This window comes from Panthera leo, chromosome C2, assembly GCF_018350215.1.
Source record: "Panthera leo isolate Ple1 chromosome C2, P.leo_Ple1_pat1.1, whole genome shotgun sequence".
In the NCBI taxonomy this organism is placed as follows: domain Eukaryota; kingdom Metazoa; phylum Chordata; class Mammalia; order Carnivora; family Felidae; genus Panthera; species Panthera leo.
The window spans coordinates 1,434,094-1,577,315 of NC_056687.1; the positions used below are offsets into that span (position 1 = coordinate 1,434,094).

Below are 143,222 nucleotides of genomic sequence, written 5' to 3' on the forward strand. Positions count from 1 at the left end.
GAAATTACTGTGCTTCTACACAGACACGCAAGGCTGACAAACACGGCCGAATTAATTACAAGGCACTTGGGCAGCGTTTGATCTGAGGCAGACGGAGGCGGCCATCGGAGCAGCCGGCGGCGTCCGCGTGGGTCAGAGCGAAGCGAGGCGCGTGCAAAAGCTCAAGTAACGCGTTGGCCTGGGTGGGTTCTGGTGACGAGCTAACCTGGAAGCCTGCCTGTGGCGCTTCTGGTGACCTTGCCGTCGCCGTGCGCGGCCACCGGGTCGGCGGCACGGGGTTCCGGCCTCGGCTCTGAGCGGCCCGGTCGGATTCCGTCCCGCATCACCGAAAAGCCGCCTGCAGCCGGGAGGACACGGACTCCCCGTGGCCACGACCACGACCCCCCGGGCCCCACGGGGCTCCTGCACCGAGGGCCTGCAGGCGCGGGGGTCTCCGGCGGCCGTGGCGGCCGTGGCGGCCCCGCTCCCTGCGAGGCGGGAAAGGACTCAGGACAGCAAACCACGACCTCGGCCCTAAAAGCAGAAGGCAGAAACACTGCCACGCGCCGCGCCACACGGCTGACCACGGCGCCAGGGGAAAATAAGCCGTCCTGTCCGTCCCACCGTCCCCATTAGGACACGGCTGCCCATCCAGTCCCTTAAATAACAAGGTCCCGTTGGAAGAAGATTCCCCGCCAGTAACTCGCCGAGACTCAAGCTCGGAGCAACCATGAGTGCCCACACTACTCTGCTGGCGGACGTCCCCGGAGCCTCTGTTGTCGGCCAGGCGGGACACCGGGACCCCCGCCCCCACAACATGCTGCCCTCTAAGTGCCCCTGCCTGGGGGTCAGCAGTGGACCGGGGTGAGGACTTGTTCGCCCCAGTTTCTGTACCTCCATTTGTCCCTCACGCCCCCCTTGTCCCACACCTGGAGGTCCTGCAGGACAGGAACCTCCTGGGGCCAGGCAGGGGCACAGTGTGGCCGTGCTGCCCAAGCTCGCATCCAGGGGAGGCTGGTTCCACGGTCAAGTATGAGTCAGAGCCACCGCCAGCGGGCATAGTGTATGGGCGCCCATGGCTATTCGGCCACAGGATCCTTCCCTCCCACTGAACGCGGACGGACTCTTCCAGCGTTAGTGACCACATCACGAGCAGGAGGTTGTCTGCAGGACTCCAGAGGGCTCGTGTGACTTCCCCACGGGCAGGGAAGGAGGTGGGGGAGGGTGTCTGGAGGACGTGCTCCGTGCGGGCTCGGGGTTCTGCCCTGGAAGGACCGGGGTGTCAGGGTCTGAAAAGCAGGGGAGCGCCGATAACACTCCATAATACGGCCTGGGGACCACTGCCGACCTGCCACCAGCTTCCCACGGTCTCCCCTGCACTAACCCACCAGATCGCGGGCTGGAGGCTGGAGGCCCACAAGCCCACACCCACAGGGTCAGAGCCATCACCCCTCGTCCCCCACGACCTGCACCCAGAGCATCGAGGGACGTTAGCAGGGCCAGGCCTGGGGTGATGGGCTGAAGATTCCAGAGCTCTGGGGACAAGGGGCTGGAAACACGATCCGTTCACCCTGCCCCTGAAAACATGAGATTTTATGGGGTGCCTGGGTGGCTCAGTCGGTTGAGCGTCCGACTTCAGCTCAGGTCACGATCTCACGGTCCGTGAGTTCGAGCCTCACATCGGGCTCTGGGCTGATGGCTCAGAGCCTGGAGCCTGCTTCCGATTCTGTGTCTCCGTCTCTCTCTGCCCTGCCCCCGTTCATGCTCTGTCTCTCTGTGTCTCAAAAATAAATAAACGTTAAAAAAAATTTTTTTTTTTAAAAACAAGAAACATGAGATTTTACTGTTGCCTAGAAATCTATGACCTGTAGCAGCACCGACCCCTCGGCCCAGCAGGTGTGGTCCGGAAGGCCCGTGTCGGCACACATCTCCAGCCATGTGGCTCGACCAGACACCGGCCTGGGGAGTCCAGCTCCGCTCCCGCCTCGCCTCAGCCGCCTGGAAGTGTCCAGACGGACCAGCCCCTGCCCCCACCCCCCACCCCTGCCACGGCAGGGCCCGAGCGTGACACCGCCCTGCAGCACGGAGGACGTGGTGGCCAAAGCGGCTGCCGAGAGGCTGGGGTGCAGTGCGAGGCGGCTGACCTCCACGGGCAACCCTGGCCGCCAGAAACGGGGCACGGGAGGGGCCGTGCAGACGCATAAGCCCCCCCCCGTGGGCCCCCCCGGGGCCACCATCTCCAGGAAGCCTGTCCTGGGAAGTCCTACGTGCTGAGGGAATGAGCTGGGTCACTGCCGGCTGGGCAAGGCTCCCTGTGTGTGGAGCACATCCCTCCATCCCCACGTCCCCGTCCCTCACTCTCACTCTCACTGCCCTGAATTCGCACTTCCCAGTTAGCGCATCCTGGCTTCAGCCCATTTTTCAGGAAACACTGGCCAAGACAGATCCATAGCAAAGGGCCACAGGAGCCAAGAGCAGCCGTGGGGACTTCTGTTTCTCACGTGTGGCAGATCTGATGCTCTTAAGAACCCTTCTGGAGAAGATAATTAGGTGGACAAATTAAAGGAAAACTTACACATCACACATCTTTCAAGAAAACAAAGAAATTGCAAGACACCGAATGGGGGGAAATCAGGAACCCCAGCAGGCAAGCTGGGTCAAGACCAGCCTCTCCCCTGGGGGTTCTGCAGTGACCCACAGGTCTGCAGCACCTCAGAGCACCAGGCAGGCGGGGGCGAGGGCCGAAGGCTCAGGGTCTTCCCAGGGCGGGATATGCGGATGAGAACCCTCTGTGAAGCCAGGACTTCACAGGGTGAATAAAAACCCGCATGCGGAAGGAAACACACCAGAAATGCTCCCACCTCAGCCCTGACACTGAGGAGGGAGAAGTACTTCCCTGAGAAATCGTAATCGAGTCAGACCTGTGTGACGTTGATGCTCTAACCTCATGCTGACTCTGCTCCAAATTCCAAGCTGATTGTTCACAAAAATGGTCCCATGTTGGTGGCATTTCCCAGGTGACAGAAGCATAAATCTTTTTTGGGGAAAATTAAGTCATGCACTCAAAGGATTTCAACCAAATACACTTCCAAATCAGACAAGAAGTTGATGATCAAAAAGCCTAAGAACGAAGGAAACAAATCACCATAAAATTCAATGTCTAAACGTCAGATTAGATGCAGCTGAAGAGAGAAACGGTGAACTGGAAAACAGACCCAACGAAGTTATACCAGACGTCAATCCAGAGAAACAGACACAGAAAACTGTGGAGGATGGAAACAGAGGGTCAGCCCTACATCCAATAGGGTTTTCTGAAGAAATTGATGGAAAAAAGGAGACACGATTTCAAGAGGTAATGGCTGAGAATGTTTCAGATACATTAAAGATACCTGAAAGACCCGGTGAGCCCAATAAATCCAAAGGAGGATAAGTTAAAACAAATGTGTATCTAAATATGTAATAATAAAGCCTCAGAAACCAGGGGAAAAAGAGAAGATATTTTAAAGTAGCCAAACACATAGATTATCTACAAAGGGAGGACAGGTGGATCGCTGACTTCTCGTCAGTGTGAATGGAAGCCAGAAGATGCCACGATAATGTTTTCGGTGAACCTAGAGGAAATAACAACCCAGGATTCTAGAAACTACCTTGCAAAAATGAGGGGAAATTGTTTTCAGACCAAAAAGAAATGCGATTAAAAGTGAAAGTTCACGTTCCGCATTGTGCAATATTGTAGCATGAGCTGCACGTGGCTCTTTACATTTGAATTAAATAAAAGTTTAGAAGTTTAGTCCCGCCCCGAGGTGTGTGGTTTCAGCAGAGCTCCGGGGGCTTTGCCACAGATGAACCGTGTGTCCGCACGTGTGTCCCACCGGGGGCTGCTGTCCTGTCCCCAACTGGGAGCCCTGGGCCGGCCATGGCTCTGCGCCCCCATGCTCACAGTCTCTCCATCCGAGCTCCCCCCGTGGTGTGGGCCGTGCCTGGTGCCCCGTCCCCCAGGGACACCTGTCTCTTCTAGATCCCAGGCTGCTGGTTACCCCATGACCACTGCCTTCTGGGGGCCCAGGAAGACTCGGAAGTTTGGGCCATTATTTCAGGGGTGCAGTGACATTCTTTCCAGCTGTCTCTGTCCCAGGGCGCGAGTTGTCACCTCGCTGCGTTTCCCCAGCATCTGGGGGTTCAGGGCAGGGTGGTCCCGAGCTTGTCCTTGTCCACTGTCACTGGAAGTGAAACAGTAGAGTTTTGTATTCATGTGACTTGGGTTTGGACGTCACCGGCCCTGCCTCTGCGGCACCATGATCACCCGGCATTGCTGAGACGCATACTGAGTGAGCCTCCATCCTCTCCCGGCGTCGGGAGGGGTCCGGGCCACAGGGCAGCCCAACGCCCCTGCGCCCCACCAGCCACGCCTGGATCTGTGACTCTGGACAGCCGAGCACGTCTGTCTCGGCAGTGGTCTGGGGGTCACTGTAGCTCTTTCTGGCTTCTTTGCCCACCACTGTCCCCTGACCCCACGTTCCCCACTTCCTGGGCTCATTCATCTTGCTCCGACACTCTTGGAAACTCCAGAGATCTATGCGGCTAAGTTTCCAAGTCCTTACGTTCCTGAAAATGGGTTTAGGTATTTGTCCACTTTTTCCGTATTCTGTCCCATCATTAAAAACAAAACCCAAAAAACTCTGTCTCCTCCACGTGCTGCTTTATTTTTGGCAGAATCTGTGAAAGGATCTCCTGCAAGGTGCTCCTTTTTGAGTGGGGTCACTCCTGTTTGAGTGGGCTCAGTTCCCCTTCCGGTGTCCCCGAGAACAGTGCGAGCTGCAGGGGCCCCTGTGTGCTGGCACTGGGCTGCTGGCTGGCCTCCTCTGCCTGGGCCTCCCCACCAGCTGGCCCTTCCCCATCTCAGCACTCCCATCCAGGGTGGGGACCCTAAGCCAAGCGAGTGCCCGCAGGGCCCTGTGCTCCCATCTGCTGTGCTCCACAGCCCCACCTGGACGTCTGCATCCCTGTTCCTTCCCTCCCGGCCGGCGGTCCCCTCCCCTGTTTGCCGAAGAGCAGACCTAGGGGCTCCTGGGACCAGAGGTTTGAGCCTGAGTCCTCTGATCTCCACACTAGGTCCCTCCAGGTCACCTGTTTCCCCTGGAGAAATAGAGCTTGTACCGGGTCCCTTCCCACCCCATCGTCCCGTCGCTAGGGCTGAGTCACTTCTCCAGAGGCCTGAGTCCTGGTGATGTCTCCCCCCCACCCACCCCCACCCCAGCTTGTCTGGGCAGAGGCTTGCCCTACAGGATGCAGGGGGTCACCTGGACCTCCAAGGGGTGGGGTGGGGGATGGTGATGAGGCAGGGAGAACGGGGCGGCCCCTGCTGGCTACAGACACGTCACCCATCTCCAGACATGTGACTGCTCTGTGACCAAATCACCCTGAGTATTTTGATCTTCTGGATACAAAGAATCCCTCTGTTTTCTGAACCAAGAGAGGCCTGGCCCGGCCGGCAGCGTCTTCAGGAGGCCCCCACCTACGTTTCCTAGTTTTATTGTGGGGAGGGGTGTGCAGGCAGGGACGGCACATGGGTGACAGTAATGGATTTGGAAAGGCAGCCTCGTTCTTTTGTTGTTGGGAGCTGGGTCACCTCTCTGTCCCCAGGAGTCAGCTTTGCCTGCGTGATGTCTCCGGTTTAAGCAGACAGGTAATCCCATGGAGTGACCGTCCCCTGACGCCCCCCGCCCAGGTGCCGGCCACCGAGAGGAGGCCCCCAGATGGCTCCCTGACCCCAGACGGCCAACGGGGGAGGGATGGGCGGGCGGCTCTTCGCCTGGCAGGCGACAACATTCAGCCCGCAGTCAGTGTTTCCGTCTGATGATCGTTACGAATAAAGCCATTTGACAAACTCCAGGAAAGAGACCGTGTCGGCTTTGCCCCTTTAATGACCAAGCACGAGCGGTCCACGAGAGAAGCCCCATAAACTTTAGGCTCTGGTGAGAAATGGTGTTTTTCTTTCATAAAGAGTAAACCCTGAAAGCAGCGGGCCCCTGTGTCACCAGGCACTCAGGCATCCGAGCTAAGCCGATTAGTTCTGGGCAAAAGGAGAAAGTCAAACACCACTTGGAAGGTCAGCCTCCTGTGACTTTGCTTCAAAACATTTCAGCTCCAGATAAGCTCTTCTCCTTCCTGCTCTGTTCGTACGCCGTTTGCTTGCTGAGAAGAAACAGGTTCTCTCTCCCCAAAATGAGGCTCGGGACACACAGCAGGACACCCTGCTGACCCCAACCCCAGACCCAGCCCCCACCCCTGCCCCAGGGCAGCCCAGGGAGGGACCTGTGCCGAAAACACCCGGGGCCTGCACCTGGCTGGGGACAGAGGCCCAGGGAGTGTCAGGTGTCCTGGAATCGACCCTCGACCAACCTCCCCGCACACACAGCCTGGGCAAAGGGCGCCCGGACCAGAAGCTGGACTGGGGAGGGGCGGGCAGAGAATCCCCAAAGCTTTGGATTGGCTCCCAATCTCTGGAAACCTGTACCGCATCAAATACTTTCAGATTACAGCTAAATCTTTTCAGGTTTTTGCAAAAATGTGGCTTCTGGACAATTGTAAGTATTAAAGTTTGAAAGTAAACCCTTCAATTCCTCCTTTACACGTAGGCACTTACGACCCAGCGACCTTGGCTCTAGAGGCAGGGACCCGGGTCACCCACCCCCTGCGCTCACCTACCTACATCCGTGCGTCCTTGCTGCGCCCGAACTGCAGAGTCTCAAGAATCCTGCTTCGGCATGTGGTTGTATCAGGCCATCGGCCACCTGGGTCCTCTGCTCACCTGTGGCCTCTACTGTCTGAAAACCCCAGAAAAAAACAAGACCCCCAAAGGTGAAGGCCCCGCCCCAGGACCCACCTTTAATATCATCCACCTACCACACCCACCTTCTTTCGTCCACCTTCTACTTTTCACATAAACCTCCATCATCTACACCCACCGTCAACCTTGCACCTTCCACCTTCCACTCTTACATAATATTTCCCAACTCAGAAGATTGGGAAAAAGAAAACATTGTTTAATCTTGTAATGCTTTATCAACTGTTCTCTCAGGCTTTTGTTGAACTGTTTTGAAACCACCTGGGCTGTGACTGTATTTGTTATCTTGTCATTGCGAAGTTTGGGACATTTACTGAGGAGGCTTTTCATACACGTATCAAGAAACTATCATTTATCCATGATTCTCTGTCGCCCAAGTGGTATCTTTTTTCATCTGATATATTCTGAGGGGGCGGGGGTGGGGACGTTGAAGTGTTAATTTCATTGCTTTTCTCCGACGGAACATTTAAAAATAAAAGTCTCTTATCATACCATTATCTGAAATGTATTTTCAGCACCACTTGGAGCTACAGATTTAGTTCATCCTATTTATGGCCAACGTCCTCCATGCAATCTCACATTCTTGTCAAACTGTTGAACCAAATTAGACTTATTTTCTGTCAAGAAAGGTTTGACCCACTTTTGCAACTGAAATAAAAGTATTAACATACTTTTCCAGGGATATTCCAAAAGAAAAACACTGGGAAATAAAATTGCAGCACACACCCGATGAGATAAACTGCTGAAGTCAGCCAACATTTAAAACATGTACATTTAATATGGTTGACCCACTTACTAATGTGCCGTGAAAGGAAAATGAGTTCCATATGCTGTTTTTCTTATTTGCAAAAAACTTACAAACTTAATGAAATACGTAGGTAAATGTTCAGGTTATTTCCTAAGTGAGGGGAATGATAAAATCTTTGTGTACACGTGTAGATTGAATATTACCCCCAGGAGCTAAAGATTAAATAAGAATTAAGTATGAAAATCATTTTAAAAATTCCTCCATTTTATTAAGTATCACGATCTAACTTTATGTTTAATGGAAAAAAAAGGCATATATCGATAAAAATTAATTAGTGGTAGCTGGCACATTGCAGTGTGTGTTTGCAGTGAAACCCGGGGGGATTTCTTTCTAGTCCTTTCCCAGAGGAGCTCCTTGCGGGCTGCGGTCTCTGCTGTGCCCAGGGATCTGTCCCCAACACTCGGGACGCCCCGTGATGTCTCTGCCTCATCACCAGCCTCCAGCGAGGGCCTTGAGGCTCCCTCAACATGGCATCCTCGGGGAAATGCTCTTCCGGGGATGAACCTGTGAAGGGCGTGCTGCCCCCGTCTTTTCGTGTTACGTATCTCCATCTTAACATTGCTTTTATTGTGGGAAAAGAACAGACTCAAAATTGATACAAAAGAGAGCAAGTTTTTCATAACAGTGCTTTTTATTTGTATGGGGATTTTGACTTTTAAAAACATTTTCCTCTTTACTTTTCATGTAATTGTAGAAACATCAGACAAATGGGTAAGCTTAAAAAGGCAGAATTAAATTAAAATCACCCCAAATCCCCACTCACAAAGACCAGACTCAGCCCCTTCCAGGCTGTTCCACATGTGCTGTACATAATGCACCCGTATTTCTTCGCAACCGTGAAATGCACGAATACCGCTCTCTGCAGCCAGCTTTCCACTTGGTCTATTATGAGCGTCTTTCAGAAATGTCAGCCCTGAATAACAAAGTCCCGCCTTCTTAGTTGTGCTGCTTTCCTGCACCTGAGACCCCAGTCCACCTGGCCCGTGGCCTGTTGGCCAGCCCAGGTTCTTCCCATGTGTTTTCCTGTCCGTGTCGCCCTCACACAGCCCGACAGGTCACAGGGGCCACGTTGTCGTCCCTTCTCACAGGCGGGGACACGAGCAGGGGCAGCTGCCTCACTGTCCTCTACACACCTTGCATGTGGGGGTGGGCGACGCATGCTCAGGAGGGCCGTGAGGGACCCGCGGGTCCAAGGGCTCGGAGGAACTGTCCCGAGCTGGGTATGAATGCGCCGAGCGCTGGGTCAGCGCACGGCTACAAGACCAGTCAGCGGGCAGCCCTCAGCAGGTGCTTATGCACCCCTGCAAATTATGCTCTTTAGGGCTGCCCTCAGGCCTGCCAGCGGACCACGGGGACAACGAGAGAGAAAACCCAGCCACACTGCAGTGGTATAACACTGTCTTTTATTGAGAACATGTCAAATCCTTTGTGTGTAGGACCGCGTCTCATGCTTGGTTCCGGCTGGTCTCGCTGCGAGAAGGAAGCTCATGCAGGTTGTAACGTGTGGTATATACATCAATATACATACAGAGAACACTGGGGACTGGATCTTAGCGACAGGGTTCTTGGCTGAACTACATTCATATAAAGTGTCCAAATTCTAAAATAAAATAAAGTAAAACAAAAGCATATGACCCAATATCTGGAGAAGCAAACTGCTTCCGGGCTCACTCCACAAACGTTCCGCAGACTGACTTTAACCATTCGTGGTCGTGTCCAGAAGGACAGGCGTCGGCTCCCGATGTACCATCAGCCCACGGCGTGGCCAAGCTAAGTGTCCTTGGGGCTGGGGGCTCGTCGCTGCAAACAGTGAACAGGTGCACACAGCAGTGCCAGAGGTCAGCTAAATGCCGGGACCGAGTCAGACCCTCCCCTCCCAGCCCCGAGGCACGTGACTGGCCAGGAGGATGGAGAGGGTCACAGGACACTCCAGGGGACAAGGACACACAACACTGGACACACAAGGTCGCAAATACTCTGCCCTTTCCACTTAGGTAGTTTGGGGTTGACAAAAAGGAACCTTCTGAGAGATTCTCTGACTTCACACAGATGGGAAAGCCAGCTGCTTTTATTCCTCTTGCTAGATCAAACTTATGGTCGGGGCAGACCGTATTTTTTTGGTGTGAAATATTTTAGAAGTGAAGAGCCATCCGATTTCTGTTTTTTGATAAAAGGGGACGCGGCGTGTGGCCCCGCCCCCAGCATCACTAATCCCCCTCAGCTCTGCCTGCCTTGAGGAGCCAGAGAGCCGCCCCCTCCTCGGCGTCCCTATTTGGGATGACAAGGAACGCTGTCTTTACGAAGAAAGCAGCGAGTCTAGAGTGTGGGTACCAAGGAAATCATCTGAACGAAAATACATTCCAGAGAAATCAATGCCTTGTGAGATGTCAGTCTGCACGTTTTCAGATACAGTAACTGTTTTTGATTAAATAAGTCAATAAAACTCTCCAAAACAGAAAAACATGATGAAAAGTGCAATTAAGATTCAGGATCAGAACGGGGCTCTGTGGCGCGCCTGGCCCCCCACCCCCACCCCAGGCGCGAAGGGCCTTCCGCTAGTGGGACAGCTGTCCCGAGCCTGGGGACCACATGAGGGTCCCTGTCTTCCTGGAGTTAATACTTCAGGTTTAGCAAACAAAACAGAACAGAACCCTCCCAACCCCCACTGGGCAAACCGTCTTCACAACTGATTTTTCTCAATCAGGTTCTTGGTGCTGTCAGATTTCCCAAGTCTCTGAAATCCAGGGTTAGGGCACAGTGTGCAAAATAATACCTCGGAAAACAGTCACGGGGCAGAATGCACGCTGAGCCTCAAATAGGGCAGTTTGTTTAAAGTGCAGTTTCCTGACTCGCCTCCCGCCTCCCTGAGGAGTTAACGTTTCCTTCCTCTGGTTCCCGCTCACGGGGGAGCTAATCCGGCTGCTGTCCCGTCCCGTCCTGGGCACGGCTCCCTCCCTCCCGACCCCGAGCGCTGTCCTCCACAGCCCACGAGGCCCGGGGGAGAGTCCCGGTGGCCGCGGAGCTGGGGTCCTTGGGACCAGCACACAGCAGGGCCGTCCTTCTTCACTTGGGGCGGGGAGAGGACCACACTCCCCTCAGCCTTTACCTGACGGGAGGGAAGAAGCCAGACATACTGGGCAGCGTTTGTATGTACATGCAATATATTTCCCCTGGGCTTTTAGTCAAAATCCAGGTATTCTGTAAAAACTAAGTCCGTCTCCCGATCCCCGTTAGAAAAAATACCATTTGTAGAGAGAATAAAAACACAGGGGCTACAGATGTCGTCTGAGTTGGGAGCGCCTGCTCGGGGAGGGGAGCGACACCGGCCGGCAGCTTTCCTGCTGCGGGTGGAAGGCGCAGCCCGGGCCGTGCCCCCCCCCGCCCCGCACCCCTGCACCCCGGCTGCAGGAGAGCGGGCTGGTGTGGGCGGGGCTCGCTCCTCTGCCCCTGGTCAGTCCCTGGTCCGGACCCACGGCTGCGACCGGCCACCCGGGGAGCCACAGAGGCGCCGGGAGGCTCTGCACTTCTGGTCCGAATCTCCTGCTCTGAGCACGTGGGGTCGGGACCGAGGGGACAGTAGCTGCTCTGCTCCTGTCCTAGGCCTTCTGAGTCCAGAAAGGCAGGGCGGGGCCTCCCGTCTCTGCTTGCTGCGCCCACAAGGCCCCCCCCCCACCTTCTGACCCAGCACCTCCTCGGGCTCCTGTCTGATCCTGAGTGGAAGAAACAAGGCAATTGGTGCAAATCTCTGAGCTCAGGTCGAGGCGCCACCCAGGACCCCAGCCCGCGCTCCTGACCATCTGCCGACTCGGCCCGGGGCCACCCCGGGTGCTGCGGGGTGTGGAGCAGCGTCCCCGGGTCACCCCGACGCCAGCAGCACCCCTTCCCTGCCGTGACAATCAATGTGCAGACCCTGGTGGGGACGGCGTCTGTGGCCTCACCAGCTTCTGGCCTGAATACTGACTTCAAACACGCCTTTGATAAAGCTTAATTTAAAAATATGCCTTAAGTGGCATTTTCTAAGAATGAGTATCTCTACTTAATTAATTCTATTTCCATTCTGTGAAGATGTCTGGAGAGTCATCCACACTCATTAGATTCAGAGGAAGGAAGAAAATTGTGCAGTAGCCTCTGTGGATTCCTCCTAGTCCCTAAAAGTTAAATACTGCTGAAAAATCTCCGATGAATGGCCATGATTACCACCCACGTTGTACCTTTGATCACTTAGAAGTGAACCAACACGTTTTCCACGATGCAACCCTAGGAGGGGCACAGAAGCTTCCAGGGGGGCTAAAGGGTAGAGGGATCCAGGCTGCACCCTCACGGACGCACGCCGACCCCACGCCAGGGGCCACGTGTGTGCGCTGGGCTGGGCCTGTCGTGCAGGGTCCTCTCCCGGGCAGGCTGGGACAGTCACTGAGGGCAGCCGGGCCACGGCGGGCGGGCAGGAGACCCACCAGTAACACAGCCCTGACGCTCTCTTCAGGCTACCGCCTCCAACCTCTCTCTACGCTCTCCCCTTCTCCACACATAAAGTAATGTGGCGTAAGAGTGACCTGATATAATTACTTATTTTATAAACCACGTTCCTAACTCTGAATAAATTATTTATTCAAAAATTTCACACAAAGTAGTTTCTATTTTCCTAAACTTAAGGAAGCCCTACTCAGTAGAACTCAATTTCTAAACGTAAACGGAGATTGAAAGCAGTCACTGGATAATTCAAAGGGGTAATGCCGCTGCACAGGGGTGCCAGGTGGGGACACTGAACCCCAACACCCTCCCCACCCTCCCCGAAGTGCGCGCCCGCCCCCAGTCCAGACACGTGTTCCGGAGACGGTGCTGGATGCCCAGCACCCCGCGTCCCCACACCTGCCCCCAATCCAGACGGGACGTTCCGGAGAAAGCGCTGGACGCCCAGCACCCCGCGTCCCCACGCTGGACGCCCAGCACCCTGCGTCCCCACACCTGCCCCCAATCCAGACGGGACGTTCCGGAGAAAGTGCTGGATGCCCAGCACCCCGCGTCCCCACACCTGCCCCCAGTCCAGACGGGACATTCTGGAGACAGCGCTGGACGCAGCAGCCCCGGCCCCAGGCCCCAGGTCAGGGTGTGAGAGAGAACTGGTCCTGTTCTGTGGGCTTCTCCACCCAGGCGCCCAGCCCCGCCTTGATGAACGCTTTGAACAGACACGCCTTGGCGGCCTGGTACTCCTTCGCTACCAGTTTGGATTCATGGTACATGTTGGGCTTAGTAATCTTGGACCGTAACAAGTTGGAGGGAACCTGTATGAAGTTAAAAAAAAAAAAGCACGACTATTTAAGCAGAAACAGTAGAAAACAAAACTCAGTAAGACATTCAAAATCTGGTATTTCGTCCTACGCTGGCTCGTGGGGGACAGCCCCGAGGCAGCAGTGCCTTCCTCCAAGGGGCCGTGTCACACAGGGCGCAAGGGCCCACGACCGTCGTGCCCCCCGCCCCCCGCGGAGCCGGCGCCCCGTCAGACAGGCAGTTTCAGACCCCGGGTTCTAAAGAGGGGCTTCTGAGCCCACAGGCACCTGATTCCAATTTCAATTTTAATCTTTTCAGCTACTGAAACACACAGCCCGTCTGATGTTATGTGTGTTTCATTCACACCGAAGGACTGGGAGGCGCTGCCCCCCCGTGGCTGGCTGACCCATGCTGCTGCAGGTCTCAGGGATAAACAGGGTGCGGACCTCCAGCACAGGTGGCCCTGCTGCGGGAACAGGGACGGGAGCGCGAGCCGGCTTCGGTCCAAACCGCCACGCCAAGTTCGGCGCCAGCCTTCTAACAAACACCCGCCACGCACCCGACCGATAAAGGAAAACCAGCAAGACGCGCACGGACCGGAGAAGGTCTCATCTGGGGAAAGGGACCCTGCTGCTACTGCAGGAACAGGCCTAAGGCCTCCTGAGGGCCGCGAGGGGGCCTTCCCTCCTCTGGTGGAATCACCTGGCAGCACGTGCAGGTGAGAGGGTCCCCCCAGGAAGCCAGCGGGAAGGGAAGAGCTGCCTGAGGCTGCTTTAGATGAGAGGAGCCGGGGCCACACTTCGAGGTGAGGGGTCCCAAGGAACAAAGAGGTCTGGGAAAGGCCGTGGGGATGGTGGCGCGGGGCTTTGTGGAACAAGCTGCGGGGAGGCGGGGCCGGTACCTTGCCGTGCACACGCATCCAGCGACAGTACAAGGCGTGCTTACACAGGCGGGATGCACGGCCCAGCTCGTCCTTCCCCGTCGTGGCGTTGATGACCTCGATGGCCGAGTCACCCACCGTCCAGTTGACGCTGAAGTTGGGTGCCTTCCCTGGCTGCCGCGCTTCTGCGTTGCTGATGCCTGGAACGGAGAGACGCGGGCGAGGTGACGCGGGGCTGGAGGACGCGGCCCACGGGTGCACGGGCCCGGGTGTGCTCACGCCGTCCAGGGCCACCTTGAGCTGCCCAGAACCGCGCTCGGCTGTGCCCGGGGGGTGGGCATCAGTTCCACAGAAGCCCAAAACCGTGAGGCCTCACTCGGGGTCCAGAGCTAGATGTCCGAGTGTGAGAACCACTGCTGGGGCTAATTCAGGTGAGGTTGTGCCCTGAGGGCGGACCCTTGCACACCACACCCGGGTCTGGCGCTCGCACCCTGCACACCAGGGGCCGGGCCCGGCCAGGCTCCCCCGCCCTGCACGCACTACACCCCAGAGACAAGGAACCCGACTGGATGAGTGCAGGTACGTTTTCTTTCCATGCTGAAATGATCCTAATGAACCGAGTCTCACTTGCTGGGCCCGAGAGACTCTCACAGGACACTCGGAAGGCTGGAGCTGGGTGCGCACCTCCCCCATCAGTGCCCTGAGCTCCAGCCTCCATTCCTCGGGGGGACACGGGCCACCCTGACTCGGGGTGTGTCTTCAGAACACGCCCACAACGGGAGCCCCCCGCCAGGTGCGCCGACCCGGCTCCGTGGGGCTCCCCCCCTCGGGCCACGCTCCGCTTCTGCTCCGGGGCCCATGGCCGCCCTTGAACAGAATGCTGCAGCCGAGGCCACAGGCTGGCCCCCAGGCTGGCTCAGAGTGTGGAAGATGCGACTTGAAGCCACATGATGGAAGAGACCCCAGTCCATGGGGCAAAGCGGCCACCGGTCTCGACGCGGGGTGAAAACCCACACACACGTGTCACCCAGGTCTGGGATATTCACTGAAAGGGACTGGAAGGTGTCTCCTGGGAAGTCCATGCCCTTGTGAGCAGGGCAGAGGCCACCCGGGGCCAGAGGCTGGGCACCTGCTGTGCCCACACTCAGGATGGGGGAGCCCCAGCCCTGTCCGCGAAGCTCCTCACCAGCAGGGCCGGCCGCGGGTGCCAGCTCCTGCTCTCCGTGCTCCCCGAGAGCTCCTCCTGCACGCAGTACCTGCCGACCCCCCCGGTGCACGGGGCAGGCGACCTGCCCCTACCCTGCTGGTCCCTGAGAGCCCCAGCAAGGGACCTCACTGTGAGGAAGAATTCAGGATTCGCCTTCTCTGTTAACCTGCTGATCACTCTTTGATTCCAAGACGTGCGCGGTGAATCCTGCTTCAGGCAAACGTTTTCACTGAGGCGTGAAAAATCACAAGGATGCAGCCTCGTGAGTTTTCACAAAGCGAGCACACCCACAGCTGGCGTCCTGGCACCGGAGCCCTCCCGCCTCCACAGCCGCCCCCTCCCCCGAGCGGGCAGCCACCGCACCGACCCCAGCACGCTGACTGGCGTTGCCCGCTGCGAGCTTTACACTCGTGGGGCCACTTACACAAACAGATTCCCCTGTGCCTGGTGCCTTACACCCGAGGTCACACCCCTTCCACGTGGCCGTGGCCCGCCCAACCTCACTGCCGCACAGGACCCTGCTGGCAACACATCACCGTGGACTCTCACTTCGTTGTTTTTCCTAGTTCTTGGCTATTCTGAAGAGTGTGTGCGTGAACATTTCTGACCACACGCTTTGGTGAAACATGCACATATTTCTGACAGGTGGCCACTAGGCGCGTGATGGCTGGGCACCGCATGAGGTACTGCACGAGAACACTGGAAACATCAGACAAACCAGATCGAGTTGCCTACAACACTTTTCTACATTAATCAACCACATGTAAATGTTACAATGAACCACAAAACAGACACAACAGTACACATCTGCTAACAAGCAGGGAGTAATTAACCAATTAGCAAATTCACCACATAGTTCAAGAAACCACCTGAAACACAGGAAAACCAAACTAAAGTTCTAAATCAATTCAACAAAACCGCCTTCCTAAAAAGAAGTCCCACTGGCCGGGACTGGCGCAGGAGTCTAGCACCTCGATAAACTCACAGCGGGGAATGTGCTCATGAACCAAGCGGCCCCGCGGGGAACTGGACCATCACACAGCCCCTGATACGTATGGCCCGTGTTTCTTCTCCCGCTTGTCACGAGAAGTTTTTAAAAATGTTTTATTTTCTTGAGAGAGAGAGAGAGAGAGAGAAAGAGAGAGACAGAGTGGGAGCAGGGGAGGGGCAGAGAGAGAGGGAGACCCAGGATCCCAAGCAGGCTCCAGGCTTCAGCTGTCAGCACAGAGCCCGACACGGGGCTTGAACCCACAGACCGCGAGATCACGCCCTGAGCCGAAGTCGGCCGCTCAACCGTCGGAGCCCCCAGGTGCCCGAGATTAAACACAATTTTAAAGCATCTGGGTGAGATATCACTTAGTTTTGGTTAAACTGTGATAAAACTGTGTGCTGTCAGTAAGCAAACAGCAACAAGGAAGATCCAGTTAAGCCCATCAGAGACGCCACAGAGACGCCACGGCTGACCAGGTTAAGGGGACCCGCAGCTTGTGGGCCACTAGGAGTGACCACCTGTCCATAGCTCCATTTTCCAAAACAAAAAGGACAGGAAGAGAGGGCCATCATATTTTTTTTAAAGGCTTTAAATCTTCATTAATTGCTGACCTTGCTGAGACAATGACGTGTGTGTGAAGGGCTGTCTGGAGGGGGGCTGACGAGCGAGCCTGAGTGGATGTGGTGCACGAGTCCGCAGGCCGATCCTCCCGGGACCAGAAGCTCAGGCCACACTCCCTCCGTCACATGGCTGTGAGTCCGCACACACAAGCCCTCCGCCGGCCATCCTGGAGACACCACAGTTATGGTGTGTCACATGCCCCACAGGTGCCACGGCCAGGCCACCCACACACAGCTAAGCACAGCGACCTCCACAGCATAGGCGGGGAACCTAGAGGCTCTCGGGGACGGAGCAGCCCCCTGGGACAGTTTCTCCTGCTGCTAAAGCCACCTTTCCTCTCTTCACCCCCCCCCCCCCCCCCCCACCCAATCTACCCTGCTACTCTGAGTTCACACTTGCCAAGTACGCACCTTAAATTCTCCCCTTGGTCTCTGCTGTCCAGGGAACCCAGACCAAAACATGAACAAGGCAGTCGAGCTTCCAACTCAAGCCAAACACCCAGCTGGCCTGGCTGAGCAGGTGCACCATCAGGTCTAGATTGCAAAAGCATCTCTCTCTGAGGGTGACACAGAGAAGGGACCAGTGTTCAAGAGTGGGCTTTCTGTTTTACTGTGATTTAAAAATAAATTTAGGCTTTCGCTTCTGTGTGGGCTGGAGTACCAGCTGCTGGACTTACCCCCACTCCTAAAATCATAAACCAGACAAAATACATCAAACACCAGCCTCCAAGAGCCCGGACATCAAACAAGGAAGGACAGTGGTTTCTGAGAGGCGGGAGACACATGAGGTGAGCCCATCTGTGCCCCCGGGGTCCGCCCAGGCATCCAGGCCACGGTGAGGGAAGAAGGAACCCAGGCGGAGCCTGCAGACTCCCTGAACTGAGAGCACAGGAAACAAGGCAGCCAGGGTCCGTGCGATGGCACGCAGAGGGTCCCCTGAACATCAGTGGCACACACACTGCTCAAGACTGGGTGAGAACTGCCTGGAAGGGTCAGGGAACATGCCTAACGCTCACACAAAGGCATGAAGTGTTTAGGTATACCCTTCTAGAGTCTAAGGGTGCATCTGGTAGATGAACTACACTGGATGGTACCAACCTCAGAATAGAAAGATCTAGAATAGAAGAAAGACCAGTGAACTTAAAAACACAATAACAGGAACTATGCAAAATGAAACACACAGAATGGGGTGCCTAGGTGGCTCAGTCAGTTGATTGTCTAACTCTTGATTTTAGCTCAGGTCATGAGCTCATGGTTGTGAGTTAGAGCCCTGTGTCAGGCTCCACACTCAGCGTGGAGCCTGCTTAGGATTCTTTCTCTCCTTTTCTGCCCCTCACCCCCCACCCCACCCCCCCAAAAAAGACAAAATGAAACACACACAGAGATTGGAAAAAAAGAAAACCCAGCAAATCATTGAGCTGTCAGACAAATCTATCAGTCCAACACACATATAACTGGTTCATGAAGGATAAGAGAGAAGGTGGTACAGAAAACAGATAAAAATGTGACAAATTTTATAAAATCTATAAACACACAGATCTAAGAATCCTGATGAAGGCCAAGCACAAGAAATGTGCGGAAAACCACACCAAAGCATGGCAGTATGAAGAGAAAATGTACACCACGGCCAGTGGAAAAGGCCTCACACATGGAGGGACAAAGATGAGACAGCAGATTACTTTTTTTTTAAGTTTATTTGTTCATTTTGAGACAGAGAGAGAGCAGGCACGAGCAGGGAAGGGGCAGACGGGGGCAGGGAGAGCGAGAATCCCAAGCAGTCTCTATGCTGCCAGCATGCAGCCTGATGCGGGGCTCAATCTCCTGAATTGTGAGATAATCACCTGAGCTGGAACCAAGAGTCAGATACTTAACCGACTGTGCCTCCCAGGCACCCCAAGACAGCAGATTTCTTACTGGAAATAATGCAAACAGCACGACAGGGGAGCAACTCTTCAAGGTGCTCCAAAGAAAAGAAAAGAAAAGAAAAGAAAAGAAAAGAAAAGAAAAGAAAAGAAAAGAAAAGAAAAGAAAAGAAAAGAAAAGTCCTGCCATTCCAGCAAAAATATACTTTCCCAGAAATATATATTTTAAAAAGGAATGCAAAATAAAGACTCTTCCAGACATACCAAAGCTGAAAGAATTCATCGTCACACTTGCACCCCAAAGAATGTGAAAGGAAGCCCTCCAGGCAGAAGGAAATGACACCAGATGTAAAGGGGGATCTACTTCAAGGGATAAAGAACACTGGAAGTACCAACTCTCATCTCTTTAAAAGTTAATTGGCTGTTAATATAACAGTGTCTGTTAATGATACTGGAATTAAAATACTTAATTAAAAAAAAGCCAATTGACTGTTGAAACAAAACTAAGAGTATAGTATGGGATTTTTAACATATGCAGATGTTAAATGTACGACAACAATATCACAAAGGCCTGGAGAGGAGAAATGGAAGATTCTTATACTGTGCATGAGTGGTATAACATCATGTGAGGGCAGATTATAATAATTTAAGCATGTATGCTATAAAACCCTAGAACAGTCACTAAATTAACAAAACAAAAAGTTATAGCTAAAAAGTCAAGAAGGAGTTAAAATGAAATCATAAGTAATGTAAAAAAAAGCAAAAGAGAAAAGGGGGAACAGAGATAATATAGAACAAATAAAAAATATGTACCAAGACAATAGATTTAAACCCCACCATATCAATATCACAATAAACGTAAATGTCCTGAGCACCCTAATGAAAAGGCAGAGATTATCAGTTGGGGTAGGGAAAAAAGTAGATCCAAACATGCTGATGACAAGAAACATACTTTCAATGTAAAATAATATAAAATAGCTTAAAATTAAAGCATGGGAAAAGAGACACTATGCTAGCACGAATTGAAAGAAAGCAGTGGGGAGGGGTCAGAATCTATTAATGCCAGACAAAACAGATTTCAGAATGAAGAATAGTAAACAGGGATAAAGAAGGTCATTTTATAATGATAAAGGAGGCCAATTTACTAAGAGGAACCCACACTCCTAATTAGAGAACTACAAAATACATGAAGTAAAAACTGAAAAAAATTGGAAGGAAAGATAGATAAGAGCACAGTGATAGTCAAGAGGTTTTTAATACCCTCCTCTCAACAACTGATAGACCAAGTAGATAAGTAAAGACACAGAAGACATGCACTAGACAACCAACCAACTCATAGGCCACTCTACCCAACAAGTAGCAGATGTACATGTTGTCCAAGTTGTCATGGAATATTCACAAAGATCACATTCTGGCCTGTAACACAAACATAAATTTAAAGGATTCAAGTCAGAAAATGAAATCAAATTAAAAACCAACAGAAAAATCTATGAAACCCCTTAATATTTTGAAGCTAAATAGCAGGCTTCTAAATAGCCCAAGAGACAAAGTATTTTGAAATTGGTGAAAGTGATAACACAACATATCGAAATTTATGAAATGCTGAGAAAGCAATAAAAGGTCTCAAAACAACGACCTCAGTTAGCACCCTAAAAACTGAAAAAAGAAAAGCAACTTAAGTAAGCAGACAAAAATAAATAAATAAATAAATAAATAAATAAAGACCAGAGCAGAAATTGTTGAAATAAAACAGAAAACAGAAAAATAAAATCCACGAAATCAAAAGTTGGTTCTTTAGAGAAAAATCCATAAACTTGACAGACCTCTAGGCAGACTGATGCAGAGAGAGAAGACACAGATGAGCAGTTTTAGGAATGAGAGGCATCACCAGAGACCCGCAGGTGCTACGAGGATAATGCAGGAATGTCGTGAACACTTTCAGGCCAATAAATTCCACACCTTAAATGAAATAGACAAATGTCCCCGAGAGACATAAATTACCAAAGTTCACTCAAGGAAAAAAAAATAGATAACATGAATATGCCTGCATCTATTCTGTTACAGACAATGCATTTGAAGATACTTTCTCACAGAGAAAACCTGAGGCCCAGATGGCTTCACTGGTGAATTCTACCAGTGTTTAAGAAAAAACTGGTAGCAAGTCTAAACCAATTCTTCCAGAAAACTGAAGAGGAAGAAACGGTTGTCAATTCACTTCATGAGGCAAGTATCACCCTGATGTCGAAACCTGACAAAGACATTCAAACACAACAGTAGACCAATATCACTGCAGGCCAGTATGCCACGGATGCAGAAATAGGAAATAAAATTTTAGCACATCAAATTCAACGATATTTAAAAGGAATAACACATAATGCCTATACAACGTTTATCCCAGGAATGCAAGGTTGGTTTCATATTTAAAGGACTCAATCAATGTCACCATATTCCATATTAAACGAACAGAAACAAACAACAAATGAGCAGCTCTATTGAGAGTAGAAACAAAGAGCTTGACAAAATCCAAATCCAACATTCACTCCTGATTAAAAGCCCCTTAGTAAACTCGGAGCAGAGCTTACAAAGGCGTCCGTGAGACCCCACGGCTAACACCACACCTGGTGGTGAACGACTGGGTGCTCTCCCCTGAGACTGCACACAAGGTGAGGGTGTCTGTGCTCACCCCTTGTACCCCACATCATACCAGAGCCCATCGGGGTGCAATCGGGAAGGAAGAAATCCAAGGTTTCTGGACTACCAGCAACAAATAGAGCATGAACAACATGATCATCTATAAAGAAAATTCAATGAAATTTCCAAAACAGCTACCAGAACTAATACCTCTCTGTATTCGCAACAAACACCTAGAAACGGAGACAGAAATATAACGTTTAAAGCAGCATCAAAAATACAAAACAGGGGCGCCTGGGTGGCACAGTCGGTCAAGCGTCCGACTTCAGCCAGGTCACGATCTCGCAGTCCGTGAGTTCGAGCCCGGCGTCAGGCTCTGGGCTGATGGCTCGGAGCCTGGAGCCTGTTTCCGATTCTGTGTCTCCCTCTCTCTCTGCCCCTCCCCTGTTCATGCTCTGTCTCTCTCTGTCCCAAAAATAAATAAAAGACGTTGGAAAAAAAAAAAATTTTAAATACAAAACAAAGATAAACCCGACAAAAGACGTGAAAGATACGTATGCTGTGCGGTGCCAAGTGCTGCTGAGAGAACGAGGGCCTGCAGGAGTGGGGAGGCATCGGCACTCGTCAACCAGAAGACCCAAAACTGTTCAGATGTCAGTTCTCCCCAAACCGGCCCACGTATTCAATGCGGCCTCCGTCAAAATCCAAACGGGGTCTACAGAGAAGCTGAGAAGCTGATTATAAAACTGCTATGAAACGCAAAAAGGACCAAGTAGCCAAAACAACTTTGAGAAACAAGTACAAAGTTGGAGAACTCGTTCTCCGCGATCTCAAACTCACAATACAACTAGTAATCCTAACAGTGTGATACCGGCATCGTGGCAAAGGGATCAACGCAAGACACTAGTGCCCCCCAACAGCCCTCCGTGTGTACGCGGGCTGATGTGTAACAAAGCTGCAAAGGCAATTCAGTGGAGAAAGGACGAACTTTTCAACGGAGGGTGCTGGGTCAGCTAGACACGTTCTACGTGAGAAAAAACGGACTTCAATCCACACCTCACGTCCTATACAAACATGAACTCAAAATGGAATACAGTCCTAAATGTAAACACTGAAAGTGTCAATTTTCTAAGAATACGACATCGGGGAAAATCTTTATGGCACTGACTTAGGCAAACATCTCTTATACAGGACATCAAAGACGTGACTCAACAAAGAAAATCGAAAAATACGACTTCATCAAAATAAATATTATTTGGTCTCTGAAAGACACTGTTAAGAGACGGGAGAGAAAAAAATTTTCAAATCACATATCTGATAAAGGACTTAGAATATATAAGTAACTCTCAAACTCGGTCGTAAGAAATTAAACAGCTCAGTAAGAGATGAGAAGAGGTTTGAACGGTTTATTGAAGAAGACGTACAGACAGCAAAACAGCACATGAAAAGACTGGGGAAACGCAAGTTAAGACCACAGCGAGACACCCTTCACAGCTGCCAGAAAGGCGGACCGGCTCCCCCCTCAGGGTTGGCAAGGGTGTGGAGGCATTGGGGCTCCTTCACAGTGGTGGGCACAACCACTTTGGGAAAGTAGGACAGTGTTCTGCCTCGTGACCCGGCCTTTCAACTCCAGGAGGAATGGCAGGGAATGTCCACGCAAAGGGCTGTACATGAACGTTCTTAGCAGCTTTCTCTGTAGCACAGAAAGACTGGAAACAACCCAAATGCCGTCAATGGCTGGACGGACACAAGGTTGTGGTTTATCCACACAACCCGATGCTACGTAGTGATGAAAAGGAGTGAGCTACTGATAAACTCAACAAACATGGATGAATCTCAAAATATTTATGCTGAGTAAAATAAGCTAGACAAAAAAGTATGTACCTTATGATTTTTTTAATCCTAGAAAATGCAAACCAATCTATATTGGCAGAAAGCACATCAAGGTTGCCTGGGGGTGGGACGGGGGGGGAAAGGCAGGGATTAGCGAGGGCACCAGGAAGCTTGGAGGGTGACGGGTGGGTCACCCGTGGGGAGGGCTGCGCACACGCAAACATAGTTTAAAACTTTTCAAATTGTATCTTTTAAAATATTGTTCTCGGGGCGCCTGGGTGGCTCAGTCGGTTGAACGTCCGACTTCGGCTCAGGTCACGATCTCGCGGTCCGTGAGTTCGAGCCCCGTGTCGGGCTCTGGGCTGATGGCTCAGAGCCTGGAGCCTGCTTCTGATTCTGTGTCTCCCTCTCTCTCTGCCCCTCCCCCGTTCATGCTCTGTCTCTCTCTGTCTCAAAAATAAATAAAACGTTAAAATATTGTTCTCATTAAACAGTGACACCAGGGGCACCTGTGTGGCTCAGTCGATTAAGCGTCTGACTCTTGATTTGGGCTCAGGTCATGACCGCATGGTTCTCATGGCAGTGCAGAGCCTGCTTGGGATTCTCTGTCTCTCTGTCTCTGTCTCTGTCTCTCTCTGTCTCTCCCCCCGCCCCTCTCCCACTTGTGCTGTCTCTCAAAATAAACAAATACGAAAAAAAAAATTAAAAAAAATTGTAACACTTGCTCATTGTGGACACTACTGACACACACCTCAGAGAAATGAAAAGCTACAAGGCCAGAGGCAGCCACTGTAATAATTTTAGTGGTTCTTAAGCAGATAGAAGTAGAGGTGAAGCTTTAAACAAGAAGCACACTGTGTGCTGTCTCTGAGATCCTGACGGGGCGGGTTCTGTGGGTGGCCCGGCTGGCGTCTCTAACAGTGAGAACAAAGCCCTCCACAAGTAATGTTTGAAGACTGTAGACATTCTTAAATCTCCCCAAAGAATTCATCCTTCCCAGATGAGAATCGCCATTTTCATCCGGATCCTTCTAGCAGATGCACGCGTACGCCCGAGAGCACACACGCACACACGCTCTGCACACTGACTCCTGTGAGGTTCTGGGGCTTACAGATCCTCTCTCGGAATCTAGTCACGGATGGGCTCCATCGACAGCTGTAGAACTAAACTCTTCTTAGATTTCTGGCTACAGCGCTAAATTTAATTTTCTAGTATTTCGTTTAGAAGTTTTGCATCTCTAGTCATAGGTGATGCTGTCTGTGGTTTTCTTTTTACTTGTGCCTCTTTGTCCAGTTTTGGAATTAGGATTAGGTCAGCTGCTCTTTTCTATGACCCGGAAGGTTTACATAGAAGTGGGATGGTATGTTATTTGACAGACTGATTAAACTCTGCGATCTTGCTGGAAGGTAATTTGTTGATGATATTTTCAGTGTCTTTACTGGAGATTTCCTTTGCCAGATTTTTCTATTTCTTTGGGGGTTAATTTTGGCAATTTACATCTTGCTTGTCCTATGTTGTTATGATTGTTGTTGGTTCAAATTTTGACGTCCGCCTCCGTATCTGCAGATACACCCCAATTCCTACTGTTAATTTTGTCTTATCTGCCATTACATTGTTAAGTAAAATACTACTCACGGCATAGGGATCTTTCGTTCTTTCAAATCAACACCTTTTAGTTTTTTAAATTTTTTTAAATGTTTTTTTATTTTCAAGAGAGACAGAGACAGAGCACGACCAGGGGAGGGCGGAGAGAGAGGAAGACACAGAAACGGAAGCAGGCTCCAGACATCGAGCGTGTCTGCACAGAGCCCGACGTGGGGCTTGAACCCACAAACCATGGGATCATGACCTGAGCCGAAGTTGGACGCTCAGCCGACTGGGCCCCCCAGGCTCCCCTCAACACCTTTTAGTTTCACTGATGGATCATAATCTTGTTCCTTGCTCCCTCCTTCCCTCTCACTTTCTCTCTCTGACTTTCTTCCCTCCCCCTGTACTTAGCTTCTTATTTAGCTCGGCTGTGGCTTTCCCTCTCAATTCTGGACCAAATGCTGAGGACGCTGGTTTCCATTCACACACTCGAGGCCAAATGTGATTCTGTCAAGTGAAACTGTGGCCCCGTTTCATCATGTTTGACATGTGAATTCTGAGAATCCAATTCAAGGTCTGGTTTCTTCGCCGATCTAAGATTCACTGTAGAGTCTAACCTTCAAGAGGCCAAGGCTTTTGGGTTTTAACTCTTTCTAGCTAACTTTAAGGTTTGGGGCCCATGGTGAGAGGAAGTCGCCTGTACAGTCAAGGAGTCTGGATTTAATCACCCACGACAGCGATCCTGTGATACACTGCGGGGCTGAGTACTGTGACAGACCTGAGGGGACTGTCCTTAAGTCCGAACTACATAAGGGAGACGATTTCGAGCATCGACTTCAAGTGGATTCTCTGTCTCAAACTGATTCCTCAAAATCATACCAGTATTAGGCCAAAAGCCAGCAGTGCTGTTCAGTCTGAGTCCAGAGGCCTGAGAATGAGAGGTTGTAACTCTGAGTCCAATAGTAGGAGAAGGTGGAGATAGGAGGTCCCGGCTCAGGCAGTGAGGCAGGAAAAGGGGGCAAATTCCTTGTTTGTCCACTCTTTGTTCTAAATAGACCCTCAGTAGGTTAAAAGATGCCCATCCACACGGGGAGGGCAGTTTGCTTTCCTGAGTCTCTGCTGATTCAAACGCTAATCTCATTCTGCAAAGAGCCTCACAGACAGAAAGGTCTAATCTCATGCCTATAGCCACTCAAATTGACATAAAAGCAGCCATCATAGTACCTCAGTTTACCAATCCTTTCCTAAATGACTTCTGGGGTTTCCTGGACTTTCCTTTTTCTCTTTTCTTTTCTTTGTTATTGCTCCCAAAGAAACATTTACTTTCACATTATCATAAAGACCATTCAGTTTCTCACGTAATTTGTTAAAATACATTCACTTTCTTCTGAAAAACTTTCTTTTTAGAGCTCTCTAATAGGATTCTCTGTTCTAACTTGCAATGGTTACTTTTTAGGCTCGTTGATAAGTTATCTTTTTCATTGTCTTCTTGGATTTACAAAGTATTATTTCTTGGATCCCATATTTTCCTCTTTCCTAGATATCTTTTTCATTTCACTAAAATAGTCTCACTTTTTTTTCCCTCAAAAAATATACATTAGAAAGAAATCCTCTGAATCCTGGAATATCTGCAAATTATCATTTTGTCCTAATGCTTAACATTTGGTTAAATAAGAAATCCTACAAAAAATATTTTCCCAGGGCACCCGGGGTAGCTCAGTCGGTTAAGTATCTGACTTCGGCTCAGGTCATGATCTCATGGTTCATGAATTCAAGCCCCGTGTCGGGCTCTGTGCTGACAGCTCGGAGCCTGGAGCCTGCTTCCGATTCTGTGTCTCCCTCTCTCTGCTGCTCCCCCACTTGCACTCTGTCTCTCTCTCTCTCAAAATTAAACAGACATTAAAATTTTTTTTTCTCCTCAGCACTGGCTTCCAGTGTTCCTGATAAGTGTTACATAAGTCTGATACTTATTGTAGTTAATTTAGAAGATTTTAGCATCTTGTCTTTACTGCTGGTGTTCTAAAATTCATAAGGATGTGCTAGGGATGGGTTTTTAAAAATTAATTCTGCTCGGTACTCAGTGCGTTCCTTCCATTGCAATACTCACGGCTTTCTTCAGTGCCCCAAATTTTCCTCTCTCTCCCTCTCTGTTTTCTATTTCTGAAATGGTGCCAGATAGACATTGGATTAACTTTCTACATCCCCAGGTCTTCCCATTTTAGACTTTTCTGCTCTGAGTTATCAGACATGTCTTTGACACACCTGCCCCCCTTCCCAAGGATCACGCTCTACGGGGAGACGTTTCTTGTGCCCCACCACGCATCCCAACGTCCAGAACAGCCTACCATATCACAGCTGAGTGGTGCTTGTTGAATGTTTTCTAGACATTCAAACTGACGTTTGCTTTCCACACTCACAAAATACATATATTAATAAGGCCTGTTATTTATATTCTTTTCTGTTTCCTGAATTATGTTTACTTCCCCTTAGTTGTTCTGTTTTTTCACATAGATCATTCTCTATTGATCTGTTTATTTTCTTCGAATGATAATGGTTGTTCACTCACACTTGTGAATAAAAACCTTGGTTGATTAATTCGGGTAGCTGGTTTCTTCTGTTTCCTGGCTGTGTATTCCAGGGAGGGCCTCGAGGGAAAGCCACATCCAGCCAGGACCCACATTCCCTTCTAGACCAAGAGGCCAGAGGTCCAGCCCCATCCTTGCTGGGCTGTTGGGATGGTCGGAGGACCCTAACCACTTATAGAGTAGCCGCACGGGGGAGACTCCCACAGAGGAAACAGCTGGCCTCTCCCTAGATGTTGAAGGCCATGGGACACCGAGGTACCATCAGGAGTTACAGAGTCCTGATGTCACAATTTTCTCATCTTGCTGATTCTCCGCTGCCCGGACTTTTATCAGGGTCTTTGGGTCTCTGGTGGTGTTACCAGCACATCTGTTCTGTCTCTGCCACCTGTCTGGCATGCAGGTTCCTTCAGTCATGGACCTGTCGCCAAGCTCATTCAAGGCCATGGCGTTCCAAGTAGACAGGTGAGGGAGGGTTTTGTGGAGGTTGGGTTGGGGGGGAGGTGGTGGAGGTGGGGACCTGTTTAGGATCAATTGGTGGGGAAATCTCTGACCATAAAGGAATTGAATTTTTCGTGAACAAATGGCTAATGCTTCTGTTATTTTCCTTTGTAATTCCATCACTTTCCTACAATAGTCAAAATAAAGGATTACTTTTGAATGATACTTAAACCTTACAATTACAACATTTTGCATTAAAACTAGAAATGGTTGGTTAACTGAGAAAATGAGACCCTAAAGTACAAAGAGTTTTTGTATTTTAAGCCAAATAAGTGCCATCTTTAGCAAGAATGGAGGAAATTAGGGAAAAAAGAAATAGCCTAAAGTTTCGGTGCTAGCCGCATGCTTCTTTGGGGGCAGAAAGCCCCCAAATGGTCACAGAAGCAGTAAGTCTAGGAGTCCCTGGGACCAACCCTACCCTGGGGATGGACGCCAATGGGGAGCTTATCTTTCTGGGGCTACAAAGTGAGAACTAGGGTAATGAGTCAGTCATAGGCCGCGGCGCAGAAACCGGTAAAAGCAGGCACAGTTGGCTGGTAATGAGAGTCCCTCAGCTGCCGTAAACTAAGTGTGCTGAATCAGAACTTTTAGAGCAAAAACGCAAAGAAACTCGGTTGGCCCAGTAACTGATACAAGCAAAAAACTTATGACACTTGGCTGGTGCTGGTGGTTTTTCTTCCTTCCTTCTTAAAAGTATTTTCTGTGGTTTCTCACATATTAATGGGTAATCAAAAATTAACTATAAATGTTTATCTATTTTTAATTTGAGGGGGACAGAGAGAGGGAGAGAGGGAGGGGAGGGGGAGGGGGAAGGAGGGGGATGGAGATGGAGGGAGAGGGAGGGAGGGAGCGGGGGAGAGGGAGAAGGAAAGGGAGGGGGAGGGGAGGGAGGGGGAGGAGGGAGGAGGAGGGGGGAGGGGGAAAGGGAGGGAGAGGGAGGGAGAGGGAGGGAGAGAGAAGGAGAGAGATATTAAGCAGGGGAGGGGCAGAGGGAGAGAGAGACAAAATCCCAAGCAGGCTCCAGGCTTATCGTGGAGCCTGACGCGGGGCTCGATCCCATGACCGTGAGACCGTGATCCGAGCGAAATCAAGAGTCGGACGCTCAACCCACTGAGCCAACCATGGACCCCAAAACGAATTATGTACATAATGATTAATAACAGGTATCCAGGGTCGCCACGGGCTCCCATGACGGAAACTGTTAGCCATTCGATACCTGCCCAGGAAAACGTGTGCAGTTTACAACCTTGACGCAAGCGGCCTCTGTTCTGCAAACAGCCCGGGACCTGGGTAGGAGTAGGCGCCTGCAGTGAGGACGCCCAGGCCTCAGCCTCTCTGTCCGCAGACCCCTGGGGTCGAGAGAGCTGCGCGAAACAACTTGCGAAACAACAACGAGAGAGCCAGGAGCAGAGAGAGCGCCCTTGAGACTTTGGTCCTGGTCTTCAGTGAAGACGCCTCCTGAGCTAAAAGGGAAGTGAATGAAGCCATCAGGGTGGCTCGGGCTCCTCCCGGCCTGGTCACTAATCCCTGATGGGCCGCCTCACACCAGGGCCTCTGACCAAACAAGACTTCCTTCTTGGAACCCGACCTTGGGGTTTCGTGACACCGACTCTGGGGAAGGGCCTGAGTGCTCCGGTCCGGACAGGGACGTGCGTGCTGGCGGTGGCCTGGCCCCGAGGCGCGCCCGTCACCCGGGCGCAGGGCTACAGGCGGGATCCTCGCCCAGACTCCGCGTTCCTGAGGCAGCACGGGCCGAGCGCACGGAGTCCTAACGTTCCCACCCCGCCAACGGGCCAAGGGCGACAGGAGAAGGGCCCCTGAGTTGGATGGAGGAGGGAAGAGGCCGGGTGGGGTGGGGACCAAGCCCAGGCCAGCAGTCCCAGGAGGGTGCGCAGCCCTGTGTCTCTGTTCTGCGTGGGCTGGGAGCAGGGCGGTGATCTTCTGGAGCCCTGCAGGGACCGCAGCCTGTTCCACCCGTGAGGGGTGACGGGAAGTACAGACACATGCAGGACAGGGTTCGAAAACACCACCAGATCAAGTATAACAACTGTTACTTTTGAAAAATCTTCCAATATGTCAATTAAATAAGTAACTGCTTTACCGTTAAAGACACCCACAGAGAGAATTTTTAAAAAACAAGCAAACCACATCCATGGCAACTTATGAGTTTAGAGGACGCTTTTGGGTCGCCTGGGTGGCCTCCCAGCAGAACCTGCCATCACCGTCACTGTGTCCACAGCCGGCACTGGCCGGCACTCCCACGCGAGCGCTTCCTGACATCAGGGGCACGGAGCTCCCACCAGGAAACTCTTTTCTAGGCCTTTCCAGCCCCTGATGCCGGCTCTTGCCTGGAAAACACAGCCTCCCCCGCCGTCCCTCACACCTGCTCTCTCTCCTGCGCTTAGGGCGAGACGCGGACGTGAGCCCCTCTGCCCACGGTGAGCGTGTATGTGGCTTTCCGCCGGGCTCGCCAACGGCACCCCTGCTTTCTCTCTGCCATGTGCTCAGCCCCTGCCTTCCTCCTGCTTTTCCAGAGGTCCCCACGCAGGCTGGACCCACAAGAATGCACTCGTTCTCTCAGCACCACCCTGGCCCTGGCTGTCGTCATGTTCTGTGTCAACGCTAGTGACACGGCCGGCCATCAGTGACCCCAGGGCCTTGGGGCCGTCCAGACCGCTGGCCTTTCTTCCCCAGTTCTCCAGGCACCTGGACAGCAGCCCCGGACGGGCCGGGCGGCTCCCTCAGGGGCCGACAGATGCGAATCAGAAGCTTGCAGGTGCCGGATGTGCAACTGATCTGGAAAGAAGATACGAGAGTTCAAGAGGCTCCCGCGTCCAAAACGCCAGGGAAGGGAATCACGTGAGTGCTCGCGGCCCCGCGGTCACAGCTCGCCACCGAGAAGTTCTACGCTGACGAAGAAATGACATTCTTCCCGTCTGTCCTTGGTGGCATTAAGGAAATCGGCCCACCACCACATCAGTGGAAGAGCCCCTGGATCCGCTGTGGTTGCCGGCAACAGTCTCGTTTAATGGGCCACTCCCCGCGCCGCGCTGATGGCCGTCCTTGTTCCTCTCCGAGGACACCGCGGCCTAGGTCCTGCTACACCGTCATTCTCCTTCAACACGGGACGACGTGTGATACAACGTGAGGTGAAAAGGGCAGGACAGACGTCCGTGAACTGTAATAAATACACGCACACGCGCACACGCACACACGTACGCACAGGGCCGGAAGGAAGCCCACAGTGTCCTGGCTGTTCCACTGTCCAGGCCACTCGTTAAATGTAGGACTTTCCTAGAAGGGCTTTGCTGTGGGGCCCATTTTAAAGGAGTGCGGCCCTACCCCACTTCAGACCTCAGTGCTCACTGCCCGAGACCCCCCTGCCTGAGTCCTTGCGTCGTGACAATATCGTCTGCTCAGATTTCCACCCAGGAGGCCGATGTGCGCTGGTCCGCTGACGGGAGTGGCGTCTGCACCTCCTCCCTGCTCGCCCCTCTGGCTTCCCCCCTGCAGAGCTCACGGGAGTGCCACAGACTGAAAGCATCTTCCCCAAAGCTACTCACTGCACAGACTTCAACTCTATTCAAGGAAAACTAACCAAACATCACTGTTTCTAAAATAAAGCATTTATCCAAAGTAAAATATCTCAAATAGTTTGCATTTTTTAAAAAATATAATTTATTGTCAAGTTAGTTAAATACGGCGCATACAGGGTGCTCTTGGTTTTGGGGGTGGATTCCCATGATTCATCGCTTATATACGACACCCAGTGCTCATCCCAACAAGTGGCCTCCTCGGTGCCCGTCACCCGTTCCCCTCCCCCGGCCCCCCTATCAACGTTCAGCTTGTTCTCTGTATTTAAGAGTCTCTTATGGTTTGCCTCCCTCTCTGTTTGAAACTATCAAATAGTTTGCATTTTGAAGCAGACTTCGATGCCAAAGTGATGCTGTCCAGTGGCCCAACATTTGAGAAATATTCTGCTTCCTGAGACCTCAGCGCTGCCCCTGGATTTCACAGAACTCCCACATGCTTGTCCAGAAGGATCACGCAGGGCCCCAGCCCATCCCCGTCCTGGGGAGGGAAGACCAGGAAACCGGGCCGTGCAAGCTGCCAGTGTGACAGAGCGACAGCAAGGTGGCCCGGCTCCGCGGGAGGCTCTCTGTGCCCGCAGGCGCTCTGCCACAACCTTGCGGCTGTGTGCTTTAGGGTCTGGGAGTGGAGGGGATGCGGGGGAGGGGAGAAAGGAGAGCAGGTCCGTCTTCGTCGCAAATACACACAGGACGACCTCAGGGTCTCTATCTTGCAAACACAATTTTCATATCTTATCACAGGTACGCACACACTTCATACACACGTGACTCAGTTTCAGTCAACAGGGCGCAGGTTCCCAACTACTGCTGAGCGACAACTCTGTGCCACGCGTCTCCCAGCGTGGTCAGTGTCCGTGAATCCAGAGGTCAGGTGACCGCTGAACTTACAGACCACGGAGGCTACACGGGGAGAGCAGTCTCCCGAGTCCGGGAACCCGTGTGCTGACCCACAAGGAAATACTCACGCTCACCTCCTGTGTCCCAGCAGACGCTCTGTGCACGTGGACGCCACGGCTGCAATTTCCCACCAAGCGTTAGCAGAGTCAGTATTTTGTCTTTAAAGGTCGTGCTTAAAGTCAGGGGGGCTGCAGAATTTGATCAGACACAACCACCGGTTTCCTCCATTGTGCATAATTCACACGCTCTAAGAGACGTGCCTTCAAACAAAATGCCACATCGCTTTTCCCCAGGGAAAGGTGAGCTAGCGGCCAGCACCACAAACAAGGCAGCACACGCGCACACACCGGGAGAAACACGTTTTAGTTTGGGGTTATGGTTTTAGTTCAGGGCTTTAAAAAAGTAAGCAAAACGATATTTTCAAAAGGAAAAAAATACCTTAACTGCATCCTTTAAACGGGCTGAACTGAGAGATTAGGACCCTTGCATTCAAGAGCTGCTGTTCCCTCACCGGTCACCACTGAGATGCTACAGGGGACACAGCAGACAAACCGGTGACAAAGGGCACTCGGGCATGTCATCACTGACACATCCCGGACCCGTCCCGGGTACGCCCAGCTCCGTCGCCAGCCTCCCGAGCGCGAGCCGGGCTCGTCACGGAGACGACCGATCCCGGGAGGCCCAGCCCAGCTTCGTCTCGGACGCTGACGCCTGCGTCATTTCCGTGGCATCTGCGAGCCTCTCCCGCGACACAGAAAAACACGCAGGCGCCACGTGTGGGCTCTGCAAAACGTCAAGGCTTCCAATCGACGAGAAGATGAAGCGTACGAGGCCCCGCTTACGATGGCCCAGAGGCCCCGACACACCGCCTTCCACCCTCACAGAGCGGCCCGGCCTTTCTGACGGCCGGAGCAGCGTCCCCACGGCATCCGCACTGGCGAGACGCGGTTATCTGAACAAGGAAACGACCCCGCTGGAGAGGTACTTGCCGCTGAGCAGAGGCTTGTTGAGGGCGTACAGCGGGGGCAGGTCTTCTATGTTTGCGATCCGCTGGTACATGGCCCTGGAGAGGTGGTCCCCGTGGTAGAGGCTGCCCAGGATGATGCTCGAGAAGTAAATCGGCTCCACGAAGATGCTGAGCAGTGAGCCCTGGACGCCCACCACGTTCCACCTGGGGGCAGAGGGAACACACGCTTGAGTGCAAGAGGGGGGGTCCGTGTCGCACGCGCAGCGAGCCAGCGCCACGCACGGCTGCCTGGTCGCACTCACGTGCCTCGATGTGTACAAACAGGAGAAGACAGCACTTAAAAATTTTAACTGACGTAGAGAAAATCCTACTTAACAATTATTCGGAGCTGTGGAAACATCCCTTGCCTTTGTGCCTCCCGTGACACACCCTCTGAGGCTCAGTTCTAAAAGAAGGTTCAGTGAGCCACGTTTCTTGGGAGAAAAGTCAAAAGAGAAAGTAAATCTTTACGTTATTACTTCCAATAAAAGTAACTGCAAAGGAGACGTTGAAAACATCAAACCGGTTGCCTGTTCCTCGGTGACAACCCCGGGCGGAGCCTGGTCTGACACACGCAGGGAGGCTCGGCCGGGGGTGGGGGGTGAGGTCCCTGCGGCGGCCGGCCCTCCCCTGCCCGCAGCGGGGACTGACCCGAGCAGGACGGCGCAGGATGGGCGACCGTGTGCTCGGCTGACGCTGGTCAAGATGCGTTCCCGTCACTGACAACCTAGGCTCCTGCTTGAGCCTCTGCCCTCGCACCGGCACGGCCCTGCCCCCTTCCCACGTCCTACAGACAGCAGCAGGTGCTGGGCACCAAGTCCGTGGGGCCGGGAAGGCGCGGTCCACGTGTTCTGGGGCCAGGGGGCCGTCTGGACTGGGAGCGAGTGGAGTCAAGGCAAACACACGATCAAGGACATAAGTGGAGGGAAATCAATCCAAGGGAAGGCAAGGTCCCCAGAAAAGGAAAGCTTCGGGGAAGGTCCTGAGGGCAACCTTGGGTTGCAACCTGGGTCCTGGGGGCCCAGCCAGACCTGGGAGGGGGTGCAGTGGCTGCCCCGAGAGGGAGGAGAGGAAGGTCGGGGGAAGGCAGGGCCAGAAGCTACCCGGGCAGCCTGAGGCCGGTGGGGAGCCACTGAAGGACGGCACAAGGCAGCCACTCCATCTAACTTAGTGGAAGTGTTTTTAGGAGACGACTCACCTCCACGTTCCTCTGTGTGTCAGGAAGGAGCCCCAGGCAGAGGCCGTGGGAAGGCCGTCTGCAGGTCACAAGGGGGTGGGGACAGGGAAGTGAGGCCCGTCTTAGAAACATCCTGGGCTTGGGTCTGGGGGGCTGCAGGGTCTGGACAGGACGTGGGGGTGGGGCTGGGGTGTCGTGCAGTGAGGCCCAGGCCACTCCGTCTAGAGCCCTCCCTCCCCTGCTCACACTGCTCTCACCTCACGGCCACTGGACTTCAGGCCGAAGTCCAGTGGCCCCCCCCGCCCTCATGGAAGGGGACAGAGGGCAGTGCCCAGTGGGTCAATGCTGGCAACCAGTGGTGGCACAGGGTTCTCTGCCCGAACTCCTGACCCACCCAGCTCCACACTCTGTTTTCGGGCTCTCCTGCTGGCTCCTGTCACCTGCTGGCAGCCAGCAGTGCTGGGGACCTCCTTTCAGAACAGACCCCGGAGCCGACTCGTTGCGTTGCTCCTGCAGGTCAAGTCACAGGTCCCCACCTGCTGCATCACTGTCGCCTACCCGCCCCCCCCCCCGCGTGGCCCATCCCTGGAGAGCGGCCATGTGACCCTGTGACAACAGGCCAGGCCTGGTCACTCCCGTGCACAAAACCCTCCAAGGCCCCTATCTTCTCCCTAGAAAACACCATCGTTCCAAAGGTCTGTGCAACCAGTTGTTGCCCCCCCACCCCCCTCCCATGCTCGGGCCACCAGGGGCGAGGGGGCTCCCGGCCACTCCTCCCAGGTCCTCCAGCCTCCTGGGTACGGGGCCCCCGCCTGTTAGTCTCTGCAGCAAGTTCCTCTCAGGGGGCCCTCCCGTGTGCCCTCCTGGGCTACCTACATAATCCACGGTCTACCGGTCATAGCTGTCCCCTCCCCCCACCCCCCAACCAGCGTGCAAGCTCCACGGAGGAGAGGCTTCGGCTGTATTCGCTGAGCTCTCCCGGCGCTCAAACTACACACCTGCCACGTACAGATCAATAATGCACACTGAAGGGGGAGCCCCCAGCCCTGCGTGTGCCTCCCACACCCTAAAAAGGAAGGTCAAACGCAGGTCTTCCTATCCTGCAAGAAAAAGCATGAAGTGCTTACAAAAATCTCAGGGCAGCCCTCCTTATGTACATTCAAGCCTGCGTAGGGGTTTAGACCATTTTAGGGGGAACTCGGCCTCCCAGGACAACCTTTAAAACAGTGATTTTGCAGAACCCTGTACTTGGCAACGAGTCATTAATTCTGAGCACGTGCTTCGCAGCAGGACTCTAGGAGCCGTGACGGCCCCGTGGAGGCCCTGGCGGGAACGCGGGGCGTGCCCCCCGCTTTGGCAGATGGGCTCCTGCCGATGCACCTTACAGAGCCCTGGGAGGGCGAGGAGAGCAGACGCCGCGGGGCTCCAGGCAAACAACGCCCCCCAGCCGCCCTCTGCAAAGACTGCAAACTGGCTCAGCCCCGCGTGAGGGTGCAGGGGTCCACGGGTCCACGGCGTTGTGCCGGGCGATGCTAGAAAGAACCAGGCAGGTGCCCACACGCTCCGCCCTCTCTTGCTCTCCTCCCCCCGTGATTTCTTGGAGGCCAGGGCTCAGAGCACTGTCGCCCGGCCAGGTCCCTGATGAAGCTTCTCCACGGCCTCCACGGGAGCGCGGGGGCCCTTCTCCCCACCGCACGGTCTCCCCACTGGGCTGTCTCGGAGTGTGCCCACACAGGAAGCCCCGGCTTCCTCCCTCAGCTCCACGCAGCCGGGCGCACAGAGGCTGTGGTCATCAGAACCAAGGTCACCCCACCTGCTTCTCCACGGGACTCGCCGCGAGACTGCCCCCACGCAGCCTTCTCGGCCAAACCGCCCACCAGACAGACGCATGGTACCTGGTGACCCTTGGCGTCAGTGCCGTGCCTCCCTCCCCGCCCCCAGCCCACGGTGGCCTCGCCCCTAAGCCTGCCCCCTGCCCCTGTCCCGCGCTCTTCCGACGGAGTGACCCTGCCTCTCTGGGAGGGACACAGGTCAGCCCTGCCTTCCAGAAGGGACTCCCGAGATGCTCTCGTTCCCTTGGGACGGAGACTGCAGCCAGCTGGTAGCCTGCAGGCCACCAGAGCATTTCCGAGGACTTTTCTAACCCTCCAGCCCCCTGGCCAGGTGTTCGAGTGACGCGGAATAGTGATCCCCTTTCAAGCCCCTTTCAAGCACTCTGGAGCTTATGCTAATGAGGTGACCCGGGAGGGTGGGGGCGGGTCCATAGGGACATAGGGACAAGTGGGCTGGAACCGCTCCACCCTGAGGGTGCAGGGAGCTATGGCAGTGGGGGGCGGGGAGACGAACAAGCAAGGAGCTGGAAGGGAGGTGCCATATGCCCGGAGACGCGGATGCTCCATGCACCCCCGAACCTTCTCCTCTTCCACCTGGCTGTTCCCGAGTTGTATTCTTCGTAACCAACCGGTAGGTGTTAAGTAAACTGTTTTCTCTGACTTCTGTGAGCTATATTAGCAAATTGTTCAACCCGAAGACTGAGTCCAATAGCCGAGTGAGACAGGGTGCGGGGGCCCCAGTGCCCTGTTCTAGCAGACGCGACTGTCATCTGCAGGGGGGGCAGTCCCGTGAGGCCCAGCCCTTAATCTGCGGGGTCTGCATGAGCTCCAGGAGGCATCCCAGGGAGCCGGAGAACCGTGCGTGTGGGCGCCCACACACCACACCCGTGGGGGGCGAGAGAGGCAGCAGGGGTGGTAGCTGTCTCCATGTTGTCCCTTCTAGAAGCATCCTGCCCCCTTTCCTCCAGGCCTGTGTGTCTGCCTTGTCTGCTGTTTGCACGGATGACGCGTAACCAGTTTACAGGCACAGGTCGTGAGGGTTCCCGTCCGTGAGTTTTGACTTTTATACGAGTGTCACCCCATCTCAACAAGACCTGGAACATGTTTCCTTCTCGCCTGCAGGGACCCTTCTTCAGGCAGCGCCTCTGAATTACCGAGCTGCAGGAATTGGCTTTATGGGCTGGGTTCTCACCTCTTGCTGGTTATTGAAGTCAGAGTCTCTTTCCCCAGTGTGTGGCTTTTCTCTTCACTGTATCTAAAGGGGTTTTGGTAAATAAGTTTTAAATTTCCAAGTTAGTCAAATTTATTCATGTTTTTCTTTCTAATTTGGGCTTTCTGCGCCTTGATTGAGAAATCTGCTTAAGTGGAAGCCACAAGGACTGCCAGGACCCACTCTTCGCGTTCAGCTCCGTAATTTGCCTGGAACGTGCTTCTGTGTGCCGTGTGAAGGGGCCTGCTTTTCTCGGAGCATAAACACGCTCCGGGACTGTTTGCCGACCGCGGATCCCACACGCAGCAGCGCCTGCACCTGCGGTCCCGTTCCCTCCCCCTCTAAGCAGCGCAGCCGCCATCCATCCCGGCTCGGGGGGCGACGTGAGAGCCCGCTGTCCCCGGCTGCCTGCACGCGTCTGGGCCGGGTTCCAGGTGATGGGACACAGCTGCCACGTGACTGTGCCTGTGGCGGCCGGGCCGCCCTGGGCCGCCCCTCCTCCCTGCCGTCGGACCAGGCGCCCGGAGGATTCGGGAGGGGAGGGGGAGGGGGCGCTGTGGCGCCCCGAGGACAGAAGAGGTGTCCTGGATGCAGCAGGAAGACGGAACCCGGACGACCCACCTACTTCTGGACCTGACTTTCTGTGAGACAGAAATAAACTTCCATCTGGTTTACGTGTCCCCTCAAATGCGGGCAAAGCTGCCACCAGTCGTTACCAGTCTCACACTGCTGCGTTTCCATTTGAGTGCTGGGATCAGATTCCCGAGGGCTGTGAAAAAATTAGGGCATTTGATTAAAATTGCATTGAAGTTGTAGAAACTTCACTAGTTGATCCAACTATTGACGAACTGTTGGCCCCGGTGTGGGTGGGCAGGTTTGTATGACTGAGGATGGCTTGCCACTTTTTCCTTCACTGTCTTTACTGCCGTGGTAACACAGGTGATAATAATCCCAAAAAGTGAGCTGGGGATCCTTCCCTTGTCTTCTAATCTCTAGAAAAGACTACCTCAAATAGGGATCCTCAGCTCTGCAGGAACTTAGGGAGTTCACGCCAAAGCCGTCCAGGCGAGCGGGTCTGCCTTCTCTACAGCCCTCTCCTCTCTTTGGTTTTCTTCAGTGGGTTTCCTTCCTGGGATGGGGTGTGACGTGTGTATTTTGAATGGTTACATATTCCCCTCTCCACCTATGCCTGAGTCAGTTTCAGGAATGCACATTTTTCTGGAAGGCTGCTTTCATTTCCTTTCACTGTCAACACCCATTGCTGTTGAAGTCGCCTACAACCCTGCACGTAACCACCTACGGCTTGTTCTTTGTGACTGATTAGCTGTGCGACTCTGTGACTTCCGATCATTTTCTAATCTCCACTGTGATTCCCTCTTCTGGGTATTACTGAGGTACAGCTGACACTCACTACAGGGCACATATTGAGGCCCACGCGGTAGTGAGAGGCGACTTCTGCCTGTGCCCTCGAGACCCATCATCCCCGGAGTCCTCCTTGTCCTATGTGCCCCCTGCTGCCCCTCCCTGGGCGGCCACTGACCTGCTTTCTGCCACTGGAGGTTAGTCTGCATTCTCTAGGATTTAAATCCATGGAACCACCCGCCAAGCACTCCTGTTTGTCCGGTTTCTCTTCCTCTGCACGGTTATTTTGAGGTTTACCCGCAGTGCACCGGGTGGCATTGTTCATCCCCCCCCCCCAAGTACCCGCCGCATGGACACCCACCGTGTGTCTATCCACTTACGTACAGGTGGCGGCTGGCCTGCCTCTGCTTGCCGACTACCACAAAGGGGCTCTGAGCACTCACGTGTGACTCTGCGGGCGTGCACTTCCACTCCCACCTCGCACCCAGGAGCACGATGGCTGGGGCGTGCGACGGGCACATCCTTAGTCTTTTAAGAAGTCGCCAACCCGTCTTCAAAAGAACATGCCGCCCACAGAAGACAAGGGCACCAGCCTCCCTGTATCCCTGTCAACCCTTTACGTGGCCGGTTGTTTTAATCTCAGCTCACAGTGTGACTTTCACCTCGCTTGCATTTTCTAGTGATGGTGAACGGTGCCGAGCATTCTATCGTGTGCGGATCTGACATCTTTTTTGGTAAAGTGTCCATTCAGATTATTTTGCCCCTTTTAAAAACTGCTTTTCCCCCGGTTGAGTTTTGAGGGTCTAAATTTATATATTGTATACAGGCCCTTTATCAGATACGTGATTTGCGAATATTTCCTCCCAGTCGGTGATTTTACTTCTCATTCTCTAATGGTGTCTTTAAAGAGAAGCAATTTTAATTTGATGAAGTCCAATTTATCAGTTTTTCCTTTTATGGAGAGTGCTTTTAGTGTTATATCTAAGAAAACATCTACCACAACTGCCAAGATTTTCCCGTTTTCTTCTACAACTTTTACACATTACTATCTATGATCCTTTTTAAAAAAATTTTATCTTAATTTAGAGAGAGCACACGAGCAGGGCAGAGGGACAGAGGGAGAGTGACTCTTAAGCAGGCTCCACACTTATCATGGAGCCCGATGCAGGGCTCGATCCCATGACCCTGGGATCATGCCCTAAGCCGAAATCAAGAGTCACTCACTCAACCAACTAAGCTACCCAGGCGCCCCCATCTGTGGCCCATTTTAATCTCTGTATGTGGTGAAAATATGAAGTTCCCTTGTCTGTTTTCACATAGAGAGGCCCACTTGTCCAGTCATCATTTGTTAAAAAGACTTTTCCTCCATGAATCACCACTGCACCTTGGTCAAAGGTCAGTGTGACCAACAAGGAACAAGTGGAATTTGAAACTAAAAAAATAATACCATTTACATTATTAATACCTTCAAAAATTAAATATTTGGTATAAATCTAACAGGATATGTATGAGATCTCTATGAGGAAAACTACCAAACTCCGAGAAAAGAATCAAAGAAGAACTACATAAATGCAGAGATATTCCATGCTCATGGACAGGAACACTGGGTATTATTAAGATGTCGGCTCTTCTCGGCTTGGTCAGTCCCAGTCATGATCTCAGCAAGGTGTGTTGCAGGTGTTGACAAAATGATTCTCAAGTTCACCAGAGGCTAAAGACCCAGCACCACCAACGCAGCACAGGAGGAGAACACAGTCGGAGGACTGGCACTGGGGGGCTTTTAGACTTACGACAAAACTGCAGTAACTGTGATACTGTGATTGGTAAGAAATGTATCTTGGTCTTATACATATTTGGTCTTTGTTCATGTTCATGGTTCCTGGCTCAGGCTCCTATAAAACCTTAGGAATTTCCTAGTTGAGAAGAGCCTTACAGATGTCTTTTGCTATGTAAATGAGGTGGCTTTTAGAAAGCACCTAAGGAGGAGGGCTGGTTTGGAGGGTTGGGAATTTCAGTCCCATCCCCCTGACCCCCAGGGAGGGGAGAGGGGCTAGAGGTTGAGTTAATCACCAATAGCCAATGATTTGGAGCACCTGGCTGGCTCAGTTGGTAGAGCATGCGACTCTTGATCTTTGGGTCATGAGTTTGAACTCCATGTTGGATATAGAGATTACTTAAAAAAAAAAAAAAAAAAAAATCAATGGCCAATGATTTAATCAAATGTGCCTATGTAATGAAGCATCCATAAAAACTGCAAAGGACAGGATTTGAAGCTTCCGGGTTGGTGGGTGTGTGGACGTGAGGAGAGCAGCACGGCTGGAGACGGCGTGGGTGCTCCCTGACCCTCCTCTCCCCATGCCTCGCCCTCTGCATCTCTTCATCTGGCTGTTCCTGAGTTATATCCTTTTATAATAAGCTAGTGATCTAGCGGGGGAGATGTTTCTCTGAGATCCGTGAGTCACCCTAGCAAGTTAACCGAATCCAAGGAGGAGGTCCTTGAGACCTCCAATTTACAGCTGGTTGGTTAGAAGCACAGGCCAACTGGAGGCCGCCCGGCTCATGTCCTCGTTAGAATGTGAGGAACCAATCCCTCCCCGACACGTATGACAGAACTGGATTCAAAATCTAAACGGCAATCAAGACACTGTAGTACTGGCAAAACAAGACACGAATAGATCAAGGGGACAGAAGAGAAAGCCCAGAAACAGACTCACATAGACACAGTTAACCGATCCTAGACAAAAAACAAAGGCAACACAGGGAGCAAAGAGAGTCTCTTCAACAAGTGGTGCTCAAACAACCGAGGACCCATGTGCAAAAAAATGAATCTGGACACAGACCCTACACCCTTCACGATAATTAACTCACAAGGATCACAGACCTAAATGCAGAATGCAAAACCATAACCCCCTAGAAACAACACAGGAGAAAACCTAGGTGACCTCGATATGGTGATGAGTGTACATACAGCACCGAGGGTGCAATCCACGAGAGACAACATTGATGAGTTGGACTGCATTAAAATTTAGAACTTCGGCTTGGGTAAGACCAACGTCCACAGGATGAACAGACAAGTCACAGGCTGGGAGAAAAATCTGATAAGTGACTGTTATCTAAAACATGTGAAGAACTCTTAAAACTCAACAAGAAAACAAACTACCACGTTTTTAAAAATGGGCCAAAGATCTTAACAGACAGACAGGTCATCACGTTTGGGCTCCTGTGAAGAACGCTGCAGTGAACGCGGGTGAGCGAGAATCTGTTGGAGACCCCGCTTTCAGTTGTTGGGCGAATGCCCAGAAGTGGGATGGCTGGGTCACATGGCAGTTCTAGCTAGCGCTCTGACGAGCCGCCACACTGTTCCCGTAGCGGCTGCCCCATCTACATTCCTACCAGCCGCGCTCAGGGTTCCAAGCTCTCCACGTCCTCGCCAACACTTGTCATCTTCTGTCTTGTCCTGTTTTGTCGGCGGGGACATCCCCATGGGTGTGAGGGGGTGTCTCGCTGTGGTTTTCGTCCATGTGTCCCGGCCGATCGGGGACATCTTCCTGCACTTGTTGGCCGTCGGTGCATCTTCCCGGAGATGTGGCTTTTCAAGTCCTTTGTCCGTTTTTGAATCAGGTTTTCTGTTGTCGATTTTTAGTAGTTCTCTACATGTTTTCAGAGTTTCTTACAAAACTGAACATATTCTTACCACGTGACCCAGCGATCACACTCGTTGGTATTTACTCAAAGGAGCTCAAAACGTAGGTCCGCACCAAACCTGCACACAGATGGTTTACAGAACTGCCAGCGCTGGGAACCAGTAAGGTGTCCTTTGGGAGGTGATGGGCAAACACACGGGTGCGTCCAGGCAACGGATGGTATTCGGCGCTAAGAAGGAGCAGGCCGTCACGCCATGAAGACAGCACGAAGACGCCATGAAGACGGAGGGTCCGCAAGTGCATTTCACTAAGTGACAGCAGCCAACCTGAAAAGGCTACATCCTGTATGATTCTATCTGTGTGACGTTCTGAAAAAGGCGGGACCACGGAGACAACAGAAAGCTCAGGGGTTGTCAGGGGCTGGGGAGAGGAAGGGGTGACAGGGTGGAACACAGAGGATTTTCAAGGCAGTGCAAATACTCTTTATGACACCCTAATGACAAATACACGTGATTAAGTAACTGCCCAAACCCAGAGAACGTGCCACACGCAGAGTAAAGCCTCATGTAAACTACGGACTCTGGGTGACTATGATGTATCCGGGCAGGTTCATCATTGGAACAGATGCACATTCTGGGGGGTGTGCGTGTGCGGGGACACAGAGTATATGGGAAATCTCTGTACACTCCTCTTAATTTTGTTGTGAACCCAAAACTGCTTTTTAAAGATATAAACTCTTGGGGCGCCTGGATGGCTCAGTCGGTTAAGTGTCTGACTTCAGCTCAGGTCATGATCTCACAGTCTGTGAGTTCGGGCCCCGCACTGAACTTTGCGCTGACAGTGCAGAGCCTGCTTCAGATTCTGTCTCCCTTTCTGCCCCTCCCCTGCTCATGCTCTGTCTCTCTCAAAAATAAATAAACATTTTAAAAAATTTAAAAAAATTAAATTAAAAAGTATATATATAAACTCTTAAAAAATGGTTAATGTGATAGATTTTACATCACATGTTTTTGCCACAATAAAAATAAATCGTGTTTGTCTACATCAGCAACAATTATCCAGAATACACAATAGATAATAAGATAATTCTCACATGAATATAGGAAGTATGAAGTTCTAGGAATTAATCCATCAAAACTGCCTGGCATATAACTGACCCAGATGACAGTTCATGTATGGAAAAATATACAATACTCATGGAGGGACTGATTTAACTTTATGTTCATTCTTTCCCTTTCAATCCATAATTCCACAATTCCATATAAAATCTAAGCAAGACACGTGGTGCACCTGAGAAGCCGATTCTATAATATGTACAGAAGAACAGAGGCTCGTAAAAAGCTACAAGTGTGATGAGAGAAGGATGAAGAACAGTCTTATCCAACCAGACCTTTAAACACACTAAAATGTCAGAAGTGTAAAAACTGTGGAACCTGTACTAGTACACTGGACTATAGAGACTCGAGAGGCCAGGAGCCTAGGAGCAGCCCCATCTTTGTAAGGGTGTTCAGTATATTACAGGGACGCCTTCACAGATCAAAGAAGAGGGTCTCGATTATTTAGTAGACGTTCCCAGGAAAACTGACTCGCCATACTAAAGTAGTAAAGCCACATTATTATTTACAACACAAATGTATTAAAAGGCCTCAATTTGCTAGTAAAATGATAAAAATTTTGGAAAAAAGTACGGGAGAATATTTTCATGCCCTTAATTTGAGGAGGAATTTCTTAAATAAGATTCTAAAAGTACAAATCACAGGGTGAAAGATTAACGGGTAAGGTTCTAACAAAACGAAGCGTTTCTCCTCAGAGCGTGGCACGGACCAAGTGAAGACGGGGGTCTGGACTGGAGAAGACACGGAACCTTCTCCGACCATCAAAGACTGCAATAGCAACTACAACAAGAACGTCTGCCGGTCAAGATGACAAAAAGCATGAGATGCAGAAGACGAGTGGGTAGGACGGTGTGAACAGGTCACTCCAATGAGAAAGATGAACGACTGCACAGCTGCTCCACACCCCACAGAGCATTTTGAAATGAGGCAGAAACCAGCCTCACGCACCAGCGGTGGAAGCGTACACAGGCGTGACCCTTCTGGGCGCGGCAGAGACTGTGAAGTCCTACACGTGTGCAGCAGAGACCCTGGACGGCAAAGGTCTATGACGAGCCACGCTCACGAAAACTCCAGGCTGTGCTGTGGTGGAGAGCAGACCCAAGTCTCTATGGCGAGGGCACGGACGCAGCACGGCCATGACTATGGCAGGGTCTCTGCAGAAACCAGCCGTTTGTCACCGCATCGGGGACAGTGTCCAAACACTGGGTTGAATGAAACTACGAGACACAGAATAGCACCTAAAGCACAATTCCGTTTCTATGAATTAACAACATACACATAAATACCCTAAAATGACACCACCATGTATTTTTCCAAGGCCACACACACACACACACAAGTGAATGGATGGTGGACAGGAAGGACACATAAAAAGCAAATTCATCAAGGTGGGCACAGTGTGCACCTGTACCTAAGGGCAATGGACCACAGCATATGCTGATTCAAGTTCTGTGCACCTGAGGCTCTCTGACAAGGTCCTTGCAAGAAAATCAATACAAAGACCTTACAGACAACCGAACAGGTACATGCGTGCACATACATGCACGTCAACCGTGACGGTTTTGGAAGAGCAGTCAAGAACCCGATCACGACGAGCCGCACAGCAGAGCTCTGAAAAAGGAGGCGATCTTTGTCTTAATATGCTTTTGTGCCATCCAACTTCTCGCACCTACCTACGTTACTTGCCTTTTTTTTTTTTCAAGCGAACGTTTGTTAAAAAATAAACAAAAAGCTACTGGAACTAACACCAGCGTCTGTTGAAATGAGGCCTTCTAAAATCTGGCCTGGACACACTTTGTCTGAAAGAGCCTTTGTCAAGCAAACGCAAAGTGTCAAGCAAACACTGCGTCTCAGCCGCCCCCGCCTCACTGGAAGCCACCACCCCCAACACGGGATGCTAGGGACACTCTGCACTCACAGAAACCCCAAATGGTAACTGTGGGGAACAGGACCACTAAGCTGGCATCTAGCAAGAATGAGAACACCCTTAGTTTTAGTTTTCTCTGGGAGCAAACTGTTTTACAACTTTTTTTTCAGAGAGAGAGAGAGAGAAAGGGAGAGAGAGAGAGAAGGAGGGAGAGGGAGGGAGGGAGGGACAGGGAGCATGAACAGGGGAGAGAGGGTAGAGGGAGAGAGAAAGAGAATCCCAAGCAGGTGCAATGCTCAGTGCAGAGCCCGGTGCGGGGCTCGATCCCATGACCCTGGGATCGTGACCTGAGCCAAAATCAAGAGTCACGCTGAACTGACTGAGCCCCCCAGGCGCCCCTGGGAGCAAACTATCTGCAGCACACAGATGCCCCAATGCCCCGGAAGTGCACGCGCAAACGCAAGGGCGAGGCAGAGACGCAGCCCGAAGGACGGCAGCCCGAGGCCCAGCTCGATCCCCTCGAGGCGGCCCCCGACACACTGGGTGGGGCCCCGGTCCCACAGAGGGCGCAGGAGCACGGGGCAGGACACGCAGACGACACCAGGCCCAGAGCGGTGGACGGCGCCTGCGGGAGCCCGCGGGCGGGAAGCCTTACCGGGCCATCTTGTCGCTGCAGGACATGGTGAGCAGCCTCTCGCCCTGCAGCACCCCATCCCACGTCTGCAGGCTGGCGTTGGACCGCACCGGAATCGTGCCTTCGCCAGACTCTATTTTCGTCCGCAGCTGTCCTCTGGCTTTGCGGTTTGGATGCCTGTCCGCTGGTTCTAGGAGAGGAAGGCCAGGTGAAAGTCCTCTCCTCTCCTCACGGGAAACAAGTGCAGCAGCCCCTACACATTTAAAGTCGAGTTTATGCCCGGGTGCACGTGCTCACTACACAGTAAGTGACAACCACACGGGGCCCTGGGCAGGAAAGGCACAATGCAAACCAAAGTCATGGAAGTAGGTCCTGAAGAGCGCTTCCATTTTAACCAAAATGTTTACTTTCTATCATTAAAAATGAGCTGAAGCAAACAGGACAAAATGCTGACGTTCGCTAATTCTAGCGGATGGATATTTGAGTGTTTGTTACATTTTTTCCCTGCATTTTTAAATTTTCAAAAATATATTATGGGGATGCATAAATAATGCAGAGGGAAGCACATGCACAAACATCTAAAGTGATTGTCTCTGGGTGACAGGAGTACGGGGGATTGGCAATTTTTCTTAATATTTTAAAAATACGTAGCCACCATCCAGAGTGAGAATGTGTTACTTTTATAACCAGAGAAAATCATGCACTCAAATGTTGTCTTTGCAATAAATAACGCTTAAGCTGGGGAAAAGACATGAGGACACAAGTTACTATCAAATACAAGCACCAACCTCATATGCAAACACGGGTGGAGGCAAATGTGATGCGACAGGGCCCCCTTTGCACTGGTCTGTGCTGCTTCTGAAATTTCAGCCAAATACCCCAGGTACACACGCATCGAGTCACAGTTCCTCACAAACACAGGTGATGCGCACCTCTGATGTACAGACACAGACTGTCCAAATTTAAATACTACAAGCAATGTTGGTTTGATAGCCTCACTCTATTCTAATTCCTCAGTATATCAGAATCAACGTATTTCATTAAGATTTTCTAATCAAATTACCAGTGGAAAAGAAAAATCTCCTGCTCTTATATATTCCTATCAGATCACTTTCAAGGTGACACTCTTCAAAAAAAGGGAGAAAAGGACGTTCACGCAAGTTTCCTCTTCCACCTGTTACTACGTAATCACCAATCTCCTCGAGACGTTGCTACTTGCTGAGCACTGGGTCTCGTACCTTCCAGAATCGGCTCGTGCGGCGAGAAAATTCTGGCGTCCCCACAGGGAGACGTGCTGATATACAGATGGAACTGAACGCTCTCCTTCAGCCTGAAGCCGCCGCGCTCTGACTTCTGAAAGACGGACCTTTTTTGATCGTCTTTGCTACTGGAAGGAAAAAAGTTGCGAAAAGGAACTTTAAAGCTGTAGACAAAGTCTAGTCTACCACGGTTGACGATGACTTTCAGAGGCCAGTGTTTTCACCAGGGTACAGATAAGCTGCAACGATAATATCTGCGTGTGATGACAATGAACGCAGTTCCTGTCCCCCCAATAATGAAGTTATCGGAATGCGGGTGACCTCCCCTCCTCCGCGTTTAGGACTTCAACACAGACGACACACAGAGACGGGCGCATAAAGGAAAGTAGCTTGGACAGTTGGCCTGCTGTCTTTGCGTACGGGGACCACGATGGGTGGCCACGGTCCCAGGTGGCTTAGTTCTGCTCACACGCATGCTGCGCAAGACACAAGCACACGGTCTCGAACAGACTTCAGATCTACGACTGCGCCAGCGGTCAGCGCACGTGCGTGTGTGTGGCACCTGGCCAGCTCTCGTCTGTACCTTGAGCGTCATGGGAAAATGGGACCCAACCGCACTGCTGCCAATAAAGTTACTGTTTTAATTAAAGAGTTTTTCAGAGATTATAGAAACAACGAAAGGTTTTGCAGTACATTCTGATGGGAGGGGAATATTTTTTGAAAACTGCTCCCTTTAGTTATTTACTTAGTGCACTTACTTTAAGTAAAGCTCAAGCTGTGTATAAAGAAATCTGAGCAGGGACCTCCGAGCTACTATCTCCGCGTGGCAGTCATTTAACGCAAGGCCACGATCACTCATGTACTCGCCATTAATGCACTTTGTTCCCGTAGAGACACTTATCACCTTGGCATCTTTCACATCTGTGCCTGAAAAACAAACGAGACGTTATTCCTCTGAAGGCACAGGCACGCGTGCCTACCTGTGCTCCCGGGGTCTGCGTGCCTTCTCAGTGACTTCCCTTCCGGGCTGTGAGCCGACCACTCAGCCCGTCTTCACGCGCACGCCCGCCCCTACTTCTTACCAGGGCAGACCCGGGCTCCGCAAAGCACTTCCCGCTGAGGACTCGCTGTGCAACGTTTCAGGGAAGCCAACCTCCCTGCCTCTCTAGTGCACAGACTCTGAACCTAAGGGACTCATTTCCTCTGGATGCAGCCCCGCTGGGTACAGGTAGGGAGCACGGGAGAAGGGTCGACTAACCAGTCTGGCAGTTAGTTTTGAAATTAATAGCAAAGCACTAAGGAGGCTACGAGGAATGGCTCACAGAGGGATGAGGAGGAAAAGAGAAGCAACTCACAGTGTCCTGCCTAGGAATGCCTGTCACCGTCTAACTGTACTGGGAGTGAAGCCTGCTGGGGACTTCGGGCACGGGAAACGCGTCCACCCTGACAGGCGCGGGGCAAGGCCTGGAAAGCCTGACGGTAAACCGCACTTGCTATCAGCGTGTGCCCCAAGCGGTAGTTAGGTGAGGGTTTCACTTCAGTCCTGTGGGGTCCTCTGAGGGGCACGTGACCACTGTCTCCGTCTCAAAGATGAGGGCCCTGAGGCCCAGAGGGGTCAGAGCCTGCCCAGGGTCATTCAACCACGGGGAGCCCGAGCTGAAGCAGGCCAGGTGACGTCAGGGCCACGGGCCAAGGGCTGTGTGGTGCTGCCTGCAGGCGTAACCTGTGGTGCTGAGCAAAGGCCCCGAGTGAGATGCACACACCACGATGCAAAACGCCCCTGGGAGCCGGTCCGCGCCCCCTGAGCCCAGGAGGAGAGCCGCACGGAAGGGCCGCCCGCTGCTCACGCCAGCCGCTGGCGGAGGCCCAGAGCCTCGCCCCGGGAACGCTGCATGTCAGTAGCTGAAGCATTCACCCCTCGGTCATGTCGAGAGCAGCAGCAGAGAGAGAGGGAGAACCGGAGACAACACAGGCTTCAAACCCCAAATTAAACTGAGACCCCAGGTCACGTCCAGAGCCCTTCATGCTACCGCAGACACACTTTCAGCTGTGCCACGGTATACACATTGTGCACGAAAAAGCCATCATCATTAAAGCAGCAGTCACGTGTCCTAGGGCATTGAGGGCTGGATCAATGCCGAGGGTCATGGAATCACATCCTGTCCACAATCAGATAGAGGAGAGCGACCTCGGGAGAAAAGGACAGAGCAGGGACCCCACAGAGGACTGAGGTGTTCTCCCTGGCCGGCAGGTGTAGACAGATAAACCACTGGCTTGCTCTCTGGCCCGAGGGCCGGATGTCTGCACACGGCCAGCGGGGCTGAATGGACGACCCAGTGTAGAGGGCCCCACAAGGAGCCTCAGACTCAGCCCCAGCCTGGCCAGCTGCAGGGACCCAGCAGGGGGCACGGCTGTGGCCTCCTGCTCTTGGGGTGGTCCAGGAGCAGGAGCTGCTGAGCGTTCTCACCTCCGGGTGAGGGAAAGAACTCAGAGAGGGCGCCTTATCCTGCTGGGACTTCCGGATTCATTTAATAGGGTTTCATGTGTCATCCCAAAGCGTGCTTTTTACCCAAGCAATTTCTGCTCTTGCTAGAGCTGCTCATCTATCTGCCCAATAAAAGTCACACACAAACTATCTGGAAGCATCACCATTAGTCGGGAAGTCAGATACGTCCCACTTTCAAATGACAGAAGTGCATTTTGCTGCCCTTTTCCAGAGTAGATCAAAACCACTCATTTATGGTTACAGGAACCAGACATTAATGCAGTGTGCCGTCTCCAAATAAAAAACTGAGGTTAAGAAACTGAACATTTGTAGGTGCAATTCCTACGTTTGCATATGACAGGGACTCTGAAGAATTAGGAAGATAGTTCCCGTTAGGGTCCCAGAGATGGTCACAGTCTGACCATCTTCCCCTCTCTTTTAGGCGTGAAGAAAGGCACCCCAATGTTTTACCTGTTGTCATGACGATGCCGGCAAGAACTTTCCTACGTGCGTGAGGAGAGGAGAAGTTGTCCGTCAGGTCACCGAACTTATCCAGCACCAGGCGAGCCACGGCATCTGCTAACACCTGAGGACCACAGCAGGGAGTCAGGGGCGCGGCCCGCACCTGCCCTGTGCACACCAACACGGCGGTCCCTTCAGAGTGGCCTCATAGACGGCTTCTCTTTTGGAAAACCACACAGGGAAATCTGGCAAACAAGCGCGTGTGAGTGTGTGTGTGTGTGTCTGTGTGCTTTCCCTTCAGAACGCTCCCCGGAAACAGAGGTCCAAGGAATTCGAGGCTCTGGATGGACTCCTTCAACAGAGTCTCACAGACAAGGACGGTCCAGAACCGGTGCCACCCGTCTGGTCCACCGGGATCCCCTCGGACGAGGGAAGCGGGGCCACCCCGGGCCACCTGCCCCGCACGCCCTCTGCTCTGCACCAGGCTCTCCCAGCCTCCGGGGCCACACTCCCGGGAGCATCAGGGCTTGTGAAGGAAACGAAAGTGCTTCTTTCCCTCAACACGGAAGGGCTGCCATCGGCTGGAGGGCCGGCGGGGCCAGGGAACATCAGGGCAAGGACAGGGGCGGTGTGTGGAACCCCGAGCCCCACGGCAGTTCCCGCAAGGCGCCTGGGGCCAGGCCGGGGAGCAGGGTGCGAGTGCCCACAGGGACCCCTGTCTTCCTCCCTGCCGTGGGGCAGCCAGCCAGCCTCTCGTGCCTCGGTTTCTCCAACGTGCAAACCAGCCGCCCTGCCCTGCCCAGAAACCAGCACTCACGAGCGTCCAGCAGGGTGTTTCTCACTCGGCCCAACCGGCCGCGGGCAGCACCAGCGGCTGCGCTCTCCGAGGGAAGGGGTGAAGGGCTCCTGACACGTTTCCATGCCCACAGCCTGTACCGGAGGACGCTGCTCAGGAGCAGACACACCTGGCAGAGCGTGGCCGCAGTCCCACTTTCACGGCTCACAACTCATCTCTGGCATCAGGGTTTGGGGAAATGCCGCCTGACGGGGGCGTATGTGAAGAGCCATGTCCCCACCGAACCCACACCTGTCTCGGCAACCAAACGGCCAGATCCAGTGTCCCAGCTTGGCCCCTAGGAAAACACTCCCCAGATGAACAGACACGTCCCGCATCCCGAATGACGACTTATTCTGAAGAACAAAAGTTGCCATGAAAGCTCTCCTGCTGCTGCACCGGAAAATACCAGGGAGCCCAGGAAGACTGCGCTGGAGCCAGAGGCGTGGGCGTGGACACAAGACACAGGGCGGGGCAGCAGGCCTCCCCCCCCCCCCCCCAGCCTCCTGTCCCACGAGGAGGGTCCACGCCACACACGTGGCTGCAGGCCACACGGTGGTGAGGCTATCAGAGTAAGGATCACGTGTTCCAACTTATATAAAAGAACAAATCCTAAGAGAGGCTAAGGATAAGCCAGAGAAAAGAAAAGCGTCTGATGGAAGGTTTGGCAAAGTTCTAAACCACGGAGCTCAGAGATGTGCAGATCGGGCCCTTACGGTGACACGGACTCGTGAGAGGCAGGCACTTGGGGCACCCGGACAGTTTTTCTTCCCCTTAAAGAGACTGTGATCTCATTCCTACAAGTAAGGAAGAGACTCTCCCTCTGCACGTCGGGTGCCACACGAATCACACCCGTGTCCCCACGGCCCCAGGCGGCGCCCAGGAGCTGCGAGGCCCCGGTCCAAGGCTGGCTGTGGCGCTGGCCGCTTGGTTGTGCCGCGTTAACAAAATCCACTACCGGCAGGGGATGCGGCCGCATCTCTGGGTTTAAACCCTGGGCCACCACCAGGAACACGATGAAGGTGAAAAGTCCTACGAGCAGGGAGGGCCGGCCCAACGCCCTCAAGGGTTACTCCAGGAAAGCAGTGAGGATGCTCACCATTCCAGGATGTACGTCTGGAAACCTCCAGGCCAAAGGCAACACAGTCCAGAAATAAAGCTGTAAGGGCTGATTCTGCGAAGGCCACCCCAGGCCCTCCCAGGAAAGCATGAGCATGTCCTGGGCTCCCGAGGGGGCTCCAGAGACACCACAGTGGGGGCGCTGTGAGCAGAGACAGGACACCTAGCTCCACGCCTGCAGGCCCCCTGGGCCCTGACCAGAGGTTCACAGACGACCACTGGGCGCCTGCAAGAACTCGAGGCAAGTGGCATCAGGCAGGGCTGAGAGCACCCCACCCTGTCCCTCACATGGGATTCCCATAGACGCCCCTCCCCAGTGAGGCCCCCCGGGGCCCCCGGTGGAGCAGAAGCATGGGGCCAGGCTGGGGAGCAGGGTGCGAGTGCCCACAGGGACCCCTGTCTTCCTCCCTGCCGTGGGGCAGCCAGCCAGCCTGCAGCCAACCCAGGCATCTGGGGCTCACGGGGTTCGCCTCAAACACGACAGCAGGCGCCACAGGAGTCAGGTGGCCTCAGACGCTAATCTGCACCCAAGCTGGAGCGCGCTGAGCCACGGAAGCCCAAAATACATCCTCTCTAGGGGGCCGGCTTGTGGAATCTTCTGAAAAATGTCAGCAAGGGGTCAAGAGGGGAAGTGATTCTTTGGTTCATAAAAGACCGGTAGAATATTCTGAATGGGTTACTTTATACTGATGTCGCATTTGGTTGCTTTAGGCAAAATAAAGTTTCTTTTTCCAAAACCTTGCACTACTGGCCATTTTGGGAGGTTACCCTGACTGTGTCCAAAGACAACTGGGAAGCTGTTGCATCCTGGATTCTTCTGAGACAGATGCAAGTTGTCCCATGTGGCAATTGGAGCCCTTCATTTTTTTTCCCATCAAACCAGTTCAGATTTTATCTTCAGCAGTAATACTTTGACAAAAAGGAATAGAGAAAGTCATCAGGTTTTCTCTCTAAAAGAGTAATTTTTACACTAGGCCAGAAAAAAAAACCCGGGTTTCCAAGAAGAGAAGCAAGACGTAATCAGAGTCGTAGGATTTAGAGATGCCAGCTACAGCTGTTTCCCCCTCCTCTCTTCCCTTTTCGAGTCAGCCAGGAGCCCGCCCTGAAATCCTGTCTCCACCCTGGTCTTACTCGGGAGGGCTGTCCTAGGCCAAGCAAGTGTGGCCACCTACCTCCAGCCCAGCAGGAGGGAAGCCCGCACGGATCCCAGGTACAGACTCCCGGGCCCCTGGAGTGCCACCAACGGGTCCCCTTCCTTCTCCCACCTCTGAGAGGCTCACAGACCTGCTACGGTGCGCCCTCTGCCTGGCTGGCCCTTGGCCTTGGGGACCGTCAGAGCTGCGGGACACCCGCCCTGACCCAGACGCGGGCAGCCTCACTTCTGTGCTCGGGACTCTCTGGTGAGACTTTGCAGGGAGCACCGCTGAGCTGGGATGTGGTCCCCGTGCTCCGGTCACAGGCTGCTGTGGGACACGGGTCCCCACAGAGGCGGACGGTGTGGGAAGGGAGCCACGGGCTGCCATGCGGAGTGGGGCAGGGCTCAGCCTGGAGAGCGCGAACGGCACTGCTCTGGGGGACAGGGTTTTGTGGGTCCCGCCCGCGTGCGATGGCCCTGGACGGGCTGCCCGGCACAACCGGTGTGGGCAGGGCAGGGCAGGGACACCTGGAGCCAGACTTACCGGTGACGCGCAGACGGGGCGCCAACAGTGACAAGGAGGAGCGAAGCCCTGTCTGAAAGCACTGCCAAGACACGGCCACCGTTTCTGGCAGCACCACAGTTCCTCACCTGCGGTAAATGCAACTGAAGGCCCTCGCTGGGGATGGGCTGGCGAGACGGTGTTTGATCCAAGTGCAAATTAAAAATGGTCGCCAGGGCAGACTGCGCAGCCCGGGCCTTGGCGAGCTTTTTGTTCCGGCCCGAGCCCTCGAAGAACTGGCCGTCCACCACCACAGACATGACAAAGCTCTTGGCGTGGCTCTCCCCGCTCTCCGACAGGAAGTCGTACTTGAGCCCCGGCCGCAGCTCGTTCAGGATCATCACGGGGTTCTTCCCGCTCGGCGGCGGGAACGGCGGAGGGCCGGGTAGGGGAGGCTGCGCGAGGCCGGCGGGTGCCGGGGACGCGGCCAAGCTGAGGTCCCCGCTGGAACTAAAGGAGTCGTCCCCGTTGGAGCCCAGGTAGAAGGGCGCATCCGACCTGTCCGGGGTCTCGAAGCCGTTGAAGAGCGTGTCGGGGAAGTCAGCCTGGTCGGACGTGAAGTCCGTGTTGGCGGACAGGGTCCTCCCCATGGCCAGGTGGGCCTCAGAGGCGTTGGGGAACTGAACGAAAGAGCGCAGGGCCTTCTCCGCGGCGTGCAGCTTGGCCTTCTTCTTGGTGGGGCCGGAGCCCTCGAACACCTGCCCGTTCACTTCGACGGACATGACGAACAGAGGCGCGTGCACCGGCCCCGTCTGCGACAGCAGCGCGTACTGCAGGCCGGGCTTGATCTCGTTCAGCTGCATCAGGGCGTTCTTGGGCAGCGCGGGCCCCGGCGGCCGCCTCCTCTTCTTCAGGCGGAACTTGGCGTGGCCATTGCTGCCCTCCTCCAGGGGCCGCTTCCGGCCGGTGCCGCCACCGCCCCCGTTGGAGAGCGGGGCGCCCTCGCCAGGCCCGGGGGCGCTGCCGTCCGTGGGGAGCGCGCTGTCCAGACCGCAGCTTTCCTTAACATCTGTGCTGCTCGAACCTGCGGTGCCCAGAAAGAGTAACTTACAACGCCTTCGTTGCAGGATCTTGTAAATGCAAAATTTATAGATTCCTTTATCTCTCTTTGTAACTGGTTAAGTGATGTGTGCTTATTCACTCTGCCTCTGGCCGTACGTGCAAGAGCTGCACCTTCAACCCAAGAACTGCCACCTGCACCACGATGGGCAACTGTACGTTTCGCTAACTCATGGCCAACGCCATTTGCGACTACTGCCCCCAACTGCTTTTGCGTTCAAGGGTGGGTTTTTAAAACAGTTGGTTTCTACAAGAATATTCTGAAGCACCTAGAGATGCTTTACTCAAGCTTATCGGGATGTGGGGTGATAAATTAATCCTGAAAAAGCTTCCCTCAGTAAGTCCAATGTCAGTATTGACACACATTCTCCTCCTTTTCAATGTCACTTGCTCTGACTGTGCCCACACCGGGCTCTGGACCGCAGCACCTCCCGGAGCAGGGCCAGGATTTACAAGATGCACTCACAAGGAATTAGTGTTTCAGGGTTAGAATATTCGATCACTATGTGAGGTCGTTGGATTTAGTCCGTGAATCAATCTTGGGAAAACTCCTCATGTCATCACTGAGGGATGCAGCCTCACTTCTAGTGTGAGCTTACATTTTTTCATGACATACAGGGATCGATTTATCTCTGAATCCTTAATATATTCCACGATAGGAAAAAGTACATAACGAGACATAAAACTGAAGCTGCAAACAGGCTACCACTTCCTAACTTTCCAAGTAAAGGCAGCGATTTTGTCTTTTTTTAAGAAACAAATATTTGACGGATTGACAGGATAAGCTGCCTATCCCACCTTTTAAAGGTAGTTTCTATTTGCAGTTAATGAAGATAATTTTAAAACTCTCTAAGTTTGGCGAAACAAATATGATTTTAATTTCAAAACGGGGAATTAAAAGGCATTTACTCTTCTCTGTAAGTTTATTAAGCTTTTTTAAAAAAGAGAGAAAGAAACAATTCCCTGTTTTCCCGGCTCATCTTCATAGGCCGTCTGCCGCGTGAAGCGTAGGAGTAACGACCAGGGCCCTGTCAGTGGGACTGCATTGGAAGACCTTTCATTAGCGCTCAAAGATGTAGTTAGTAACCGAAATAATTTTTACACGTGTAAGCAACTTACAAGCGCCCTGACAAGGCGGCCCTCGCGTCACGGTACATAATCTAGAAGTAGATGCTCGTGACGCTGAGCAAACAGCACTGTGGACACGGGAGGATAAATGGGACAGAAAGTCCGACTGACGGCCACCAATCCCCAAAGTGAAAGTTCTCAAACTTCCGGGGCAGCCGGCCCTCAGCTGGGATGTAGAGAATAACCCTGGCTTAAACCCACACCCTGGGAAACGGACTCTGCACGGAGGCGGAGGTTGGGAGGCTGCTGACCTCTCTCTGCAGACGTCAAATACTCCCCAGTACTCCCGACACACACACCACTTCTCCCAGTTGACAAAGCTGACGGAATGGACACTAAATTTTCATTTATAACATCCTCCAGCAAAAGCTCGATAGGTTACTCCTTTCGGTGCTCGAAGGAAACAAAGGTTAAAAAGGGCAGAGCAAGACAGAATTTAGGTGAACGAATAGGCAAGAACGTCACACATCAGGCGACTGCATACATCCTGAAGCTGTTGCCAAACAGGATTGTCGACATGGAAAATCAGGCCGTGTAGACACACGCGCAAGTGTGTTCCATCACAGACTCACTGTCTCTGAAACAAAGGCTGTCCTTTAGGAGATAAAAATGATCAGTATTGGACTGACAAACAATCTTGAGATGTAAAAGAAAAAAAATACGCTTCCTATAATAGAGTTCACGTAAATTCCAAGTTGTCACTTGCTTCAGAAGCACTCAGACACTGCTCGTATCCCGTCTTATCAGAGGTGCTGCTGTGTAAAGGGAACACACACTGAATTAGACAGACAGACCCTGCTATCACAGCTCTTCCTAAGCAGACGTGGGCGCGACGTTAATTCACGGATGTGAACGCCACCCAATAAAATCTTTGCTGCTTTTCAAACGGTAGGAAATGTGGGACCTCACCACAGACCTCCAGACCGGAACCCGCATTCACCCTTCAGGAAAATCACCCAGAAGAATCCTTCATCTTGGTGAGTTACCACAGGATCTGCATGCCCTGAAGTCTCCACCCACGCCAGGCGGACAACAGCCCGCGGCCCCGAGAAAAGGAGGCTTGGGGGACACGTGCTCACACAGTCCTCACGGGGGGCTTAGTGCCCGGGCAACAGTGGCCGTGGTGAGTGAAGCTGACGAGCAAAGACAGGCTGCGCCCCAAACAGGCCTTAAGAGTAGGCTCTGATGGGGACACCAGCCGGAAGACAGCACCCTGCAGGCAGCGGGGGAGGGCAGCGCCACGGTCACGCTTTCCCACACTCGCAACCGCCAAAGAGCACGTTCTCCGTGTGGTTCGTGCAACCAAGGCCCAGAGCACTGCAGAGCTCGGCGGCCCAGGAGGCGGGAGCGCCCTGCCCGCTGAGCTTCCGGGTCCTAAGTGGCCGCGAGCCCAAGCCCAAGGCCTCAGCTGGTCGGCCCTGAGAGAAGTCACAGGGAGACGTGCTGAGCAGTGTTCTAGTCACGGTGACCAGTCTCGGTACGAAGTCACCCGGCGTGCATGCCCGCCTGCTCCTCCCTGGGCACGACCAGACGCTGCAAGTACGGATGCAGATCAGAAAATGGTGTCTTCGCTGTCATTGCCCCAACTTCTGTGGGAGCCTTTAAACCTCATCCAAATGCACTGCTCTCAGGGATTAAAGATAAAACAGAAGAGACAAGTGCATCCCGCAAACTTCTTTTGGTAGAGAGCACCACTGTGGGGGGCCAGGGGTGGGGGGAGCTGTGTGCCCCTGAGGCTCGCCGCCCTGCTCCACAGACGGGACAGTGTGGCAGACAGAGCAGGCCCCACGGTGAGCTCCGGTCCCCAGCAGCCCAAAGGCTCGCCAAAGTCTTGGAAACTTAAAATCAGCAGGCTTGCGGGAGCCCCCTTCCCTCAAAGCACAGGGAGAATTCGCTGTCTTTGCAGGGGAAAATTTAGCTACTATCCTCCCAAATGACCAAGTATTTCAATCAATCCCAAAGGGTATCTTAGATTTGCACACATGAAAATCCAGCCACTGGTAGGAGACCCACGCCGCGACATGGCACGAACCCGTGCAGCTGTGAGGCACGTGCATCTAGAGACACGTGTTCTCCCTCCTAGTACACACGTGTCGGTCCCAGAACGATGGCAGTGGAAGGTCCAGACAGACGGCTGTGAGGAAAATGCCCACACAAGTACCAACACCTACTGCAGGGAACACATCAGAAAGTTAAAACATGCCACCGTTAGCAGCCCATTTCGCAGGAAAGGAAATCACTTTTCCCAAATTCGTCTCATTACAACTATTTACAAGAACACTACGATGGTAACGGAGAATTAGCTACTTGACGCTACATGATGGGCCCAGGTCTTACTCATGTTTTCTTCTTCTTCTACATCCATGGCAAAGTGCTTGTGAGGGTCTCTTGACTGGCGGAGACGGTTTCTGTCTGAAAGACAGCAAGAAAATGACTTTGAGCGTGTCCGTCGCATGAGTACAGGGGGTAAGTCCGCTGTGCGGGAACCACTGTGACAGAAGTACAAGTGAGAGGAGAAGCCTTCACACGAGGAGGGCTACTCTGTCATCCAGCACCAAACGCGGGGATGCGCCCACTGCTCTGGCACGGTCCAGGACACCGAAGGACCGCCAGCCGGGGCCGCGCTGCCAGGAGGGACGGCGGAGGTGGAAGGAGACACGGCAAGGGAGGCGCCCTCTGAGCGGGGCGGACCGTGCCGGGGACGGGGCCCTGGAGGGCAGGGAGGACGAGGACGGCTCGGAGACAGCCTTCCCATGGGACGCAGTGAAGACACTTCATGTCACAACGGAAGACAACAGAGCCACACACACGCCAGCCCATGCCATTGGCCATTGGCCATGCCAATGGTCACCACCGCCCAGAGCACTCTGGTCTGGCCGGAGCAAGGCCACTGCAGGATTTCCCCCCACTTCTTTTCTTCGTCCTGAACAGCACCTCGTGTGGGTGCCACTAAAGGGCACACACAGCTGTTCAAGTCGGACCTAGCCCCTTAGCCACCTGTGACTTCCTTTGTTGGCAGGAGAAACCACAGGCACCCTCAAGGAACAATTACTCCGATTCTCCGACTACGAGCAAGTTCAAAGCCCCGTCTTCCTGAATACTGTGGCTGTGCTCTGCAAGGCTGTATGAATGCATTATCCATAATAAAGGACCCCATCAGACGGCGAGCGAGGAAAAGACTGTAAATGTTCTGGCCACAATCTCTTTGTATAGAATAAAACCGAAATGAAACTTACACTGTAAGCCACTAAAAGGCAAATCCAGTGCTTTCAGGATAATGGTAACGAAAACGTGCTGAAATAGGCACATGTGTCGTAAATATCCCTCAGGTATCTAAAATGTGTGTTTTCATGACAATCGCTTGTTAATAATGGCGAATCCCAACATATAACTGGCAAATTTGTTGCTAAAAGTTACATGGGTTCCTATTTAGAACCCTTTATCTATTTAAGTAATCTCTGCCCCCACGTGGGACTCAAACCTGCGACCCCGAAGTGAAGACCTGCTCGTCCCCCTGACTGAGCTGCCGGGAGCCCTCTATTTAGAGTCCTTTATTCAAGAAAGTGTTCCACGTGGTTTCAAAAGCATTGCTATTTTGTATTGATTCATTACTTCATGATGTATTTGCTGAAGATGTATTTGGTGCAAAGCACAGGGTAGATACTATAAAACCTAAACGGATCAAGTAGATTCTGCAATTGAGAAATTTAAATATAAATATCACCTGAGTAGCTGGTCATATTAAGGATTATTAATTGTTTCAGGGGTGGAAATGGTGCTTAAATTTTAGTGATATATTCTGAAGTACTTACACACAAAATGGTAACATCTGGGGTTTATTACTATAAACTAGCACACAGTGCGAGTGCAGGGAACAGCAGACGGTGTCCGGGTGGCACAGAGGGGTCGTGCTGGTGTGCTGATGCCCGCTGAAGGGCACGAAGGCTTCCGTTTGCAATTCTGAATTTGCACGTGCTTTAACATTCCCTTAATAGTGTTTTAATAGAGAGGAACTTCCTCGAGGTCCAAAGTGGGAGGGAAGAGGTCGTCACGGGGTAAACCACAATTCGCCCTCGGTGGAACACAGGTGCTCTGAGGGGTCACTCGCTGGGAAGATGGGTATGTGACGGCTAGCCCGAGCGAGAGGGCAGGCCGGGGGCACACCCTGAAGACGGCCGGCAGGTGGCCTGCAGGAAAGCACACAGTCACAGGGCACGTCAGAGGAACCCCAACTATTGACTCTGGACACACACTCACACCCCGCAGGGCACTCTGTTCTTACTGGCTGAACACCGGTTTCAAAACAGCAGAAGGGATGTACACAGTGGCCAGTGGAGCAGGGGTCATCTTTCCTTTCCTCTAGCTCAGTACAAGCAACTCTCCTGGACATGACGTCTAAAGCGAACATCGGAAAGGCTCTGGGGGGAGGGAAGAAGGCAGGCCAGGTCACAGACCAGGTCGCAGACGAGCTGGGACCAAGGAACTGTGCAGCAGGGAGCCCCCGGGCCTGCTTTTTGCATCGTTATCCCAGACCGGGAGCCGAAGACCTGGTAACCTGGAAACACCGAGAGACAGACAGAGACAACACACACGAACCAAACAAGAACTGACTGTGGCCAAAGGTCCAAGACAGGCACCCGCCAGCTCGACAGGCAACTGACGGAGCAAACGCCCCCCCCGGCCGGACCCCACCCTCCCAGCTGCACCGCACAGTCAGGGCTGACACTCGGGGAGCCTGCCAAGGTGCCCATCTCATCCCCACTGGGGGTGTCAGGGGAGGCCCAGCTGGGAGTCAAGACTCGCCTCCACCTGGCAACGTCAGTGGAGGCCACGGAAGAGCGGCAACCTGGGAACTGTCGGCGGTGGCCTGCGGGGAACCTGGACCCGCACGGCAGTGATGGGGGGGGCCCTCCCCTGACAGAGAGAGCGGCGTGAGAGAAAGTCAGCGGAAACAGGAAGCTCCAGTAAGACTCTTGGAACATAATCCGTCCAGGTTTCAAAGCAAAAATCATTCATCCTACGGAGAGCCACAAAGATCTCTAACTGAATGAAAAAACACGATCAACAGAATGCCAACCCAGAGATGTTCCAATTACTGGAAAAAGATTTTAAAGCGGCCGTCACCAAAAAGAAGGAAGCGAGGAGTAAGTCTAACTGATTTTAGCGGCTGGTTGAGCAGCACCGGTCAGCAGGCCGGCGTGGAGTCGGTGAGGGACAGACGCGCAGAACAAGGGACCTAGCGAGAGGCCTGACCAACAGGTCACGCTGTGGACGACGGTGCCAGCGAGCGGCCGTGGAGGAGGAACGGTGCTGTCCACAGACGGTGCCTGAGCCCCGGGGCACCCAAGTCTGCACCCTGCATGGGACCCACTCAAAATGGACCAGGGGCTTCAATGAGAAACAACGAATTCACAGGAGAAAACCCTCAGGGTCTCGGATGAGGAAAAGAGCCTGCAGACTGGCACCCAATACACGACCCGTGACAGGAAACGCTGACAAACTGGGCTCCTCCAAAGGAAACACTCCTGCTTGAGACCCTATCGAGGAGACACAAAGACAGGCCACAGATGGGGAGAAAAGGGTTGACAGCCACGTATCCAAATAGAACACACATGAGATTCTCAAAACTAAACGATAAAACAAGCCCGTCAGAAAATGGACAGGAGACATGAACAGCCAGTATCATCATAGAGGATATACGTGGAGAGAGAGATGGCAAGTAAGCACCCGACACGGGTCTGCGACCGTCAGCCCCGGGGAAATGCAGCTTCAACCATGTGAGGCACCACCGCACACCCGTGAGAGCGGCTCGCATACAAAACGGTGACCACCGCACACGCGGGCACGGACGCAGACAAACCGGATCCCTCGCACGTGGCCGGTGGGACCGGAACACGGGGCGGCCGCTCTGGAGAGCAGTTGGTTGGGCAGCTTCTTAAAAACTGAACATGGGCATTTTATCCCAGAGAGATGAAGACACGGTTCACGTACACACTGTGTCCGGGGGTACCTGGCTGGCTTGGTTGTGAAAGCGTGCAACTTTTGAACTCACGAGTTCAAGCCCCACGTCAGGTGAAGAGATTACTAAAAAAAAAATTTTGTAATAAACATGAGTGTTTATAGCAACTTGATTCCTAATAGTCCCAAACTGGGGAAAACCCAGACGCCCTTCAACAGGTGAATGATTAAATAAAATGTGGCCCATCCATACCATGGAACACTATGTGGCAATGAAAAGGAGCAGACTATTGATATACACAACAGTCCGGAGGGATCGCCGGAGAATAGGGCTTCCTGGAAAAAACCAATCTCGTGGCCACTGCATGGACCCATGTATATTCCATTGATACGTAACATTCTTGAAATGAGAAAACTGTACAAATGGGGAACAGGTTAGCGGTCATCAGGGTTTGGGGAGGCTGTGGGTGTGGCTATAAAAGGGCAACAGGAGGGATCCGTGTGGTAAAAGGACGTCCTGGATCTTGACTGTATGGAGGTCAACATCCTCATCGCAGGGTGCACCGTGTAAAGCAAATATGGGCTCTCTCTCGTGTCATTTCCTTATGGCTATGTGTGGATCTACGTGATCTCAAGATAAGAAGATAAATTAAGAGTAAGCAGAAGGCACACTACACAATTAAGCAACCCCCGGTCCGTGGAGGGCTCCCCTGGAGGTCTGGGACGATGAGGGTCCCCCTTGCAACAGTAATGACGGTGAGTCCGAGCGCAATGGTGCCGGGCTCTAACGGGGCTCACCTGACCTGTAGAGCTCACCTTGTTCACCTGCCCTTACATATTAAAACCCTAAAAAAAGGACACGGGAAATGTCTCACAGTAGAAAATGATCAGGCTGTGCCCGGGGGCGTGTGGTACATGCACATTAAGAATGGCAGCCAAAAATCTCCTGCAGAGCAGAAGTCAACATTTTTGGCTTCTACAAATGCCAACTCTTATACCAAAGGTTATAAAACAAAGCAAAATAATAAATGCAAGCACTTTAGGGCATTTCACGTAACCGTTTTTCTTTCATTCTGCAAAGCACTTCTTCTGGCCTGGACTACAAACACATTAAGAATTAAAGCTCCACAAAAATCCCATACGGAACACAATTCCAGGAACAGCCAATTAGAGAAAAGCTTTATTTGACAGCAGTGTTTAAATAATTTCCTCCTTTTTCGGAATGCCCCTGCAGCAGTAGGAACTAAGCTAGGCTTGGGGGGCACCAAGGTGTGAAAAGACCACTCAAGTTGCCATCAAAGGACCTGGATTTAAGTGTAACCGCATTCCAGTTAGAATCGCGACAGAACTAGGCCAGCTGGTTCTAAAGCTTATGTGGAGAAATGAACAAGTCCGAACAGCCACAAACACTAACTAGGGAAGCGATGAGGCAGGGCCGGACCTCCCAGACCGGACACAGTGCGGTGTCAACGCCCAAAACAGCATGCGTGGTTCGCAGACGACCCATCGGTGTGATGGCGGCCAAGTCCAGGGTCACAACAAGCACACCCCAGAACTCACTGCGCAGACAACGTGGTGCCCCGAGTCAGTAACGAGTACTTCCTAACAAACGGGACTGGACGTGGGGTGACCGCATGCAAGAACTGACTTCAAATGGCACGATTCAACCCGCTATGTTTTATTTCTCAGGTGGCGGGTGGCAGACAGTTATCTGCTGTATTATTGTACCTTTGTAGATGCACATGTTGTAACACGAAGTACACAACATGTGTGTAAAAAGAACGTTCCTCTTGTCTTCTGACAGTACCCTTATCTCTCCACCAGGGAGAGGGAAGCTGGGCATGTTCCTACCTCTTCATGCCCTCCCCTCCCTTTGGGAAAAACGATATTCTGGAATAAATATAAAGAACATGACTTACTTGTACTAAAGATGTGCCGGAACAGGAATATTCTCTATTGTACTGCTATACTATCTTTAGGAATTCACTAAAAATGTATAGATTTAAAAAAAATGTTTAAGACAAGCAGTAAACTTGGTTAAAATTACTAGCAATTATTGCTGGATTTTATCCATTTTTATTCTCAAAACAAAATGGTTTTAAGAAAATTTGTACATATTACTTGTGGTTGTTACGGGTTTTATTTTTAACAGCCATACACTGCAAGTTTTTAAAAAGAGGAGTGTTAAAATGGAGGTTATTGGTGTTGATTCTTTACTATAAATCAAGCAACGTGCTAAAGTCTAGATTAATTTTATAACTGTAGCAAAAATATTAAATGATGATTTAATTATGTACCAAAGGTAACCGAAATATAAAATTCTTAAATCATTTCAAGGAAAATAACCTGAAATTCAACACCTTAATCATGTATGTTTAGAGAATAAATTTCATGATTTGTATTTTGCTTTCACTATTATACAAACAAAATACTATCACTGAAGTATCTGAAACATTCAATTTATAACATTTACAATAAAATATTTTTTTTCTAGGCAACCATCCAAGTAATGGATGTTCAATTACCCTTCAGAGATTCTGCATGCTTTGAACAAGATATGGCAGGCTGTGCATAGGAAATGAAGTTCATGCATTACTGCTACAAACGTTTTTTCTAATGAAATGCAACTTGGAATACTTAAAATAAGCACAGCAACCAACAACAACAACAAAAACCCTCCTCGAACTAATAAGTAATTATAGCTAGGTTGCAGTATAAAAGGTTAACATACCAAAGTCAATTGCTTTCCCAGATACCAGCAATAAATATATGGAATTTGAAATAAAAAATAAAATACTGTTTACATTAGCGCCCCCCAAAAATAAAACATTTAGGTATAAACCTAACAATATGTACAAGACCTATATGAGGAAAACTATAAAACTCTAACAAAATCAAAGACCTAAATTAACGCAGAGATATTCCATGTTCATGGATAGGAAGACTCAATACTGTGAAGATGTCAGTTCTTCCCAACTTGGTCTGTCTGTAGATTGAATGTGATCCCCATCAAAAGCCCAGCAAGTCATTTTGTGGCTATTGACAAACCGATTCTAAAGTTTATAGACAGACAAAACACCCAGAATAGCCAACACAATGTTGAAAAAGAACAAAGTTGGAGGACCGACACTACTGACTTCAGGACTCACTGTAAAGCTACAGTGATCAAGACATTGTGGTGGTAGAGAAAGGACACGCAGATCGGTCCATGGGACAGAACGGAGAACCCAGAAGGAGAGCCACACAGAGACAGCCGACGGATCCCTGACAAAGGAGCAAAGGCAATCAAGGGGGCAAAGAGTCTCTTCCACAAGGGGCGCTCGAAGGGGAATCTGGACGCAGACCTTCCACTGTTCACAACAGTTCACTCACAAAGGATCTCAGACCCAAATGTAGAACGTAGGATCGTAGACCCAAAACTATCAAACGCCTGGAAGATGATACAGGAGAAATCCTCGGGGACCTTGGACAGGGGGACGACTTTTTAGATACAACACCAAAGGTACAACCTAATTGATAAGCTGGACTGAGTCAAAATGTAAAATCTCTGTTCTGCGAAAGACACTGGTAAGAGATGAGCAGACAAGCCAGAGGCTGGGAGAAATATTTGCCACACGTATATCTGATAAAAGAAGATATATCCAAAATACACAAACACTTAAAACTCAGCAATAAGAAAACGGACAACCCGATTAAAAAGTAGGCCAAAGACCCGAAGAGACACCTCACCAGAGAAGACATACAGATGTCACACGTCATCAGGGAAATGAAAATGAGGAGGGCACCTGTTGGGATGAGCATTGGGTGTTGTATGGATACCAATTTGACAATAAATTTCATATTAAAAAAAAAAGAAAGAAAATGAAAACGACAACGACGTCACCGTGCACCCGTGAGAACGGCCACAACCCGGAACCCCGACAACACGGATCGCTGGCGGGGACGCGGAGCAGAAGGAACGCTCCCTCACTGCTGGTGGGAAAGCAGAGAGGGGCAGCCGCCGCGGAGGAAGGTTTGCCGGTTTCTTACAAAACCGAACACGCTCTGACCATACGACCCAGCGGTCGTGCTCCTTGAGGTCTACCCAGAGGAGGTGAACGTTCACGTCCACACGACAACCCGCAGGCGGATGTTTACGGCAGCTTTATTCATAACTGCCAGACCTTGGAAGCAACCAAGGTGCCCTTCGGGAGGTGATGGGCAAACACACGGGTGCGTCCAGACGACGGGATGGTATTCGGTGCTAAGAAGGAGTGGGTCGTCACGCCACGAAGACATGGAGGGTGCGCAGGTGCATCTCACTAAGAGAAAGCAGCCAATCTGAAAAGGCTGCATCCTGTACGATTCTATCTGTGCGACGCCCTGGAAAAGGCGGGACCATGGAGGCAACAGCAAGGTCAGGGGTTGCCAGGGGTGGTGGGGGTGGTGTGGATAAATGGGTAGAATGCGGAGATTTTTAGGGCAGTGAAAACAAGCTCTGTGATACTATGATGGTGGACACGTGTTATCACACATTCGTGCAAACCCACAGATAGTAGCCAACATCATAAGATGCCAGTGCCAGTGCACTGGCCAGTGCCAGTAAGGTGCCAGTGCAGGCTGTCCACTGTAAGAGGCACACCGTTGAGGTGGTGGGTGTTGGTAATGCAGGAGGTGGCGTTTGGCAGGGTCGGGGGGGGGGCAGTAAATCTTCACTTCTCCTCAATTCTGCTGTGAATCAAAATCTGCTCTAAAAACGCGAAGTCTTAGTTTTTTTAAAAAAAGGCACAGCGATGCATAACAGCACTCATCATGTCAGCAGGGGAACACTGAAGAGAAGGGGAATCTACCGAATCAGAAGAGCACAGGCAGACGCATCAGGAGGACAAACACTACAGTGACCCCCTTTGCCATCGGACAAATGAAAGGAGCTGCAGCCCTGTCACTGCGGGCAAAGTCCCCCGTCCCGTTAATGCTGAGGGCACGGGTGGCACCTCGGGGTAGAGGGTGCAGGGGCGTTGCTGCGGGGGAGGCGGGAGGGCCCCGCGAGGCCTGGCGCACAGGAGACCCTGGCGTCTTCTGGATCGGCTGCAGGCTTGGTAGTGATTGCACCAACGCAAATGTGGGTAAATGTGTCCCCTCTGCAGTCTTACCTGCCCTGCGCACATGCAGCCGGTGTTCAAGCCTGGCACCTCCAGCCACCCGGGTTCTCTCTCCTCCCCCCCACCCCCCGCCAGCTCTTCTCCCAAAGTAAGCACCACACTTCCCAGCCTCCCCACCTCTGCCCCGTCCCGTGCACCGGGCATCTCGAGCTGGGGCCCCGCGCATCCTCCCTGTGGCGCGGCCGCTGTCTGCCGCTGGGGCCCTGGAATCGGACATCGCCCCCACACCGCGGCAGGGTGTCTCATAAAGGTCACCAGGAAGTCCTGCAGCACTCGGACCCACACCCACAGGCTCCCCCACCACCTGCTGGAGCCGGGGGGCCACCTCTCCCCGTACAGGGGGACGCCCTGGTCCCTCCTCACCACGCCCATCCCAGGGGCATCCTCAGCACCCTGCCAGCTGCTTTTCCACACGGAATCGCATGATCTCAGGTCACCAGACCTGCCCTGCTTTTCCCCCAGATCATTGCAGGCTGCACCTCCTCAAGTCCTCCACCCGGGAGAGGGTCTGCCACTGTCCTAAGCCAGAGCGTCACTCTTCACCTCCCTCCACTCACCGAGGCCTGTGATGTGCAGCCTGCCTCCCCACTTGCCGCCGGCCTCCCCCACTAGGCTGTGAGGCCAGGCACCTCGGCCTCCTGGCCTCTACATGCCCAGCACCCGCCTGTGAGGATGGGCCCGACGAGCGACCCCGAGCTCTCCCACGTCCAGCTCCTTCTCCAGAGCCCTGCCTTTGTGTCAGATACACGGGGCTCACCGCAGCTCAGACAACCTAGCCGAGCCCCGCAGCTGGTCAGGAGTCCCCACCTCCAGCGCCTGCCCCGTCCCAGGGGCTTAACCTGCTGCTACAGCTGTTTCCCCTAAATAGGCCGCACTTTGCTCTGAGACCACAAACACCCCAGATGGCCAGCAGCCTACTGGACGGGAGCACGATGTGCTGGCTCCTCTCGGGTTCCATCCGCTCCGTGTCTGCTGCTCTAATGAGGGCCATGTGTTGGTCTTTGCCAGAAGGAAAGACACAGGATTTTATCAATTTTTCCTAATTTATAACTTTTACTAAAATGTGCCAACTAGATGTCAACTTGTCCAAAAACAGATGAGCTACTGTTAACAACCAGGACCTTATTAGAGAACACAAAGCCCCCAGCCGCTGAGCCGGGCCGCATTCAGCACGGCGGCATGGGGAGACAGCGACCAGAGAAGTTCCCACACTGGGCACCCCGCCGAGGAGCCGGCCAGCAGCAAGCACACGGGCCCAAAGCAGAGGGCGAGGACGGAGACAGCCTTGGCAAAGACGAGAGCCCCAGATTTCCAACATGCTTCTAGTCACTTGCTTCCACCCAAGGATGCAAACCTGCTGTCTAGGGTTTTCCTGACATGGCCAACAGAGCACCCCAAACACGTGTGACTTCTCCCCCAGCACAGCCTTGCACGTGAGCCCCACCACGGCAGGCTCCCAGGCTTGTGACCACTGGAGCCATAGATGCTACGTGCCCAGAAGGCCCTGGGCCACCGCTGAGGCCACCACACTGCTCCCAGAAGGCCCCAGGCCATTGCTGCAGCCTCCCCACTGCTCCCAGAAGGCCCCAGGACCACCGCTGCGGCCGCCCCACTGCTCCCAGAAGGCCCTGGGCCAAGGCTGCGGCTGCCCCACTGCTCCAGAAGGCCCACTGCTCCCCCAGAACCAGTCCCAGTGCCCATCCCCCTGAGCGTTCCTCTCTGGCCGGACCCCCCTGCCCTTCCCAGCAGGCCTCAGAGCTGATCCTCTGTGCCTCCTGGTGTGCAAGATGGGGGCGTCCTGTCTGCGGTGACCCCAACTAATCACATCTTGACTCCTGCTTGTATCTCTATTAGCAGCTTTCTCGAAAACGTGTCTAAAGTTAAGTACTAACTTTCCTCTTGAGTCCTTAAATCAGAAATAGTTGTAAACAAAGCAGCTGTGATCTGGTTCCCACCAATGTGAAAGGTTATCTTCTGAGTACAACTCATGATTAAGAAATGTTTTCCCAGTATCTATGATTATTACTCTCCTCTTACATGGGTCATAAGGGCCTTGTTCAAGGTCACACTCCACCGGAAGCCTGACGCACTTATGTGTGGCCTGCAGGACGGCTATTAGCAGGTGGAGGGGGGTGCTGGTGTGATGGTCCCAGCGAGCCCGGTTCAATTTCTAGCCAGGAGGCCTCCTGCAAGGCTCTCGGGGCTCCGGGTCTCTCTGGTCAGTAACGCTCACAGCATGTGGCCCGGTCCCTGCACGCGGAGAGCACCGCGGGTGTCGGCCATTCGCCACCACTGCGCGGAGCAGGCCAGCACAGACGCTTCGCCAGGTCCCATCGCCTGAGGCTGTTTTTGGTAAATCAGATCTCCAGGCTCACTTGACACAACAAGAGACAGACAGTAATTGAAGCAGAGATACTGAGACAACAGCAGACAAGTGCAGGGGATTGATTGTGTCCACACTATAAATTCCACAGCACACAGTAGAAAGGCTGCTTATTCATACTTTCCAGGGACTTAGAGTCATTCTTTTTTTTAAATTTCCAAAAAAAATATTTTTTTTGGTTTATATATTTATTTTGAGAGAGAGGGGAGAGTATGAGCAGAGGAGAGGCAGAGAGAGAGAGAGGGAGAGAGAAAATCCCAAGCAGGCTCTGCACTGCCAGTGCAGAGCCCGACGTGGGGCTTGAACTCACAAACTGTGAGATCAGGACCTGAGCTGAAATCAAGAGTCAAATGCTTAACCGACTGAGCCACCCAGGAGCCCCAGCATTAAAGTAATTCTTAAAGAAATATATTTTCAAAGTCAAGTCTCAAGTTCGCCTCTAAGCAGTACCCTTGCATGTGCGGTCCGTGAACTCTGCACTCGACAGCACAATGACTACGTTAGAGGATGAGAAACCAGAGTCGGGTGGGGCATCGCATGCAAACAATCAGCCAACAAAAGTGCATCTTACTTATGTAAAAGCCAGTTATATTACGAGTTAAAATCCTATCCGGGAAGATTTTCAGTAAACCAGTGTTCTAGACACGTGAGCCCGGGAACCGCCCCCTTACACGTAACCAGCTCACCCAGCTGAGCACTGGGCTGGCTGCACAGAACAGAGCAGCCAGGACCGAGTCACTCGCAGTCAGCACCTCGCACAGCCGGGCATGGTCATGGTCACGAAGCAATGAAGCCCAGAACCGCACGGGGCCACACACAGCACCAAGTCGGAGCAGGAGAATGGGCCGACTGGTGTGCCCACAAACACAAAACACAAAGACAACTTGCTTTGGGGCTCACACAGCCTGAGGCCCAGTCCTCACCCAGCCCCTGATCCACACCCGGGGGGCCACGGGTGTGATGGCAGGTGCCAGAGGGAGAGCACCTCCAGGAAAGGCTGACTTCTTCCATCAGCTCTGCCGAGTCCCCTGGATAAATGGCCGTGCATCTCCCTGCACATCCAGGGGCCCTGGAGCGCCCCTGTCAGAAGGCAGCACCTTCTAGATGACCCTGAGGGAGGGAGGGGTGGGAGTAGGGGGTGGGACGGACTCAGTGACCTCCCTGTGCCAGCCCACCTGGAAATAAGAGCCACGTCTCCTCAGGCGATCTTTCAATAGCCTTTATAGTCAATAATACAAACACAAACACCCGATTTAAAAAATGGTACACAAACAGGAACAAAACTTATAGAAGAATAAATGTAAATGGGCTTTGATAAGCTTCTTAGTTGTACCTCTTTGTAAGTAAGCAAAGAAAGATGTCAGTTGTCAAGCTGTCAGAGAGCATTAAAGTCACAGGTTGGCTGAGTACAGGGAAGGGTCCCTGTACGGTGAACAGAAATGAGTGGCCTCCACGAAGGCCAAGGCCATGCCTCCTGCGGGAACACCTGGCCTGACTGGCCTTCTCCATGCTGGTGTCTGGGAGGGGGTAAAACCATCCCAAGGTTCAGCAGGACCGGGTGGGAGAGAGCAGGGGGCTGTAGGAGGTGCTCCAGGCAAACCCCACCGAGCAGGAGGGCTCTGAGCAGCTAGCACCGCGGTGGGGTGGGGGTCTTCAAGTGTGTGCTCACCTCCCAGGGGGACGCTGGGAAGGCCCGAAGCACGAGTCAGCACTACTGGGCTCCCACCATAATAACACAACACGAAGACTGAACTGCCACTAACCTTCGAAGTCTGATTCCAGTTCTAACAACTGGACGAAACTATGAAGACTGCTTAGATTCAAAGAAACTATGAAGACTGCTTAGATTCAAAGGTTTAGCTAAAAGAATTATGACCTTTGCAGGGCACCTGGGTGGCTCAGTCGGTTAAGCGTCAGACTTCGGCTCAGGTCACCATCTCACGGTCTGTGAGTTCGAGCCCCGCGTCAGGTTCTGTGCTGACGGCTCAGAGCCTGGAGCCTGCTCAGGATTCTGTGTCTCCCTCTCTCTTTGCCCCTCCCCCTGCTTGCTCTCTGTCTCTCTCAAAAATAAATAAAATGTTTTTAAGAACTAAAAAAAAAGAATGATCACTTTTCCTTTTTCATGAAGTTAATCTTGCACCTGTATCTCCGATGTCTTACAATAAGCATTGCTTCCATAATGACAAAAAGGGAGTTTTCATTCTGAGCCACTGTCCTACACATGCCTTACTTTGCAGACTCTGAAAGCGGGCTGGGAAGTCGCAGACCCCCGTCTGAAGCCGGTGGGCTCGGTCTCCACAGTCCCCTGTGCTGCAGCCCCTGACAGAGCCGCACACGTCCCGCAGGTGTAACAGCGAATACCGGATGCCTTGCAGACCCGCACGACGTCGGAGCTCAGAGAGACGTTGCAAGTGGCCGAACCACACGCAGAACTAAAACCTGCCGGGCAGACGACAAGCCAGCGGGATGTGGCTACCCGGGGGCACAGTGAGGCAGGGCCACACGGTGACCTTGGGGCAGGCCCCCCAACTCGCCAGGAGCCTCCGTAGACGGACATCGCTGGTACCAGGGGACCAAAGGAGTCTGAGCACTGAGGCGATCTGCAAATCTGAGGCATCATTCCACTCGATCAGCACCATTACACATACTATTCTAAACGTGTCTGTTTTATACCTAGCAAACACACAGAAACGAGTCTGCCTGAGATGAAATTCTGTGGTTTACGAGGTCCCCACAAACCCCTCGGATGGCCGCCCGCTCTCTCCCGCACTGTCCCACGGCCGCCGCAGAAGGGGCTCCAGAGGACGAGCGAGAACCCCCGGGATGGAGCCAGCGATCCCCCCACACCTGGGGTGTAAGAGGCCCCACACGAGGGCAGGGTGCATACTCCGGCTGGGGATATCCGTCACGAGGCTCCCGGGCCGCCCGCCCAGGCTGCGCCCCATGACGTGGTGGGCAAAGACGCAGGGCTCTCTCCCTGGGGAGGCGCTGCGTTCTTCGTCGCGCGCGCTGTGCCTCCAGGCCTGGCCACGCAGCCGCCTGTGTGCCGCTCTGTGTTCTCGCCCACCCTCCTCTGCTGGACCGGCACGGGGGGCGACCCCCTGCGTGACTCCCGAACCTTCTGGCAAAGAACAAAAAGAAGCCTGAAGCCACGGGTGACGGACGGCAGGGGCCGGCTCTGTCTCAGAGCACTGGGGTTGCGCCTCACGCGGTCATGCCCTCTGGCCCTCTCCCCTCGCACTGCCTGCCTGTGCTCGCAGGTGCACGTGCACGGACCGCCGTGCTCGCTCTCCTTTGCGGCCTCCCCTGCCCCCCAGCATGGCATGCCTGAGCAAATGCACACGCGTTGTTGAAGCCTGATTCCAGAACAACAAAACGTTACCAGCTCAGAATCGACTATGGTGGAAGAAAAGCCTTCACAGAGCATTGTTGTTATAACCACGCTTTGTCCTTCAAAATGGACGCACGTTAGCAACGCATTTGCAACACAGTCTCTATTTGCTCTACTTAGCACAACCTAATTAAAATCTCGCTTATCTGAAAAACACACTGTATTTTCTGGAATCAGGAAAAGAAGCCGACGTGAACGATATTTTCAATGTGAACACTAATAATTACACTAAGAACAGGCAGTGTTCAGATTTGAGCCAATTTTCATACTATTTCCAGAACAACCTCACAAACCTTACTCTACAGGTTTGCTTTACGATTTCAACTGTCGACCTGGAGCGTCTCTGACTTTCGCTAAAGCGTCCCCTCTGGCTGAAGGAGCTCCTCCCAAGCAAGCAGGGTCCCCACCTGTGCCGGGAAGCCCCTCAGCATGAAAGCCACGAAGTGCACATACATCTGTCACAACAGGTTCTAGAAAACCTAGGCCTTCTATCTTCTGCTGTTGTTCACTGTTGGGGTGCAGGGCTCAGCAACTGTCTGCGCGTGGGCCCTTCTCCTGGAAGACAGGCGACGTCGATTCCTGCCAGAGACGGGGGAAGAGCCATCCCCTCCTCCCCAACACACAGAGCAGAGCAGAGTGCATCACACAAATCCACCCTCCTCATCCACCGAATGGTACTTGAGGTGGCTCATTCCAGAGCAAATCCCAACCCTGAGAGTTGGGGCAGTCCTTCTGCCACTGCCACCCTATCACCTACACCTGCCTGTCCTGTGCATGCCCAAACCCCTGGTGCCAGCACACCAAAGGCTCTCATGCGTACAGTCAGATGGATGGATGGATGGATGGATGGATGGATGGATGGATGGGTAGATGGATGGATGACGGACAGGCAGATGAACGATGTATATAGGTAGATGGGTGGAAGGATAGATGGATTAGTAGATGGATGATGGATGGGTACATGAATGAATGAATGGGTAGAGCTGTAGATGGGTGGATGGTGGATAGGATGGATGGATGGATGGATAAATAGGCAGGTGGATGGATGACGGATGGGTAGATAAATAAGGAATGGGTAGATGGGTGGATGGAAAAGTAGATGGGTTGATGGATGGATGAGAGATGGATGGGTGGATAGACGAGTAAATTCCATCCAACCCTGTGTCTCGAGTTGTCATAGTGCTTGGCACCTCACAAGAAGGCACTCTCTCAGCAAGGTGAGACCAGGGAGAAGCCTGGTGTGACAGCCACCTGCTCTCTCGGGTGCTGCCTGCTTCACCCACAACCGGCTGCATCTCCTCACTCTACACGGAATAGATGGCCTGTTCTGCAGCAGGACTCAGAGGAAGCACACCTCTATGGGTCTGGGTCTCCATTTCTATAAACGGTCCCCACATCCTGTTCTCTTTTTGACCCTGGAAACATGGGGGATCCCAGCCTCAGACCTCAGCACAGTTCAGAGCTGCTGCCCATGTGACAGCAGTCATCAGACGGGGCGCGGGAGGGCTAGGCACAGATAAGGGCGTTATCACAATTAAGACAGGTAAGTATTCAACGAGAAAGCCTTTAACATGGAAGACAGAGGCTCTGTCACACAATGAGGGGTGGGGAGGGCAAGAGAATGCTGTGTCACCCCCCCGCCACAATGTTTTACTCAGCAGCTGTGCCCCAAGCGGAAAGAAGGCAACAGCGGCAGCCACCTGGACTGGCTGGGGCCCCGGGAAGGCTGGTGTGTGGGGCCTGACTGTCCCAGCAGCCTCTGCTTTGTGGAGGTCCCGGGTGATGTTGAAATTGCACAGTATTCCTTTTAAACCGTAATTTTCTGATGACTCAGCCAATCTACGTGAGCCTCACACAGTCAACAGCCAGTGACCCGCCCCAGAGAAGGGAGTGACTGTGGGTCATTCGGAAGCCATGAAAGATCCCTGAGATCGTATCACTCCTGAGGCCAACACATAACCCGCTGCTACGCTGTTCTAACACATAATTAAGTTTGGAAAAGCTCACATTATACCAGTCTTAGGAAAAATTCAACACACATGATTTGGAGCACCTTAAGACTGTATAAGACTAAGAGACTATGTTTCATATCTTGTAAAACTTTGCCCATTCGATATAAGTGGAACACTGATCATTTTTAAAGGCCGAAGGGAAACTAACACACAACATGCTGCTGCTCGGGAACCCTCACCGTGGGCTTCCACACACGGGACCGCGCAGTGAACACCGCTCGCTCGATCCGGGGGCTGGACTGCTCCATCTCGCAGCTCTCTGTCCCTCAAGCTGTTGCCCCAAAATTACAGCCTGTTTGAAAATGGTTTTCCTAGAGAAGAAAAAGATTCTAGAATGCACGAAGAGGACATTTGGACATTCATCCCCATCGAGTGGGACTAGCACCAACCATCCGAATCACAGCAAGTTCCAAAAAAAAAAAAAAACCAAAAAACCAAAAACTGACCATTATTCTTGTACTTTTCAATATTTTCTTCAAATGCTTAGTGATGAGGGGCCATGGAAAAGAATAGTGGCCATCCTAAATTCAGGGTGTTTGATCAACATTTCTTAGTTCTTGCTTTTACCTTTGTCTTAAGGACACCCTTCTTTTCAATGCTTAACTGAGGGAACAAAGGGCAGCACAGCAGCCTGAGGCAGGGGTGTGCCACAGCTGCAGGCCCAGCCCCGGGTCCCCTGGGCATGCGTCCCCTGGGCACGGCGCTTTCGTCCCGGATGCACACACTGGCATGATGTCCGCCCCTGAAGTCTACAGATGACGACGCCCTCACTGCTCCCAGAGACAGCTCTGTTGGGCACAAGCATCTTTGTGGACTGAGCACGACTGCTCCTCTCAGGTGGCTTTCTTCTTCTTTTCTCTGGGAAGTCACACAACACGGTGGCTCGCCTTACTCCCCGCAGGGGTGACACTCTCTGGCCACAGATCATCCCAAGGATTCTGGGGTAGTGCAACGGCGTCCCGGTCCTACCAGTTGGTGGGCAAGAAGGGGACGCCCACCAAGGGAGGCTCACCGGACGGCAGGCCAATCCCCTCAGCAGAAGCATCTTTTCACCTGACACACGTTCGATTAGTTAACTGTCGGCGTACGAGGACGGCGAAGTCTCAACACCCTTTGAGCAGCAACTCACCCCACGGCCAGTGGTCTGTGACTTTTACCGTCATGAGAGCTTTTAAGCCTGGTGTTAAGAAAAGGTACGCAGAGTTTCAATGTCCTAAAACATCAAGTTGAACTAGAGACTAAACTGACCTGGTGCTGAATCCAAGGAACTTGTTCTCCGTGTTCTTACAAGGAAACTATTCTCACAAGGGCTGCCGCAGCCTTACTTCCCACAGCGTCAAGAGGAGTTTTAAGGCTACAAAAGTTACGAACAAAGAGTGGCAGCGAAGGAGAAGTCATTATAAAGCGTCTGTCTCAGGAGGAAAAATCTTTTAGTACCCAACACTACAAACTCCTAAGCCTTCATAAATCTCTTCCTAAAAATATACCTTAAACACTGAGGCTAAAATGCCTTCTATACATGCGCTTTTTAAACCTACCTTCTAAAACAAGCCCCCTCTCAAACTGTATACGACGCCAACGTAAGGAATGAGGCACCTGGAAAGGGGAGGCGGGAGGTCCCCGGCATCGGCAGGACCCCGAAGCAGTCCGCCCCAGAAAGCATGGGACCACAGGCAAGCCCAGCGTTTACGTTTTAGGATCAGGGCCAAACGGGTTACCTCTCCTCTCGGAGCGTTTCCTGCGCCTCCTTTTCCATCGACGCCCCGCGATGCCGAAGAAGGCCCCCGTGCTCACGGGGCCGGCAAGGAGCGAGGCCATGCGGACGAGCGAGGCCAGCGCCGCCCGGCCCCGGCCACGGCCACCACCACCGCCGGCGGGCACCCCCTGCCGCCTCGGGGAAGCAGCGCCCCTCTGCCCCCGGCTCATCCCTCAAACTGCAGAACCAGGGCTTCGCCAACACCACAGCGCCTTCAAAGCACACCGCCCAGCAGTGACGTGTGACAGTTAACCCTTCCGTGCGGGCCCGGACACAGCAGCGCAAGCGGGAGCGAAAGGTGCGTGGGGACCCCTTGCAGGGCAGCAGGAATCTCCACTGGGACCCGCACAGTCCTGCCTGGAAAAGGCTGCTGTCGCCTTTAAAATGGACAGAGCTCCTCAAACGAGGAGGTGGAAGTGTCGCCACGGGAGTGCGGTTTACAAAACAAAGCTGCAGAAAAGCACACGGCACGGCGCCCCGCCGAGCCCCAGCAGGCGGCTGCCACACGGTGCGGGGACCACAGCCCTGGACCCTGGATGTGGGGCACGCCCCACCTATGTTCCCACCCCCCCTCCCCGCCCCCCCCCAGCCCCATTCCAGGGATGGCGTCCCCCTCCCCTCCGGAGCCACACACTGCCCTGCCGGCTCCTCTGCGGGGGGTACAGCCAGGCCCCCTGGGCGGGGCCACCAAGCCCAGGGGGCTGTCTCTGGGATCCAGCATCTAGGGCTGACGCAGGACAAGCCGCAGCCCTCAACACCCTCCTGTCCAGACGAACGCCGCCGTTCAGGCCCCAGGGAGACACCATCCCAGATCTCGGCTCTGCATCCTTGGAACAAAAGGCACCTGCACCCAAAAGCCCTGAAGAGCCGGGGTGTCCTGGGAGGAGTCAGGAGGGGGAGGTGGCCGTGGCAGAGCACTGGGGTAGAAGAGGAGACCGATGAACTCACCCAACTCTCCTCTCAATGCAGAGCAATCGTATCTTGTATAACAAAGTTCCTTCCCAGTAACGCCCAGCATCCATTTTCCAGCTCACTATTCTACAGGCACACAAGCTGACACGGGATTCAGCACGACTGCACACGGTGCCTGAGGAGTGTGCCCCCATACGAAGCAGTTCCTGTTACTCTCACATTTGTGCCTGTGCACCCCCAGACACCCTCCAGGTGTGGCATGCCCTGTGCGGGCAGCCAGATCGACGGGGACACCACCATCGCCAAGAGTTCCACTTTTTATACAATTATTAATGTGATCTGACTAAATTTTCAAAGTGTTAAACTAAAAACCAGCTTTCGGGGCACCTGGGTGGCTCAGTCGGTTAAGCATCGATTTCGGCTCGGGTCATGATCTCACAGTTTGTGAGTTCAAGTCCCGCGTCGGGCTCCGCGTGGACAGCATGGAGCCTGGAGCCCGCTTCGGATTCTGTGTCTCCCTCTCTCTCTGCCCCTCCCCTGCTTGGGCTCTCTCTCTGTCTCTCAAAAATAAATAAATGTTAAAATTTTTTTTTAATTCAGTTGTCTTTAAATAATTTGACTTAAACATTTGATATTCACTGTAATTTATATTTTGTAACTTACATTTAATAGATAATTTTTTAAAAAGTATTTTCTGAAAACATGAACAAATTACTGACTTTTGCTTTATTGTTTACTGAAATTGACATTTTTGACAGGCATATAGTCAAATTTTATACTATTTTAAACTCAATTATGTATTTTATTTTTAATCGTTTGGACTAAGGACCAGATAATAAGTATTTTAGACTTTGTGGTCCCATGTCTCTGTTGCTTACAAACTCATGGAGGATGTCATGGCCTTGGGGGTGGGACTGAGAGAGAAGCTTCTGGCAAAGGCTCTTCCCCAGGTCTGGGACAGATTCCTTCGGGAAGCAGAGAGATCCTTCTTTCTTACGGCCTTCTCGGCCTGTGAGATGGGTGTGGGGCTGGGGGTGGGGGAATTATTGTGACAGTGACAGCCCACGGTGCCAGGCCAGCCCTGCAGACCACCCCTACGAAGCCTCCAGCGGCGGGACAGAACCCACGGCCCATCCTCAGGGAGGAAGAGGAAAGTGCAGCGGCAGGTGGAACCACAGAACCCGGCTCTTAGGAGACGCTGGAAGGAACCCAGCCTGAAAGCGGGGGCGGGGAGCAGGCTGGGGGCCGGGAACATCAGGTCTGGGCACCGTCCACGTGCATAGCCAGATGGTTCCCACGGGGACCACGCAGGACCAACGCACAGGCAGGCGGAGTTCTTACGGCTCTGTGGCCACCAAGCTGGAGGTGCCCTGCTGCTGTGCTGTGCCCACAAAGGCCTGGCCTAACATACCCAAGATGCCCTAGTTTGGTAGAAGCAGCACTTGGACAGCAAACAACCTCCCTCTCTCCAGACAGACATCACAGCCTTCGCAACTTCACGTGACAAGCAGCCTTGGAAAAAATCGTCGCCAGCACCACGCACCTGCACTGGCATTCCTGCCAGCGGCCACTCGGGACCTTGGGAGCTTGGAATCCCTGTCAAGTTCAGAAGCGCACTCTATCCCCAATGGAGGAATTTAAAAGGAACCCACAGGAATGAGAACCAAGAAACCACAAAGGAAACCATGAAGGAAAACATATGCAGTCTTCAATTACTTTAAATAAGAAACAAGAAAATTTCTTTGGACTTATTTTATAATACCAAGTTACTTATTGTATTTAAAGCCTGGGTACTTCCGTGTTTGTTTGTTTGTTTGTTTGTTTTTTATTAATTGTTCCCTTGCTACGCATCAAAACAAGTTAGGTACCTAACTGTGAAAATGGCTACATACTCTGATTAACCAGGCTGGAGATGCTGAGGACAAGCCAGAAGCTCAAAACCCAGAGCACAGCAAGGGACTCATGCGAGAAGAGCACGGAGAACAGCATGGCCTCCAACCCCTCCGAGGACACACGGGCCCAGGAGGAGAGCACACAGCCACTGGGCCTGGAGCACAGAGAACAACACGGGCTCCAACCCCTCCGAGGACACACGGGCTCAGGAGGGGAGCACACAGCCATTGGGACTGGGCCCAAGGGTATCTTAATGGGGACTGAACCAAGGAAGCAGCAATTTGAGAAATGGAGCCAGAACTTCTGGAACTCTCTTATGCAGAAGAAAGAGCTTAATACTGTCAGAATCTTGAGCAATCCAGATATAATCCAACATAGCTTTTTTTTTTTTTTTTTTTTTTTTTTAAAGGTAAATGGTAAAAAGCTGTCTGGGCTCTAGATTTTTTATGATGAGACTATTGTGAGAAAATAATGGTCAAAGAAGTTGGGTAAAAACAAGGAACATCCCCGTGCTATGAGAAGACACTCACATTTTTAATGTTTTCTCTTTCTCCATTAGGGTTTTGGTCTCTCCAGAAAGCTGAGCTCAGTGGTGGCCCCAGGCTCTAGCTCATCCCCCACTTGGAAAGGGGGGCTAGCCACGTCAGCCCCACCCTGCCTCACTCGCAGGCACAGCACAGGCAAGGCCACCTGGAGGTCAGAACCAGCTGCTGGGTGACCCCGGGGCACCAGTTTCCTCTCTGTGCCCTTGAGATGAGAAAATTACAATTTCCCCATCTCTGTCACAACCCTGACCTGAAAGAGACAAAACGTTTTACATCAAGACATATCACAATTTATGAAAAGCGTATTCATAAAAGAAAAACTTGCAAAGTGAAAAATTCGCATATACGCTTACATGTAAAATTCTTAGGGCACGAATCAGATAAACCCAAAAGCAGAAAACTGGTAAATCCAGGGCTGGTACAAAGGCTGTGTGGACCGATTCAAAGGCTCCTGGCTGGTGCCTGCCAGAGCTTACCTACCACACCAGCGCACATGCTGACCGACGAAAACCCACTCCACGCACTGTTTCGTGGGAATCTGTCAACTAAGACGCTGCCTGAAGTGGAAACACACTAAGACCACAATCCAAGAGATACGCTATCCTTGAAAGTTAATTTGGAAATTATAGTTAATGTTGTGAAAGACACAGCGGTAAGTTTGTTAGCAGACCCCCTGCCGCCGTCATCCTGCCGTGTGCGTGTCTGCCTTGGGTTCCGTGCGCCACGCTGTCCATGGAGACATTGTTCCAACCGCTTTCCTAGATGCTGCATTTGTCTACCTGGCATACGTTTCTTGCGGGGAAAAATCATATTAACTCTATTTTCTTTTTCTTGATGCTCTGGCATTTAGGCACCTTATAGACCCAGGGAGAGACTGCTCCTCCCAGGGCTAGCCAATTCTTTTTTTTTTTTTTTTAATGTTTTTATTTATTTTTGAGAGACAGAGAAACAGAGTACGAGCATGGGAGGGGCAGAGACCGAGGGAGACACAGAATCAGAAGCAGGCTCCAGGCTCTGAGCTTTCAGCACAGAGCCCGATGCGGGCTCAAACTTATGAACCGAACCGTGGGATCATGACCTGAGCCAAAGTCAGATGCTCAACTGACTGAGCCCCCCAGGCGTCCCCAGGGTGAGCCATCTCTTAAACACAGCAAAGGGGTCAGCCAGGAGTGTACCTTCTTATGCAAACAACCTCCTCACTTCTTTATGGAACTCTCACATCAAGCTAGTGTTGCCTTTGTTCTAAAGCATTCCAGACCCCGGGACCAGGCAACTAGAAACCAAATACAGCCCAAAGCCTGCCGTGATCATTCAAACGGCCAATCTGCAACTGCTCCCCCTGCCCCCTCTTGCCCTTCCTGTGGAAACCCTAAGAAAGGCTCTGGCCTAGTCCTTCCCCTCACCCTGGACCAAGCCTGGCTCACTGTGTGGTCTGTGTGGCACGGCCCCTCCTCTAGGGAAATGTAAGTCATAAAGTCTTCTTTCGGTGGCACTGGCCTCCCCGCGATGTCATAAAGTAGAGCCCCGGGGGGACAGTGGGACAGCAGTACCATTCTCGAGACTGGCCTGGTCTACTCAGTGTTACGTGGACTTAGGTAGACTGGTCTCCCAAGTCTACTTAGTGTTGCCTCTTAACTAAAGGGCACGTAACAGTCTATAAAACAAAAAACAAGCCGTCATGTTGTGCAATCCTAACTGACATCTGCCCTGCATTCATATAAAACACTGGGTAAAAATGGCAGTCACATATATTTTGCCACCATTCCACAAACTGATCGTTTTTTTCCTCATCGCAGGACACAACCCAGTGCACGGTAGATCTTCCGAACATAAAAAATGCCATATTTTCTGCTTTCTTCAAAGTCAGAGAAGCTGAGGGTCCACGGGCGTGGCAAGGCACACGGCGCCCCGACGTGGCGGGTGGGTGCCGCGGACCCAGAACGAGCCCTCCTGGGGCGTCCGTGCTTCAGAGCCACACACACGACGCTACCGGGGCCCAAGTAAGGTCCTAACGCAGAAGTCATCTGTTTCTTTCTTCTTCCCAATTCTTCCTTCTACCTTTAGGATTATTTAATAGCAGCACAAAAGGAGAATGCCTGCATTCATGAGCTTCAAGAGATTCACAGCAGAATGGCAGCGATTTCGTGCACCAGACAAGGTTTCTGCAATGATTAAACTGATAGTTTATGCTTTAAAGAAGTACTTTGAAGACCTTTTCTCCAACTTTAACGGTGCATCCGTTTCCGACTCCAGCTGCCACATCTTTGCAAGTTAATAGCCTACTGGAATTCCAGGACAGTGTCATAAACAGCCGTGCGCCATTTAGCACCTGACGTTCCCGGTGCCTCATTAATTTCACTTTTATCAGCGTCCTCAGAGGAAAGACTCCAAAACTTAATGTTCTTAGAATATTAATTTATGAAAAGACTCTTAAAAATTATTTCCTCTTTTAAGAAGGAAAAAAGGAGTTTATTCCATTAGAATTCTAAACTCTGTACAACGAGTCAGTTATTACACAGAATCAATACGTGAGAAACTGAAGCACGACTTATCAGGACAGTGCCTCAAAACTATGTGTTAATAAGAAAAACAGCAAATACGCATGCATTCACTCACTGAACTAATGGTGAGCACCTACTGGGGAAGGGCCCGGAGCCGGACATGGTCAGAGGACAAACGGACCGCAGCAGCTGCCCCCCGGAGCCTCTGTTCCGCCAAGGGCAGGGAAGACCACTGACGGGGAGCACCATAAACGATGGAACGGCCTTGTACGTTGGAGGAGGCGGCCATTGGCCCAGAAGGGGACAGGGGCAGGAGGGCGGCGGCCGTGCTCCCCAGGCCTGAGGGAGGCTGCGGGGCAGCAAACACGAGGAACGGGCAGGCGGCGCAGGGGAAGAATGTTCTGAGAATGAGGGACAAGACTCTGCGGCAGCACCTGGCGTGGCCCGGGAACAGCCAGGAGGCCGGACCGGCAGAGGTGGAGACCGGGAGGCCAAGAGGGCAGCTCGAGGGGCCTCTGGGCCAGTGCACGGACCTGGCAGTCCCTCTGCCCAGGATTACCCTAGTCCTGGCCTCTGGCCTCTGGTGAAGAACAGGTATGGGGTGAGGGTTGATGCAGGGAGACCAGTCAGGAGACTGGTACAGACAGACCCAAGGGCTCAGAGCACGTGACGGTACAGGTGAAAAATAACCAACGCAGACGCGTGCTAAGGAACGGCAGACAGGCTCTCCCGGTGGCCTAGAGGCGGAGAAGAAAAGAGGGGATGGCCATGGCTTGCGGCCTGAGAGCCTGGAGAGATGGGCAGACTGCGGGTGGGGTCGGGAACCAGGGGTCCGGTTTGCTGTCTGTGGTCAGAGACGTCTGCAGATCCCCAGGATCCGAGGCTGACAGAGGTGCGAGGGGGTGGGACCCCAAGTCACGAGAACGGACAGAGCCCAGGATAGACCGGGACTGATCCAGGAAGGGCACCGCTGCTGGCAGCTCATGGGACGGGAAGGATGGGCAGGGAGCTTGCAAGGGAGCAGCCCCTACAGCAGAGTGTGGACTATGTTCACCAAGAGAATGTCAGCTGACAGTCACCACACGTGTGCCAGCTTGCTCACACTTCACCAAATCTCAGTAAGGGAGACTGAAATGACTGCACAAGGGCAGCCTGGACACGGCCACCCTTTGTTTTACAACCATCAGAGATGTCACTCAAGTCTTTGTGAGCAGAGCTGTGCAGTGTACAACCCACACAGCTGTACAGCGTGGCCACGATTATAGCACCACGGTAACCAGCACGGAGCCCAAGCCTTCTCTGGTTGAAGGCCCACTTGACCTCCGGCTAGCCAGAGAACCTTGGGCAAGTTCTCACCGTCGTGGCTCCTCAGATTCCTCGCGTACACCCCAGGAGGCGGGGATGGCCCATGCGCAGGCTCGCGCTCACCCGGGGGACCAAGGGAAGGCAGGGTGCAGGGCATGGTGCCCAGCTGGGCTCTGGCCGCTGTCACATCACGGGCGCCACCACGTTATGAAGAGGAGCCCGCCAGCTACAGGGGCTCGAGTAGCGCATCCAAGGTCACAAGCTGCGTGAGCGGCAGAATGTTGTTCAGAATACAGGACACTTCGACCTTGGGACCCACGCTCTTGGCTCGTTTACAGAGTTGCCCAGTTAAAGCAAAAACAAGATCGCTCAAATTTCTTTTTTTATATGTTATAATTCCTTATGGTTTGAGGTCAAAATAATACATACACATTTCTTTAAATGAACGTCTCAGCTTCCTAAATTACAATGGGTTTAAACAGACAGAGATAAGTATAGTTTCAGTCTATTGGCAAAATTCCCCCACTCAATTAAAATCATAAGTTCAATTAAGCTTTTGCCATTTTCTTTTAAGGTAACTCTACCAAGGAATTTTACATTAAAATCAAAACCTACGTGTCTCAAATAAGTATAGCAGGTATCGGATTTGACAGGAAAAAAAGAAGAAGAAAAAAAGGCCCTTGAATCGAAGGCCCTATAATTAGCTCCAAAAGCCTAAAGGAACCGGGGCGCCTGGGTGGCGCAGTCGGTTAAGCGTCCGACTTCAGCCAGGTCACGATCTCGCGGTCCGTGAGTTCAAGCCCCGCATCGGGCCCTGGGCTGATGGCTCAGAGCCTGGAGCCTGCTTCCGATTCTGTGTCTCCCTCTCTCTCTGCCCCTCCCCCGTTCATGCTCTGTCTCTCTCTGTCCCAAAAATAAATAAAAAACGTTGAAAAAAAAAAAAAAAAAAAAAAAAAAAAAAAAAAGCCTAAAGGAACCTAAAGCTAAGGATGGCCCAGGTGGCCCACGGATGGCCCAGGTCGTCAGCAGATGGCCCAGATGGCCCACGGATGGTGGCCCAGGTGGTCTGCAGATGGCCCAGATGGCCCACGGATGGTGGCCCAGGTGGTCTGCAGATGGCCCAGGTGGCCCATGGATGGCCTAGGTGGTCTGCAGATGGCCCAGATGGCCCACGGATGGTGGCCCAGGTGGTCTGCAGATGGCCAAGGGGCCCTGGAGACATCCCAGGTGGCCCACAGATGGCTCAGGTGATCTGCACATGGCCGGGGGGGGGGGGGGGGCCAGAGATGGCTCAGGTGATCTGCAGATGGCCCAGATGGCCCGCAGATAGTGGCCCAGGTCGTCTGCAGATGGCCGAGAGGGCCCGCAGATGGCCCAGGTGAGCCCATGAATGAGTGCTGGCAATAGGGGATAACTCAAAGCCAGTAGGCCTGGGGCTACCAGGGAGAGCTCTAACTTCTTGCTACACACCGAAGGAAGGTTTGGAAAAAATATGGTGATCAAGTGTGAACATAAATTTGAAACGAAACGGGGGTATGTATTTGACAGTCATGGTTTAAGCAGGGATTTCTTTAAAGATGAGTTTTGGAAGCATTCTTTAAAAACAATGCATATTATTACTGATTATTAAAAAACCAAATAAAACACAAAACTTTTGAAATATAAAGTAGAACTGGTTGGTCTTTCAAAGAAGACAAAGTGATTTTGCTCAATCTAGAATAGAAACCTCTGGCTAACTTCATCTATTTATAAATGATTCAGGGCTTTTTCCAGCTGGATGTGTATAAAGGAAGGAAGCCACATAAACATAGGTATGTACAAGGAACGTACAATATAGACAAAAATTTCTGATCTGATTGAAAACTCAAACAAGACTAAGTGGAGAAGAAAACAGTGGAAAAGGGATTAGAAACATGACAGCCCGGACTCACAGAGTGGAGAGCCAAAGGCACACACTTTGAGGATCCAAAAACCAGAACATATAAACCAGGAAGATATTCCACGTCATGATGGAAGAAAACATCCCAGAAATAAAGATCTGAATCAGCCACTGGACAGACACCCACGTGCGTAGAAAAGGTGATAGAAACAAAGAAAACTCACATATTTCTCATCAGTATTACTGAAATTCACAAATAAAGAATTCTAAGGGAATCGAGACCAACATAATCTAATTCCTGAGGAGATAAAGTCACGTCTGAGGACAGCGATGGAGTGTCACCAAATTCTCGGAAAGGGACAGTGTGACCTCCGAGCTGAGTTTCAGCCAAGCTGTTGTTCAACTGTCGGGGGGCAGGGGCCGGAGTCTTACCCGGAGGTGTCATCAGCACCTCCACCACCAAATCCGGGGTGCTGGTGCAGGCAGCCACAGGCCTCATGTCCCGTCTGTACAAGCCACGTGCACGAGGCACCTGGGGACTCACTCCTGCCCCCCGTCTGCCAGAGGCCTGCGGCGGGCAGGAAGGGGGCCCATCACCCTGAGCCTGGAGAGCTGGGTGCCAGCCTGAGCCAACACTCAGAGGGGTTCTGTCGCAGCACCACCTGCCCCCCCTCCCCGTGCCCAAAGGCAACTCTATGCACTGAAGCCTCCCGTCAGTCTAAAATTCTAGAATTCTGTGCCTCGTAGACAGAATGTGAGCCAAGACTTTTAGCCCCCTGGATTACACCACAGACATTAGCAGTGGCCCAGCCAGGCCTGCCCCCCAGGATCCTGTCCCCACCACTGCTCAGCCACAGAAGAGAAGGCAGCCGCAGAAGGGCAGGACACCAGAGTGGGAGTATGGCTCCATTCGGCCAGGAAAGGACACGCAGAAGCCAGACAAGGGTTCACAGGGATTTTAAAACGAAAATATTTATATTACTCCTTCACTTCACGATGGCAACTCTTCACTAAAGATCGAACACACACACACACACACACACACACACACACACACACACACTTTGGCTAACTTAATCTTATTAAAATTGGCAATTTGTTAGCAGTATTAAAAACAAGACAGCAGTCTCCAAAATGGAGTCACTTATGCTAAGCCCCACGTCACCAAACCGAGACTTCACCTGATTCCGGCTCTGACCTCTCCCAGAAATGGGATCTCAGAGTCCGTGAGGAGTCACCCGGTCAGCACGAGCGAGGTCATCGGTGGCAGATCCCCACGGTCCCCTGGAGGAGAGTGACCTCGCCCAACTAAGATGTTTTGCCTGGGGCAGCCTCCTCGCCCTGCTCCCTTCTGCACAGGACAGTCTGTCGTGCGTGCAGCGAGCTGGAGCTTTCTGTCTGTCTGCTGCGCTGCCTGCTGCCTGGTTCGGGATCCCTGGAGAAAGCCAACCAGACCTCCAAAATTCACTCAGCTGGGTTTTGTTTAACACCACACATTCAAACTTGATGGTACAGGCTTCTTTTTTTGTATCCTATCTTAACTATTACCTATTCAAAACACTTAATAAAACAGTAGAATCACAAAATTATGTTACACGTAAATTACGTAAGTAACAATTTTTTAAATACTGGAACAGATTATGAAATTTTACCTTCCAGTTCCACAACACAGCTAAGCCCCCTCCATAGACTCAATTATTTAAATGCACAAATTATTTGAGACAATTTAATTTGCACATCGTATCAGTCCCTGAACTAAATCACTTAGAAGTGTTTCACAGCACTGCTTCACGGGTCCTTCAAGATGGTAAAAGAAAGCCAGTGAACAGAAACTTTCCTGAAGGAAGGCGGTATCTGGGCTCACAGAGGAAACGCGCAGAGACCGCACTGGGGGTTTTCCTTTAGAAGCTGCTACTCGCCGTCCTGGACGACCCTACAGCACCACCTACTGTCCACACTGCCCGCTCGAGAGGCCCAGCGAGTGCTCTCGGCGGCCTGTCACGGTCACTCTGTGGCCATGAAGGATGAAGAGTCCGAGCGGGCAGGAGGGAAGCCCTGGGAGGAAGGCGGGCTCCGCGTCTCGACGACAGCGGTGGCGGGCTAAGGACACGCTTGTCGGAACGTGGCAAAGCCCACTTGTCCCCGTGGCCACCGCTGCCACCCCTCCACACGGAGGAGGAGGCTGGGCAGGGAGGCCCAGGAAGGTGCCCAAGGACGCAGAGCTCCTACGAGGACGGCCACGCCCCTCACGCTCTCCCCACGGCCCAGACAGCACGAGGAGCGGGAAAAGGAACAATCGCACGGAAAAGGCACGGTCCGATTATAAATAAACTGCCGTGGCCCGGCCTTCCACAACGAGTCCGGCGCACTAAGGGAGGAGCCATTAGCATGCTCCTTGGCGCACAGGACAGCGATGGCCCCGTGTGCTGCGTCTCGCCACCTGGTCCGAACACCGACCGGCCCGGGAATCCAGAGACCTACGGCCAGCGCCACCTCAGTTAGAAAGGCAAAGCCTGTGGGCGACGCATTTTCATCAAAAACCTAAGTTGGGTAACCTGCCTGTGAAAGCATCGCTTGCAGAAAAGCTGAAATACAACACAGGTCTGGCCTCCCCTCCACCCCTCCACCCCCCCAGGCTCCGCCCCTCCCTCCCCTGCCCCGCCCCCTCCCCTCCACACTGGGGCAGACTCCCGCCCTCCACTCCCCCCGCCCGGCCCCCTCCACACTCCCTCCCACGTGGCACACCCACACCCACCCGCCCCTGCTCAGCAGCCCCCCTGCCCCGTGCCCACCTCCCCAGGAAGACACCACCGTACTTTTCAAGACTCGGTCCCACCGCACCCCTCAAAGCTCACCCTGTTCGGACAATAAGCCACCTCCCTCCTGCCCCCACTTCTGTCACAATGTCAGTGGACACCACTGCCCCACCAGTGGCAGCCCCTCTCCCAGGCCTCCTGGAGCTGCTAGGCAGGAGTGAGTGCGAGACCCCCGACCCCCTCTAGGCGCCTCAAAGGGGAGCGGCCCTCTGTCCTCCCAGGCGAGGGTGCCCCGAGGCCACGCGTGTGCTCCAGCCCCAGGGCCCCAGCCCCAGGAGGACGGCCCGTGGAGCCCCGGCTTTCTGCACACACCGCTCTGGGGGCAACCCGCCACCTGCCGGGATCTCCTCGCCCTCCCTGCTGCCCACCGCACGGGGTGGCGGCTGTCCCCCAGGGTGCTGGCGTTCCTAGCGGTCCTGTCCTGGGAAAAGCCTTCACGGAAAACAGAAGGAACCGAGTGGAGAGCACCAGACTTCCCTGCCTCTACACGCGAAACCCCGCTGCTTTCTTTCACACGTCACAGGTAAGTGTGGGGATCCAGAATTTCACAGCCGGCCCTGCCCCGGGCACAAAACAGCAAGAGAATTACCAACCAACTCTAGCTACTTCGGGGATCTATGATTCTCCATCCAACAACGTACAGGCACTTGAACTATCTTTTCAAGTCATTCTTTTACGGTTAATTGGGTATTTTTTTGTCCCTTTGTAAACTTACAGCCACAACACACAAAAACCGGGAATACCACCGCTTTTTAGACATTTTTCAAACTTGACACTGTTTAAACCAAGTTGCACTCAGATCTGTCCGTGTTTTGAATGGAAAGCAAGCCCACATCACTACTCCCCGCTGTGCGCCGTCTACGAGCTGCCCCGGCCCGCGGCCACCCGCGGGCCTGCCGCTGCCCCAAGGGGTCTGGAGAAGAGAAGCCAGGGGAGGGCCGTGCCCCACCGCAGTGTGGTGACCTCTCCTGGGTCCTCGCTCAAATGCCACCCCCTGGGAGAGGCCGTCACCCCTCCCTCTGCTGCTGTCTCCCACCCGGAAAGGGGGCCGTTCTCTGCTCCCACCAGGTGCCATCGGGCCTGTCCCAACGGCCCGGGCCAGAGCCCGCCCGCAGGTGCCAGTGCGCGTTTGCTGGATCGACGAAAGAGTGCGGCCGGGACGCGGCACAGAGCTTTCTGTAACGTTGCCACAGGCTCCCCAAACTAGAATTCCCAGCCTAACCACCCCCGGAGCTCTGTGACTCCCTGGTGCAAACTCTGATGCCACTTAATTGCACCATTTGACGTCACCGTCCCCAAATCTGCTGCGTCTGTGGCTCTGACCGGGCCGTCCCCCGCCTCACCCGGGCTGCGGAAAAGAGGGGCGCCCCGTGACGCAGAACAGCAGGAGACTGGGAGGCCTGTCCGCATGTGGGAGCAAGAGCAGGAGGCCAGAGAGCTCCCGAGAGTCCGGGGGCCCTGCCGCCACAGGGGAGAGGAGAGGCGTGTGCGCCTCCCGCACCCCCAACCTGCTGCCGGGTGAGCCGGTCTTCCCGCCCCTGCCCGGCACCCGCTGCACCCGGGGCAGCCACGGGAGGGAGAGTGGCGAGGCTGCCTCGTGTGGCCCGCCGTGTGCGGGCGCGGGTCCCTCGTGCCCCTCCTGCTCATACCTAGCTCCCCCGTGGCCGCCGGCCTCGGAAGCCCAAGCACCTCGGAGGGGAGCGCTCCGCTTCACCCCATATCACCCAGGACCCCCGAGGAGCGTGAGGGGAAGGCAGCGCAGGGGGCACGTCACCCGAGGCCCTCAGATCACGCCCCCGCGGCCACCTGCACGTCACCTGTACCTTCACCCGATCCAGAGGCTCGCGTCCCGCCCCGCGCGCCGTTCTTCCTCCAGTCTAACAAAACGTGAGTGTAGACGGCGGGTCCCTCAGCTCCAGAAAGGCCCTCTGGCGTCCGCCACCGCCTCGCGGCTTCGCTGGGGGCCGGGTGTCGCGAGCTTCTGTCTCCCCCAGTCCTCCGCCTCCTCGGCAGCCATGCTTCCCGGTGGGTCCCGGTTGGCCTTCTGCCCTTAAGTCACAGTTGTCACGGGTCACCTGCACTTCCTCCGCCTCTTTACGGTGCTAAGGTCCCCGCACCCGGGCGCGCCGTCAGGACGGCTCCGTGCGAGCTGGAGCTGTGGGCAGAGCAGGGGCCGAGGACACGTGTCCCCGCCGTCGGGCCGGGACGCTCCACTCCGAAGACCCCGTCACGGCACGGTCGTCCTGAGGCCCCGCGGGGCGCAGCGCGCACAAGGAGCCCCGGACAGGACCCCGCGCGGCAGCCTCGGCCCTCACAGCAGGCGCACGACCGCTTCTGCGAAGGTCAGGCGGCGAGTTCCGCGGGGTCTGCGGCCGCGCACAGTCTCTGCTGCGCGTTCTGCTTTTGCCACTTTGTCCCCAAATCCCTTGAAGATGCAAAAGCCGTTCTTCGCTTCAGACTCCGGAGGGAGGACCCACCTGGCCGCCCGCGGGGAGGTCTCTGCCGGGCCTCAGGGGCGCGCGGCTGTCGCCCAGGAGGCCGGGGCGCGGCTCTTTGGCACGTCACCTTCACCCAGGCGGGCCCCGAGAACAAAGATGCCAAGGTGCCCCTCACCTTCACGCGCCCATCCCAGCCCCTAGTAGACTCCGTGGGTTCGCCGAGCGAGCGAGTGAGCACCTTTCACGTGCCTGTTAGCTATTTCCTTAGATTCCGTCTTTTGTGAAAATGCCGTGCAAGCGTCGTGTCCCCGATTCCACCGCACCCTCTCGTCCTTCCTGACTTGCGGGAATCTTCGTGTATCGTAGACTGGAAACTCAGCCAGGCCTCGGTACCTGCCTGTCAGGTCCACACTCCTGGCGGCCCACACCCCCGTCAGGTATACGTCTCTGTCAGCCACACACCCCTGGTGGTACACACGCCTGTCGGGTACACACTCCTGGGGGTACACACCCATCGGGTGATTCCTCGTGCAGCGACAGAAAGCTAATCCCTAGCACCGCAGCTCTCGACCTTCGAGGCAGAGTCGGGGTCCACACCTCTGGGCGTATGCGGCATCTGTAGACACTATCCAGTCGTCCTGGGAGGTGAGTCGGGGCCGTGGGGGTCGCACGTGCACGGCCTCTAAGGCCCTCGGCCCCACGGGCAGGCATCAGGTGAGGCGGGGAGGTGACCGGGACGCCCACGGCTGCTGTTGGTTCGGGAAGCCGCGGGTGCCTCTTCACCGTCTGCTTCCTCGGGGCGCGCACGGAAGCCCCTTCGCTTCCACCCCCGGCCCGTGATCTGGCCGACTCTGCCTTCGAGGCTGGAAGGCAAGGGTGTTCGACGGCACGTCCTCTCACTGAGCCTTCCGCACCCGGGAACCGACACCAGCGCTGAGGCGCGTTCGCCCCTCTGACCGTGAGCGTGGCGCACGGGCTCAGTGAGAACGGCCCCCTCCCACCTGGCGGAGCTGGCCAAGACGGCGCGCCCTACACCCGCGGGGTCCCCTCGGGAAACACGTCTCGCTCCCCACAGACCTTCCGGGAAGCCGGAGGGTCCGCTCCGGCTGTGGGACCACCACGTCCCCGGGGAAGCGGATCCGGCAGGACGCGGCCTTCCTTACAAGCCATCGAGGCTGCGAGGCCTCCGCTCGGGACACGGGGCTTCACCCCCACCCCCCGGCTTCCGAGATCCTGAACCGAGGGGTGGGGTGGGGGGGAGCAGCGGCTGCGGGCTCCGCAGGGCAGAGGCTGCCGGAAGGGCATCCCACTTCCCACGGAGCCCCGGGCGGGACGCACTCGCGGACTCGGGTGCTGCCCTAGATCCGGGACCTCACAGCAGAGCCACAGACACGTTAACACCTCCTGGCAAAGTGATGCCAGCGACTTGGCCAGACACACAGACACCTTCTCGGCGACGATAACCGATGCCAGAAAAAACACACGGAATCGCTTCTCATTCTCAGCCCAATTTTATTTCAGAAACTCTCGGGAACGCCTACAAGGGAAAGCGTCATCTGTGCTCAACAGGTTACTTCAACCCTTAAACCGCTTTAAAGGGGAAAACCGTCAAGCTTTTGCCACAACACACAGGGATTCAGAACTCGGTGCCGTTGCAACTTGCAACTTGAACCCGACAGCCCGCGTTAGTATGACGAGCAGGCCTGGATCACTCTCACGCTGCTCGCTGTCCCGGAGCCCACCGCTGCCTCTGCCGTGAGCCGGAGAGGCCACACGCGACAGCCGGGCGGTGCCTGTGTCAACCTGGAGGACAGCCCTGCCACGGCGCCACGCGCTCAGGACGCCGTGCTCCCTCCCACCACCACTGACTCTGCTCAGCCAAGGCCCCCAGAGAACTCCGTCCCCGCCGAGTGTCGCGGGGGGCAGCGGCTGCTCATCGCGGTGCCGGGGTGTTTCTGGAGCTCTGTGCACAGGGGGCCCTGCGTGGGACACCCAGGACCGTCCCAGAAACACACGGTGGGGAGGCCGCTCACGATCCACCAGCCCAGAGCCTCGCCTCGTTTTATATGTGAGCGTGAAGCATTTCTCCGTGTTTTTAACACACGCCCAACGGTCCCGAAGCGTAACTACCATGTGAAGACAGGGAAGGCCGTGCCCAGCTTCTCTCAGAACCCACAGGCCGTAACCACTTCCGAGACTGACGGAAGCCAGCCCTCGCGGCTACCTGCTCGTACGGGCACGCACCACGTGGTTCTGCCGAGAACATCAGTGCCTGAGAACTGAGTACTGAGTACCGCGTATGTCTCGACTCAAGACGCCTTTATTATGCATTCTCAATTTCTCTTTTACTAAATTTGGGCATTCTACTGCTTTTTAAAATTATGCGGTGATAATTATATAAAGCAGTACCTGCTGTGAATTTCACTGAGAATAAAAAGGAGGAGTTCGTGAACACTTGTTACGGGAAAAACCTTTGGGGGGGTGTGTGTGGCCATGAGAAACACAGGGGAACTTCCAAGTTCGAACAGGAGTCCACGCTTCCCCAGCCCCTCTCCCAAGGCGCGCCGCTGGGGAGGGGCCGCAGGGCCTCCTCTGGGTGACCCCCGAGCCACCCCAGCCTCGGCAGACACCGTCACGCGTTAAGACACAAGAAACAGCTTCAATCTTTTCACGGAGGGCAAGAGCAGCCACCATGCCCAAAACTAAAAATAGAGCCGCGCTCACGGTGCTCCCGCCAGGAAGCGAAAGAACTCTGGGGAAACGTGGTGGCAGAGCGAGGCTAACAGTGACGAGTGCTCCCTAATAAAGACTTGTTCTAGCCAAAACCCTTCGTGTTTACTTTTCTTTTTCAAACCACACTGAAAAAGGAAAGTTACAGTACATCAGACTATCTGGTGCCAAAATTAGCTTTCATTTTATGAAAGAAATTCAAAATTCCTACTCTGCAGCTAAAACATCTACTGAGAGCCCGAAGAAGGAGATATAGTTCACAACGCTGCTGTATTTTACAACTTCCGGGCCTTTAATTCTGCTTTCTCGGCACATGTTTTAGAGCTCTCCTGTGGGCCTGATCATTTTCTGTATGCCTTTAAAGACAATTCATTTGTGCAAAGGATTACAGATAATTCACTTCTCCGACGCGCGCTTGCATTATATAAAAATACTTGCGTTTGGCATACATGGCAGAACTAAGGGGGCAGCTGACTGCCCTGGCACGACGTGTAGGTCACAGACTCCACTACACTTAGCAGCACTAAAGGACGGTGTCCTTTCAGACTCGGCCAGCTCCGTGCTGCTCGGCTCCTGCCCATAAACTCTAGTCACAGACCTGCTGATTTCCAATCTCTCGCCTGGCTACCAGAAGAGCCTCGGCTGGAACAGGCCCCGCCCACGGGCACAGCAAAGGGAAATGACCTTAATTTTGCCCTTTCCATACTCTCGCCACTCTTGTGCCGAAAAGCGGGGGAGGGCTGGGGGGCATCAGCTACAGACAAAGCAAACCCTGTTTTACCAGTCTCCCTGGGAGCCAGTTTCCTCACATTCCTGACATTTACAGACACAGAAAGGACCGGTGGGCCTTACCAGACACACACGTAGAGCCCAGTGGCCAGACGTGGGTGCACCTGTGCCCCCCAGAGATGGCAAGTGCCCCTCTCCCCGCCGTGGGCTCTGCGCCCACTCCTTCCCTCATTGCCCAGGACAGGCGGGCTATTGTCAGCATCTACGGAATGGCTGAATAGACGCGGGTGCCCGCCAGTGCCCGGTAAGCATCCAGCAGCCCTCTGCCGACTCCTTCCTCACACTTCTTCCCCATGACAAGACCTCCTTGAGTGTGTAAAACCCAACTTTCTTGAGTTAGTCACTCTGCAGGCCATAAAATAATCTTACGTGGTACTCGATTTACCCAGATTTTAATATTTGCCTCAACTTCTCTCAAAAGCAGATGGCTGAGTCACATAATAGTCGCCAAGAATTAAGTGCTAGATAAGTCTTCTTTTAGTCCATCAACGGAAACCGTTTACAGTAAAAAGCTTTACAGCGGGTCTAGTCCAGCGCCTGGCATGGGGCACAGCCTCGCACGGCGGTGACCGGAGGCCGCACTTGGCCACACGGCCACTGGAGGGCAGCAGCGCGCCGACCTGGACCCGCAGCCGGGCGGGCAGGTTTGTGCAGGCCGCAGCGGGGTGATGAAAGAATTAACAGTAACAAATAATCTGCTGGAAGACACTCAATAAAACACATTTGAAAAGGCAAACAGGCTTAATTAATCAGTTGACATCAAGCAAAAGGCGTTTTTAATCAAATAGCAACAGATTTCTGCAGGGTTTTACCTTACCGGTAGATTAGTTTCTGCGTTTGCTCGACCCCGAGGCAAAGCTCCCTCCGGTGCAGGCAGGACGCGATGACCCGGACCGGGGCTCGCGCAGTGTTTCCTCCAATCACTGCCGCAGGTCTCCACGCCCAGCCTGAGACACTTCACTCTGTGTCACGGAAAGACTCAATTACTTCCAATTAATTTAAAAGCCTTTTCACCACTTCAGAAGCGAATTCTAATAATAAATACTGTTAATTAAAAATCCTCTTCCTAAATACAAGATTCAATTATTGTGATGGTGTTAAGGTCTTTTTAAAGCAGAGACACAACAACCGATCACCCTTCACCCCACCCGTCACCCTCCAGGGTCCGCTCGCCACACCCCAGCACAAACAGCAGCAGCCCACACGTGAAGGCATGTCCTTAACACCTTCTGCACAATAAAATGCCACGTGCACACGGGGGCACATGCACACACGTAAGTACAGACACGAGCGACGCACGGATCCCGGGACCTCCCCGGCCCCTTCCAGCCCAGGCTCAGAAGCTACGACCGTCCATGCGTCCGGAGGCAGAGGCTGTGAAACACCTCCAGGTTGTCTCCTCTCAGCCTAAAAATACTGCCAACTAGAAAGTCATTAAAGAGAAGACTTCAACGTGCTCACATACTGACGGAACCTAAATATCCAACGTTAACATTTCCTTTTGGAAAAGCAAACCGAGGGGCGCCTGGGTGGCTCAGTCGGTTGAGCGTCCGACTTTGGCTCAGGTCATGATCTCGCGGTTTGTGAGTTCGAGCCTCGCGTCGGGCTCTGTACCGATGGTTTGGAGCCTGGAGCCTGCTTCGCATTCTGTGTCTGCCTCTCTCTCTGCCCCTCCCCCGCTCATGCTCTGTCTCTCTCTCTCTCTCTCTCTCAAAAATAAACATTTTTTAAAAATTAAAAAAAAAAAGCACAGTGATATCTACGTAAAGGGCACGACCACAGTGGGCTTCTCCAGGGCACAGCTACCGGCTGGCGTCTGTGGGGAAGAGTGTGCGGGCCCTGAGTGGGTGTCCACAAGACGCGGTGAGTGTAGACAGGTGCCTCGCTGAACCCGGAAGGGCCCTAACTCTTCAGGCTCCGCCCGGTGAGCACACACCTCCCTGGGGCCACCTGCCCCAGCTGAAGGTCCTCGGGGGTGAGCACTGCCCAGCCTCCACATCTCTCAGCTGGGACGTGTGTGTAAGACACGGTCCCCCGTGTTCTGTGATGTTGCCACCAGGTCTAGTGGGCACTGACGACAATGGCCTATCAGCCTGGGATTACGGGCCACACGCTCACCCTGCCAGCACAGAGCCTCCAGGGCCAGGCACACAGGTCTGGGCATGCCATCCCCGACCCCATTAGTGCCCTGCTGGTCCCATCTCCACACCCAGGTGAGGAGAAGAAAGGAAGGGGTGCCACCATGCTCGCCCCCGCCCCCTGTCCCTCAACGCCACCCCCACCCGATCAGAACCCCGCTGGCAGCTCCTCCCCCGGCCGGAGAGTGTGCAGGAGATACAGCAGGCTCCTCGGCAAAGGACGCAGAACAGGAGGCCCCTGCAGCCCGAGGAAAGGGAAGGACGATACGTGAGCCACCAAGAGGTCAGAAGTCATTTTACCAACCTGAGTCCACAGGCAGCACAGAAGAAGGGAGACGGCAGGACGAACAGGAGCGAGACCCACAGAACCGGGTTCTGGTGGTCCCGCCGGGAGCCGCTGGGCGGAAGTCTGACCGGGCCCAGGACAGCCCACCACCACTCCCTGGGGAGCCGGACCCACAGGGCCAGGGGACGTCTGCAAACCGCGAAGCTGAGATAGGAGGAACCGGAGTGGTCGAGGCTGACGCCCGACTCTGCCGCCACAAGGCCGAGTGCCTAGGTCCCAGTGCAGTGACACAGGGGACGAGCGCCGTGTGAGCCGCCGCGGGGACCGAACAGACCAGCAGGTACAGAGTACCTGACCCAGTGACAGCGAGAGTCACAGCAAGAGCACGACAGAGGGTGCGCAAAGGAGGCTCTTGTCACAGAGGTAGGAGAGGACAGCAGCTGGCGGAGAGCGGTGCCACGATCGCACAGCGGTCCCGCGTGGGACACCATCCCAATGAGTCTGAGCCACCCCCTCTGGTGCCCAGGAAGCATCCAGAACAGCCTGAGTCCCAGTGACATCAGGCGGAGCTCATGCCCACCCACTGTGTGAGGCACCCAGAGTCTAACAACTGGGGCATATCTGGAAAGAGTCCATGTGTTTCTAAGTTAGCTGGTACTCTTTTTTTTTTAATTTTTTTGCATGTTTATTTATTTTTGAGAGAGAGAAAGGGACGGGGGGGGGGCAGAGAGAGAGGGAGACACAGCATCCAAAGCAGGCTCCAGCCTCCGAACTGTCAGCACAGAGCCCAACACGGGGCTCGAATTCACGAACCGTGAGATCATGACCTGAGCCAAAGTTGGATGCTCAACTGACTGAGCCCCCAGGCGCCCCTGGCTGGTACTCTTCTAAATCATCCACAGACAAAAGGAAATGATCACAGTACAAAACAGAAAACATTGAGAACGAGAAACAAAGATCACACATGGAAATGTGTGGTGTGCAGCTAAGGCAGTACCCAGAGGGAAACACGTAGCCTGATGCTCACGCGTCTGGAAAAGGGAAAAAGCCCACGAACCCCGCCTCGGTAAGTCAGGGGGACAAACAAGCCCCAAGCGAGTGGGAGGGAAAAGGAAGAGATTAAACCTGCGTTAATCACCCGTAACGGCAGGCACAGGCACACAGACCGACGTTGGCAAGGCTGACGAGAATGCACAGAGAAGACAGAGAGGACACTGGCTTAGCCAGCCTGCATCAAAGAAAGGACAGCGAGTGATGTGAAGTGACACCTCTACCATAGAGTGAAGTGGTCCTGTAAAGGCGTCCCTGAGCGTCTCAGCAGGCCTTGGGACCAGGACCATGGGGCAGATGGACTAGGAGAGTCCCGGGGGTGCCGGGCCCTCGCTTTTGGCCCTGAGAGCACGCAGTTGTGGGTCTATGCAGAGCCCCAGGCAGGTGCTCCCCACGGTCCTCAAGAGGCCTCCTTGGACAAGATGTGCAGGATGTCGACAAGAACTCAGAAACCCAGCCGACAGCTAGGACCATCGCTGCAGACACACGGGCCACCTCCAGCCATCTGAAGGACCACTGTCGAGGCCCCAGTGCCAGGGGCACAGACAGACCGTCCCCTGCCCTGCTCCCGGCCTGTCTGGGTCATGAACATAATCAAATGGTGGCTGTTCTAGGCCATGAAGTTGGGGTCTTGGTGGGGAGGGGGGAATGTTAGGCAGCAAGAGATACCAGAACAGAATTATCACTCCGAATTCTCGCAACATTACATATATAAGAGAGTATTAAGAACTTTATTTTGAAAATTTTGTAAACTTAGGTACAATGAGCAAATTCCAAGAAAAACAGTTTATCAAAGCTGACAGGAGGAAAGAGAAAATCTGACTCGATGACAGACCAGAGTCAGGAAATAATCATGTACAGTGTCAGCCAAACTGTCTCACGAATGCAGATATAAAGGCCCCGAAGAAAATGCCAGCAAACTCGACCCCACCATCTTTCTAGAGCTGGCATCCGGCTGGCTGGATTTCCTGCGGGCACAGACAAACGGGTGGGCGCACGGAACCCGGCTGCCGCAGCCGCCACACTACTGTCCAGAGGCTTCCCAGGCGCCCCGGAATGGGCGTGGCTGCGGGGACCGGGCGCCGTCCAGGAGCACGAGGGGGGCCGCCCCACGCGGTGTCCGGGACCGACCTGGGCGACGGCCACGTGGGCACACCGGACTTCTCCTACCCAGGCACTCTTCTGTGGGACCGAGCCAGCCCACGACACAGACGCGCTAGGACACGATGAGGCACCGGGACCCGACAGAGGCCAGCAGCGCCCAGCCCCACACGGCAGTGCGGACATGACACGGCAGCGCGGACGCGGGGGGCCCCCGCCGTCACCCCCCCCTTGCTCACGTGAGGCCACCGACGACAGCACAGCCCGCCAAGCACCTGCGGCAGGAGGAAGGTTGCTGAGGGGCTGCCCGTGCCGACGGCCACAGGCCAGGGAGCCGGGCCAGGCGGCGAGAGAAACCACGGAGGAAGCAGCACAGGGAGACCGTGCTTCACGGGCGAGCAAGCGAGTGGGCCAAGCGGGGCTGAGTTCTAATCCAGCCCCTTCTCAGTGCGCCTGGATCGTCCCTGAGACGTAGACAGGGAATTAGGTGACTGAGAGCCCGAAGAGGCTGGAGTGGGGGGTGGGGCCCGCAGGGCAGCCCAGCTCAGCTGGCACCGGCGCCTTTCCGGAACTTTCTCACAGAGACTGCTCCTGGGCTCAGGACAGCGTCCTCTGAAAACAGGATGACCCCGAATTAGCCACACTGGTCTCTGCAAAGGATTTGTACCCAACTACCTGCTAACAAAAGGAAACTCAAATGCCACGGCAAAGCTGATAACATAGGGGTCGTACGGGATTCGGCACGCTCGTACCGACCGCAAGTGTGGGACCATTTGGGTCACTCAACACCTGATGGGTCTGCTGTGCCAATAAGAATTGCATGAAACAATTGCATTTGCTTTTAAGATGATATTTATCATTATAATTCAATTAGACTCTGGAAATCAGGGCTAAACACTCCCATTTTCTACCTTGTAGATGCACAAAACCATTACAAGAGTATGCAGTGAAACAGAAACGCTCAACTGAGTAGACTCTGATGTTTGCCGACACCAATTATCTCAAGATACAAAGGCTTAATTTGCTCAAGACAAGTGAAGAAAATCAGATCAGCGGTCAACGGAAGGATGCTAAGACAAGGAAGCATTCTTCCTCACTTCTGATATGGTTTCCGTGCCCCCAGAAGCAGGACCAGAAGCCGGTGGGAAGTGAGCCCAGGGCCACCAGTGGGGCCTGAGTCGTGAGCCCAGGGGCTCCGGAAGGACACGGCGACGCCCCGTAGCTGAGATGAGCACACAGGAGGGCCCATCACGAGGCTTCTGGTGAGGAGGAGGCCGGGAGGCCTCTCGGCAGGAGGCACCGAACATGCACCTCAGGAAGAAGCAGCGACCCGGCATGTTTTCAGAAAGATGGTTCTGTTGGCTCTGTGGGCAACGGCTGGAGGGCTGAGACCCGAGGCGGGGAGGACAGCCAGGGACAGAGGGATGACCACGTGGAGAACACCACCGGTGGGTGACTCCAAGGATCCTGACTCTGTCAAAGGGGTGGATGGAGTTTTCAATGACATGAGAAAATCAAAAGAAAAGAGGAAATCTGAGACGATAGGTGTTTTTCAATTGTCCTGAGCTGCAAAAACCTTCCAAGTAGATTAACTACAGTCATTGATGTTTCAACTTCCACAGTGACCAGACCTTCCCTGGCTACCTGAGGTTTCAGAAGGGTAAAGTCGATCCTAGTTTAATACTACGGGGAGAGGTAAAGTCTTTACGTGGTAACATAATAATGAACCCTTAACATGCAAGAACATTCAAATATTAGACTGTGAATCCCAAGAGCAGGGAACTGGCCATGAAGGTACCTTCAAGAAGTCAGTGCTTAATAAAGAGGCTGGGGAGGAGGGCACAAGGCTCCATTGCACTTGCTGCTTCTGTAAAGGAAAAGAAATGCAGGAGGAAATAACGGTCTCGCCAGAGGTCGTGGTTTAATTTAAATTTTTTTATATTATTTAAATTCAATTGAGGAAGCCGTCTGCACGGCAGACTGTTCGGTGGTACTAGAGAACCCATCTGCTTCGTTGCCCCTGAGCAGGGGCCAGTCCGGCAAGAGCGAGCGGGACAGCATCCGAGGCGCAGAACGCGGGACTCACCTCAGTCGGGAAGACCGAAGTCCAAGGCGCTGCTCCCACGGGACCCTGGTGCCGCCACCTAGACCGCCTCAGCCCCATTGGCCCTTCTTTCCGTTCCCCGGCATTTTGGTCTTAACGGACCAACCAAAATGGACTTTGCCATGTCTTCTACTAACTGAATTAAATATATTCCAAGGAAATTCCATGTCCTTAGCAAGTAAGAGGAAAGACCACTTTAGAATGAACTATGACGGATACAACACAGATGAATCTCTAAGTAACGACGAGCAGTGAAAGAAGCCAGACCAAAACAGTACCTATTGTCTGGCCCCAGTGATTGGGAGCTCTAGAAAATGCAAAGGGATCTTTAGAGACAGAAAGTAAAGGAGTGGAGGTCGGGTGGGGGGGGGGGGGGAGGGTCCCGGGGGTGCAAGTGACCTTCAGAGGCCATGGGCACACTCACCTCCTTCACTGTGACAGTGGTCTCACCAGTGTCTCAACATTACTAAATTTCACACTTTAAAATATGTGCAGTGTTTTGTTATCAATTATATCTCAAAAAAGCTGGCTTTAAGAAAGACTACTTTGGGGGCGCCTGGGTGGCTCAGTCGGTTAAGCACCCAACTCTTGGTTTCAGCTCGGGTCATGATCTCGCAGTTCGTAGGTTCAAGCCCCATGTTGGGCTCTGTGCTGATAGGGTGGAGCCTGCTTGGGACTCTCTCTCTCAAAAATAAATAAACATTTTCTTAAAAAGAATAGTTTGTTTTATATTTTAAAACCCTTCATCTTATTTTGTAAAGTGAATTAGTAAACATTAGTGAAAACATTTTTATGACCTGAGGGAAAACATTATTTTTTTAAACTGTGAATAATCTAATGTTTTATGGGAAACTAAACCTCACTGCAAACATTAAAACAACTCATTAAGTAGGCCAGGGAGCTCTCCCTATCCAGCTACACTTTACTGTCGTACGACCATTCCCAGAGGGACCCAATGCTCCCAACACTAGGAATGAGCTCTGTGTCTCCAGAGAGAAGGCAACTGGGGGGGGGGGGGGGTGGCAGGTTGGGGGTAGAGACAGAGACAGAGACACAGAGCGGGGAGGGGGGCGAGCACTCGAGGGCATTGCTCTGCACCTGCTCTCCCGCATTCGGGTCCAGCAGGGCGTGTGGCCCTGGTGTCAGGGGCAGCACCCACATCTTCCCAGCCCAGGAGACGAAAGTCTCAGTTCATGGCTCAGTGGGGGGCGCCTGAATCACCGGGACGGCAGGCGGGGAAGGACAGATAAGCAGGGTGTGGGAGGTGCTCTGAGCCCTCCCTGGCCTGGGCACCTGCTCCCTTCAGGACGACCACCCACCCTTTGGCCCCATACATCAAAACAACCCAAAAAGGCCAACGGGCCAGAAGAGGCGCCTCTGCTACAGGGGAGCATGCTGGTGTGGTGGCAGGGCCTCCAGACGGGGGCTTCCGGTCCTGGTTCTCGGCACCTCTGCAGGTGGGCTTGCTTACCAGGCATCAGGAAGTGGAGGTCTTCTGAGTGGGGCTTGGGGCCTCTGTTTTCCGTGACTAACGAGGTTATGTGTTAGAGATCCCCCCACACTAAAGGAGAGGGGGCGCCTGGGGGGTTCAGGGGGTTAAGCGCCTGACTCTTGATCTCTGCTCAGCTCATGATCGCATGGTTTTGTGGGTTCGAGCCCCGTATCGGGCTCTACGCTGACAGCAAGGACCTGCTTGGGATCCTCTCTCCCTCTCTCTCTGCCCCTCCCCTGCTCGCCCGTGCACATGCCCTCTCTTTTCTGCAGGGGGTAAACGTCCCGCAGAGAAGAACCGGGTGAGGAGCAGCGCCCCACAGAGGTGCCTCCACTACCTGTGTCCTGAGCGGAAAACAGCCAAGGAATTCAACAGCACTGCCGCTCCACACGGGATCATCACAGCGTGGACCGAAAACACGTGCAGCGAAATCTCTCCGGGGAAAAGCAGCACATAGACCCCTACCCCCCGGGCCCGCCGTTCTTTGCTAACCTGCACCGCGTCTTGTTCCGGTGACCCGAGGAGGCCTGCGGAAATCCAGAGTGACAGCAGGCCATCCGCCACGTCAGCGGGATGAATAATACATCTGTGTACAAAAAGACTCCAGGGAACCCCAGGAACTGTAACCAATATTTGCTACCAGGCAATGAGACTAACGGTGCCTCTTTCTTCCTGTTTCGCATCTCCGCAAAGTACGCCCAGGGTACGGTGAGCGTATTTTGTTTTCAAATAAAACATAAAATCTCTTACGAGAAACTCAGAAACAAGAAGCGTCCTTCAAAGACGCTGCCAGCGAGCTCAGGCACAGGGCCTGCCCGGACCCCTCCCCTCAGACAAGGCCAATTTCCAGACGGATCCTGTGATAAAACAGCTCCAACCAGCAGCTGTCCTGTGCTGAGCCCCAGGGGCGCTGGTCCTGAGGACAGGAGGACGTGGGGACCCGCAGCCCAGGCCATCTTACCCGGCACCCCCAGAAAGCACTTGTCCTTCCCCCCAGCACCCACCCTCACGCAAAGGACCCAGTCTCCACTGGTAAAGCCAGCACGCAGCTCCTTACATGAAGAGGCCATGTGGCAAATAGGGCTCTTCGTCTTTTGGCTCTGCAGGAAAAGATCAAACAAAGCCCTCTGAAGGAGGAGTCCTCGTCCCTAACACTTAATTAGGCGGGTACCCTTGCCCCAGACCTTCGGAGACACTGAACCCCCCTGAGCAAGGCCAGGGCTCTTGGGCTCACCGCCCCGACACCGTGGGTTGGGTAACGGCCCGGCAGGCCGCGCGGCGGGTGAAGCTGGAGGGCGAGCGCCCCCTCCTCGCACACCCCTCACACACGTCACAGCTGTGAGCAGAGTGCAGGACTCGTGCAGGAACGCTGGGGTTTCACGGCTACAAATAAAACCAGCTCTCTCTACAACTAAACTCACGTACCGACTACGCAAAGTTCAAACCCCAAGGATGCGGGAAAAGGGGTCGACTCCCGTTGAGGCCAAAGACACGTGCCCACAGGAAGTCACAACCTTAACTACACGACTCAGGTGAACGGCGCATGGTTGCATCCGCCGCCCCCGTGTGACCTCTGAGCGGGTTCCGGCTGTGCCCTGCCGGGGAGGACGCGGGCCACCCAGAGCCTCCGCGGGAGCTGCCCGCCACCCCGGCCCGAGCGCCCAGCAAGGACACCGGCGTGCCACACAGCTGCCATACCTGCCCGCCGGCCCCAACTCTGTGGCCGGCAGCGGGACATCAGGACTCGAGTGCGTCACCTCCTCCTGACCACCGCGGGAGATCAGACACCCAAAATCATGCACTTTTGCACTTCTGGGAGGAGGGAACAGGACTAAGCTCACAACGCCGTCCATCACCAGCTGACTGGGCCCCCACAAAGCTCACCTGTGAGCAGGTTCGGACCGCGAGCTGGAGAAGCCTGCCTCCCGAAGGCCGCCCTGCTTTACGGCGGCTGCTGTTGAGGAACAGCTCCGGGCCCCCCTGCCCGGCAAGCCCTGGCCTCCGTACACGACATTGGGACCCACACGCCCGCAGTTAGCAACGGAGCTGGGCTCGTCTGCTTGAAAGTCCAGCTCCCCAGCGCCCGGTGCCTCGGGCTTCCTCTCCCGGGATCCGGGGCTGCCGGCAGTGCCTCCCGCACGGGGTTATTTCAAAGGACTGAACAGAATGCTCAATATTGCTGGCTGCTAACGGGACAGTAACAGCCACCTAAACCAGTACTTGGCAACCGGACCGGAGCTGACCAGGGAGCCCAGACACCCCGTCATCATCAACAGCTAAGTGACAAACGGTCTTCAGGTTTGTTTCAGCGTGATCACACCTGTACAACAAGGTTCGGCTCACGCCCCACCTCCTCTGGGAAGACCTTGCGCTCGCAAAGTTCTCCCAGTGAGTGAGGAGGCCCCCGGCCCCCAGACGGTCAGATGGCCTCACCCCGGCGCCTCCAGGACCAAACCCAGCACCGTCCTGACACACGCCCTGGGGTTGCAGTGGGCTCCGTGGAAAAGGCCGTCACAGCGGCTCTCCCACGCCTGCCACGGGCACGGCAATGCCCCCGCGTCCTCCCGACACCCCTGATCAACTCCGCTGCCTTCCTACTGCTGCTCCAGCCGCAGGGCTGCAGGCCTTTTAAGGGAGGAACAGAGCCTCCCCCTGCCCTCAGGCCCGTGGCGAGCGAGCGCCTGCTGTTTAGGTGCTAATGTGACTGGTACGCGGGGTATGTCTACTAATCCTAACATCCATTAAAAGGAAACTTTAAGCCGCGACCGTGTGAGATCACATGCTTCTCGATTTACAAAAGAATTCTAGTCCTTCAGCAGCTGTTTCAAAGTACTTTTAACTAACTAAACATTCATCTTCTCATCTGTGATATGTATACATGACTAATCATAACAGTGGATCGCTTAGAAAAGTAAAAGCCAATTGCGACTTCCAACTTGAAATCTCTGAAAAATTTATAAAGTGGCTAAGCTAAACTGACCCCTGCACTTGGCAAGGAAGAGCTAACGGGCTGCAACCGTGCCGACCGTGGGCAGCTCGTTTATACGGTGACGGACGGCGAACCTCTCAGTAGGTCAGGCACACGCCAGGCGGGCAGGAGCCTGGCAGGCGAGGCCGCGGACCACATCCCAGAGCCTCGGGCAGACGGGCTCAGCCTCCCCGGGGCACCTTCCTAGGCAGGATCGAGGGAGCCAGGTTTAAGAGACCAAGTTCTACAGGCACCTCCTTTCAAGACCCTTTGAAAATAGGCAAGGAAAGAATTGAGGGCAAAATGAATAACAGCTTACAAAATATTTTTAAATTTTATTAACACATTTTATTCCCCCAACTAGCCCTGGGGAAGGGACTCAAGCAAGGCAGGTAGATCCCTTTCTCATGGACAAATAAACTAAACGGTACAAAGATGATGCTTGAAATACGTAGAGGTTCTGCCTCCAGCTGCAGACCTTCTGTTACCCCTGTAGCCCCCCGACCCGGGCTGCAGCACAGGGGACACACGGGAGGCACCTCTGGGCTGCAGCACAGGGGACGCATGGGAGCCCTGCCTCTGGGCTGTGGCACAGGGGACACACAGGAGGCACCTCTGGGCTGCAGCACAGAAGACACATGGGAGGCCCCTCTGGCCTGTGGCACAGGGGACACATGGGAGGCACCTCTGGGCTGGCATAGGGGACACAGGGGATGCACCTCTGGGCTGGCACAGGAGACACACGGGAGGCACCTCTGGGCTGCGGCACAGGGGACGCATGGGAGCCCTGCCTCTGGGCTGTGGCACAGGGGACACACGGGAGGCCCCCCCAGGCTGTGGCACAGAAGACACATGGGAGGCCCCTCTGGGCTGTGGCACAAGGGAAGCACAGGAGGCCCCTCTGAGCTGCAGCACAGGGGACGCGTGGGTGCCCTCCCTCTGGGCTGGCACAGGGGACACATGGGAGGCCTCTCTGGGCTGTGGCACAGGGGACGCACAGGAGCTCCGCCCCCCAACCCCGGGCTGTGGCACAGGGGACGCACGGGAGGTCCCTCTGGGCTGTGCCACAGGGGACGCACGGGAGGCCCCTCTGGGCTGTGGCACAGGGGACGCACGGGAGCCCCGCCCCCCAACCCCAGGCTGTGGCACAGGGGACACACGGGAGGTCCCTCTGGGCTGCGGCCCAGGGGACGCATGGGAGCCCTGCCTCTGAGCTGTGGCACAGAAGACACATGGGAGGCCCCTCTGGGCTGTGGCACAGGGGACGCATGGGTGCCCTCCCTCTGGGCTGGCACAGGGGATGCACGGGAGCCCCGCCCCCCCCCCCCCCCAACCCCGGGCTGTGGCACAGGAGACAAACAGGACCCTTTACGACTCATAGTTCATCTGTCAACCACCTGGTGACCCTCGGGGGTGGCTGCTCTGGGATCACGGCCCGTCCGCCCAGGACGTCCAGTTCACCGCCGCATCTTGTGGTAATTACCAACCGCAGGCCCTTTCACTCTCAAAAGTGTCCCCATTGCAGCAGTATACCGCCCGGCCACCCACTTTAACACAAGCCCGTGTCCCCAAACCAGAGGTGAGAGAGGGGCTCACAGAGGACTGCCAGCCACCCCCCTGCCCACCTCACGGCAGGCGGACGATCCTCGCGCCCCTTTCCACCCAACTGCACTTAGGACAGAAGGCGCGTCTCGCGGAGCAGCTCTGCTTGGAGGTGAACCTGAGGTAAGGGCTCCCCGGTGACCGCCCGGCCCCCGCCCAGGCGGCCCGGGAGGAAGAGGAGAGCAGCGCTGCGAGCAGTCCCAGAGCGCAGGGAAGGGAGGTGGGTCTCCAGGGAAGTTGCCCCGCGTACACTCAGGTCTCGAAGTATTTATGTCTCCTTGAAGCCTGAAGGGGACAGGCAAGGCCAGAAGGCACCGAGGCAGAGCCCGGCGGAGTCACCCAGGCTCAGACACATTCTAGCTCTATCTGTAGCCACACAGAAGCGAGCCAATTCCTTTCGCTCACGAGGGAAACAGGTTTGCTTGTTTTCGAGAAAACGTGTAGGTGTGACGCCAGCTGTGGCAGAGAGCACCGTCCCCCCCACCCGCCCTCCTCCCTGGTGACCACGCAGCACGTGGGAGAAGCGCTCGGTCTCACGGGCAATGGGAGAACGGGACGCCACGGTGCACCCTCCAGAACAGAAGACGGTCGATGCCGAGCAGGGGTGCGAGAGCTTGGCTCTGGGAGCCCCGGCCCTTCGGCTCTGCGTACCTTCCCGCGTGCGGCACTGCTCCCGGCGGTCAAAGCCCCTGCGGAGGGGTGGGAGGCGGAGAGGCCTCCGTGCCGCCTCCTGAGGCGGTGACGGGCACCCGAGCATCCCGGGTGCTGGACCAGGACAGCGGTCCCCGCGCAGCACCTGCAGGCGTCTGCCAGGAGAGTAAAAGCTGACGCACGGCTCGTTTCTATGAAGCGGGACAGGAATGTCTGTTTTCATAACACTTTACAGAAGATTTGATTTAATACGTTTGCGTATTACCTTTTAAAAAGAATGGCAAAAAATAAATTATGTACTCAAACTAAAATGGATCCTGACCGCAACTGTAACTAGAAACAGGAAAGGGACAATCGTGCTAGCAGCGACCCAACCCGACCCCTAGAATTTCCAGAGGAATGGATACACGGGTAAGACACTAGGGTTATTCCTCAGGCTGCCATAGGCGAGCAGTTTAACCTCCCAGGAATTAAAAGAGATTCCTGTCAGGGATGAGGCCTTAGTTTGGTTCTCGAAGAAAAGCATACAAACCAAATAATGAACAAATTCTCCCCACTCTTGCCTCACCTGGCTCCCTGACAAAACGTGCCTTGCACGCCCACCCCACGTCCCCCCGCCCCACCTCCGTGCTGAGAACCTGCCAGACTGCCTGGAAACACAAAAGTTCCTTGGGATACACACGTACTACTTGCCAAAGAAGTTGGAAAAGGCATTAATAAGTATTTCATAGAATAAACAGATTAACATTTGAAAGTTTGTTTCATGAACGGAAAATGCAAGACATGCTGTCCTGGGGTAACCTTCGCCACCTTCAGAGTCAATTACTGAACGTGGCTTCTCCTCGGGGAAGAAAATGATGCGGGGAAAAGAATCTCACATTTTCTTCTCGAAATTTAGAAGCGAAAAGGTCAAGTAAAAATAAATACAAAGCAAGCTAACTAATTTGAGCTCCTCTCCTCCCTGTACTAGCCAACAGAGCAGAGAGCTAAAGTTAAAAATAAAGAAGTGTGAGCTTTCTGGAGAAAGGGCTGTGGGGTAAAAATACACGTTCACATCTGACTTCCAGCTGAAACGGGGCCAGTTGGTAACCCTCCTCTGCTGTGTTCGTTTCCACCAAACACCTGGAAGGACAGGAGCATAAAGAGAGAGAACTGCTCACGGTGCAGGCGAGAACCACAGACCGACCGACAGTCTCATTCCTGCGAACGTCTACTTGCAACTCCGAAGGAGGGCGTCAGGGGAAAATACAGCGTTTCTACTTCCAACCGGTTCGAGTTGGCTTTCCTGTGGCGCGCAGAGCAAAGCACCCCGAGGCACGACATCCGCAAACCTGGAAACCCCCAAAGGTGCACCACCAGGTTGAGGACACCGCAGCCACCCACCCACCCTTCACCAACGGTCAGTGGGTCAGGAGGGCGCCCGGGGTCGGCGAGCGGAGCGGCGAGGCCAGAGGGGGCGCGGGGGTGACCGGCTCACGGCCATCCAACCGGCTCACAAAACGGGAACCTGCTCCCAAGTCAGGATGTGGCAGTCTCCACAGGTACACACACACGCGCACACACACACACACACACACACACACGCACACACACACCCATCTGGGCGCAAGCACCCACGCGGTGTATACATGCACACACACACGCACACACGGGCCCAAGCACGCACATGGTTGTGCACATGCACACACACCCGGATGTACACACACACACGTGCGTGTGCACGCACGCCCGCCCCCTCGGAGGCAGCGGGGCAGACCGGCGGCTGACACACGAACCCCAGAGCCCGAGGGGCCGAGCGGGCCCCAGCGCGGCCACGAGGGCTCTGTGTGTCGGGCAGCAGCTCAGCGAGTCGCCTCAGTTCGTCATCCATCACGAGCGCCGAACGTCAGCAGTGCTCACGCCCTGAGGCTGCAGAGAACAAACGGGTGAACAGATATAAAGTGACATCCGCACCCGGTGACGTCCGCGTGCACGCGTGTCCACACGTGAAGGCACGACCCAAGACGGTGACACGGGGTGTCAGAGTGGTGAGACGGCTTCCTCCATTTCTTTTTCTCGTCTCTGGCGTCCGAATGTCCCGTGATGAAGCGTACAATCGAATAAGAGAAGGCGTCAGAGAGGCAAGGCCACGCCCGGAAAGGGCGCGAGGTGCAGAGAAGGCGGCTGCGCACACCCTGCCCCGGACCTGCCCTCGGTCTCCCGCCAGCCCCGTGGCGCACGGCTTCCTGCTGTCCCCGTGCTGTCCCTGCTTTGACCAGTGCAGCTGAGCTGGTGAACTCGCATTTCTGCTTAATTTAAATGTAAAAAGCCACGTGTGGCTAGTGGCACCACCTTAAATGTCAATTTAATTGTTAAAGCAGCGCAGGGAGGTGGGTAGGGTATCAGGGCACGAGTCAGGGTCCCCACGACCCCCTGCGCAGCGGCCACTCAGAATGAGGCCTTGATGTCCACTCGGTCCCCCAAATTAAATGAAGTCTGAGGTCCTCAGGCCAAGAGCAGGCAGATGCCAGTCAACGGGAGCATGGCACTTCTGCCAGCTCTGACCGGCTTGTGCCAGCACAGCCTTTAAAGGACAGGGCTCCTCTTACCGCGCAGCCCGGCCGCCCAAGCCCAGGTGACCGGGCTGAGGCCGTCCAGCCAGGGCACGGCTCCTGGCAGGGCAGCTGTGGCGACAGGAGGAGTACAGAACCGGGGCAGCAAGGCCTCAGCAGTAAGAGCCACGGTGGAGGGGAGAGCGGCCAGTGCCCCGTAGGCCCCTAATACAGCTGACGTCCTTCACACGCACCACGTGAAGAAAACGCACAAACACATCCTCCAGATGGGCCACGGTCACCAATCAGGAAAGGTCAGAGTGAGCAAACCCCAAGCCGGCTATCAAAAAGGGGCCAGTGGGGGCGCCTGGGGGGCTCATGATCTCTTGGTTCATGGGTTCGAGCCCCGCGTCGGGCTCTGTGCTGACAGCCTGGAGCCTGGAGCCTGCTTCCGATTCTGTGTCTCCCTCTCTCGCTGCCCCTCCCCCACTCACACTCTGCCTGTCTCTCTCACAAATAAATAAACGTTAAAAAATAAAAACTAAATTAATTAAAAAGGGGCCAGTAAAATATCAGGACTCGCTGTGTGGCAGGCACCGTCCCCCCTCCCTGACCGCTGAGTGTGGCTGCTGTCGTGTCTCGCTGTCCCGTGGCTCACGCCAACCCAAGTGGGAAGCGGTGCCTCGGGAGCCCCCAGCAGCTGGCGGGGCCGACGCTGACCCTCCCGTGCACCCGCCGGCGAACAGGTGAGCGCCTCCCAGCCTGTAGGGGCCTCGGCCTGGGACCCACCCCTCGTGCCCCACTGGACCCAAGAGGACTGGAGGCAGGACTCGCGCTCGCGCCGTGTCATCACCCCCGCGAGGCTATCTTCTCTGTGTAGAACGCACTCGAGCAGAGGAAAGGACCATGTGCTCTTAGATCCACACTGGGAGCCACACAATTAGGTTTTAAATTAAAACAATTCAGCCTTTAACAGAGAACGCACTCTACTGTCAACAGGGGGTGTTTGTTGTAAGCTGGTGGTGGGAGGGCCAGGCCTGTGGCTCAGGAACTGGTTTCTGGCACAGCCCAGAGCAGGAGTTCTGCCCTGCTCTCCAAGTCCTCCTGTGTGTCTCTCCTCTTCTCCCTCTGACTTCCTCAATCCAGATCCCCAAGACAGACCCCAGCTTCACGAGGCCCACATTCTCGGCACTGCCTGCACACGGCTGGTCTTGCCACCGAAGGGCAGGTCCCACTAAGGTGACCCAGCCTGTGATGGTGCAGTGGGGCCACAACCACACGGCCTGCAGACAGAGCACTGCCTTCTCACCGAGCTCTCGTCTCCCTCAGACACCTCCCGTCAAATGGGGTAGGACATCCAAAATGGACACAGGGACACCCTGAGAAAACAGGGAGCAGGGCAGACATCCCCAGAGTTAACAATCCCTCAGTGTAGGGATGAGGCGTGGTGGGGTTTGGAGGAGAGAAGAAACAGCCCAGAGGAACCAGAGAGCCAGTGAGGGAGCTAAAAGGACATCTGGCAGGTTCCCCAAAACCCACTGCCTCCACGCGGTTAGTGCCCACACCCTAAGGTGTCTAGAGGCAGAACTGTGGTTTTCTCGTCAAGTCCACTTTAAAGAATACCGCACGCGAGTAAGCTCAGAAATTAACAGCCAGAAACATCAACACTCTCCAAGGAGCCGAAGACACCCCGCCTGCTTTGTTTAACACGTCATTTCCGATTAAGCACACGCACTGGTGACGGCTTTCAAGAGTTGGCTTGTTCGCCAACGTGATGAGCGAAGACCAGTATCTCAGGGACGCTGAAGGGCCATTTTCACGTGTGTGCGCGCATAAGTGTGCACGAGTGCACACGTGCACGTCTCTTTGTGCCTTTGCCTATTTTCCTACAGGATTTTGGTCTTTGCTCCCCCAAGATTTTTGAATATGTGTGGCATAGCACAAAGAATTTTCTCACAACCGATTCTTTCGTCTTTTGACTTTACGTAGATTCTTCTGTTGCTGGTTTGTACGGGTAGGGCAGTTTTTCACTGTCGTCGTATATTTTCAGTCAGTTTCGACCATCTTTTCTTTGGGTGAACCTGAATGTTCAGCTATGCTTTTAAAAGCCTCACCCAACACACAGGTCACATTCAGCTGTGTTCTTGTCAAACACCTGAATAGTTTCATCTTGCACATTTAGCTCCCTGACCCGCCTGGCGTTTATTCCCGCACGTGGCATGAGGCAGACACCGGACGCTGTTGTCTCACAAAACGGTGTTCAGCTGCCCCAAAGTCCCTTTGAAAAAGTCCCCTGTGACCCGGCAATCGGAGATACCACTTTAATCGTACGTTACGTTCCCACCGGTACTTGGGCTTGTTCCAGAGCCGCCTACCACACTGGCCACACCATCGTCATGCTCCTTTACGTCGAGGGGCTTTACGGTGTGTTTTAAAGTCTGGAAGGGCTATGTTCCCCACCACCCCCCCCCCCAGCCTTTCTCTTCTGCGTTTCTGGGTATCCGTGCATGCTTGTCTTTCCGTGTCAATTTTAGGATCCAGGGAAATAATGACTCCTGTTGCATTCATATTTTTATGGGGACCCCATTAAATGTGTGCATTAAGCTGGTGGAGAAGTGCCACTGCAATGATGCCGTGACAACCTAACCAAGAACGGGGCCCTCCCTCTGCTCAGGGCTCCTTTTGTGTCTTTCTCAAGAAGTTTCCGAACAGCCTTCACTTTTCAACAGCTCTTACTACGTTCATTTGTGAGCACTGCTTCTCTTTTGTTGCTGTTGTGAATGGGGCTGCCTCCCCCAAATACCTTCTAACTGGTTATGTTTGTGAATATGAAAGTTATGTTGATGTCTGTGTGTTACCTTTTTATTTCTGCTGCCTTAACTAGTTTTTATTATTTGAGCTTTCTTAACCGCTGATTCTGAGGCTGTGCGGTCCCACGTGGTGGCCACTGTACGGGACAGCACGCTGCTGCAGAAGGTTCCATTGGACAGGACTCTCTCTCGGGTTTCCTGAGCATCCTGCAAACAGATCATTTTACCTAGGCTATTCCACATTTTATGCCTTTGTTTCCTCTTGTCCTTTCCTCAACCTGGCTGGTAAGAACATTAGGATCCCCCTTGTAATTTTTTTTAAGTTTATTTATTTTTGAGGTGGGGGAGGGGCAGAGAGAAGGGAGAGAGAGAGTCCCAAGCAGGCTTCAAGCTGTCAGCACAAAGACCAACTACATGGGGCTTGAATTCACAAACCTCGAGATCATGACCTGAGCTGAAATCAAGAGTTGGGACACTTAACCAACTGAGCCCCCCAGGCGCCCCTAGGGTCCCATTTACAATTTTTAATTTTTTTTTTTTTTTTTTTTTTTTTTTCAACGTTTTTTATTTATTTTTTTTTGGGACAGAGAGAGACACACAGCATGAACGGGGGAGGGTCAGAGAGAGAGGGAGGCACAGAATCAGAAGCAGGCTCCAGGCTCTGAGCCATCAGCCCAGAGCCCGACGCGGGGCTCGAACTCACGGACCGCGAGATCGCGACCTGGCTGAAGTCGGACGCTTAACCGACTGCGCCACCCAGGCGCCCCATTTACAATTTTTAATGAAACTGCACATCTTCTGCCCTGCCCTGCCCTGCCCTGGGGCCTCGGCGTCCAGTATCTCATCCTGCTGTGGGGAGGACAGCGTGAGGGGAGGACAAATTAGCACCAAGACATACCACGCTGGGTCCGGTCCTCAACGTCTTCGCCCTTCCGGCCCACGTTTAAACCGTGGATAAGACTTCTTTCACAGACAAAAACAGAACTTCCATCTAAAACAAACTGAACAACTGATGTTTGTGAGTCCCGAAAAAGAGATACTTAGATGGCTAAATGTTTCTTTTTTATTGGAATTTGGAATAAATACAAAATGGACGCCTGAGCCCCATTTCATTACTTCAGTATCCCAACAGTCGTGTGTCACACCCACTCTGCCTCCAGCCACGCGCCTCCCACTTACAAGGGGCCTGTCATCGCGCACACCCCTGGCTCAGAGTGCCTTCCACCAGAAGGACCCTAACCCACCTCAGCACCAAACCGGGCTTGTAAGAGTAGAGCAGGCTAAACTCTTTCTACATTGCTGGGAAAATTCACTTTTGGCTAATTTGTTGTTTTGACTAATTCCCAAGTCACTCATCTTTAGAAGGATAAGAGAAAAGAGGGACAGACGGCAAACACACCCAATGCCCTCGGCTTCCCCGGGGCTCTCCCCGACTTTACGTGGAGACGCGCGGCTGGGAAACTCAACCCAGATTCCATGGTGTGCACATCCACAAACCTGTCTCTAGTGCACATGGTTAGGATGGCCTCAGAGAAGCGATAATGAACACGTTCAGAACGGTTAGTTAATTGACAGCCTATATTTAACTCAACACATTAGTCTAGGCTGCAACAATGAACATGACCACAACCCACACTGAACACAGAGAGCTTGGTGAAATATCACGAAAGGGCTTTATAATCAGCAGGCATCGTGGCCAAGTGAAAAAAGGGAACTTAAAAAAAAAAAGGAATTTAGTAAGCCTGTTGTTACAGGATACAATTGCAATAAAGGCAAAGGAATCAAAGGCACCGTGGAAAAGAAAAAGACCAAAGGCGACAGCTCTGAAAGCTTGAAATCCTACCGATAACACTTGAGAATCTTAGAACAACTTCATCAACAACTCCAGAAGCAAGGAATTCTAAAACATGAAATGACATTAAGGTGGCTTTTTTCTCACGGAAGAGTTTCCAAGCCAGACCGCTGACCCCCTGCACGGTCGTTTCACAGAACAGAGACAACAGTGCAAGCCAGACCGAAAAAGCAGAGGCTGATCTCAGCCAAAATTCCTAGACATGGGCGCGCTGTAGAAAGAAAACTCACCCCACAAGGTCAGAAGGCCTGCACGTGGTGGGTTTCTAGCACTTCTGAAGACCAGCAGGCCACACTACCAGGTCCTTCCTGCACCTTCCCACAGCCCCATACGTTGTCATGAAGGAGCCCAGTTCTCGAAATACACGTACGACCCACAAACGTGTAGTCATACGAGGGAAGTTTAGGAGCAAGGGTAGGAACAGCGCAATGTTAGGCTGCGTTTTTATCTGCACAATGTTCAAATGATTCGAGATTTCCTTACGCCTAACTCTTACAGGTGGTCTCATTTAAAATATATTCAGTTATTTATGACCTGAGAACCACTGACACTGTAAGGGGGCACCTGAAGAAAATAGAGAAACCAGGCCATCTATCTCTTTTCATCACACTGAAAAGGCCAAAATGAGACCAAATCTCTAAAACATCACAAGTGACACAGTCAAATATCAAAAATTCAAAGGACCAAAGATGCATCTAAAATATAACAGAAAATCACTGAGGACGTGAACCCAACACCCACGTCCCCTCGCTTTGTCTCCGCGCTAACCCTGGGGTCTGACTCGTGTGTACTGCATCCAGGGTTATTTCCCCCGAGGAAAAAAATGCCAACTTTGTGTTAATGTCATAAAAACCACGACTCCCGGCAGCCAGCAGTCCCCTCAAGAAGACGCGCAGGAGCGAGTATGGGGCAGCCAGCGTGCTGAGCAAGGACCCGGGGCAGGCTCCGGGGCGCTCATGGGGACAGCCCTGCCCCGCTCACCCCGCCCACACTTCTCTGCTTTGAGCCCCTCACGGTGTCCCCTGCAATGCCATGTCTGTCCAACTCGGCCAGAACAGACCATCTCAACTTTGCCGCAGCTGACTGCGAGCCAGTTGGACGGGAGTCCCATCTCGAAGCTCTCGGAGAACCCCTCCTTGAGAAACACCTCTGTTCCTGGTGCAACCCCCACTACCCGCATCTCCCAGCAGCAGTCAGCCTGGCCCCTGCCCTGGTCCTCCCTCTTCTTCTGGACTCTGACTACCTCCCTGGGGTCCCAAGGTAAACGGGTGCAGAGGGCAAGGGCCCCTCTCCTCTGGCCCTGCTCCTTCACACCCACGCTGCACAGGACAACTACAGAATGCAAACTTCCAACACCTGGGCAGCACCTAACCCGGAAGTAACCACACCCACAGATGCGCATCCCGTTAAACCAACACAAAATGCAACCCAACACAACTTCCTCTCAGCCAGATCACAACGGTGCCCGAGGCCTCCAAGGCCTCCCGGGACAAGGCATGTGTGAGAGAGGAGAAGGGGGGGGGGGGGGGGGGGGACACGGGTGGCAGCAGGCCTAGTGACTCAAGTTAAAAAACATAACAGATGTGTGAGGACACTGGCCAGGAGGGCCCTGCAAGGGAAGCCCCTGGACTTGTGGCCACTAAGACCCCAGCCTTGCCCAGGGGCCCTCACTGCTGAGTGGAGTCTGTCTGGCAAAACCAAAGGATATGCTGCTTAGAATACCCAACAAAAGTGTTCAATCTACAAGGAGAACCAAGGGGACAGTTAACACAAAAGTCAACAATACTTAGGGCAGAGGATGAGCGCACAAAAGGAGCTTCTAAGGAATTATTAGCTTCTTTAAAAACACTATCTTTTAAAAGAGACTTTCTTTTTTAAAACCATCTTAGACTTAAAGAGAAACTGAGATGACATACATCCAGCTCCCCCTTTATAAACTTCTTACGTTAACACGGTACATTGGTTACAATTAACGAGCCAATATTAACACTTTGTTGTTAACTAAGCTAACAAGCCTTAGTTTATAGTCAGGTTTCCTCAGTTTCCCCTCATGTCCTTCTTCCTTCCTGGTTCTCCCCCCACCCCCCCGCCCCGCCGCCCCGTCCAGGACACCACGTGACCTTGATCCCATCCCTCTACTTCTCCTCTGGGCTGTGACAGTTTCTCTGATGACCCTGACGGTGTCGAGGAGGTCGAGTCAGGGATCTGGGGGCATGTCCCCCAGTGGGAGCGGCATGATGGCTTCTCGTGACTGGACTGGGGTGGCGGCTTGTTGGGGGGAAGCGCCCGCCTCTTCCCACCCGGCCCGGGCGGGTGCCATCGGCACGGCCTGTCACCGCTGATGTTGGCCGTGGTCACCCGGCGGAGGTGCGTCTGCCAGCTGTCCCCATCCACGCGACTCCTTCCCTTCCCCGCACCGCCCCCCGCGGAAGGGAGTCGCCGCGCGGAGCCCGCGCCCGAGGAGTGGGGAGGTGGGCTCGGCCCCCCGGGGACGGAGCAGCCGCGTAGACGACGTGGGATCCTCCTCCGGAGAAGAAATTCAGTCTGCGCACCAGAGCGTGCCTGCATCGTCTGCCGATGTCAGTCTGGACGCGTGCGTGTGTGTTTTACACCGTGGGCTGTCACCCAACATGCCCTCCCTCTCGCTGGGACCGATCCGGCTCTGGCCGCTGGGAGCCCCTTCGGGTGGCTCCTGTGTCCCCCCTGACACGCCCATGGAGGTGGCGTCGTGTTGTTCGGGCACTTCCTTCCTGTCTGGGTCTACACGTGCTCCGGGCTCACCTGGGGCATTTCCCACCCGGCCCTAGAAAGGGGCCCTTGCTCTTTATTTTCTATATGCTCTTTTTTTTTTAATGTTTATTTTATTTTAGAGAGAGAGAAAGAAAAGAAGAGAATGAGCAGGGGAGGGGCAGAGAGAGAGGGAGACGGAGAATCCGAAGCAGGCTCTGTGCTGCCAGCAGAGAGCCTGAGGCGGGGCTCGGACTCACCAGCCCACGAACCATGAGATCGTGACCCAAGCCGAAGTCAGATACTCAACTGACTGAGGAAGCCAGGCGCCCCCGTGTGCTCTTTTACGGAACATGCGGTTACACATCTGGAAAATACGCTTAACGGAAGAAGCCAGTTGTACCTACGCTGAATCCAGGTTCTACTTCTGACACCAGCACCCCAAGCTTGTTCCAAGTAAATGGACTTCTCCCACCGGATACTGACTGGCTGGTGTAATGGGAGGGGCTACCTGCAGTGACTGGGATGGGGGAGGAAGCCTAAACCTTTCGTTTTCAACTGTTTGCACGATTATTTCCAAAGATATGCATACTTCTACAATTTAAGACACATAGAACTATTTTAAACCCTTGTGTTGATTACAAGTAGAGGCCAAATCCAAGTAAGGAAGATACACTGACGATTCTGATGTGGAACAGAAATAAGCAAAAAGCATGCTGCGTGCGTAGAATTAATAAATAAACCACATCTGGCAAAGCCCCAGCTGTGACGACTCTCCCTAGGCTGCTGCCAGTTGTGTTTCCCACCTAACGATCAGCAAAGACTTCGGTTCATAATGGACATTCAAAAAATTCACACGTCTGGCTGACTCAGCTGGTGGAGGATGCGACTCTTGACCTCAAGGTCGTGAGTTCGAGCCCAACCTTGGGTGCAGAGCTTACTTATTTGAAAAACAAATAAATTTTATTTAATTTAAATTAAAAATTCAAATGTCTGTATATGAAGTACATAGTTTTTTGGAAATGTTCATAAGAGTTCTGCTTGGGGAGAAAAAACGTACAGTTTCAAAGATGGTAGAGGTCATCCTAACGTCCAAAAGCAAGAGTCCCCGGTTTACTTAAGAAATGCTTTCCTTTCAAACTGCAGTCCAGGAAGTAAACGTCGTACATGAGTAAAACCTGGGAGAAGCATTAACAAAAAAAAAAAAAAAAAAAAAATCACGGCTACATCACAGGCATATTTAAGAAAAAGATACCATAATCTCAAGGTTTTTAAAACAAAACCTCCGTGTGCACACCGCGGGAGGAAAGGTTTCCGATGTCCCCAGAAAGCACTGACCCCAGGGATTTGCAGAATGCTGTAACACGCCAGGGGCATCCGCGTCCCCGGAGTCCCAGCTTAGCAGCTCCGCGGCCCCGGCCAGGGGCTGCGTGGGAGGAAGCCGGGCGTGCAGGGCACAGCGCAGACGTGCACGCTCCGCCGGCTCCACGGCGCGCGGGCGCGGGTGCGCGCGGGCAGGGCGGGATCCCGGGACCGACGGTTAACAGCCGCCAGCGGGAGTTGGCCGGGTGCGGCTGGCCAGACCGGACCCCACCAAAGAGGACCCTGAGAGGGCCCTACAGAATAGACTTGCGGAGCGGCGGCCACTGCGACCAGCACCGGCAAGGAGACGCGCCCCGAGCGCACAGCCATGGCGACCTGGCCCACGCCGCCGCTGCTGCTGCTGCTGCTGGTGGCCCTGCTCCTGCCCGCGCAGACCTGCATGGAGCCGATGGGCACCGCACCCACCCCGACCGTGATCCCAGACGGCAACTCGTCGGCGGGCCGGCCCCTGCCGGGCATTGAGCTCAAGGCCGCAGCCCGCAGCCCGCACCCCGCGCCTGGCCCTCTGGACCTGCTGGCCATGCTCATCCCGCTCGCCCTGCAGCTGGTCCTCGGGTAGGGCGCCCGTCCAGCGCGGCCAGGACCCCCGGCGTGGACACAGAGCGCCAGGGCTCCCCTGCCTCCGCTCCTTGACTTCACTAATAGAAATGGATCCAGAAAAGGGAGAATCCCACCGCCACTGGTTTGCAGCCTGTGGCCACAATGAAAGGTCACACCTCCTGCAATTCCATGTACAGACTGAAAGAAGTTGGCGACATCCTGCTGAGTTCAAGACGGGACTTAGGAACTTTGGGTACCTACACCTCTACCTTGGGAATTAGAAGATACTTTACCTTTATTTTGGCTCATTAAATTTATAAAGTCAAAAAAATGATCAGGTAGTTTGCAAAGTGTTTCTCCGTACGGTGGGTGACAGGCAGAGGCTGGGCCTCCCGCCCACTGCAGCTCTGGAGAAGCTGGCAGTGCTCACGGGAGCTGGTGGCTGCATCTGACTTGGGGACAGCAGGTGACAAAGCCAGCACAATGACAGTAGGCATCCCAAACCCACAGCATGCGCACTCTGCTGCCCTTCCCATCCCAGCCCAACAAGAACCCTGGAGTATCATTTTAACCCAGTGCCAGAGAGCAGATGTATAGAACCTCACATAGTCATCAAATGCTGCTTTATTTTTGTACATGTTAAATCATTTTTACAATTTAAAGGTGACTTTTTTTAAAACATCTCTTTTAAATTTTTTTAATGTTTATTTTTGAGAGAGAGACAGAGCATGAGTGGGGGAAGGGCAGAGAGAGAGGGAGACACAGAATCCGAAGCGGGCTCCAGGCTCCAAGCTGTCAGCACAGAGCCCGCCATGGGGCTCGAGCCCATAAACCACAAGAGCATGACCTGAGCCGGAGTCGGACGCTTAACCAACTGAGACACCCAGGTTCCCCTTAAAACATCTCTGTTAAATCTTGAACATGAGGCGGGGCACCTGGGTGGCTCAGTCGGTTAAGCGTCCGACTTCAGCTCAGGTCATGATCTCAGAGTTCGTGAGTTCGAGCCCCGTGTCGGGCTCTGTGCTGACAGCTCAGAGCCTGGAGCCTGCTTCACATTCTGTGTCTCCCTCTCTCTCTGCCCCTTCCCTGCTCATGCTCTGTCTCTCTCTGTCTCAAAAATAAATAAACATTAAAAAAATTAAAAAAAAAAAAGAAAATCTTGAACATGAGGTTTGGTAAAGCACGTGTTTGGAAAAGGGAAGATTAGAAGTTCGCCTGAGTTACATTCACACAAGTTTTATGCTATTTGTATACGTTTCTATCTTTATAAACCCACAACTGAACACCTCTCTACCAACATTTTTAGGCAGTACCTGGGACAAAGCCTAAAGTAGTTTCTGGAAGTTAATCTAATACAACCATCAACACACAGACACCCTCTCTGAAGTCTCTCGTCCATCGTCACACATGGACACTCCATTATTTCGGCTATGGGGCCTTCATAACCAAAGACATGCCAGCCTTAGAGAGCATTCCAGAAACACCAAATTCAACAATCTTCAAAACAAGAACAGCATGTGTGAACAAACACTATGTTCTAGAATGCACACTGTGTTTAGTAATTATGCTTTGATTTATACAAAGTGATACGGTAGTGACTTGCATTGAACATAAGTGGCAAATTATTTTTTAAAGGCTTAAAGGCCAATCTAAAGAAAAATCCAAATTTAACAGGTTTTACTCTCTGCATTAAAGGATGACCAACTATAGCCTTATTTGACATAAAAGGAATAATGAAAAGGCTGCTCTCCCACAGGAAATTACACTTTCTTGGTCACCAATCCCTACCACTTCTCTCTCACAGTAATGTTGAATTAACAACCCTTAACAGAAGCCATGGAAATTCCTATCAGATGATCCAAGGTTTAATTCCAATCCCAAGCATCTGTCCAATTTTATCTCTACAGTTTGGAGAAGCCATTTCCAGCTCTACCTGCCCACTGGTAAAACAACTTGGGTATGTGTTTTGTTGGGGAAAAGTATGTCCCCATACCGGAGACCAATCATTTCTGCTCTACAGGAAATGCCCGGTCTGGCCTAAAACACTAAGTAACCTGGCCGTGTCTCCAACTCCAAGGCAAAGGCAGCAAGGCTCAGGGATAAGATGACCAGCTCCTGACTTCCTGGACACTCACCCGTCTTGAGGGGCTCTGCCAGGTGCCCCGTCTAGCTCTTACTACCCAGACACTGTCTCACATGGTTCACATGATCATTCAGTCCTCACAGTAACGAGGGAGGTATTAGTATCCCCATTTTACAGATCGGGAAACCAAGGCCCAGAAGGTCAAACAACATGTCAGGGTCACACAGTGAGAGGTGGGGTTGGCATGGCTCAGACCAACAGTCTGGTTCCAGAGTCCAGGCAGATGCCCACTTCCTTCAGCTGCCTCTCAACTGAAGACAAGAGGATACCCCTACAGATAAGCAGGTCTGGATCGTCTCAGAGGTGGGGGCCACCATCTGATGGAGGAACAGCAGCACAGGGAAAGCCACGAGGTGGCAACAGGCGAGGCATATACAAGAACCTGAAGACGCAAGGAGCTAGACTCAAGCAGACAGAGCGGTCAGAGGGAGGAGGCTGGGGGCCTGAACTCAAGCAGACAGAGCAGTCAGAGGGAGGAGGCCGGGGCCTGAACTCAAGCAGACAGAGCGGTTGGAGGGAGGAGGCCGGGGGCCTGGAGCACGCGGGGAGAGCAGTCAGAGGGAGGAGGCTGGAAACAGGTGGGAGGCAGTCAAGCCCGGTGTCTGTGGGTAAGGAGTAAGTACAGTTTTACTGCGCCCAAGGTCAAGCCTAAGGGCCTGTAAGTGCAGGGCAAGAGAGTGGGCTCTGGCTGCTGCATGAAGGGCACCGGGAGCACAAGGCAAGATTTGGGGCCCAGGAGGGTCAGGAGGCTTCTGTTGAGGGCAACGGACAGATGATGGTGGCCTGGGGCCCCTGGGCCGAGGGGAGACACAGAGAAGCAGGCATCCTGGGTAGAGAATGGATGGGACAGCAGGCACAAAAGGTGCAGGGAACTAGATGTGACACCGAGGAAAAGCTGCCAGGTTGCCAGCAACTTGGGGGGGGCGGGGGGGGGGAGTCGGTGACATTCACTGTGAGAAGAAGGGGTAGGAAATTAAGGAAAATACAGTAGCTGGTTCCAGATGTTCAGGAACACCTGTGAGACACCAGACTGGAGGGGGAGTGCGATGTGCCCCCTGGCAGGCCTGGGCCCCAGAGCCCAAGGGGCTGGAGACGGAAAAGCAGACGTGCCCGCCCCCCCAGCTACCGCCTGTCAAAGTGGGCACGTCCACGCCCCCACCCCCAAAGCTTCTTCCCTATAGGCTCTGTCCGGCCAAAGGCTCCGCCTTCCACGCGGCTACGCAGGCCAAACCCCACGCGATGGGTCTGCCGTCTACCTGCCCTGTTCCTTCACCGCCGACCTGGACAGCGGCCTCCCCACCCGCACCTGCACCCACACTCTCACCCGCACCCGCACTCACACTCACCCCCACCCCCGCACCCGTACCTATACCTGCACCCACACTCACACCTACGCCCGCACCCGCACCCGCTCTCCAGCCAGCGCCGCGGAGAACCTTCCAAACGGCAGTTGTGATTTCATAGCCCATACCCCGCCACGGCTTGCTCAGAAGAAGGCTCAACCACCCGCGGCGCCCGCAGCCCCCTCTGGCCACATCTGCCTCCTACAGCTCCGGCGACGCCGCGCCCTTTGGTGAGCGCCTCGCGGGTGGAGAAGGCTCGCAAGGAACCGCGGGCCCGCCCTCTGTTCTTCCTGACCTACAGGCACTGCCGAGAAGGCGGGGAAAGTCCATCCTCACAGCCGGTTCCCTGCAGGAAACCCGGGGGAAAGGAGCTGAACTTGAACAGGAAGCGCCCTGGGGACGTTTGAGACGTGGGGAAGGTTCCTCCCAAGTCCCAGGCGAGCTCCCCCGGGGGGCAGGGCTTCTCTCTCGTGTAGGCGACCTCAGAAACCACGCAAGAGGCTGCGAAACGTGGGCGAATACAAGAGCGGCTCCTCTGGAGGAGGGTCTGCCGCTTCCGGGCCCCGGGGCCGCTGTGTGAGGCTGGGCCCCGGCAGATAGCGGGCGGCGCCTGCCTTCCCAAGCCGCCCAGCCTGAGAGGGCTCTTCTCCAGGCATCTTCCACAGACACGGCAAAAGTCACTTCGGGGGTGGTAGGGGCCCCCCTCCTCTCGTGCCCTGCCGTGAGAACCCAGCTCGCTCCCTCCTCCCTACAGAGGGAGGCCTGGTTCCTGGCGCAGGTTGCTGCCTGGGCCCACCCACAGCGACCGTGCCCTCAGGTCACTGCACAGAAGGGGCTTGTCCCTGCCAAGCACACCCCACACCTGCCGCCAGCCGTCCGTGTCACCAGGTAGGTTAAGTCTGTCTGGTTTGAGGTACAAGACTGGCGAGCTCGCCCAGCCCCAGACCGCCCCACTCTCCAATTATTTTTTATGAAACAGAGCCTGCAGCTATCTCCACGCACCTGTCTATGGTGTGGACTTGAGACATAAGAAGCGGGAAGCGTCTGGCAGTCAGGTACCAGGACCCCTCCCCCACAGAGTCTGACTCTGCTGCACAAACTCTGCCCCAGATCCTAGTGGCCAAAGGCGGCTCTAGCACTCTTCCAGCCAATGAGACACACGCTGGGGGTTTCCAGAAATGCCTTCCTGTTGGAGACACCGCCCCTTCCTGCTTCCCTGCCTTTCTACAGAACATCAGGCTGGAGTCAGAATTCACCACAAGACCCGAGGAGCTAAGCATGAGAAGGAAACAGCAGACTGGAGACAGAAAGGTCCAGAAACCACTGTTCCGGCCCCAGACTGTCCACTTCTTGGTATAAGGAGCCCAGGAATGGAAAACCACACCAACCAGGTTTTCTGCTACACGCTGCCAAACCAACCCTGACCCAAACACAGGCCACGGAAACGTGGGCACAAGTCCTATGAACAGGCCTGCTACAGACCCAGATCCACAGCAGCGACCGTGACTGCCTCTGGCCTCCAAAAGCTCGTGTTCCAGGGCAGAGGGAGAGTCAACACGTAGGCCAACCGGCAGACAGGGCCACGCCGAGTGTTTATAGAGCGGGGTGACGTGGACAAGGACAACACGGGGACACAGTCTCGCCAAGGAGACAACATTTGAGCTGATGGCCCAGAGACAGGCAGGTGGCAACCTTACAAACACCTGGGAGATAGATGACAGTCCCCCACAGGAAGAACGGGAGGAGGGGGGCTCCATTTGTGCAGATCGGCAAACAGGAAAAATGGAGGGAAATCACCCAGGGAGAAGGCCTGCGCACTTTTTCCTAAGGGAACTTACTTTCCCCATCATGACAGGAAGTCACTGGAAGGGGTCAAGTAGGCGTTACCTGATGGGACGCGCCCCTCGAAGGATGTCTGCAGTGACCCCATGAGGGCGGACCACACGGGAGCAAGTCTGGACCCCGGAAAGCCAATGAAGAGCTCCTGGGGCTCAGAGGGGGATCAGCGGGGGAAGACGGGAACAGATTTGGAGGAGCTGGCAGGCCTCGTGCAGTGAGCAAGGCGGGAGAAAGGAGTGAGAATGGTCACAGGCCCCCTGGGAGGCAGTGGGAGGCAGGGATGGGCCGGGGATCAGCTCTGAGCAGGTGCACGTGGCACCACTTCCAGAGTGGAGGGCAGGGGCTGGGGCTCCAGGGCAAGCAGGCAGGAGAGGCATCCGCACCCAGAGCAGGTGGGGAGTGTGGCCCTTGGGCCAAGGGCAGATGGGGGCTGGGGGACCAGGCGGCTCAGGCAGTTCTGTCAGATGCTGCTGAGGGCCTGAGCAAGACAGGGACAGGACAGTGGCCACTGACCCTGACAAAGACAGGTCACTGGTGACTCAGAAGAGTCATTTCAGAGGGACAGGGAGGCCAAAACTCAACCAGAACAATCACGTAGGTGGTGACAGTGGGGGCAGGCATCCGAGCTGGGAAGCCCCAGCATGAACACCACCATCTGCCGTCCCCCACGTGGGGGTCCTGGCTCAGTGATTCCTCAGGTCACCTTTGTGCATGTACTGCTAGATACATAGGAGTGATTCTTCCACAAAGTCACTTCCACAAGTCATTTACTTGCACCCTCTCCCCCCATCCCCATGCGAGGGGCACTCGGGAAAGACTGGCAGGGAGGAGAGAAGAGCCACGTGAACATCGCCCACCAGGACAGGGTCCTGAGGATCCACGGGTGTGGAGCTGAGACACAGCCGGACACAGCACAGCACCAAAACACCAGAGATACACTTTCCCCCAAATCCACACTTCAAAACCATCCTGGGGAGTTAATGAAAGCTTTTCAAAATTTTACTTAAAGATTTCCGAACATAAAGGTAACTCCAGACGACAGATGAGCCCGGGCTCTATACTGGGCTCTCGGCACTTGAGAAGCTCTGCCCTGGACAAGAGTCAGGACGGGCAGCCTGACGGAAGCTGAGACCGTGGGACTTTAGTGAGGCTCAGAATACACACTGGACACTGCACTCGAATCCAGCTGTGCGTCAAGTTGTAAAGAATGTTTCCGAATAATTTGATGTATTTTATTTCTCAAAAGAACTTCAACTTTTAAAAAAAATTTTTTGTGTTTATTTTTGAGAGAGAGAGAGAGAGAGGGATGCAGAGTGTGAGTGGGGGAGGGGCAAGAGAGAGGGAGACACAGAATCCAAACAGGCTCCAGGCTCTGAGCTGTCAGCACAGAGCCTGATGCAAGGCTCAAACTCACAGACAGCGAGATCATGACCTGAGCCGAAGTCAGACACTCAACTGACTGAGCCACCCAGGTGCCCCTATCAAACATTTTTTAAGCCCCTACTATACCACGGCTGTGCAGGGACAGGAAACGCAACCCCCAGGTGCTTATCAGGGCAGGGAAGAGATAAGTGCCCAGAGTTACAGCCAGGAGGACACAGAATAATTAAGTTCTGGCCTATAACTTAAAAAATGCAGGTCTTGGGGCACCTGGGTGGCTCAGTTAGTTAAGCACCTGACTTCGGCTCAGGTCCTGATCTCACGGTTCGTGGGTTCAAGTACCACCTCGGGCTCTGTGCTGACAGCTCAGAGCCTGAGTCTGCTTCGGATTCTGTGTCGCCTCCTCTCTCTGCCCCTCCCCTGCTCATGCTCTGTCTCTGTCTCTCAATAATAAACATTAAAAAAATAAAAAATAAATAAAAATAAAAGATAAAAATCCAGGTCTCGGCCGGTAGCATGTACCTTCTGGGCCTCATCACCCTGCCAGACTCCTGCTGCAGCAGACCCATCCCACCGCACCCCCCAGATGTGGCTGCCTGTGCGTCCTCCAGGCCCCTGGTATAGGGGCCTCTTCCTGGGATAAGACAAGGCGAAGCGGGGTGAGGCCAGGCCAAGAGGCAGGCAGGTCCGCTCAGACACCGCTGTGCACACACAATGACAGATTTCAGCCTCAGATCACGACCACCCTGACCCTCGCCACATGGGACAAGGACTAGTTCCGGAACCACAGAATAAAATGCAAGAGGTGGCAGGAAAACACTACCAGGTCAGAGAACAGCAACAGCGTGGCTGGGAGGGCTCAGCACACACAGAATGCCCACTTCTCTCTTCCACTCACAAGGGACGTCAGCAGGCACTTCTGGAGACCCGCCACGGGGAGCGTAAGCAGATGGGGAACAGAGCGGCTGGTGCACCCGGGCCTAGTGCTGCGAGAGGGTCCCTGCAGCCGAAACCCGGCTCTGACGACGCTTTCCTCCTGGGACCTGGGGACCGCTAAGGACAGCCCCGCACAGCATGCCAGCCGCTCAGCACCCCAGCGCCCCCCAGCCATGGTTCACGCCAGGCTCCTCTGTGGCCCGAACCACGTGAAGGTGGGCATGTGGCCCCCACAGTGTGGCAAGAGCCATGCCCCTTCCTTCCTCTGGCAACCCTGCTTATCTCAGAGTGTGGGCTTCCTGGTTTTCATTGTTTACTGTGTAAATATTGGGGTGGGGGATGATATGAGACTCATCAAAAGACTTCAATAACCTAGTAACAGATTACCCTGTCGGTGCTAGAAAACAAGATAAAGATTTCCTTGGCCCTAAAAACCTAAACATGATAGTACTTTTGACATCTCAGGACCCGAGATCTCCCTTTAAGAAAGAGAAATAAAAAGTACAAAAATGCATGACGATGAATTACTCATATTTTATAGGATTGGGAGGCTTTATTTATCAAAATGGCTTTTTAAATAATTATTCAGGTAAAGTTAGACTTAAGATATTCAGAGCTTCACTGATTCCCTCCACCTTACCTGTGTTTTAGGATGATCCCTACTGTGATCAGAAAGATGTTTTGTTCTTCCATTGACATCAAGAGTATCACTCTGGCTTACAAATTTAAGTACAGATAAAGAAGATGTACCCATTTGTTAAAATCTAGCAAAAGCCCAACAATGGAAAAATGACTTCAGATGATGGCTCTTGAATTCTCATTCCAAGATTTAAAGGTTATCTCTAAGGGTTCAACTCTCATATTAAGACTTAGTCCCCATAATTATTATTTTCAAAGATTAAATTCCAAAGTGCAACTATACTGAGAAAAAGATAATATTTATCCCCACAAAGATGCTTTTCTTTGATCTTTGCTGTCCATCTTTCCAATCCCTCTCAGCAGCCAGATGCACTATGGCAGAGGTAGGGGGGGTGGGGAGTAGGGGGCCAGCTCAGCCGGTCCCTTCCATGAGGTCGAAGTTGGCTGAGGAGAAAAGGAAGAGCCTCCGAGGTCTCCCTCCATCCTCGACAGACACCCGGCTAGTCAGGTGTCATTCGAGACCAGGGCAAGGAAAGGGAATGTGTTTTTGCCTCTGGATCTCGGCTAAGGGCCAGGCACACCTTCTAGGCCAACGGGCCCAGCAGGCCAAAGGTTCTTCTGTGCACCAGAGAATGCTACGGGGCCAGGAGCCAAGACCCACCCACACTGTGCTTTTCACACTGTTTCCCAATATCCTCCCCAAGGAATGAGCAAAGTTGATCTCTAAGGGCTTTTTAATTATCTGAGTAAATAAAACAGAACTATTTTCTCTTATTAAAATGAGCGGATGGATTTCGGAGGTCCCCTGGCCTGCCTCCAGCCCGCCTACCCGCCATGACGGCTAAATTCATGGGGGTGGGGGTAGGGGAGAGCCTCTAGACGTTTCTCCCCCAGGCAAACCTGCCACTCTCCCTGGGCTGAGGGTCCACTGGAGAACGGGGACTCGCATCCTTGATCTCCTCCACTCCCACCTGACCACACAGCGTGGAACAAATGCACAACACACCATATGGTGCTTGGGAACCGGACTCCCATCCCTCGGAGCCAGCGGGCTGCCAGAGGCACAGCCCCACGCGCCCTGAGGCCTTCAGGAGGCAGACAGAGACCACCCTGGGAGGGAATAAGCCCGCTGGCATCCAGAGAGCTGCAGGTGATGAGCTCACCCACGGCTCCTCCTCAGATGACGGTCCACGCACCTGTGTTGTCTCACGAATTCTTCCAGGCACTCTACCGTCGCAGCCCTTGCAGAAATTAACCTTTCCTGATGTAACACCACCAAAACCAGTTCCTTTGCCTTTTCATCATGAGAATTTAACAAAAGCAGAAATAATTATATAAGTAGTTAGGCTAAACACCAACTAACACTGAAGCAGGGAATTTCGAGATCAAGCAGTGGAAGAAATCACACTGATTTATGGGTGATTTAAGATAATACCAGGGGTAAAGACAAGCGGAGGTCTGAGTGAGGAGAAAATCGGCAAGGCCAGTCAAACTGGAAAAACATGCAGCTTAAAGGTACGTGGGAACCTGTGCTCCATGAAGAAAGACACCGAGTTATTCATTCGCTGCCGCACCTTTGGCCTCCAAAGTGCCTGACACACAGTAGGTGCTGAAAAGCTACCGGTCAAATGATTGCATACGTGACGGAAAACAGGTTCAGTTTACACGGGGGAAGACGGAGAGCTCTGTGAATAGAAGATGCTAGCAACCCCTCAGATTATAAGACACTTACTATCATGGGACCAACATTGCTCTTCTAATACAGTTAGTGCTACAGTAGCAACCATGGGCCAGATGTCACCTTTCCGATAAAAGTCACTATGAGTCCTACGTTTTACTCCCTATAAACAGGTAGCTCCGAGAGGCAAACACAGAGTTGTAAATGCACAGAACAGAAAACAAGAATGATGTGAAGGTCACACCAGGAGCAAGGACGGGATGGTGACCAAGGTCGGACCGGCGGCTACCCCAGGGAGCCAGGACAGCTGACTTGGACGGACATGAGGAAGCCTCAGGGTGGATGTTGGAGATGGTCACGTGATCGCACACAGCCGGGAGGGTCACCAGGCTGCACCGGGTTGCAGTGGTAGCTGGCACCAGCCCCTAGCAGCTAAGGAGAGAGGACTATTACATTTTCTGGAATTTGGGGAGCCTGCTGACAGCTCACTGGTAGCTTGAAACAAGCAATGGTGAGAACATTTACGCCGCAGAAACTGGCAAATGCTATCCATCAGGGCTTTTTACATCCCCCTCCCTCCAGAAAGCAGCTGTTAAACATTTACCAGCACAGCACTACATACACCTTACAGTATGTCAACTATACTCCAAAAAAGTAAAAAGCTAGGGGGCTGAAGGGAGGAAGGACTTTTTTGATAAAGGAAAAGGCCTTGCGATACATAGAAAATTTAATTTTCAATGTGTTGAAGGTAAAGAATGAAATGTTTAACAGCAAGAAATCTACTAATGAAATTTACTATATTAACAGATTAGACAGGAAAAACCATACAACCATCTCAACAGATGCAGAAAAAGCATACAAAATTCTACTGCTATTCATGAGAAAGCTTATTTTAAAAAACTCTCAGCCAAGGAGGAAGGTGACCTGCTCACCTAGATAAAGGGTGTGCACAGAACAGCTACAGCAAATACCACATCTGGCGATGAAACACGAGCGTCTACACCGGGTGGAAGCCAGCGCAAGAGGGGCGCCTTGACCACCACTGCCGTGCGAGCAGTACATCTGAGGTGGCACCGGGAGCCCCAGCCAGTGCACGAGGGGAAAGTACAAAGATTAGACGGAAACAGCATCACCTGCACAACTTGATCCCCCGCCTAGAAAACACGAGACACGATCGCAAGCTGTGCGCATAACCGGCATGCAAACCCAAGAGGCTCCCTGCACGGCAGTAATAAGCAATTAGAAACGTAACTGGAGAAACCACTCAGCACGTGGTAACCGTGGGCACAGGGCAGGCTGCTCGGGGAGCAGTAGGCTACCGGCTAGCCAGCGGGAGAAATGTCACACGTCACTTCCAACCATATAAAAGCAAATTTCACATAGGTTAATGAGCTAAGTGAGGAAAAGAGGCCAGAAGAAATGAAAGAGGAATGCTCCTGAGGCGGGGCAAGTGTGCTCAGACGGGACTCAAAGCCCAGGTCGTAAAGGAAATGTCCAATACATTTTAACATATAAACATTTAAAATCGCTCTCTGGAAAAAAATAATAAACTCAAAAGACGTAGGAAAAGACCCAGGAAAAGACCTGTAGCCACGTGAAATCCCCGATATGGGCCTCCGGTGTCCCCATCAGCCAGGGCCCCCGACCGCCTCCCGGGCACAGCGCCGCCTCCCACTGGAGCCAGGTGATCCTGACGCAACCCCCCTGCCCCTCTCCCCAGGAGTGGAAAGCACAGCTCCAGAATATGCTGCACCGCGGGCTCAAGGCCACCAGAATTCCCAGTAAGATGGAAGGAGAGGGTTTCCCACTGGATACAACTCTGAATCCCCAATGGCAGCTCAGACGATGGGAGGACCGGGTGGGAGGACCAAGGAGGTGGCCCCATCCTCACCCTGAGCACCACAGGTGTCTCGTCATGTTTTGTTATGTGCTTTTTCACCTTCCTGTTTTGAAACTATAGGCTTACAGGAAAGCCGGAAACAGTAGAGAGTGCCCACCTGTCGTTCGCTCAGCCTCTCCTAACGTTTGCGTCTTACCGCATCACTGATAAATTACTAAGCTAGCAGATGATCCCGGCACAACACTATCAGCTCAATCACGAGCTGCATCTGAATTTCACCCGTTTTCCTACGAAGACCCCTCTGTGCCAGGAGCCCATCCACAACCCACGGTGCACTTCACCATCATGTCCCCCCAGACTCCTCTGAGCCTCCACCACCCCTCAAGCCTTCCTTGTCCTTTGGGACCCGGACGCTTGAAGAGCACGGGTCAGGTGTTCCTCTGGGGTCCACTACCTCCTCGTGAAAGTGCTGTGATTACGCATCTGTGGCAAGAACACTGGACACATGATGTGCCGTGGGGCATCTGGGCTATATGATGGCGACCTGTCTTACCACAGGTGACGTTAACTTGGGTCACCTGGGTTAGCTGGTGTCTGCTGGCTTTCTCCACTCTAAAGTTACTATTTTTCCCTTTTTAATAAGTAAATAACTTGGGGAAGAGATAGAGCCCAGGCAAATATCCTGTTTCTCCTCAAACTCTCACCCACTAATCTCAGCCCCCATCCCTGAGTCTCACCTAAACTAATCGTTGCTGTACTGTCTTTTCTACGTCCTCACTCTTTCTACACTAATTAGAACCCTTCTGTCGGGAAGAGCTGCTCCTTCTCCCCCCGTTTATTTGCTTCTTTATTCAATTATTTGTTTATATCAGTACAGAGTAGTGGGTATTTATTCTAGTCTATGGATTATAAACCGATCCTACATCATTTTATTTCTTCGCTCAGACTGACTCAACTCTGGCCATCTTTCCCGCTTGGGGTGGGCCCCCGTGCCCTCTCGACACACCCCACCCTTCCTGAGCACCTCCTTACTTTCTGCACGGCCAGGTGTCCTAGCTGCACCTGTTCCTTCCTATCGGAGGATGATATCTGGGCATGCTCGCCATTGCTGGGGCCTGTCAGGGGACGGAGACCCAGGGCACGTGCGTGTAACCCTCATGCTCACATCCATCTCTGCGCGTCCCTGTACACACCTATCCCGATGTGCACACGTTAGAGACCGTGGGTTTACACTGCAACCTGGCTCTGGTCGCCCACCCAGACGGACGACCTGTTCGGTCCTGGGTGCACACAGAGTAGGTTCACCCTGCGAACCTCAACCCCATGACAAGCACGGTTCTGTACAGTCCTCGGCCTCAAAGAATGCAGCCAAAATGCCGTCTTCCAAGATGAGGCTGCCACCTTTCTTCCCGTCCCTTTTCCTGTGGCTCCGTTGTTGTTTGTGGGGACACTGAGGTTTGCTTCTGTGTGTATTCCACTTTAGCGCCCCCCACCTCCTGGCTGAAGTTAACGTGCTTCATTTGGGGGTGTGTAAACAGCGCAGTGGCTCCCAGAGTCAGGCTGTAGCGAGCGGTGTGCTTGGAGGGGCACTGCGCCCCCACACCTGCAGCCGAGTCTACTCCCCTGTCCCTCCCAGCCCTTCCCACCCACCCCCGTGGAACCAGTCCAGCCCCTGGCTGCGGCTCGTCCGTCCCGTTCCCTTTGGCACGAACGCGCAGCCGCGCCCGTGTCTTCCCACGGCCCTTCTTCCTGGTGGACAGAGCACAGCACCCTCTGGCAGCGTGCCTCGCTCGCTACCTGGGTCTTGGAAGTCACCTCGAATCAGTTCACAGAGGCCGTACCGTCCTGCAGGTGGCACTTTGCACCGTGGTCGACACACCTGCACGGATACGTAGGTCATTTCCATATGTGTTTCCATAGAGTTGGAGGTGCGCCCTCAAGCTAGACTCCTAGAAGGGAAAATGCTGGGGCGAAGCACCGGGCACATGGGGTTCCGCAGGCCGAATGGGGTGTTTTCGTGCCCAAGCACACAGCACTGATCTCCTCAGGCGGAGGAAATAAACAGTCAAATGAAGGGAAAGAGCTCATCTGCGGGGCCCGACACGGAGGGCTGTCAGCATAAGCTACCCTAGTAGCCGACGCTCCGCATCAGGACTATGACATCTCACCCTGGAAGTAAAAGGTTCACGCGAGTCAAGAAGCTCAGCGCACGGAGACAGACGTGGTGAGCAAGCCACCCAAAATCTAGCAAATGGTCTTTACTAGCACTGTCCGTAACAGCGAAATGTTTTTATCCTAAACCCCATTTCGAAGCCCACACCCACGCGAGCACATATCCACACACAGCCGTGTTTGCTAATGTTCGGATCAGCTTTATTCACAGTAGTCGGAAAGTGCGAACACCCCAAACGCCCAGCCCCGGCCAAGGGACAGAAAGGATGTGCTGGATCCACGCAGGCAGGACCACCGAGCAAGTGACAGGAACAAAGTGTCGATCCATTCCACAACATGGGCGGACCCCAAAAGCCTTGTTAAGGGAAAGAAGCCTGACCCGAAAGACTACAGGTTGCAATGATTCCATTGAAGTGCAATGTCTAGAAAAGACAGATTTGTAGACACAGATCAGTGGCTGCCAAGGCCTGCGGCTGGAACGGGAATTCACACAAACACAGGAACATTCCGGGGTGACGGAAACTTTTTTAAACTGGACTCTGGTGGGACACCTGGGTGGCACAATCGGTTAAGCGTCCGACTCTTGGTCTGGGCTCAGCTTTGTGAGTTCAAGCCCTGCATCGGGCTCTGTTTTGACACTGCGGAACTTGCTTGGGATTCCGTCTCTCCCTCGCTGTCTCTGCCTCTCCCCGACTTGTGCGTGCACACTCACGCTCTGTCTCCCTCTCTCTCAAAGAAAACTTGAAAAAAACTTAAAACCGGACTGTGGTAAAGGCTGCACAACTCAGACATTTGTGAAAGTCACTGAATTGTCTTGTCTACAGAGGGTACATCTCATGACAGCCGCTTATACACAAAAGAAAACAAACCCTCCTCACAGAGCTTCCCCTACCTGTTATTTCCTGAGCGCGTCCCCTCAGAGCACTCAGAAAGGTGCACCCCCAGACAGCTGGGTCGCACGTGCGACGGCACCGCTTCTCCCAACGATCAGCGGGACTGGGAAACACAGGTCGGCTCTCCCACATCCTGGCTCCTCCACTCACAGCCGGGCTCTGTCCCAGGAACCCAGCATACCCTGCACAGGGTGGTCCCGGCTCAAAAGTCTGGGAACTAAAGGGAAGAAAACTCCCTTTCCTACGGCAAGGGCTTGCGGTGAGAAACACCTAAGTTCATCAAACCCTCCTCTCCCTGCCCGGCCCTCCCCCCACACAGGGAGTTTAAGGGGAGCTGGGGGACACCGCACACGGCGCTCTCCGCTCCCTCCAGAATACTCTGCCGGTTTGTGCAACACCCGCTCTTTCTATGAAAATATCAGGCCGCTCGCAGTTTCGTCAGAGGAAGAAAATCAAAGAATAGAAAGCTTCATAGTAGAACGATCAACGATGCCACTCGTTCATGTGCATGTGGGTGAAAGCCCTCTACTGCGTGACACAAAAAACGTTAATGAGGGAAAACCCCCAGAGTAGGAGTGACAAGAAGTGAAGAGAGCGCGAGCTACATTCGGGTGACACTGCACCACGTACTCAGGACACGCAGCCAGCAGTCCTGAGAGGGCGTTCCCTCGCACCACTGCCGAAACCAGCCAAAAGGTGATGGGAGTGACTTTTCCATAGGTCTTCGGTGATGGGCAAATCTAGGTTGAACTCTCTGACCCCAAATTATCACTGCTCCGAATTCCTATGATTCGTTCCCATGAATTGCACATCTTCCTGGATTAAGATTCTGCAGCCCCAACTCCCAAAGCGGCTTCCAGCTGACGCAGTTTACTGCATGTGCCGCGACAGCCCTGAAACTGTTAACCTAAAAAATGACTACACGAGGCCCTTGAAACATTTAGATAACTTTTCGGTGAAAGTAAAGTTTTACTGCATTGCCAACCACAAAAGAGGCGGCCCGCCCAACAGCACCGTGCTATGACAGAAACATACCGTAAAAGCCAGCGCGGATCATGGATTCAAGAGCGACCACTCTGTTGGCCTATTATTTGGGGTAGATTCCTATTCTGAAAAAGAATCAAATTCGAAACAATCCAGACTAATAAACATACAGTTTCACGCGACTGATGTCACGCATCGCCAGGACAGAGCAGACGTAACCCCTCAAATCGCTGCTCTGTAGACGGTGGCCTGAGCACGTAGGTCCCTCTTCAGATCGAGCCCAGGTCTAGACCACGTGAAGCATCTGAGTGAAGTCTCACCGTTGTCCGTCAGTCTTCGGGTAGTGAGCGCTTCACACAGGACCCTACTCCCCGTCTCTACCTGGGGACGCCCCCTGAGTGAGCCCCCCTTCCTAAGGCAGAAGCCCTGCCCTCACACAGCCCCGGCACACATCAGAGGCAGGTCGCACCGACCGACACAAAGGCTGGCCTCAAAAGAGAGAAAGCTGGCAAAGCAGGTGCCCGGCAGAACCAACTCCTCACAAGAGAAGAAACGGAGATGGAGGAGAGCCGGGTGCCAGGTGGGGGGGTGAGTGTGGGCAGAGGGGGCCCGCGGCCCCGCAGGAAGCCTGCTCCTTGGCCTCACGCACAGGGCGGAGAGCTACCCGTGTCCTCGAGTAAATCCCTCTCCTCAGGAGAACCAAGCGCGCGAACACCCAGAGAGCCAGAGAATTCACGTACGCCGAGCCGAAACAAGAAAAAGAAGTTGGGTCTGTGTGTGCGGCCTGCACAGAAAGGCACAGAATACGAGGCAAGCTCCAAACTTACCCCCCGACTGACCAACAGATACGTTAACAAGCTCAGTTCCTAACTCTATGATGTCACGGCAGGGGGGCTGACTCAATACCGCCTCCCATGGAATGATCTGTACGATAAGCTTTAGACTTACGCACCTGAAAACAATCCTCGCTCAGTTTAGTTCCAGACAACCAACAGAGTCTAGTCCCCTAAGACTAAGAAAATGGAACAAGGGAATCCCCTGGAGCCAGAACCCATTCCTCCACCCCCGAGATGCTGCCTCCTGACCCCCCTCCTCCCGCACCTCACCTCTTTCAGCAGAGCTGCCTGGTCCAGAGCGGGGGGGACAGGATACCCTGTGCCGGGCGCTAGCCTCTGGCGGACCGTAGCAGCCGCGAAGGGACGGGACATTGCCCACTTTCAACACAGGACCGCGCACAGGTTCTAGGATAAACATTTATTCAACAGCTCGCTGAATGGCCCCTGAAGCCCTCAGAATTTATTATTTTACTCTTGCATACGAGAGTCTCCTAGAAATGGAACAAACCTTGGAAGTCACCAACGTGACCGCCCTTGTTTTCCGCTCCAGGAGCCTGTGGCAGGGTGGGAAGCAGGTGGCCCAGCAAGTTCAGAGGCAGAGCCGGGACGAAATCCCCAGCTTCCTACACTCCGGGACACTCTCGCTTCCTCCTCCACCAAGCACCTTACAAGCCGCCTTCTCTCCAGGTTTTAAACCGGTTAAGCCTCCACCGCCGAGTCAGGTGTTTTTCATCATATTTGGCTGCTTTTCTGAAACCTCCCAGAATTACTCATATTCTCATTTCTGTCACAATGTCGCTATATCCGTTACGTCCCTGACGGTCATTACTTAAGAGAACGCTTTTCAGTTGTAGGGCTGCCCTCCGGGGTTCAAATGGCAGCAGCAGGACGCAGCTGCTCTCGTAGGTTGAGGGCTCCCTGTTCGCAACAGACTAATTTACTCTACCGTACTTCATGGTTTTAGAACAATTTTGAATGTTTTGTAAATGTTTCTATTCTACGAAGAAAAGCACAAAAATCTGGAGATAACACAGACATACGGGGCATAAATAGATGACTGATTCACCGAGTACAACAGGAGCATGGGAGGGGCAGTGCGGGAGGCAGGCAAACAGCTTCGATCGGCTCGCCACTTCCTACCTGCGCAGAAAGTAAGAACACGTTAGTCATTTGTCCACAGACACTGACGACTGCCTCCTCTCTGCCATGCACCGTTCTGAGCCCTCAGGAGGAAGACAGAGCAAGACCCCCGCCTTCCGGAGGCTTCTGCTCAGAGGGCAGCCTGATGGGAGGGAGGAGGAGTGGATACGGAGGGACAGCAGGGCACAGTGGGTGAGAGGTGAGGGTGCAGAGGGGTGAAGCCCAGACCCCACAGCCAGAGGGGTGACCAGAGGAGACAGCGGGCCCCTGGGGGGACTGAGATGGGGGAACTTGCAGGGCTCCGAGCAGGAGAGTGATGGACCCGTCCTCCCCACTTAGGGCTCTGCTTTGGCTGACGGTCAGGAACAGGTGGAAGGAGGCCCGGGGCAGGAGCGTGCGGAGCAGAGGGTGAGGACAGTTCCACAGGAGGGGAGCCCCCTCAGAGCATCACGAGCAGCGGGCTGGATCAAGCTCGCTCCGACATGCCTGACACACGGGAGAGCTTCATATGCGTTAGCCAACACCACCCGGCTCTCCCAGAACTTACCGAGCCCCTTACATCAGTTCCCCGTCTGAAACACAGAGGTGACCCACGCTCAAGGGAACACTCGTGAGGAATAACTAGGTACCCGGGACTCTCAGCTCCGGACAGTTCCGTGTCACGGCAGCTTCCACACGTGCACCTGTCTGTGTTTTACAAACAACATGGTACGCAGGCTCCTGATCGCACGGAAGGATATTAACATCCTGCACGTCGCACACCAAGGGATGAGCAAGCTGCAGATTCGAAGAGAACCCGCTGTGAGATGACGCCCGTAAGCGAAGACCCTTCACCTCGGGTCCTTCTGCCACCGAGCATCATGGCAAGCCAGGGAGCTCCAAGGGCACTTCTTAATCCCTCCGGTCTCCTCATCTCCTGGACTCGACCCACCTCCAGACCCTGCTGACTCCCGCTCACCCTGGCACCCCGGCACCCCACCACCCCTCCCCCCAAAGCCTTCCCGCCATCCGGAAGGGTGCAGAGCCGGGCCCTGCACGCCTCAACCTTGCCTCCACCACGCCCCCGCATCAACGGCTGGACGGGGGCTACTGCCCACCCCCCAGCTGCTCCAATAAGCAGGGTTCGGGCAGGGAATGCCCTCGGCCGCTCTCTGGGCAGGAAGAAGAGCTCATCTCTCTTCCGGGCCTCAGCGCGGCACCCCTCCCGAGAGAGGCCCCTGTGCAGAGCGACGCCTCAAGAAGGCACAGCCCCGGGACGCCATCTGCCGCAGCCCTCGTGCCTTTGGTCACCGCACAGACAAAGCAGCTTCGAGGACGCCCCGGTGCCCGGCTTAGCCTCCAGCTGGAACACTGGCCCAAGGAGGCAGAGGCCTTCTCCTCCAGAGTGTGTCCTTCCACGATGACTCACACAGAACCTGTCACTACAGGCAAGGGTGCCAGGGCGGTGGAAATCAGTTTCCCCCTTTCCCCGGCACAGATGATGGGCACACAGGGAGTCGGGGGGGCTTCTATACACTTCATCCCATTGGCTGAACTACAGAGAACATTGACATTTCAAAACTCCACACCTAAAAAAAAAATCAGATAACCACAAACAACAAAAACCAACACGCAAGGAAGAGATTTTACCATTTTAACAGGTAACTTTTCTTTACATTTTTATTTACTTTTGAGAGAGAGAGGAAGCAGGGGAGGGGCAGAGAGAGGGAGACACAGAATCCAAAGCAGGCTCCAGACTGTGCGCTGTCAGCACAGAGCCCGACGTGGGGCTCGAACCCACGAACCATGAGATCATGACCTGACCTGAGTCGAAGTCAGACGCTCAACCGACTGAGCCCCCCAGGCGCCCCTTGAACAGGTAACTTTCAGCGAATACAGCCTCCCTGATGACGTTTCAGCATAACTGGGCCCAAGCAACACCTGTCCGCCTCAGGAGGTGGGGGCTCTCCTGGACGCAACACCAGCATCCTTCTAGATACTGTAAGACAAATGAAGCACAAAGCAGCAGGCGAATCTTGCTGGTCCTCTGCTGTGGTACCAAGTTTGGTGACTAAAGGTGCCAACTTCTAGTTAAGTTAATGACACTTTTAGAGATAAGTGAATTGTAGGGGCACTCGGGTGGCTCTGTCGGTTAAGCGTCCAACTTCAGCTCAGGTCACGATCTCATAGTTTGTGGGTTCGAGCCCCACGTCGGGCTCTGTGCTGACAGCTTGGAGCCTGGAGCCTGCTTGGGATTCTGTCCCCCTCTCTCTCTGCCCCTCCCCGGCTCACGCACTTGTGCGCTCTCTCTCTCTCTCTCTCTCAAAAACTAAACATTAAAAAAATTTATAAGTGAATTGTTTTAATAAAGAAAAATGCCATTTCCACATATATCTTTCTGTAAGGATGCCCCAAGGCATGTTTAAACACCGTAAGCTAATAAGAAACTGATCCTAAGTCCTAGGGCACGATTCCCCAGTTTCTTGGACTGAGCACAAAATTATCTTTTATTTTATGCCCTCCTTTCAAAAGGGCAGCATGTCTCTGAGAAATATTTTTGAAGTGAGTCAGTTCCCACGTGCAGAGGTCCTGTTCCTTCAACAACCCCTCTCACCTTCTCAAGGACTTGCCTCTTGCAATTACCCTTTTTCCAACATATTATAAATTTGTCCTTCTCTACTGGATTGCCCCTTAGCCCATAAACGCACCGTAATCGTTTCCATTTAAAAACCCAAATTACATAACTCCCTCAAGCCCATGGCCCCTCCAGCTTCTGCCAACAATTCTGCCCCGTTTTAACAAAGCTCCCCTAGAGAGTCCTCTACCTGTGACATCCTCTGTGACACCCCCTCACAGTCTCCTCGGCCATCATAAGGCTCACTCAGGAAGCCCTGGACTCCAGGCCAGCAGACCCTTCTGGTTTCCTCCTTCAACAGACCCCTTTAAGATGGGTATTGCTAGACCCTCCCCCTCCTCCACTCCTCCCTTTCCCCTCCTCCACTCCTCCCCCTCTCCTCCTCCTCTTCCCCCCCTCTCCTCCTCCTCTTCCCTCTCCCCTCCTCCTCCCCCCCTCCTCCTCCTTCTGGGCCCCCTCCTCCTCCTCCTCCTGGGCCCCTTCCCCCTCCTCTCCCCTCCCCTCCTCCCTCTCCTCCCCCTCTCCCCTTCTCTTCCTCCCCCCCTCCCCTCCTCCTCCCCCCATCTCCCTCACCTCCTCCCCCTCCCCCTCCTCCTGTGCACCCCTTGCCAGAAGCCCCCAGGCTTCATCCCTACCCTTCTGCTCATCTGTATCTATATCCACTGCAAAGCCCATGGTTTCAAATACCAGCAACAGGCAAATGACTCCCAAATTCACATATTTGACCCCAATCTCTTCTTGAGCCAAACTTTGAATTTCCACTAGTATCCAAACATCTCCACTCGGATGACTGCTTATAAAAACAAGTGAGGTACTATTTTAGGCACTTTACATTGGCTCAGTTTGTAGGCCCAACAACCAGAGGATCGAGGCTGCCACTGTTCTCCTTAATTCACGGATGAGAACACCAAGACAGAGAAAGATTAAACAGCTCGCTCAAGATCACGCTTCTGAAACGTGACGGAACAGAGATTCATCCCACCTGCTCACGGCCCAGTCTGCGGGTGTAACTGCTGAGGAACCATCTCCCGCAGAGTCCGAGGCCTCACGGGGCCAGTCCCCAGCTCCCGATGCCAGCCTCAGACTTCTCTATCCCAAGGCCAGCGCCAGCCAACCGCTCAGGCCAACAACCTTGGGATCATTCCGGATGTTCCATCTCACGGCAAGTCTACTGGCAATCCTGACGGGCCTGCCTACAAAACATGCTACGGTTCATCAGCTCTAAGTGTGCACTTTCCCCCTCTGAACAACTGGGAAATCGGAGGTGTCCCACAATGCTGTCAGCCGGGCAGGAGGGAAGTGTAGTGACTCTTGCCCGGGCACACTCAAACTCAGCTGTTACTCTCGGAGGCAAGACAGGAGACAGGACAACACAGCCCGCCGACAGGTCAGTCAACAAACCATTTAAGGACCAGAAACCTCTCCTTACTACCTGCCAGTAAGATCAAAAAAGCATCTAAACTCACAGACCAGGTCTCAGCCGCTTGGAAGACACCTCAGAGGGAGGCGCCTGGGGGGCTCAGTCGGTTGAGCGTCCGACTTCGGCTCAGGTCATGATCTTGTGGTTCGTGAGTACAAGCCCCGTGTCGGGCTCTGTGCTGACAGCTCAGGGCCTGGAGCCTGCTTCAGATTCTGTGTCTCCCTCTCTCTGCCCCTCCCCCGCTCACATTCTGTGTGTGTGTGTGTGTGTGTGTGTGTGTGTGTGTGTCTAAATTTAACTAAACATTTTAAAAAAAGGAAAAAAAAGGAAGACACCCCAGAGACAGCAGTGGTGAGGTCTTAAGGAATGCCAGCACAGGGAACAACGTGGAAGGCAGCATGACATCACATCGATGCTTGGTCGAAGGATGACCGGGAAGAATCAGATTCTAAACGGAAAGAAATTTTAGAGTTACTTATTTTATTTTACTTCACTTCTATTTGCCTTTTCGATGAAAGCACCACAGTCTGATTTTAAAAGTCTTCGCTTAAAGTCCAAGAGCACTGTCGATGAGCATAAGTGAGGCCCAGGCGATATGAAAGGACTGCGTCACAGGGTAACTGGCAACATTTGCCCGCTAAGAGTACAAGCCTGAAATACAGCCTGCCAGATCTGAGCTCACCACCTGTGCCCTGGCCCATCATGGTCCCCCCACGCTCCTGCCAGCACCCCCTGGCGGTGGCAGGGGAGGCGAGAAGGGCCCCTGCAGTCACAGGGCTCAGCGCAGTCCTGCCTTTGCCACTGACGTGTGCCCTCGCTGGGCCCCGTCTTCCCCACAAGTAACATGGAAAACTAACGTGCCTACCTCTTGGACTAATGCAAAGCCAGCTAATACACAGAAGGTGCTTTAATCCCCTGGCACGTCTTAAGGACCTAATAAACATTAGCTGCATGAGAGCCAGAGTGCTTCTTTTATTTTTTTAAGTCTATTTATTTTGAGAGAGAGAGACAGAGAGAGAAACGAGCAGGAAATGGGCAGAGAGAGAGGGAGAGAATCCCAAGCAGGCTCCGTGCTGTCAAGGCACAGCAGCTGTGGCAGGGGGGTGGGGGGAGGATCCTTAAACCCACGAACTGTGAGACCACGACCTGGGCCAAGATCAAGAGTCAGATGCTTAGCTGCTTAACCGATTGAGCCATCCGGGCGCTCCCAGAGAGATTCTTTTAAAGATAGGTCATGACATCCCCTCCTTCAAAACTCTCTAAAGTCAACTAGGAAACAAAAAGGAAAGAAGGAAGGGAGGGAGGGAAGAAGGCTTCGCATCACAGGGTGATTACAATCTAAATTCCTCGCCACAGCTCCAGACCTCCTGCCTCCCTCCTCCTCACCGGCCTCCCACGATTCCAAACCCAAACCCAGGACGAGGACGTTCCTCCAGAGCTCCCAGCTGCCTGGTAGTGCCCAGCTCCCTCCGTCCCCTGCGCCCTCTCAGGCCCCCGCCCACCCTCGATCTCATTTTGTTTGCCCTTCCTGGCACGGAGGCCCTTAGCTGGGGCGCACCGCCCCATCATGTGAATCTCATGAAGGCAAGAGCTACCCTTTACTGTGCTCACACCCAAGTCTCCAGTGCCCAGAAGAGAATCCAGCACACGGTGAACACCTGTGGGTGACCACGTGTGAGAAACAAAACCGGCCTAAAGGCAAGCAGA

At 53.6% G+C, this 143,222-nt stretch overlaps 1 protein-coding gene and 1 long non-coding RNA gene across 7 annotated transcripts; both read right to left on the reverse strand.

Moving 5' to 3' along the window:
* Window positions 1–9,029: 9,029 nt before the first annotated feature.
* ADARB1 (adenosine deaminase RNA specific B1) lies at window positions 9,030–95,322 on the reverse strand. 4 transcript variants are annotated; one of them, XM_042954761.1, is made up of 10 exons: window positions 95,241–95,322; window positions 58,312–58,386; window positions 53,877–54,811; window positions 50,146–50,260; window positions 47,948–48,116; window positions 47,169–47,314; window positions 45,952–46,183; window positions 33,073–33,254; window positions 13,804–13,982; window positions 9,030–12,916 (listed from the first exon to the last, which is right to left on the reverse strand). In XM_042954761.1, the coding sequence occupies exons 2-10, from the start codon at window positions 58,337–58,339 to the stop codon at window positions 12,737–12,739; spliced, it is 2,166 nt and encodes a 721-aa protein (XP_042810695.1). In that variant the 5' UTR covers window positions 58,340–58,386; window positions 95,241–95,322; the 3' UTR covers window positions 9,030–12,736. The 4 variants fall into 4 exon arrangements, with proteins under 4 accessions (XP_042810695.1, XP_042810696.1, XP_042810694.1 ...); XM_042954762.1 differs by having other exon boundaries at window positions 45,952–46,120; window positions 47,169–47,317; XM_042954760.1 differs by having other exon boundaries at window positions 47,169–47,317.
* Window positions 95,323–133,816: 38,494 nt separating this feature from the next.
* On the reverse strand, window positions 133,817–138,202 carry LOC122229543. Of its 3 annotated transcripts, none has more exons than XR_006207037.1 (5): window positions 138,029–138,202; window positions 136,850–137,481; window positions 136,612–136,746; window positions 135,557–135,630; window positions 133,817–134,050 (listed from the first exon to the last, which is right to left on the reverse strand). It is a non-coding gene; the product is annotated as an uncharacterized LOC122229543 (long non-coding RNA). The 3 variants fall into 3 exon arrangements; XR_006207038.1 differs by adding an exon at window positions 134,521–134,703 and having other exon boundaries at window positions 136,850–138,202; XR_006207036.1 differs by having other exon boundaries at window positions 136,850–138,202.
* Between the last annotated feature and the right edge of the window lie 5,020 nt (window positions 138,203–143,222).

Excerpts from the sequence above, each read along its gene's own strand:
- ADARB1 (XM_042954760.1), bottom strand. The coding sequence starts at position 58,339 with ATGGATGTAGAAGAAGAAGAAAACATGA. Across the intron at positions 54,812-58,311 it reads AGAAGAAGAAGAAAACATGA|GTTCGAGCAGCACAGATGTT; the intron begins GTAAGACCTGGG and ends TGGGCACCGCAG. Across the intron at positions 13,983-33,072 it reads CAACAAGCCTCTGCTCAGCG|GCATCAGCAACGCAGAAGCG; the intron begins GCAAGTACCTCT and ends TCTCCGTTCCAG.